We start from the raw sequence: 144,179 nt of genomic DNA on the forward strand, positions 1-144,179 counted from the left end.
AGTGCTGAGATTGTGCTGGCACTGTGCATTCCATCCTGCCTTCCTGATGTAGTCCTGTGCCCACGAAACTCCCTCCAGCCCCTTGCGCTGCCCTGCCAGCAGCGAGCCCAGGACACGAGAGCAGCTCTCACCCTGTAGGAAGGGGCTGCTCTGCAATGGGCAAGGGTGGCAGCTCCTGAGCCCAAGGCTGCCAGGGAGGGATGTTAAGGGGAAACTGAGAGAGGAGCCACATTTACATGGGTGCAAGGAGGCAGAAGGCCAGCCAGAGTTGCTGCCACAGCAGTGGAAGGAAGGGTTGGGCAGCTGAACGCTGATTTTTTTATTATCCTACTCCATTCTGCCTGCCAGAGCCGCTTCATCTAGAGCAGATGGTGCAACCTGGAACACGAGATGCTCCAGTAGCCTGGCATGCAAGAATGCCATGCATCCTTTTTCTTTCAAAGTAAGCTAAACTCAGCAGGACAAGGTTTTTGGTCATGATACAACACCTTCCATTCACTAATTCTTTGCTTAACTGCACCTCAAAGTGCAGTTCAGTTCTCACAGGCATCTCTTCCCTCAAATACTTCCCTGCTTCTCAGTGCTTTCTTTAGGCTACCAGTGTCAGCTTTCAAGGTTTTTACACATCTGCTTTCTCCCAGGGATGCCAATCTGGTGCTGTGCAGAACAAGGGTGCCTGCACCTCCAGCATTTCCACACTGAGGTCCCCTCCCTGTGACTTAGCTGTGTCATGCACTTACCCTGCAAAGATAAAGCCGGCTTTTATGCACCCCCCTCTCCAGCAGATTGCACCTATTTAGGAAGCTGTTTATTCTCAGCACACCTGTTCTGTAGACAGAGATGGTAGCAGATGAGTTTAGTTCTTGGGTGGCAAGTGATACCCTGATGCATTCCGAAATAGTGACCACATGTTCCAGTGAGTAGTACACCCACCACTCCAGCTTCACAACCTGATCTCATACCTCTGTGAAAATGGAATGAGCAGAGAAACAGGCAGACACCAAATTACCCTCGTTCCTTGCATGGTTCAATTCCTCACTTTCAGTCCAAGACTGGTAGCCTCCAGGGATAAGAAAGTGCATTGTCAGAGATTTGTTTCACCTGAATTTCTGCATTTATGAAAATTTTCCTGAGGGCTCAAGAGGACTCTTTAGGTAACTAGAATCGAAATCCGTAAGGGAAAACATGATCTGCAAAGGGCTGTGGTGGAGGACTTGGGAAGGAATTTTGCTTGCCCAGCCTTAAGCAGGAAAAAAAAAAGAATAATGTATTCATATGAGCAATTAATTAATTTTTCTAGAAATGTTCTCCTGCTTAAATTATAACCAAGCTCTGGCACTGCTGAGTGCTATGATTTAATACCCCCATAATTAAAGACTTTGTTGTCATCCCAAGTCCTCACTGTGCAGAGAAAAATCAGCTCAAGAGCAGGAGAAATGTTTTTTAAAAGTCAAAGGCTGATTAGCATGAATACTTGTGAGAAGGCTTCCAGCACACATCTCTCAAACCTCCTGTCAGCTATCACCCCATCCCCAAGGCAGAGTGTGGGTGCACCTCCTCAAGTCAACCTATCCCAGCCTGCCCAGGCAGGTTTGGTCAGGTAAGGAATAGCAGGGTCCAAAACACCCACCTCAGCCTTTCCTGTGAAGGGCAAGACAAACTAAGAAGCAACTCAGGAACACTGGGCACTCCCTAGGGGATGAGGGATGCTTACCTAGGACACCCTAGAGGAGATATTTGCACTGTCTAGCTACAGTGGGCTCTATGGTGCACAAACACCAGAGCATGAGGAGAGCTTTAAGAAAAAACCCTATATGAGGGGCTGCACCATTTACACACCAATCCTTGAAATGCTCCTAAGCCCTTCTTTGGTAGTACTGCTTTGACAACAAGTGAAATATATTTATTGTTTTATGATACTTAAGATGCATGAGTAGACCCTGCAGCCTCCTTACTATGCTTCAGCTGTAAGTAACAAGTCACATAAATCATTTAAAAAGGAATTAATAGGGCCAGCAGATCAATGAAATGACAACCCTAAAACAAACCGAGGGCACAAAATTTCAATGTCTGTATTCCATCAAAAGGGCTTCCATTGCTCCTGAACACTCATTCACCTTCAGCAATATGCACCTTTCTTGTAGTGCTTGGGTATGGAGCTCCAAAATACCTTCAGTTTATGTCAAATGTCCATGTGAACAAAGTGAATTTACCATGAGACAGCAGCAAGTGTCAGTGGTCGATTTTTTTCAGATGTCAAGACAGACGACTGTAAACTTTAAAACCTCCCTCTTCTGCTTTATTGACATGTAAATTGTTCAAAAATGTTCTCACAATTCAATAATTACAAAGACTTAGACTTACATTAAAAAAGTAAAAACCAGAAAACCCCCAAAGCAGTAGTGTCCAGCTCTAACTGAGCCCCTTTATCAGGAATCTGAGAAAAAGAGCAAGTACTGTCGAACACTTAATGTAACAGGATTAAATGTTGACTAGAACACTCAGCTTAAACTAAAGATAAGTGCACGTTCTATACAGTGTTTCAGAAAAGAACATTAGCCATCGGTATATTATTAGCCCATTTAAACTGAATTTTAAATAAGTGACATCCAACCGTCATAAAATTGGCACAGAAGGCACACTAGTGTGACAATGACAAACTGGATATGCCAGCCACTGAATTAATTACAAGCTTTTAATGAAACATGGTCACAAATCTTTGAGTACTAAATGTATAATACATGGAAGCATGAGATTAAATATACACGCAAAACATCACCGCACGTGGGCCATCGCAAAATATACAGGAGTGTGTTGTGCATTTTTCTACATGATCAATACTTGATAATAATCATGGGGTCTTCATGCAGGTGAGGATACAATTAATGAGAAAAGCAGCACCCCCAGTTACACATCCTTCACGTTCCACTTTGGTAACCAATGAACAGACTGATGTTTTAGTGTGATACAGTCCCTTGGGTCCAGCAGACTCCAAGGGCAATGCGTCCACAAGAAGGCTTGCTAGCTAAACAGCATAGTGTGTCCTTACACCAAAAACCCAGGAGAAACAACTTCTCAGGAGGAGAAAGGCAGGAATTAGGAGTAAAATTTTTTCACAGCAGTATCTTAAAAGCCCTGACCAATGACTGATGAGGACTAAAAGCAGGGAATGGGCAAAGAGATAACTGTCAGTAGTCCTATGTACAAGACTAAAAAGTTGGTAGAAAGATAGAAAGACAGTTGTGCAGCTGTATATGTAATGGCTAAATTAATTAGAAGGCCACAGAACTATAACCAGCTTTTCTTTGACTTCCTGGTGATTCTACTGAGTTGGAAATGACCTACAGCTTCCTACCATTCTCCTTAAGATTTAGGAAAAAAACAGTAATGGGAAAAAGGGAAAAGTGTATTCATCTGAGGATGTAACTAGACCTGCTCACATTTCCTATTCAGAAGTCCAAATTCTTTCTAAAAGGATTTCCTGCTAATCAGACATTACATAATTCTATAGAAAAATAATATTCCTGACATTGTAGCAACATTATCAGTAACTCTCCCTATTTCTCTTTCACCATAAGAATAAGACTATTTACTGGTGGCCTTAAATGCTCCTATGCAATAAAACTGTCACAGCTGTGCAGAAAGGAATCAACCATAACTGAGCAGTGAACAATTCTGCATAAAAAGCTCAATAGCTATTAGTAAAGAATTTTCTTCATTTCCATAGTTTGTATCTACAATCTGGATATATAATTATTCTTGTACAACACTAGAGAGTCTGTGTCAGTCTTGGCACTAGCATCTGAGACAGCTTTGCCCTGCTGTTGAACACCATGGAGTAGTGGATGACAGGAGCTGGAATGGCGAGAGCGGCGCCGTTATGCGTCACAGGTCGACTGGTCCAGTCCATCTAGTGTTAGCTGATTCCTATGAGGAGAATTGGGACTTGGGGGACCACTTGGATTTGAGCTGTTTGATGGAGTAGAGTGTTTGGTGGAGTCTGAATCAGGCTGTTGATGAGAAACATTAAAAAATTGTTTACTTGAATTCTTTATACTCAAAAGCTTTCGAAGGCACTCAAAAATGAGGGTGAGCAACACCTATGAAGCAGTGTGCATTAGACTAATACCACAGTTAAACATTCAAGCAAGTACTTCCATTACCATCAACAGGCTCTAGTGCAGTCCCAAAGGTGACCTTCTTACGCAACAGGAATATGGTAAAGTATGTGGAAATTGCTACATCTCTGGCTCCTCTCCTTTAGACATTGCAAAGCTTTCCTGATGGAATGCATCTATCTGTTCATTGTTGTTCAGAATTTACCAGCCTATGATTTTTAGGCAATTTTTATAGCCCAGGAGTAGGTTTATCTGCCCATGTAAACATATAAAAATTATGGTCGAATCATCTTCAGTTTGGCGAAGGGGAAGGAAACAAACATTATGAACTGTTTACAAAACAGCAACAAGCCTGTGAAGCGCCTGACAAACGAGTGAAGGCTGCCAAGAATCTGGCTGGAGATCTGGGAACAGAATATACTTAGTGGGTTCGTCCTACGTCAATATCTAATAAAGACTATCCACAGTTATTTCCCCAGTGTTAGATTAGTTGTTGGATATTTGCCTTCACAGGCTAGTCTCACTTTAACAGGATGGCTGGCAAGTTTCCCACTACTTTGGTGTGTTACAATTATGAGCACTGCACACATTCACAGCTGATGAAATACTGCACAGAAAAACTCCTGTTACTGCTGCAGCAAGTTGTTCTCAAGAAAGGGAAATATATACTCAGCAAACAGATTGGAAAGTGACACCCTTCAAGAATGCTGTTCAGAAGATTTTGCATGGTTTGAACAATAATAAGATAATCTATAATAAGATTATCCCAACACGATCCAGTTCATAAAGTGAAAAGCCATGAGGGAAATTGTATAAAGCCATAAGGTGTTATTGGAGCCTCTTTTCAGTTTCAAACTACTGTTTTTTTAAATTTAAGAAGTTATAAGAAATTGTAAAAGCTACCAAAAAGAGAAAAGATTGTAAAAAATCCCTTTTGAATCTATCATTACTTGTGCCTACAAACAACAATTACCATTAGAGCATGGAATATAATGAGTTTGGGAAGGGTGAGCAGAATAACTAACATAGTCCATCATAACCACCTTTGAAAACCAAGACTATCTCAAAAATACTTGTGTTTAGAGATTCCCACTTTCATGTGCTTCTAATGGCTAACTGAAGGTGACAAAGAAAGTCATAACCACAGGTATGCTCAGAACTCCAGACTTGGCACGTGCTAAGGCATCCAGCAAAAGTCTGGCTTTGCAAAAACATGCTTCAAAATTCAACTATTATATGGGCCTGCAGTTGGGTACCAAAAAGCATTGAAAAAAGATCTTAATTAGGGACTTTGCTTCCCAGGAATAATTCCTAACACTTTCCTTGCACAGACAGTGCTTTAGCAAAGCTTGGAAGACAACATATGATAAATCACATACAAAAACCATGTCTCTTCTCTATTTAGATTCAGGAACACCAGTTTTGTAGAGCCAGAACACTTTAAGTTTGGTGACTACTGGCACATGCTCATATTATTCTTGCTAAAGGCAGTTTCATGTATTACAAATTTGATTCCTTCTCAAGTTAAATGACAAAAAGCCTTCCTTAAGGCAGCACAGAAAATTACTTAACTAGTCATATTACTTTGCTATTCTATGCTAATATCCCAGCGAACATTTTTAGGAGCTTTGAGGACATTTCATCAATTAGTCAAATTTCCATTGCCTATAAAGTTTAATTGAAGACATAACACTTCTTAAAATATCACCATAAGAAGACCTTCTCACAGCTTTGCTCTTGTGCTGGCCTAACTTGCAAACATGTATTACAGGCTGGGAAAAACACTTGTGGAAAGAAAACATCTCCATAAATGTATCTATGAAGTATTTCCTTGGGAATGTAATTTATTGGAAAAAGAGAACAATCTACATCAACAGGGTATCATTAGTCTCCATTTACAGAAGCTGTTTTACCTCTTTGTCAAACTCCTGGTCAGGGTCGGACATACTTCGGGAAGGCATGGCTGCTCCCACATCACTGCCACCTGCAGAGAGGAAAGGACAAAAGGCAGTTTACAGCTCCTGTTGACATCACAGATCACAGCTCAGAGGTGACCAGCTTGCTCCCAGCCTTACTTGATGAGGGCCATGAGATGTAGGTTTTGTTTCTCTGTTGCTGCTGCTGCCGTGACAAGTTAGCTGAAGACGGACAGGTTTTTTCATCCTGGGCAGGAGGTAGGACACTCTACAGTTGAAATTAAACACCTTGTTAGCCAGCAACAAAAGCTATCCAATGACAAGCTGTTACTCATGAAAACTTTACTGTGCTTTTGAAGCTATTACAACTCAGTGTTGGTAGAAAAACTGAACTTACTTGACCACATCCACATATTTTCAGTAACAGACACAAACCCTGAGAAAGACAGAGAAAGAACTAAGCCCCATAGCAGTCACTGGAACCTGTCAGCCAGCAAACCCTCTGTGAAGGGGCAGGGACTGTACTAACAGCTCTGCTTTCCTTCCTCCTCCTGCTGAAATGACAAATGCCTCACCCACATCTGGGCTATCTGAGAAAGACAAGAGAAAGCCTGACTAACAGCTCTAGGACAGAGGGTACATACAGAATATAAAAGTGTACCTTCACATTTTCCTCTTGTGGTTTTAACACTAAAATAGCTCATAAAATGCTGTGTTAGTTAACACAAAATAAAATTAATGCTATAAAGCACTGCAAGTCGCATGCATTTTAGTTACCTCCACAGCATTAGTCTTTTCCCCTTGCTATTGCTCTAGAATTGGTGAAATACCACAAGCATACCATATTCCAGTTCCTAACAGTTGTAGCTACTCCTACCCTTGCTAGGGAAGCAGAGGAGGGACAGGAAGAGGAAGAAAGCAGGAGGGAGCCTTGAAGTGAGGAATGGTCACTCTGGAGAAAGATTTCAGCAGAGATAGGGCTCATGGATAGACGTGCTCAAAGCCTGTTGGAGGTGATACCAAGAGCAGAATGTTGAGAGGATGAGGGGGAAGGAAATTCATTCTGTTATTTTAAGAAGACAAACAAGAAAAAGGAAGGAGGAGAGACTGATTATATACAGAACTACTAACAAGCTCCTGGCAGTGGTATCTGTCTTTCAGTGCCTCATTCATAAGTCAGCTAACAGTATTTCCTTGCACAGGATTTAGAAGCATTGCACAGCAGGAAGGTTCACCTTTCTCAAAAGGATTTAAAGAAGAATTCGGTACAGAGACAATACTTGAGCCCATGAAGCTCATCTTCACAGCTTTTGTGAGCAAGAACAAATGCACATACATATAACCCTCCCTTATAAATGTATTTTACCAGTGGGAGGTCCATGAGGACCTGCATTCCATCTCCCGGTCCCATGTGAGCCACGTGGTTGAAATTCGTTGGATTAGAAATCATCTTTGACCTTAACTCAGGGTCTCTAAGCATTTCCCTAAAAAAACAAGAGTGATTTTTACTATTAGCATTCCCAGTCTCTGCATGTCATCATGTAGACTCAGCTACTTTTTAAAAATTTACAAATAAATTCTTACCGCCTTTGCTGTAACCGCTCTTCCTCGGGAACCTTAAATACAAATCTTCTTTTGCTCCTGGTTCGAAGCATTTGCTTCTTGCTGTTGTCAGATGTTTCTGGTACACTGAGGCCAGCTCCTGCTGTAATAGCACAAAGCAATTTCACATACAGAGGTACATGCTGACCCAGACACATTCAACACAAATTTCATCTAGTGCTAAGGTAACATGGTGAAAAATAACCAGTTAGAATGAGTTCCCCATTTCTCCCCTTGCTCAGGACTCACCTGAAAACTTGTTCTTGAAATATATTAACCTTGGAGGCTCACAGTTAAGGAGATTCAGTGTGCCATCCATGTTTAATGGTCTGATCTGTTTTGAGGAAGGAGAGAGAGAATTAGCTCAAGTGTAGCATACATTCTGAAGAAACACTTCATTTGAAAGTAACCCAAATGAGTTCAATATTCAAAGAAAACTACTTACCCTTCGCAGGCCAATAGTCTGGACCCATTCCATAGTGTTAACATCAAACACATCAACACCATACTCGCTATACACTGTTACAAATGAAGAATTGCAACCTGCATTGATTGAAAACAAACAGAAAACCCAAATGTCATTTCAGTAGTCCAGAACTGACAAATATTTGAGCATATTTCAACAGTTACAAGTTTTCTACGATGTGCAATATCCATTTTAAAACACATTTTCAAAGCCCCAATTTCAAACAAGATTTTTTTGGTGAGAATAGATTTGTTAATGACAACTAACACCATCATGGAAATATTTAAATTTGACCCTTTCAGGTTTTTTTATAACTTCATATTGCCATTTCATGAAATTGCAAAATGGCATCTGAAGCTTTCAGATGCATACAAATCTGCTAGGTGGTAGGAACTGAGCAGCTAGCTTTGTTATGGATTACTTCATTTCAGAAGCAGCAAACTAACTATACATCTGCTGTAAGCAGAGGAGATGAGAAAGCCACCATCTGTGAGCTGGGTCATGAACTCAGGATGCAGATCTGCTCTCAATTTCCTTCCTCTTTTGCCTACAGTTTTCTAGCTTTAGATATTCATGTATGGGTTACTTTCATCAAGTTGACAGAAAAAATGTCACAATGCTTAAAGCCCATAACTAATTTTCTCTTTTCAACCTTTTTTTTTTTTTAAGCATAAAAGGCATCAGCAGACAAGTTTATTTTAGGTCAAATGAAAAGCAGAGATCTCTAGAGCTTTGTATCAACATGCTTCTGCTCATGTAAAGACTGTTTCCTGATTTTAAAAGCAGTTACTAGAAACTTAAGGGATTTAATAAGAGAGAAGATGCTTCAATAAACAAAATGAAAATAACCCAGTAGCACACTAAACACATCACAAAATCTTCTTAGAAGAACTGAAGTACAGTTGTGGTGCTATTTTTAAAATTCATTAAAAGAATGCCTTGGACAGCTATCATAAAAATGTAACACAAAAGTGATTTACAGTCAAGCATTTATTACATGCGGTCTTAGTTGGCTTGGATGTTCAAATCAAGAGGGAGAACTAAGCATCAGGCAGAAACACCATCTGCAGCCAAGGCTGGCACCTGTCACTCAGAGCTGCTGAGCTTGACCAGATCTCAAGTGGTTCCCAGAGAGCTGTGTCAGCACCTGCACTGGGCTTGCCCATGCTCCAGCCTCCAGATCAGCTGGCTCCAAGGCTCTGCAGCAGGCTGCATGGGAGCCAAGCAGCCCTAGGACACCACACTGGCCCAGGCACAGGACACCAGCACCAGGCTGGTGTTAGGGGCCACCCTTATGGGCCAGCTGAGGTAACAGAGCTGTGCTAGTGCTCACCTTGCCCTCTCCTGGGGTGAGGGCACTGAATGCCCCAGACACAAATTCTCTGTTTTAGCCCAAAACCTCTCTACAACGTGGTGTTTTAGCACAGCAGAATTACTTCCACTTTGCTGGCCTCTCCTATGAAGACTGGCTGAGAAAGCTGGGGCTGTTCTCAGCCTGGAGAAGACTCTGGGGAGACTTTACAGCACCTCCTACCTAGTACCTGAAGAGGCTACAAGGGAGCTGGAGTGGGACTTTTTACAAGGGCAGGGAGTGACAGGACAAGGAGAATTGACTTTAAACTGAAAGTGGGTCTAGACTAGATCTTAGGAAGAAATTTATTGTGAGGGTGGTGAGGCACTGGAACAAGTTGCTCACAGAAGCTGTGGAAGAAGCTGCTCCACCCATGCTAGTGTTCAACATCAGACTGGATGGAGCTTTGAGAAAATTGGTTTAGTAGAAGGTGTCCCTGCCAATGGCAGGGGAGTCGGCAGTAGGGGATCTTTAAGATCCCTTCCAACCCTAACCATTCTGTAATTTTACAACCTCCTGATGGGATTGTTAAGAATACTCACCATCACTAGTGACAGACACTAGGACTGAGGAGGGAGGACAAGTCTAATGAAAAGGGGAGTAATTCAGTTCCCTTTGGCAGAAGAAAATGCTGCTCTTTCTACAAAAACAGCCCTAGGCCAGCACCACTCAGGATTTCACATACAAGAATGTTATAAAATAGTTTACAGTAAGAACACTTCTAATAATAACAGAAAAAAAAATTAACAAGTCTGGTTTGCTGAAATGCAAAAACCTGCAAAGCTGATTAAGGAAAAGGAAACATTAGTTTTATCTAATAGTGTTTCAAAGTAAATTTGCCACTACATTGTTTCCTTGGGACTTTGCTTCAGACTTCTGTGCAGAAGTAGGTCAGAGTAGAGTAAGCAAACCATTTCAGTTCAAATCAAATACAATTAAACACATTCCTATTAGGGCCTGGCCTCATCAAACCAACATGCACCTAACTCCTTCTTGCTGTACTACTTAAACAAAAAGCTATTTCTTGCCTTCCATAATTCAAAAAAATTTAATTGCTATTTGAACTTCAAATTGAAATACCAGATTTATCATCAACTGCCTTTGACTACTGAATACTGAAAAATGCTTTGTATGTGCCTCTGCTCTACCAAGCTGATAACCAATGCTCCTGAAACAAGCAGAGTGGTTCAAATATTACTCTCCACCCATACTATTTTTGTATATTGTGCCCCTAAAATTAAAACCAAAGTGAGAAAATTTTTATCTCTTATTATATTTATGAACCTTTAGTCTTGAGGTTACGTTCTTCTTCAACTTTCTACTGTACTTTGAGCACAGTACACAGAAGACACCCTACAGGCAACTGGACATTTATACTCTCTAGGTGAACAAAGTTTCACAGACAGGTAGTCTTGCACTGTCCTGCATCCAGGACTACTCTCTGTAGAAATTATTTTGCATTCCACTATTTATTCTTCTGTGTCCTGTAATAAGACAGAGAATTTCTTGCAGCATCCAGGATCTCCAAGTCCAAAACTACCACCAGGAAGAACCATGTGTCTGTTAACTCATCAAAACTGAAACTCGATATCCAAAGACAAACTGAAGCAAAATTGAATACAATGCTGAGTGTTTTTTGACAAGTAAAGCAGCAAGAGGGATATGGCAACAGAAAAACATATACATACTACAGGCAACAGGAGTTGCAGGCCACATTAGTTCCTGCATGCGTGACCTTCGACCTTGCGAATCGACGTAAACTCCCATATGGCTGAAGCAAAGCAGGTATTCCTCATTACTGAGCTCCACAGCACAAAGGGCATCAAAAGACTGCTGTGAGAGGAAGATAAGCGAGGGGTCATTAGGATTTACCAGGTTTATAGATTGTCCATCTCCCTGGATGGTCAACAGAGAGAACCCAGACTGGTAGCCAACACAGAGCTTGTCCTTGAACACTGTCATCCACTGTACAATTCCTGGAGCCTGAATTTCACTGAATTTTTTGTGGAAAGGTTTAGTTCTGTGAATTTCATAGCAAAAAACCTGTCGTTTGACAGCCACAAACAAACAAGTAGAAGAGCTCTTCTTCAGTGTTCCAGTTGTAATCAATTGGCAGCCTTTAGTTTCCGCAAGCTTAATGTCAAAGTTCCCTTCTGACCCATCCAGAGAGGCCCAGGGGTAAAGGTGGACGTGATGGTTCCGACCACAGATGAGGATGATAATTTTTTCTTTGGGAGCAAGCTCTATCTGGTACACCTTCTTGCAGTCAGCAGCTCGGACTATCACTGCAAAGGAAACAAGAGATGCCATAAATTAAACAGGAAGATTACCAGGTCCAGAAACACTGCAGTGCTACATCGTGATGCCTGAAAATTAATCTAAACACAGACATGTACCAGGTGAGCAAGAGCACTTATTGTGTATGTTTGATTCTCCGTTATTAATTCTCAGAGCAAACAATAAAACAAAGCATTCCTGTTCATTCCTTCTCTATTAATAAAAAAAATCCCAACACTCCGTGGGAAAACACTGTGTAACATGTATGATAAATGGATAAATTGTTTTATATAATTGTATCTTTACTGTCTGTACAGTGCAGGATGCTGCATCTCCAGATATGGGCCCCACCTCCAGGAAAACATCAGCATCTTCAATAAATTTTGGAGGAAAACCAAATTAGCAGAATACAAAGACAAGAAATACCAAGTATTCAATCCTGATAAGATAGGAGACAAAATGCTGTACTGCTGGCAGGTCTCTCAGCCAGATACAAAAGCAGTACAGTAAGGGGGTGTAAAACACATATGGATAGGCAAAAAAATGCTGTGTGTGATGGGGAAAGGGTAAGAAGGAATGAGCTTAGGCTGCAGGAAGAGAAGCTCATGACAGGCACCAGAAAAAGCCCTTCTCAGAGCAAGGACTAGTCAGGTTACCCATGGGAGTTTTGCTGTTTGATGCATTTTTAAAAGCAGGGCTAGAGGCAGCTAAGGCAGTCACGTACAATGTGTGCTCTTTGGGGATCTTGGCTATACAAGAACTTTCAAGAATGCAGTGAGTATTTCATGGGGCACAAAGAGAAGAGCAATTCTAAACTAGGAAACTTAATTAGCATAAACCAATTAAATTAAATTGTAACTTTAATTTTTCTGCTAGCTGAATGCATTAAAAATATTTGTGAATTGTAGCAAAAAACCAAAAAACAAACAAAAAACCCCCCAAAAACAACAATAAAAAACAAACACAAAAACCCCCCCCACAAAACAAAACAAAAAAACTCTCTTAATTGGAAGTTCTTTGCCTTTTTTCAGTAACAGTTGAGTACCGTAGCCAAAGCCACCAAATTCTCTAAACTTGACAATAAGACTTTACCTGTTTAAACCACAAAGTGCTGTTGTGGTGTACCCCCACCTGCATAAATAGATGGAATGTCTGAAGAAATGTTCTATGAAATAACCGGCTTTTGCCACAGAGAAATGGTTTTCTTCCTAGCTCCAACCCCAGCTTATTTGTCAAAAATTAAGCAATATTCTAACCAAAGACCTTTGCTATAAACAGCTGGCAGTTAATTAACACTAAAAATTACAACTGCCATAAAATGAAAAACAGATTATGGTTTATAAAAATGCTATTAGCACAGAGAACTGGCCATAGAAAACTCTTGCTAAACAGGAGTTTAAGCTCTCTTAGCTTAAAACCAGAATTGATAATTAATTTTCACATTTACACATGACATGATGATGCGGATAATTGTTCCCTTTTGACATGACTTTTCCAATTAAATTTACAGCTTTCTTTTATGCAAGAAGCTGTACTGGAATCCCTGGAATTATTTGCATCTCAAGCTATGTTTATATCTAACTACTTAAAGAACGGTGACCACTGGAAGTTTACTCAAAGGAATGGCATTCGTTACTGCTAAAAAGAATTTCAAATATCTGCTGTGTCCACGTATAAAGCAGCTTCTCCCGGAATTGGGCAATGTCTTATTTAGAATAAGAAGAAACAGTAACATTTTTCTTTTGACCCAAAACCATATCCCTGATATAATTTAATTTTGAAAGTCAAGTAAGTCTCTAAAAACCTGTATTCACTGCTTTATTTTACACTGAAATGCAACCTTTAGCATGAGTAAAATCCAACTTTCAAATAGCCACAAACTAAATTACACAGAAAAAGGAGTTGAGAAAATCACTGACAAGACTAGCACCCCAAGACACATTTGCTTTGGACACTATTGGTCTGCAAGACAATGTGAGTGGTTGTCAAATTTCTGGAAGAAACAGACAAGACATGGAGGCTATATAGGGAAGTCCACAAAACTTTGTGTGTTCTGTAGCTGCTCTGTGTGCTGAAGCATTTTGATACCTGCTGTGGGAACACAGCTAAGGTGAGAATATGCCAGAATAAGCCCAGTAACTCATCCCTTAAATTTCAGCCAGTCAATTGAATATAACGATAACGACCAAATTAGTGCCTATACCTCAGATTCACTTTTCCTTCTCATCAATCAACTGAGTGCTTAATATTTACTATACATGAAATGCTGTTATGCAACCTATATTAGAGCAGCACGACAAGTTATGGAGCTCATTATTTTGTATGTAATTATTGAATGCATTATGGCCTAACTTACCATCACGGGTCACCTCTATCACGTACAGTCCTTCTTCTGAACCAATTGCTATTCTATCTCGATCTAAACCAAGAGGGGAAAAAAAGGCCATTAATTCAGCTACTCTGGTCTTATCTTTAAAATAGGCTGTTTGTTTTGAACAGCTGAAAAAATTTCTGCACCAAAAGATTTTCACCAAAAAAATCAATCTTGCTTGAGTTCACATAGTCTGTCAAAAGCATGCTATAGCATATTGCTAAAACAACCTGCTGAACAACTCAACAGTATTATTTACTCCAAATGGATGAAGTAACCTGAATATCAATGCAAGATTAGCATTTTTCGCCCATTATTAAACCCCTATGAAGGAATTCAGCTGAGGAATTTATTTCAAGGTGTCAGTGCTCTCATTATAAAAGCCCATCTAGAAGTTCCAACAACCTTCACTCACTGATGAAAGTTAAAACAAACATACCTACAATAGCAGCAGCTAAACTTGCTTTAATAAGAGGCAGTGTACTGTCATAGGCTTCTTGTGGAATATGCACAACCTGGTTCCTCAGCCTGTTTTTGTGCAGGATAGACTGCAACCCTTCTAGGATTCCAACCCACTTTCTCTTCTCATTCTCATTTTCTGTCAGGATCAGTAGAGAACAAGACTTTGAAGGCAAACCTAAGAGAGAAGCTGTCACCTTTAAACAGACAGAGACAGCAAAATTAGTTAAGAGTAATAAAAGCCCTTTTTCTCACACAGAACTGTGAAAATAAACTATACTTCCTCATGACAGTGGAATGATATACCCAAGGGGCATAAACACAGCTAATACAGCCACAGTTCTTCAAAAAACAACTAAAAAATAACCACTGCACAAGCCACAGTGGTTTCATTTAAAAGTATTCAGCCTTGCTTAAATATTCTGAATCCTAAAATATGGGAAAGGATTGCTACAATAATCAATCCATAGCAGTAAAATGCTCCTTCCTGCTCTGAACCACAGACTGTCTTCATCCCTCCCTCCCATGAATTACTGAGAGTAACACACATGCTTTGTGAACCAGATGCATTTAAACCCAAAGGTATTGCTATCTTCAGTCCTAGATTTTGATTTTGTTATCTAATTTTTGAAGCAGTTGTCAAGGGGAAGAGAACATCATATCTGCATTCAAAGCTCTGAAGGGAAGCAGTATTTGAGACTAAATTACTGCATTCTCCCATGTCCCCGTGCTAAAAGAAAATCACTACGGCTTCAATTAATTTTCAGTTAAATCAACCTACAGATTTCAAAGCAGAATGTGCTCTAAACAGAAAAACTATCCAGGAACTTCTGTTGCATGAAAAATGCATGATAACAATGAGTTTCTGTATCCAAATGCAAGGGACTATAAATACTAGTTACTGATGTATTCCTTTCTAAATTTTAGAATTCCAGATTTAATATGATTCACACAAAACATAAGAATTAAGTTCCTGTTGTTAAAAACTAAATACAGCATTCAGATAGAATATACAATAAAGGGGATATTACAGCTCAGCTGATTATTTTCTCTTTTTTTTTTTTCTGCTATACTTAAATATGAAATTAAGGAAACTAGATCAGTTTCAGAATATTCTGTTACAATGCTGGTTCCTAAAGAGTCCAAAGCTAAACAAGAAAAAACAGAATCTGGTAATACCAATGGAAAAAGAGAGAAAATATACTGAATTATAATCAGGAAAAGAAAAAAAAGGTGCCAAAATTTATATACAAGGAAGCAGCTAAAGAAGGAGAACTTTGCTCTTTGCATTTTAGTTATAAGAGGAGCACCATATTGTTTTTTTATATATGTCAGCAGCCCTTGTAAATTCTTACACTTCTACATAACTTAATCAATATTATATGGAGAGCATTTGCCATTATCAAAACAAAACACTGGTATTTAACTGGTATTTTCTGTAAGAGTCACTTGGTAGCCATACCCTGAATATACAAGGGATGTCTTTCCGAGTTGCGTGTATTACATCCGATGCTAGGACAGAGCTCACACAAAAATCTTCATCTCTATTGAGAAAAGAGAACAAAAGCATCACATAGAAGCACACACTAGGATTATTCAGCAAAATCTAATTGGTATCACCACTGTTTCAATAGGGTGCAATCTCCTAACACCGCACAGAGGTCACAACTGCTTTGTTATGCTCTAACCATCCTTGACCCAAACAACTCACAAGCCTCAGTTATGTCTCTACAGCATCTGGTACGTGTATCTCAGTCCACCTGAAGTTATATGGGGTGGCTTTGTGGAGTTTTGGTGTCCCAACCACACCTATTCTACAATTAGAAGCAAGAATATTGCTCTTCCAGCCCAGCAGACACATTAGAAATGAATAATTCATACCTCAATGTGTAGCAAGAGAAGGGCCTTTGGAAAAAAAGAAAAATCACATAAAAAGCTCTTGGCAACATAATTATAATTTGTGGGTTTCAAATAAGGGTTTTCAAAGCAGCTAGATTTTATTCTCTATTACAGTAAAATAAACAGACATCAGAACAACTTTTGCATTTCAGAGAGCTCCACCCCAGAGGGCTTGTTTACACTAGCCTTTTTAAACTAAATTTGACCAAGTTGATCACTATAATTGCCAATTTTAGTGCAAAGATGATGCCAACATCTGAAACTTGCCTGTGCTTCAATTCATAGCTATTGTGGTGGATATCTATTAAAAACATCTAAGAATCCTCAGATGACAGCCTCAAAGAGGCAGCTACAACAAGCAGATAAAGCATGGGACAGTTGGTATATGGTATCTGGCTGAATTGCTTCAAGCAATGTACTGATGTGAATGCTGCTATTTGCAATACTTCCACGTTCCTGCTCCTGCTGCCAGTATGTCAGAGAGTTGACACTGACAGGTCCCAGTGAGTGTGAGAACAGCACAGCAGTACTGGTGCAACCCCACGGTACTACTGTCTGGAAAAAATATAAATCAAGGTGCTTGTGAATGCAAATTTTATATTCCATACAGGTACAAAAGTGCTGTAACATTAAAGGTATTATACTTTCCTAATATTTCCATAAATTGAAATTTAAAAAATTCCTTGGTTACTCTGATCTCAGGTATTTGGTAAAGAGTGTTCACTGGTTCTGATGGTTCCCCATGAAATAATAACTCCCATTCAAAGGCAAGGTCAGAGCCATTTGCAGTGTATACTAGTTGGTGCTTTTCTGCAGACCACTTCAATTTTTCTAACATTCCTGAACTTACTGGCTATGGGATGATCTGTGACTCAGTGTCAAGGTCAGAGTGAGTGGGAAAAGCAATCTACCAATATATACTTGCTTTTTACAGGTGCATATGGAATTCTAGAAAGAAGCATGTTAATGCTGCAAATACTAGTGATTGCAGTGTGAGTGACTGTAAAGTCACTTAAGTAATCAACCTAAACTCATCTGCAGTTTATGTACAGAATACACCAATCTTCTTAGGCCAGAGCTCTCAAAATCTTGTAATTTCTTGTGTACTAGGAATAAACACTCCTGTTAGGAAAAAAGTAGAGAGGATTTCTACTCTGCCATAACAATACAAACCTGAGATCCAAGACTTGACTTGCCACAACTCCAGGCTGGGTGGATTTTCCTTCAGGCACATCATATAAAAACAGTTTACAGTCACAGACAACTGCATAAGCCCTCTGCCACCCTTTCTTAACTCCTGTAGGCTTTGGGACCTGTAGGTAAATAATTGATTGCTTATCATGTGTAAGCACATGTAGAAGACACAGAAAGCAGGACATTTAGAAAAGCTTATACTTAAATTGATGGAATTAGACCACATTCTACTTGTCGTTCAAAATAGGATGAAAAGTATCATATAATTGAGCAATCATTTATCCTCTTTTAAGTTCAACTATTCCTTGTTACAGCTTAAAAAATATATTAAGACTTGTATAAAGATATTAGGCTTAGATATTCCACTAATGACAAAATGGTATTTATATTATGCTTATATATTATGCTTATATTATGGTATTTATATATGCTTTTATATTATGATTACATTAAAAATGACAGAAATTCTTTCTTAAACCATTTTCCCCCCTGCTGCTTATGAACATTGTAGCTACTAATCTACTGACCTTCAACTCTTGTAGTAAAAATGAGTGTTTCTCCCACATCTAAAGCATGGAAGGTTAAATAAGTTACAAAGATGCCACACAAAGCCTTAAGGCTTTAGCACTATTTAGGAGATGTGTTTAAACATCCTTAGAGGTTCCAAGCTGTAGAGCTGTAAGTGAAGTTTTTGTCTCTTGTCCAAGAAGAAAAGACTATTACCTTGACATAACCTTTGTAGGCTGTTCCTATTCCTCTTTGCACATCTACTCCAAGAGGCCTTTTGGCCTGTTCAGGGGGTATAGGGCAGACCTGAGGTGCACTGTCCTTGCAGGAAACATGGCATGCAAATGAACACACTAAGTACAAAAGAGAAAATTCACAGTGAAATATGTGTATGAGTCAATTGTAACAGGTGATTAACATAGTCTACACTCAACAAATTAATTAATCACAGTTAAACTGGCAGTCAAATATTGCAATAGCTCACTATGCTGAAGGAGTGAACACAGCCAGATATTGTGTGAGACTCTCCAAAGTGATTTTGTTTCCTCTTTTTAGCCTACTACATTCCTAAAGGGCAGGAACTGAGTCCAGATTTCAAGGAAAATGAGCTAGGCAGCCTGCTGCCTGTGCTTGCTGGTGTTAAGCACAGAAGAGAAACAGTATTAATAAAGGAGGAATAAAACTACAGGATAGCACTAATAGGTGTTCTTATGCAAGAACACTGCAAAGACAAAGTAAAACTAAACTGATCAAAAAACCAGAAAGGGTTAAAATATTTAACACAGGATACAGACATAAATAAAGCACAAATAAAGTAGAAACCAGAGAAAAGGACTGAAATACTGCATGATGAAAGGGCCATATATATCTACTGCCCAGAGTTCAAGTATGTTCGGATAAGGAGCAAACTAGCATTGCATGCTTTCTTACCATTTGCACCACTTTGTGCTGCACCACCAAGGGACAGAGGTCTCTAGGTCCTGCCTACAGAGCTCTTCACACAGAAGCAGTACACAGAAAAAACTTAAAATACATGCCACTTCACATGAAACAGACTCCAAGAACTGTGGAATGAGTTAATGTGTTATATTGAGGCATCTGACCCACAGCTTAGGGGCCAGATCTTTCCACAGAGATTTTGCTTTGCTTGTCCCAGCTACCCTGTTCCTACCAGTAGGCTTGGGAAGGCAGGAAGAGAGGGGCATGACATTGATCTGCCCTGTGTTTCCTCCTAACCACATTCTCAGAAGAGGGAATCTGGCAGATATCCTAGGCACATCTTGTTCTGTGATGATGAAGTGTCAAAGGATTCCAAAATACCTGGAAACTGAAAGCCTGCTTCTGCATAGCCACAGACAGGGCAATAAACATCATGATGCCTGAGGGAAGAGACAGCAGAGGGGGCTGAACAGAGCAGGTTGCTTGGCTTGCTCTTTGAGCTACTGTATGCTCCCAGGAGGGGTTACCAAAAAGTCATACACATGAAGTACTGTAGGTGCTCCCAAAGACTAGGTAATAAATTCAGCTCTTTGAGGAGGCATCATGATTATTTGGGACTGTGGCTATCAAGGTATACCAGATACAGAATAGGGAAAATCCACATGATAGAGTCAGTTCCAGTCTTCTGTAAGTGTAGCTGTATTTTACCATAGTCTGCAGGATTAGAAAGAGGAGGAACTGGGAAATGCAAGAGATTGAGAGGAGAACTTTTGGCAAAGTTTTGTTCTATTGGAGTCATCTCTGTTTTTATATCAATGCGAATTTAGCTTTTTCTGCAGCAATCAAGAATTGCTGTGCATTAGGCAAAATAGAAAACTAACGATGCCGAGCTTAATCAAAATACACAAGACAAAAGAAGAGTGAAGTTGATAGCTGCACTAAAGGAAAAAGACGGTTTCAAGCTTGCAAGAAGAGATGCAAAACAAGAGTTCAGAACTGTCAGCAACAGGAGACAAAAGGCAGCCCAAGGGCAAGTGCTGGCAGAGTGACAGGTCCTCCTGAGGAAGAACTGCCACCAGAACATCTGCCAGGAAAAAAGCCCTGAAGGGCAGATGAAGCAATCTACATGTGATACTGAGGGTGTCAGTGCAGAGGCTGCCACTAGCAAGAACTAAGCTGGGCACAGAAATAAAGCTATTTATTACTGTAGTATGCATACTACATGGATTTGTGGCCTATTTAACTGAGTTCATGTGTCTAATCAATATTAATTTTTCAAATTAAAATACCTCTGTATATTCAAACATGGAATTCAGTAGTGATACATGCATCAGAGAAAGCATTTTAAATAAAACTAATGGACAGCAAGACAGGCTACAGGCCAAATAATTGAGCAAACAGTTCTCCCAGCATATGGGGTTTATGACCAGAATAGCATAAAATAGACATAATCAGATTCATGCCACCAGATCATTCCTGCAGTTTTCTCTAGTACAACAAAAGAAACCAGTCCTGTCTTCCCTATCCCCTCCCTTGCACTATAGCACACTAATGGTACTAGAATGCAGTAACAATACACAAGGAAACCATACTTCATCATGCATCATCATTCTTCTAAAGAGACTTCAGGACTATGGTGTGATGCAATAGAAAGGAAAATCATCCAGTGGAAGCCACCCCTCTCTTTCATTCCCTCCCCAAAAAAATGGTTGTCTTAAAATACACTGGGATGCTTTTTTGAGGGGTTTGCTGAAAATTTACAAGAAGTTTCACCAACTCACCATCACAGGCATAACCTTGTCGAACTAATCCCACCATAAGAGAAGTGCAATGACTACACTGAGTGGGGCTTGTGAAGGACTTGATATTGAGCTGGTGAGCTTTAGGCTGAAATACATATTCAGGATAAAAAATAACTTCATTTTAGTAATGCAAGCTTAAGTAATGCAAGCTCCTCCCTCCACCCCCCTCCAGTGTATCAGTGTGTACATTATGAAGCCTGGACTTCTTTTATGTAAGTGCATCTTGTAGCAGGTGCTGCAAGACAACAGTAAAAGCTTTATTTCCAACTCCAAAAGACACTCACACCCAAAACTACAACCAAGTTTTGCCATCCCTTCCAACAAAACAAAACCCACTAATATGCATGTGGAAACATTTGATTAAAAACACAGACCTAACAAAAACACACACATGACAAACCCAAACAGGACAAGAAAACACAGAGGGCTAATTTATAAATTAAATTTTTTTTCTTTGTTCTTTAGAATAAGGTTGGTACAGTCCCCCTACCTTTGGTACAGCTAGAGAAATGGATTGAATGGTGGGGGAAGGAGCAGCAGGCATCCTCTGAAGCCGAATTGGTTCCTGAATCACAAGAAACTGTAATTGAGCAAAATAGGGCTTCAAGAATTTGTTTCAAGATTGGAGTGGCAAATCTTATTGTTCTGATTTTTTTTCCTTTTTTTGAAAATTATCAAAAATTTAATAATCATAAACATTGCCATTCTGATTTAATATAAACAGATTGTGTTTTAAAGCACTCACAGGAAAGCCTGCATACTAACAAACAAGCAGCAATACAGAAAACATGAAAATGAAGTACATCAACATACACAAAGCCAGCGAAAAGGTTTCATTTGCAACTGTCCTCAAAGCAGGTGAAATTAAAGCTGAGACATTGCAAATATGCAGCATTCAATACTACTTCTTCATAATGAAAGCTGCTGTATGCATTTATTGCAAACAAGACAGAGAGACTTTCTGGTGAATTACTCTTCAGGGTAAAATAACAGGTCTCTTACTTCTTGCTGTTGCTCTGCAGTTACAACTGAAGTAGATGGTGAAACTTCCGATTTGGGACCCTGAATTTCCTGCTCACTAATAGAGCTGGTCTGCAAAAGTGACAGCAAACATGTTAGATTATACACCACGTATCTGATGAAGTGTCCTGTGCCAACAAAATGGAAACAAGACCCAGTGCTGATTTCTATATGAAGTACACATACATTTAACACTGACTCTGAAAAAAGATGTTTCCTCAAAACAAACCCTGACACCTGATGGAAAAGCTGGAAGTACTGAAATGCAAAATCTCAGAAAACAGCATAAATGCTCTAACAGCTGCATTCTCCCATCAAAGCTGTCTCTAATCTCTTGCTTGCAGGTATGGAATGATGCTTGAGTAGCTTGGCAATCATCCCTAAAATAGCTGATTTCTCATGGCAGTTTACTACACTAGGATCATACAGAAGCTAGTAAGTCTGCCACAAGAAAAAATCTTAAAGTAGTAACACTCAATTTTTAAAAAAGTTGTTTAAGAATGATTAGCCTCTGTCATTTAAAGAATCATGTCTACTCAATCACAGTGTTTTATATTTCACTAACATTTAAAATTAGCATCCATTATAAGCCATCTATTAATTTCACACTGAAATTAGCAACTACTAATTGCCAGCACAAGGGGGAAGTATGCTACAATACCAGAGCAAAAGCAGCTGGGTGTGGAAGTAGGATTCTGTATTACTGTACTCTCAGGACATCATGAAAACTGTGATTAACAAACATGAGATTAGACTTCACATCAATGATGTAATTAGCACTAAAAGCAACAAGTAATGAATCACTCACTTCCCAGCCAGTATAGACAGGAAGACATCTCAGGTTCAGTTAGCTCACTAAATTTGTTCAGATATTTGTTATTTTTGTTTCATTCCAAATTCATTGGAAGGGTTGGGCCATTTATTGGGCCAAGATCAAATTGCACCATTATGTAATATGAGCAATTTCAAAATACTGTGTGATTCAGCTTTAGCTATATATATAGTCAAACTATAAATCAGTAAGCCTCGAAGAGGTTTAGTGGATTAAGTTACAGAGAAATTAAGGAAGCAAAGTATCTAGTTTTAGAGGGCCATTCTTACTAAGACAGGTCACAACAAAATAAGGACACAAAACTACTAGCAAAAACTTACTTCTTCCCAAAAGGCTAGCAGAGAAGATGTAGACGAAGAAGAAACAGAATCCTTTGTTGTAATAGATATGAGGGATAAAAATGATCGCTTATCACCCACAGGAAAACTTCAGATAGAATAGTAGTTGTCTAGCTAAATAAAATATTTTATATGGCCAAATGATACTAATTCAAACTAAATTAACCCCAAAGAAGATGATACAAAGTATCTTCATAGGTACATGTGAAAAAAAAAATCTTAATGTAAGTTATTAAGCACAGTATCAGCAATTTTAATGTAATTCATCAGAAAATGCCACCTGCATTTCTTTAGAGAATATGTATTTATTTCAGGATCCGTAGAATGGAGCCTTATTTAGTTATGGGCTTGATATTTTACATATTACTGTTTTATGTCTATCTGGTACTTTTGAAAGCAATGTTTTAAAATAAGATAGTATTGAGAAAGTAAGTATTGAGAAAGCTATTACTGAGAAAGGCAGCATGGACATTTTGTGAGTGGGAACAGCAAATACACAAACTGTATGAAAATATCACAGCATGTCCATAGACCTTTTAGAGAGAGAGAGAGAGAGAGAGAGAGAACACATCTCGGATAGAAAATCTAACCAGATTGATGAGGTTTTAACCTGAGCCCCCTTAACTCCACTTCATGAACAGATTATTCGTTTCAGTTCAACTTGGGTCTATGCTTTGCAAAACAAAATCTTAAAAACCCCAGAAAAATCTTCAAGGATCAAGAGTTCATGAAGTAAGGAAATGTGATTCAATGTTGCATTTAACAGCTGCTTCCTCAGGGAATGCACAAATCATTTAAAGTGAAACGCCTACTTGGAGCTGTGATTTGTATGATTAGTTTTCTAAAGATCACAGGGTGTGTCACGATAAACTTATTATACCAACATCTGTGGGTCCTCTGATTCTCTTCCCGGCTCCTTCTCCTCTAACCACCCCATTAAGATCTGGAGCCAACAATTTTACATATCTGCTTAAGCATTCCTTGAACTGTGTGAACACTTTTCCTTGTAAGAATCAGCATCTTCCAACTGCAAAGCATTTAATTCCTTATTTGTAACAGGGTGTGCCAACATTTCCAAAAAACCCTGAATGTATTTCATTTTGCAAATGTTTGAGATTAACCTGCACAAAGAAGCTAGAATGAGAAATAATTAGAGTGAACTTCCAAGAATATTTCCCAGGGGCGCCAGCTTCCCTACAAAATGCCAAGCAAACTGACAACTACTGAGCATCCAATTCTGTGCCTCGTTTGGCTAATATGCAAGATATGAATCTGCCATACAGTGCCTAAGAGTTACTTCCGAATAAAAAAAATATAATTCAGTTATCTTGTTTTCAAAGTTATTTTATGCAATAACTCACTCGGAAAGTCAAATCACGTGCAAGAGGAGAGGTGTTGAAATAGTCAAAAATGGAATCTTGAAAGTCTGGAAGTTTAAGACCTAAAACCAAAAGCAGAACAGGCTTAGCTAGAAAGCAACATCACAGGTTGTGTTAGAACTCTGTTTAGAACACAGTAAATTTAATTACCTGAATCTGTTCTGTATTTTTCTTCCATTTTTTTCTTCAAACCTTCTATCTCTTCTGACAGTTCTCTGTTTTTTGCTTCTGATTCCTTTAATTTACTGAAGTAAAAAAATATGATCAAAATGTAATCTGCAATGTCTTAAAGCCAGGAATGCCAGTACACAAGGTTGTTAATTTCTGGTCCTATATCTCAGGCTTTTAGAAAAAGCCTTTTTGTTTGTTTGTGTTTTTGTGGAGTTATTTTGGAGGTTTTTTGAGGGGCATTGTGGTTAATTTTACTTTTCCCCTGATCAGACACCTCCTTACTTGACTAGATATTTAAAACTGCACTTAAGACTTCTGCTATCACTGCAGGTATCTGCCAAACAAAATTATTCTAATAGTACTTAGACTTTTAATTCCCAAGAACATGCCTAACTCTCCAGTTAGTCAAAGATATGGTAGTGAATTTGCTCTTACACTTATTTTTTCTCAGATGCCCGTAACTTAGTATAGCAATGAAGTGTTTAAGAAATTTTTACAGTTCTCACTTAACTATGTAAGAAATGTATAGCCTGTAGAATGGGATCCCTCTGATGGAGTCTAATATCTTAGGCACAAGGGGCCATTTTAAGAAAGTTGCTGCTATTCTAATCCACAGTTTAGATCAGCACATGAATCCCCAAACAGAAGCAAAACTCTCATTACCTTTCGAAAGATATGTTTGCATCTTTAACTTTCCGTAGCTCTTCTTGAACTAGTTGTTTGGCACGAATTTCTGCATCAAGGGCTGACTGTAATTCCAGCCTTGCTGACATATCCAACTTCTGACTGCGTCGCACTTTCCAAAGTGGATCCTGTTGCAGTAAGTTACTGAATATTACTATCAATTGTCTAAGGATATTTCTGCTCTTGTCCAAAGACATAAATTAGCTTTCATACAGGTTCAGAGAATGCTCTTTTAATCAGATATGGACAGCACATCTGCTGCATGAAAATCAGTCAATAGTCAGTCTTCACTACACAAAAATGAAGTAATGAGCAATTTTAATATTGGTTACACTATTAACACCATATGCTGGAAACCAAAATGCTGGATCACTGAGCATAGACGCCAAACAGACAGAACCCACTGGATATGACTAGTTTTCACTGTCCAATCTAGAACTGAGTGTAAAATTTGCACAGTGATATAATGGACTTTCAAAGATGAGATAAACATAAAACCATACTAACATAAAACATACCAAGAGTAGCAAAACCATGAGAATAAAAAAAAGGAACAAAGAATGGAGGTCTTGAGATGCCCAAGATAATCTGGAACATTTGCCTAAGCAAGTCTTATGCTTGCTAAGTAGCACACACTATATATATGCTACTGTACATATAACATATTCTACATACATAAATGCTATACTTCAGCATACACCATGCAATTCCTCCTTACTACCCCAACAGCTAACACTCTGAGCTCTTCCAGGCATTTTTTAGTGTGGACTACATTTCTGATATTCTCTAATGAATACCTCTCTAGTCATAGATGAACTTCCAAACAAAAGTCATGAAAACTGAAAAGCACTTTTTATTTTGAGAAGTAACTGCCTTAGAGCAGGTTCTTTAGAAGTTACAAAACCAGTTATAAAAGAGCAGACAGTTTCTTTATTCTGGCAGTAGCTGAGATAAAAATGCAAACTGCATTTGATCCAATCTTTCTTTCCATTAAACCTCTCAATATTATAATTGTCTCTTAATGATGCAGACAAATGTCAGCTCACAGAAATAAAGCTTTCTCTTATTCTCTTGTATTCATAGGTTTGGAAGGGGTGAGTAACTTCTCATGTGCATAAACCAGCAGCAGATGGATTCTGGATGGCAGACTGTTGACTGGCATTAGTAGGGATGTGGGCTCCCATGCTAAGCTGCAAATGGCTCTTCCTTTGCTTATGCAAGTGTTTTTCTCTTTGAAACCATACTCCTTTATGAGAGCTCCTCTATTAAATTTTGGGGAATTTGGTACAAAGGTTTCATTGTTCTGCATGTAAATAAAGCCACACGCTCTGTGTGTCCCTAGTTTGTACTGGTATAAGCCAGATAGCATTTTTTCACAGAAGAAAATTTTGTTGTCTCACTGCAACAGGAATTATTAAATTGCACACAACATGATAAGGTATATTTCTGTGCTCCCCTTTGATGGTTTAAGTTACTGTTTCCTCTCTTGTCTGTGGTGCTTAATATCTGTTATGGCAGATATTAGTATGAAAAACTGCTCCCTGCAATTATCAAATTCTGTTCAGATTGCCTAGTTGGATTTGCAAGCAGTAGCTAAAAGCTATAAAGCAGAATAGAAGACTTAATTCTTTTTAGGTAAAAAAACTTAGCTTCTCAGACATGCCCAGAACATCTTGAATGTTTCCTAATTCCTTACCAGTGTTCGTGACCCCAGACTGGAACTTCTCAATGATTCTAGTTCTTCTGTCATCTTGGAAGCTAATGCTTGGAGATAGCCACGAGCATCCTTCTCATCACTTACCCTGTTGTGCAATTACAAAAACCCGTAACTTAGCAGTTTTATGGATCACAGCACCAAATACTGTACCACCAAATTACCACAGCATCTGCACTGGGTTTAGGGACATAACAGGAATGAACAAAGCAGGGAAAACTCTCCCAGCAACAGAAAACTGAATACATCTCAGATTGCCTGCTTTAGATTTTTCTTTTATCTGATTTTCTTGATTGTGGCAGTTGCTAGGGAAACGGAAGCTTCTCTTTTGCCATAAGCAAGAGTTCTGCAGAGATTCACTGTTATATGAAAATGATCTGCATATTACTTGCTCGATTTTCATAAGGGCTACCTTAGAGTCCTTTTTGTTTCACATGCTGAAATTCTTGCACACAGCTTGCTAAAACAGTGAATTATATAGGGGAGAAGAGTGGAAGTACTAAGTGCTTGTCTAGTACAGCTAGTAAGGTTCTATATGTTAATGTTGACCTTTTAAATAATGACCAACTTCCTGATTGAATTAATCAAAATATTTCAAATTGGATGACTTAACAATCACTTTAGAGACTGAAGAAAATTGACACCAGGACTCTGCTTTGTACTTTTTCCAGTGGCACATGGCAATTTTAACAAAATCAACATTCAGAAATACCATGCTTTTGCTGATCTCAGACTCAGAGAAGGCCCAACTACATGTTAAAAAAAAAAAAAAAAGGCAATCAGTTTTTCAGAAGTAGAAAGCAGCCATATCTGGATCTCTAACCAGCACATACCACTGAATGATTTCTGCAATCTGAGCTTCCCAATGAGCAACAGACTCCTTCTTTGCTGCTAGATCTTGAAGCTCATCTTCCAGCTGTCTGTTCTGTGCTGTTAGTTTGTCCACGAAGGAGCAGAGCTGAAACAACACATTAGTTTCACTTGTGATTTAGGTCAGTTTCAGACTTTTTATATATGTGTATGCCTACACACCTTTAGAACCTGAACAAACAAGGCCACCCTGGGCTATCTGGATGGGCTTCGTTTTTGTGGAACTATCTGTTCACACAAAGTAACCTAAAACAAAGGAAAGCAAAAAAGCAAGCACAGAGGTCAGAGAGGAATAAGGTTTAACTGTAAGCCACCAGGAAGGCAGGCAATACATGTCAATAATTCTCTCTCTTTGAAGCCTTCATGAAGAATCAAAGGGTGGTGTCCTCTTAATTGTGGGAATCAATCCCCCAAAGAGCAGAGTACCAAGATGCTACTATGTAGCCAAATTTCTAATACTTATATGGCAAAAATGACATTTTAAAAATTCAGATAGTGCCTGAACATTCACAGATCCTGTTCTGATCAGTGAGTAGACTATTTCAACATCATAGACTAATGAAGTAAGAATATGTCCTGAAATAATTACCCTCTCATTTTCTGTTGTTAGTTTTTTGTTATCTTCCAAGAGCATAGATCTTTCACGCTCATATTTCTCCTTCATTGTTCCGACTGCTTCCTCCATTTCACTGTGCCTAAGGAGAAGGACAAGAAATAGAAACACTTATACTGTCACATTTCTGAATCTGTAGACTGGGACTTTCAAAAATGAATAAAGTTAGGGTGAAATACCAGCCTACATAGGCACCCATGCAATGGGTACATACACACAACAAAAAGAAATCCATGGTGAGGGAAGCATGCCCAAAAGCTTACCTCTCTCGCTTTGTTTTCTCTAATTTATCCTTTAATATCATGATCTCTTTCTGGAGTGCAAGCTGATGGCTCTCTGAATCATGTACTTCCTTTTTCACATTTTTTACTTCCAAAACATGTGATGCTTCTCGTCGGACCAACTCCTCTTCATAAAATAAGATTTTCTTTTCCAGCTCAGACTTAACTTTGGAAAGCTCCTGCTGATGTTCCAGTGTGGCACCAGCTGCCCGGCCTCCCTGCTTTAACTGCAGAACAAGAGGACAAATCATCAGGGAGAAGCTACGATCTTTATATTTTGCAAATATTCTTAGAAGTTGAAATCGTTCAACTGGTGGCACTTCGGAAATTTTTTTATTTGGGCACCAGGTGATTTAAAAGGTGCCTGTCCTTTTTAAAGGGATTATTAAGCATTAGAAGTGACTGCTCTGCTTACATGACCTGAATAAGGGGTTGAATTGGCTTGCAGAGGTAACAGATTTGGATCACACTGGTTTAGTAGCTGCTTAGAAATTATATAAACTGAGCATTTCCACGACATTAGTATCTGGCAATTTAAGGCTTTCAAGCAAAAAAGGCAAATAAATCTGGACGGGTAGGTCAGGTTTCTAGTCATGTTGTAGTTTTTAAGTCTCCCACTGGTATCAACAGTTGAGTAAGCCAAACTATTGCCGCTTCTGGGCCACGAGTAAATATTTGTCTAAAGCCATGTAACCTTTAGAGCTTCCAGTTCATTTTCCAGTTGTTTGGAGAAAACCTCGCTGTGCTCACGGAGCTTGCGTTCTTTTGATGCTTCTGCTACAACTTCTTCAAGTTGGGCTTCCAGCTGTAATGAGTCATTTAGGTCATTTCAACACAAGATAACACTATCTGATAACACTATAATTTCCTTTCCTCCATACGGCCTAGTAGGAGGTTTTACTTATTTCTATTTTAAGCTACACCAGTATAACGACCATGTCAGAATGTCATGATAATTGTTTTGCCTTCAGTGATTCCGGCATTCATCTGTCACATGCAGAGAACTATTATTTTATGACTCTGTACTGATGTGAACTACATCAAGCCCATTCATGCATAACTGCACAGCTTCTATTACAGCAAAGAGAAGGAAATGGCACTAGGAAGACATTGCAGCTGAGAAAGAAGAAAGTCTCCCACATTTACAGGTCAGCTCCATGCCTCACTATCTAAGTAAGGCAGCTTAAAAATAACAACCTTTGAACCAAATTACTGCAAAACACTTTAAATTTGAACACTGAATATTTTTACTTTGCAATTATTGGAACAAAATCTGCTTGATCATCCATTTATTGACTTCAGAAAGTTTATCAGAAAGACAATTTAGATTTAGTGGAAACTAAGGGAACTGCTGGAATTCAAGCAATAACAGCATAGTTTCAAACTCTGACAGGAAGAGTAAGATTTGTTTTTCTGTGTTCAGAAATTGAACTAGCAAAGTTGTTTTTAAAAGGATTATACTTAGAACTGTGGTACAAAATAATGCACTTCTAGACTGTGTTCTGAATAGAAGATTGATACAACTGTTAAGAAAGGGAGAGGAATTTTTAAGAACAAAGACAGGAGATTTTTAAAGTTCCGCATGAAAATATTTAACTGCATTAGCAACATTTGAATCCCTGCTGTACTCTGCTCTAGAGATGAGATGCCAAAGCGGTTCATCAATTCCCAGTTAACTATCACATCTTGTTTATGGATAAAAGCCTTAGAAACTTCATCATCTACTACATTTTCAAAGACTACCCTTCAATTTGCCGTAAATTTTTTAGCAATGCTTATAGAGCTCTTGAATTTCTCTTCTACACTTCACCTACAGAATACAAAAAACATGATGATTTTTCACTGATGAAAACACTCCAGGTTAACCACAGTAATTTTTTTCTTATGCCCTCTTCTGGCTATCCACTTCATCTCATGCAAAACTATAAATTGCCTAGAATACTAATAGGAAATTAACTTGCTTAAAGATATTACAGATACTCTTACAATGGCTTAACCACAGAGGAAGGAAAACCATGTATTTAGTTTTGTATCACTAATCCCACCTTCAGTTGAAGAGAAACATTCAGTTAAAAAAAAAAAAATGAAGTCAGAATACTCCAGCCTCAGAGCACATAAAGACACTGAGCTTTACAGGTTTCAAGCTGCCTGTGAGTCAAGACTCTACAAGAACCAAAACACCAGAACAAATAAACTTTTCAGAACGAAATCAGTCTGAGTGCAAATATAAAAACCCACAGAAGTCCCCAGAAGACACTCCCAATTTTTCAGTACGATAACATATGAGGCACTGGGTAAGCAGCAGCTGAAACACAAGTGCTAGCTATTTTATCAAGCTACCTCTTTTCTTATCTTCTCCGATTTACGGACGTCCTGTCGCAGAACATCGATTTTCTGCATGCTCACTTCCAACTCTTCCTCTTTGTCGCGAAGTTGCCGGGACAGCTTCTGCTTTTGGGAGCGCAGGTCTCCCATCCTCTCACTAAGCTCAGAGAACTCCTGCACAGCCAGCTTCCTTTGTTGGTGGGCATCCCTCAGCTCTTTGGACTGCATTTTTAATCTCTCTGAGGCTTCTACAAGTTGCTGGTTTAAAAAAAATATAATAAGAAAGAGTAATTTGAACTCCATATATTCTTTCCAAGAAGAATGAAAACTGGACCTACAGAAGCTTGTTTTGACCACCTCATGTAACTTCTAAAGATTTCTAAATCTTATTTTACGCAATTGTTTAACTAAGCAACTGCAGCAACATAAAAAGACAGCCATTACTCTGCTTCCAGTGTGGCAGCTCCAAAGCTACCTATGGTATCCCAGAAGCCTTTCTTATAAATGTGACTACACAAGGCCACCTCACTTTTGAAAGACTTGATTTTAGATTACCACCATATACCTGCACATTTATAACCTTGTTTAAAGCAATGCTTTTGCAGACAGCAAATTAAGGAGAAACATCAAATACATTGTACCAACACTGAGGGGCTGCAGCAAATGTGAGATTTTTCAGAAAACTGAGGACGATTCCTTAAAACAAATTGTAAAGCTCTTAGTATTTTAACTGAAAGTATAAACACTATTTCCTTTACAGAAAGTAGTTAACAAAAATCAACAGGATTAAAATACAAATGGAATGTTTGATGTAAAATCATTTGCGGGGGGGGGGAAGAAAAAGAGCAGAATGACACAACAAAATAAATGCATATTGTACAAGGGATTCTAAATATTTTTGCCATTAGTAGGAGCATTGCAGGAAGATTAAATTCCCAAAAAGCATGTGTTCAGACCAGAAGCAGCAGATATGTTTTCTCTGCTACTCAAACACTCTGGCAAATAACCCCTTAGTGGTGGTTAACAGACTGAGAGAGACTGAAATTCTAGTGTACAAACAGCCCAGAAATTATGGTCCATGGCTTACTTATATGGCTGGTAGACTTTTGCAAAATTAGTTATTCCAATACAAGTAGCTTTTTCTACTATCATTGAAAGTGGTAGGTACATGCAAATCCCTATTTACTTTACCACAAAATATGTTGCTGACTTAAAACTGAAAATACTGCTAAGTTTTACGAAGCACACAAAGCACTAATTTACACAGCAGCAAATAAACTCAATTACTATCAAAAAGTCATCATCAGCCTAAAGCAAAAATTAACCTTTTGGTATAAAAAATAGTAAATGGGCTCTTTCAATGAGCCCTGTTAACTTCTGTGCAAAGATCCTTTTTCCTTAAATAGCGAGGTGCACCCCAAATGTCACCAGAAGGCCTGGTGTCATGTAAACTGACCCATGGTCAAAAAAACCATAATTCTGCCAGGGACACCAGCCAGGTATCTGCTAGGTCTGTTTCCTTCCTCATCATTCCCTGAAACTGGAAGAATGGAGGAGAACAGTACTTGTGTTCCTGATTCCTTAACAAGTCATCCCAAGGCTCTGAAGTCTCTCTTGATTGCCCTCAGACATCTACTGAAAGTTAAGAATAATTAAATAGTTTAAATAAAACCATTCTTTAGGTGTTTGTTTCATCTAGCAGCTCACATTTGAAATAAGAAGCCCATCAACTTCCAAAAAAGAAAGCGTGATACTTTGGAAAGCTTTTGTACTGCTGAACAGGTTCCCTAACATCTCTGAATAGTTTTAAAAAGCAGCATTTAAAACGCTAAAACTGCAATCACAACATAACTGTTCTAGAACTACTTTACATGACCATTTTTAAAAGTACCTATCTTTGGATCAATACCTTATGAAGGTCCTCCTTTTCCTGCCTCAGTACTCTGCACTGCTTTTCTAGTCCTTTTAACTTGTGTATGGAGTCTTCATGTTCTTGTCGAAAAGCCACTGCATCCGCAAGCTGTGCTTCCAGTTTACTTATATCTGTAGATTAATACATATTAAAGGTAACCTTAATATTAATTAAAAATTAACACCAATAAACCAAAAGCTGCATTACTCGTGCAAACTGGCATAATTTTGCTTGGAAAACCAACTTCTTTCCTATTCTTCTATTCACCATTTTTAGACTGTTTAAAGTAATTTTAGGACATTGATACCTCAAAATAACTTTATTTTTCTCAGCCCCAAAGACTGTGATCTCTAAGTGAAAAAACCTTAGGAATGGCTTTGTTTTGTTTTTGAGGAACGAACCTCTAGCCCTAAAAAATAGTAAAATAAACTTGAAATGTTCAATTTCCAAATGTGTTTCCTAAAGAGTTCTCATTACGCGACGAAAAGGCAACAGTCATTAGTGCATCCAGCAAGACAGAGAAGGACTATTTATTTTCTAGGTAAGAACTAAGGAATAGTTTGGGAAAGAAATACCATCCTGCACAAGGTAACCTGGAGAACTGACTGCTCATACTCCTGGCAGCTTGTTCTCACTTTACTTTCAAACACCAATAAACAAATTTAATTTGAAAATATTGGTTTTAGGTACAAAAAAAACCCAACATAGCCACCCTTGTATAATCCTCCTCAGTCTCACCAATTCTAAGGAAATGAACTTCCATACTGTATTCCATTTAAACTACTACTTCTATTAAACAAGTAAGTAAGAAAGAAATTTCACTGGGAATAATTGTCTCACTCAAGTTTCACTGATTATCTGTGGCAGAACAGGAAAACAGACCTAAGTATTCAGGATCCCAAGCACTGCTGTAATGCTTCAAGTATTATTCCTTTCCTCACTTCAGAACAAATGACTTCCTACCCTACATGAACCGATGCTACTTTTTTTTAAATCAAGACACAGAATTTGTATTTAACAGGACATCACTGGTTGAAGAACTAGATAAACCTGAAAGAATAAATCTTTATTTGTAGATAAATCTGAATGCAGAAGTAGAACCTTAACCTAAGTTGTGATTCAAACCTAATTTCAGAATACCAAGAATAGCTTTTTTGGAAGGATAATCTATGTAGGAGAGTGGAGCTGATTTTTGCAGTGCATACACCTACAAAAAGAGTATATTGTCAAACGAAATGAGAAAAAAATATTCTAAAAAATCAGCATCAGCAACTCAGCTTCTGAACTCACACTATGCAGGCCTCTATAAGACTCTCAGCCAAGTCATTAGGATTTGAAACAACCACTTTGTTTATCACTGATTCCCAGTTAAAAAACAGGTACTAACAGGAGGTTTGCATGGATAAACTAATAGCATTGTCAAGCAACAGATTTTCAGTGATATGCATGAATCAGTCTTCCCTCAGGACAGATGCCAGTATTTGTTTTTCTGCAATGCTCAGTGTTTCCTAATTAATGCATCACCAAACACAGAAGGGAGCAGAAGCTCAGAAATATTTAAATGTGAACTACTATTACACATCCCCCCATCTAGTCCTTTATGTTACTAAAGAGCAACCAGACTTCTGTCTCTTACACCTGCCTCCAAGTAAAACCTCTCCAACACAATACAGCTCTCCAAATGGAGGAGTAAGAGAACAGGATCTTCTGATATTTTTAGGGAGACAAATACATAAAGTATTTAACTAAATCCATCCACATAATTCATCACACTCTGGACTTCCCATGCTAGTATGTGCTATCAAGCTAAGCAAGTAGAAGAACAAGTTAAGCACTCATCTAGAAAAAACTGAAATGCCTCTTCATATTGAACAAGGGTTTAAAAACCCTCTATTTTCTAAATACATCAAGAACATTAATTCTACTTATTGCAAAATAAATTGCATTACTATAATTACCATGCCAGAGGTTTACCTGTTAATTTGTTCTTCAACCGTTCAACTTCTTCATTTAATTTTTTAATCTCCTTATCACGGCTTGTGTTTGCTGTAACACACACTGGACCTTGGAGGTTCTGCACTGTCTGTGTAGATTCTTAAAACCCAAAAAGAAAGGAAAATATTTTCAATAAAATATATTCCAATGAGCAGAACTAAGAACCCAAAGAAATACAAACCACTAACCTTGCAGTTTTCTGTTCAAATCCTGCTTTTCTTGCTCTAATTTCCGTATTTTCTTTTCATAGCCTTCTATTTGTGAAGTGTTCTTTAAGTCTCGCTGTACATCCGTATCTTTGGTTACAGTGTCAGACTGCAGCACACTCTTTAAAGTGCCTCTATCAGATAAAGAGCTGGAAAGAAATACGTAAATAAGGATATTTTAATAAATACAGCAGTCTATATGCTGAGATTGCACCAACTATGCACCTTACATTTACATGCACAATTAGTGCAGTTATTGTTGCTGTAAAGACAATTCTCATTGTCTCATTCTGTATTCCCTAGCTACTGTGCATGCTGCTGTAAAATTAAGATACCTGCATGCAGGACTTCAATGATGCAGACATACCTTCACTTCACAAACTGCCTAAATGATTGAAAATGTTAACTCTCCATTGCCAAAGGTTACAGGTACCTGGCAGAAATGGAAGCAGGGAAGTGTACCTGCAATGAAATAGCTGAGGGACAAGCCCAAAATTTAGTTTAAAGCATGGCAAATAATGGAGGAACACACAGGCCAGAATACCCTAAGATCAGAGTATGCATGTTGAAAAGTGCATGTTTGAGAGACCTCTGGAGTCAGATGGAGGGTACTTCAAAGATATGCAAAGTGAGCCACTTTGTCCGTGCTCAGAACCCTCTATGTTAATTTGGTCTACCAGCAGGACAGTGGAGCAGTGAGATGATCCTGAACAGTTCCTGGCAGATGTCCAGTGTGGACAAGACTTGCTGTCAGCCTCTCAATGTAGGAACTGCAATTGACACATCTAGTCCCTTAACTTTCTTTCATTTCAGAGAGATAAAACATCAAACACAAAAGCATTGTATTTAATCTCGGCAAATAGGATCAAAATGTGTTCAGATAGTTGAAAAAAAAAAAAAAAACAAGGAATAAAAGTTTGATCACAGGTCAAACCTATGGACATCAAACTTTCTGTGTGTTTACAAAAAGAATTCCCAGGAACTAGCTGCATTTGGAAAACAAGTTTTCCTTTATAAAACATATCCTCTGCTTACCTGTCAGTTGTGTATGTAAACCCAACGAATGGTAAATGCAATCCAGAAAAGCCTGTATGAGAACTTGGTGGCACCACTTCCTGCACGAAAACAATGTGCATGAAAACCCAAGAGAGAACCCATACAGAGTGAGAGGCATTTCATTGAGCCTCAACAGCTAAAAGAGAGACAGCTAATAGAAAGATTTTTCTTAATACACCAACTGACAATTGGCAGTTATGCCCCACTGCCCCTGGACAAGCTTTATTTCAGATTAGGCTGCTAGTAGAATGACTTGAATTTCAGAGCCTCTTGAACTGGCACTAGAAAGGGCAGCATTTCAACAAGTTCAAAGCACAATGCAGCCAGTAAAAGGACACCCAAAATATCAAGTTACTAATTAAAAGGGACCTGCCACCAAAATGCATGCTGTTAGTCTAGTTACTGTCACACATGTAATCAAAAAACGTGCCAAAAGCTCTTCATTTCTTGGAATACAAGCTGGTGAACAAATTACTACAAAAGCTCTCTACTCTTCCTGACCCATTTGTAAACTACAAGACAACAGAAAGGAGTGCAACACCAATGCTCCCTGCTTCAAAAACCAACCTCCTGCTTCTTAAGTCAGTGCAGAAGTAGCAGGATGAGTCCTGTCACCAAGTGAAAAAACTGTGCTTGCAAGCTACACAGAGAATACATGTGTATTTCTAAAGACAGATTTTTCTTTTACCTTTGAAAAGGCATAAATCCAAATACTGGCTCCCTGCAAACTGAAAGGGCAACTAAGGGGCTTTTTTCCTACTTAAATACATTTTAACTTTGACCATGTAACAGTAATGCAGTCTTGCAAATGCTATCACTTAAAAAAGCAGTTCATGATTTCTGATAACACAAAATGCCAAAGAGATGAAAAACTTGAATTTTTCACATTTTCAGTGACCTATTTTTCATCTCTTTATTTATTTTGAAGTAAGTTGTCACTACTACCTTACAATGCAGCAAGGACGTGTACTTCCATAGTAATATCTAAAAACAAAAACTCACTGGATTTCTTAGTACATCATCATCAACATCAAAGTTTGAGGTGTCAGAAGGACTGCTAACTTCTGGAATGTAAGGTGCTTCTAGGTTTCGGATGTTATCCCAATTAAGTCCTTCAAAAAATGCATGAGATTTAAAATCCTCTATTCCATTCTGTCCCAGTCTATGTTCCCGGCTGCAGATAAGTCGCTGAATAAGATCTTTTGCTTCTTCAGATACATCTGTAACATGGGATGGAAACTGAAATCGTTCCTAGAAAACAAAACAAACAAGAGAAATTTTTAGAGAAGGAATTAATTCCAAAACTTTCAACTGTAGTTTCAAAAAACCTCACTAAATTACATCAACAAAACCGGAAATGGATAGTCAGATATTGTTCTAGTTAAAGTGAGCAGTGACAGAGCACAGTTCAATACATTCAATGACAGACTTTTTGTCTTAAATTGGATTTCAAGTACAAGAAATCATTTTTCAATTTCTTTAAAACAGATCTGTTTGATCTGGGATTAAAATAACCGTTAGGAAAAGCAAACTTTTTTTAAAATATAACGGGAGTTTTACGCACTACAACATATTGTAGATCATACAATAAAGACAGACTGGTATTCTTAGTCAGAGGTCCACTGATCTCCTGGAGATGTACTCCTCAAGATTAAATTAATTTCAACTCTTAAAACCCCACAATATTAGCAATTCTTTATATTGTCATATTTAAAATTCTATTTTTCTAATATATAGCTTAAATACCTATATTTCTTACCAAAATATAATCTACATTTAGAAAATATTTCTATTATCATAAACAAACATAAGATCTAAGAATTGGAAGAACTGAAATTACTCAAGACTGAAAAAACAGAAGTAGATCTTAATTTTGATTTTGTGATGATTTCTTAAATTTTCCAACAAGAAAATCAGCATTTAGAGAAACATTTCAATTTATCAAAGAATTAAATTTCTGCAGTTCAGAGAAAGCAAACATTCCTAAAAACTGAACCAACAAACCTAGACAACATGAACCTAAAACACTGTGAAAAAGCAAACAACTACCATCACTTCAATATCTTTAAGTGCTAAGTTACTCTGTAAACAAACTCAGAACACAAGAGACTTAATACAGCTCTTACTTCATGATTCATAATCTTCCCATAGGTTTCCACTAGTGACTCTGCATAGAAAGGTGTTTCACCATACAGCATTTCATACATGCAGACACCCAGTGACCACCAGTCACACTCAGGCCCGTATTTCCCCATTCCATCTTCCATTGCTTGCAAGATCTCAGGGGAGATGTAGTCAGGAGTACCCACAGCTACTGATGACTGTACCTTTTAATTAAAAATAAACCAAACATAATTCTCATAAGTTTCTAGTTTCTCTCAGCAACTGTTTTACTCAAACACCAGTACTTCTGACAAACAGAAATGATTCTGTTGATTCATGATTCTGGAGAAGGAAGAGATTCATAAATTCACAGCAACATAACAAATAAAATATTAAGAAAGTTACAAAGACCGCAATGATTAAGTTCTATTCTACTGCTACATAAAATCAGTTGATATGTTTTATTCTGAGCACAGTAGAAATGCTAAATAATCACAGATATTGTGAAAGCAGAAGGACAAAATATATTTTGCCTTTGTGTCTGTTTATACTTTAAAACTTCAATTTGCTGCCCAGAAATTGAAATGAAAAATGAGTAAGTAGGGAGATCAGGTCCTACCCCTGAATTTTACAGTTACATCTGAAGATCACAGAACAAATTTCCTGGGTAAGTTTTATGATGTCAGAAATCAGTCAAATGTTTATTCCCCAATGTGCAGCTGGAAGTACTACAGGAATGAGGTGGAGAAATTACTCTGTCCACAACTAGTATGGAAGCCCTGACCATCAGGCCAGACTAATCTCTAGGAATATGTTCTCAATTCTAATGGTTCCTTCGTTTTGCATTTTTTATGGTAAATCTTTGACAGGCGTTTTATGACTAGAGAACATCAACAAGATGTGAGTTTGTGCCAAAACCAGTGAACCATGCTGCATGCCATACTTTGGCAGGACTGGAACCCCTGGAAGTACCCTAAACAAGGCAAAACCAACAAAACCTGTCACAAGCAATTCAGCTTTTAGAGATAAATTCAATCTGCTGCACAAGATGGCCAATTAACATCGTGTTGCTGTTCTATTTGTCCAAGGCATATAAAACAAACTGCTTGTTAACTGCAGAATCAAGATAATCATTTAGTTTGGAAAAGACCCTTAAGATCATTATGTCCAGCTGTTAATTGAGCACCGCCATGTCCACCTAAATCGTGTTCCTGAGTGCCACATCTACGCATCTTTTTGATACCTACAGGGATGGTGACTCCACATGTGTGTGCCTAACTGGTGTAGCAAGTCACTCATCCTTCCCCCTTGAACTCAAATAGTCATTAGAAGAAAACGTGAAAACCAAACAAACATAGCAAAGCATAAATTAAAATGCTAGCAGCCTATAAAACAAGCAAAGATTTTAAAAATACATTTAAGTATGTTGAGTTATACTGTACCCTCAATTTTTAGCGTGCCAGAAACTTCACAATCTACCACATCCCTGATGCACACTGATGATGTCTAATCTCTTTAAAACCAGCAACTCACTTAGAAGGTCCCACTATCAGTGACCCAAATAAATTTTGCTTCATACATACTGTGCCATCTTCACTCATTTTCAGACAGGACCCAAAGTCTGCCAGTCGTATGTGGCCGTTCATGTCCAAAAGAACATTATCAGGCTTTATGTCCCTGTTGTAACAGACAGAAGTGAAAAAGATTTAAACATGCAGTATTAGCTCTGCTTGTAAAGATTAATCTTGCATCAAAATAACATCGAATTTTTAGAAATTTAGACATAGAAATTTATCCACTGATGTAAACTCTTTTTATGGTTCTATTTATGACTCCCTTTCCCTGACCAACCTTAAACCCACCTCTTTTGTTGCACCATAAAATCTGCATTTCTTTTCAAATGTGAAATTCCAAATGCCACCACATGTGTTGAAAAGCTTAAGAACTGTACAACACCTTCAGTTTAATCTTTGAGAAGGAAACTAGAATTACTAGGAGTAAACAAAAATAAGGTGCTCTAATACACCTTGCTACACAGATATGGAAGCTGACAATGGCTGATTTTTAAGGTGCTGAATTCCAGTTTCACACTTGATGTTTGCAAGAAAAACCATGAAAAATTTAACAAAGGGCCTTTGTATGTATAAAAATCCTGCCAACTTGATACGTTTTTCCAACATCAACTTGAATTAACCTTTTCTAACCAAGGGCTAACGCTCTGAAATTAATTACAGAAATGTCACTAATACTGCTGCTCATTAGCAGTATTAATACAAAATAATAAATGCTAATCTATGCCTGTCTATATAAATTGAAATGCATATTTACTTGTGATAATACACAAAAATATGTGCTGAGAAAATTGGACTATACCACTATGCATCCCCAATAAGTTAATTAGTAATTCTTCATTGTTAAACTTATTCCATACATTTCAGTTCCAGATATTGTCAACGTTCCACAACCACAAATCAAGCTCAGTAGTTGCAGGGGACTATGAAAACTAATATACAACTATACACTAATTTGTTTGTTTGTTTGTTTTTTAAAGAACACTGCTCACAGTGGTACTTGCAGCATGAGCCAATCTTCTGCTTGGCATGCAGCTCCCACTTGCCTCAGGGACCAGTACTGCTGTTCAGAAAGGCTTAATGCCTCCTCTCTGAGCTCCACTGTCTCCTATCTACAGCTAACAAGGTCGTATAAGCCCTAAAAGGGTCCTTGAAACCCTCTCCAGAGCAATCATGCTTCCTCCAAATCCATTCCAGTTGCCAAGCAGTAATTTCTTGGGCATTGGCATGTGTCCTGTTCAAAGCACGTGTTTTGGCCACACACTCCTATTGCCACAACAGACCTTCATTCAGCCCTGGGAAAAGATGTAGCTGCCCAGTAAGCTAGGCCACCTTCCTTGGAAATTGGTGCAATGGTGCCTGTGGTCAACTCCTCTAAGTCTGTAACATTTTTAAATCCCTAAATACTGTCCACATTTACTCACAGGAGTTTTAGAGAGTACCTTTTCCAATTTTCAAAATAACTTTTCAAATTTTAAAACAGCAATCAAAGTGCAAGCAGAAGAGTTCAAAGCATTATAGTTGAGAATTCCTATGCTTTTTAAACTTTACCTGTACAGCTACTACCAACCACAACCTAAGTTTACTTGATGGTAGCCACTGATTCGGAATACACATCTTGTGTGCAAAAACAATTAGACCAGCACATGCCCACCAATTACAAAGCCTGTCCCAGAATGAAGGTAAGTAGATGCACTGATGTTATCATGAGCTTACTGTGCATATATTTTGCAGAATGTCTAAACACCTCTAGAAAGTTCAAACCATCTCAAACCACTTCAAACTTCTAGGTTGCTTGGACAAAGGTAGACAAATATTTATTAAGTGAATTGAGAGTAAGTCAAGAGTCCTAATTAAAAATAGAACAGACTTTAAAAAGTTAGTCAGATAAATGTCACTGCTTCTGATATCAATCCATCAAAACTTGATATTTAAAATAAAGTAGCTTATACAGGTATTATACAGCATAAAATAAACATGTATCTACAGTAGTTTGCCTTTGGCTACTTTGTGCATTTGTACACATAGCAGTAAATTTAGGATTAACTTCATATAACTGCAGATGCATTTTTTTGCCAAATGAGAAGGTATTTTACCTGTGCACATAATGCAGCTCATGTATGGAATGTATAGCAAGCACCATTTCACCAATGTAGAATCTAGCCATATCTTCAGGAAGCTTGTCTTCAAACTTACTGAGAAGTGTCAACAAGTCACCACCAACATAGTAGTCCATCACTAGATACTGAAAATGGAGGAAAAAAGCAATCAAGTACTGAGAGACAGTTGACAAGAAAAAAAAATTAAAGTTCATCAGTTAACCCCTGAAAAAAACCTATTCACTAATTTTTTCTGTGCCTGTCAAAAACAGTCAGAATTGGTGGTCTTCTGTTTTACTTTTATTTACTTACTTAGTATAAAAAAGTATCATATTCCTTTAATAATCACAATAAGAATGGCACATCAGCATTCAGTTACTACAATAAAAAATCCCCAAACAAAATATGGCAATAACAAAGAAGTAAATCAGGATGAGTTTACTTCTGTCTTAAACTAGTATCACAAAGAAAATGATCCAATATCACCAAAACTAATGTATTGTATCGACTCTTAAACTGAAAATTTCCAGAGGATGATGAAAGGGAAAAAAAAGTATAGTTAAAATCAATATATGATGCAGCTTAGTCTAAAATACACATTTTGTTATTACTTTTAGTTTTGGCACCATTTCAATACTACTCATTGTTCCTGAAGTGGCATTTATCACATCAACATCTTCAAATATTCATCTTGGCACATTCCACATCATGGATACATAACACAGCTGGCAGGAGTTTGATGACACTATACATTACATTACTATACTATACATGGATGCCCGTGACAAACCAAAAGCACTGTCAAGCCAGAGGCACTAAAGTGGGAAATTTAGAAGTCAAAGATTAATATTCTTTTAAATACATTTCAGTGAAAAAGTAAACAGCCTCCTAAGCCAATCAGGAACCAACCTGTCCATGGAGAGGACCAATACTGATAAGGTCACATGAAAGAACTCAGGCATGCTATATGTTTCTTGTCACCCAAAACAAGGATTATGTTTCAGGTATTTCCTAGCAACATCCACCTAAATCCATACCATCACTTCAAATATAATGGCTTCATCTAGTACTACCAGTCTTTGAGCCATTTTATTCACATTTCCCAAGATGATTTGATATGTAGTTTTAAGACTAACTTTGCTTATTCTAGAACTAAGTTTCCAAAGCCATCATTTTATTTTTCTCCTCAAACTAAAGCAACCTAGAATCCACTGCCCCTACCATAGATTCATCTTCCATGAGGGAAGCAAACTAAAGAAGATAGAAAACCAAAGAACATGAAGTGCAATACTAGCCATTTCCTCACTATCATTTGGAATAAAAGAGTGACTACAAAAGCCATAAGTTTTGGTACTTTTCTCTATTTATTCAAATTGTCACTTAATCTGATAGGCAAATTGCATCATTTACGTTGAAATCAATCTGTGGGTATTGCACCAAGGAACTTTAAACAAGCACTGAACACTGTACACATGCAACACTTATATTTGACAACAAAATGCTACAGACAGAAACCATCGATCATCTAAAAGCAGTATTATCTTGATGCGTTTTCTCTCAAATTCAAGGCAAAGAGACTTTATAGAACCTTCTGTGGGAAGTGAAATATCCTCCCTGTCAGACACAAAGTAATGCACTTCCATCAGCTCCCAAAGCTTTTATAACTCAGCCAGAACTCAGGTGACCCATGAAGGAAAGCACCTGAATCATAGAAAGATGGTGAGATCTCTTCTATGAGGAAACAGAACTTTATTAATTCTTCAATTCAAAATTGCCAGGTGCTTCTCCCTTCTTATGGGGTTAAAATATAAATTTTCTGATGCTGAAATGCAGAGTGCATTTCTTCCAGGGAAGTGTCTACATCAAATGGTAAGAGTAGTTAGAAATCAAAGTTAAAAAAGGTATCAAAATGATCTCATGAGTACCCAGAAGCCTTTGAGAGGCTGACAGCAGTCAGATACACACCTCACCTAAATCACCAGCTAAATCACTAAAGGCTTATTTATCATTTAACCCATCTTGAGTATTTATAGGCTGTCTCTTACAAAAGCTTTTTAAGAACCATAAAAAAGTTATGCAGTAGTTCCATGTAATGTCATTTAAGAATTGGCTGTTTAGAAAACAGTAATGCATGGTGCATTTACTTGAAAGGTTTAAAAACTACAAGAGCAGAACCAGAAAATGAACTCCAGAATATATATATATTTCATAGAATTTTTATTTCTTGCTTAAATGTAAGTTCTGCATTATCAAATGCTCTGTTAATACTAAAGAGAGAGAATAAAGCCCTAAGTACTTTTAGACTCTCTAAAGGCAGCTACTCCTTTTCTACATTAGTATCTTACTTTTTCTTTGTGTCATTCTGAACCCTTTATCTGTATAGCCACAGAGGAGGCAGAGCACTAGGTGGGGGAAGACACAAGGCTCTCCCTCTGCTCAGGGTTAGCTTATGTGGTTTTGCATTTAAGAATCACTAGATACAATGCACACACATCACTGGGAGGAAATACTGGAACCTAGAGATTTCTCTTGCAGAGGACCAGGTTGGAAAACCAAGTTCTGCTGTCTATTCTTGTTTTGTTCTCAGCTTTGTATGCCATTGTGCATGGACCATGGATGAACAGCACAGCTAAAAAGCAAACCAAATGTGCCCAGGTTCTGTAACAAGGCAGCACTCTCCAGGATGAGGAAAGTGTAGCTATAAACTTCTTCAAGCTCCAAAGAGAACTGAACATAGATCTCTTAGCCCCTGGACAAGTACTACATAGTACAGAAAAGAACCTTCTGTCCAGGTTTTTTGGATGAATTGGTTACTTGATATGTTTCACCTTTTCTTCATGCATCATTTACAACGGTGATTGAGATGTGGGTCCAAACCATCTGTGAGCACCAGACATTTACAGGAGATGGTTTCTGAGTAACAGACCACATTGGAAGGCAGCAACTCAGCACATGCAGAAGCAGACTCGGGCAAGGTGGGAATCTGCTGACTTTGACTGCCAGGCAGGACTGCTATCTTCTTAGATCCTGGATCTTAAATTAGATGTCTACACTCTGCTGTCAAGTGAAATTTCAATATCTAAACAGCTTTGGAAACTTTGGGAAAAGATTCCCCCCTCTTTGCTGTCTTTGCTATTGCTTATTATCTCACACAGCCAACCATTTTTCCTTAGGTAGTTTCATTCTTACAAGCTACTTGGAAAAACAAAACAGGATGCTTTTTATGAAAGTCTAAAGGTTGGTTCTGTGGGAATTTGAAACTACAAGCTGATTTGAAATCATGAGGCAGTGCCAGAGATAACTAAACTGTGAGAGACTGAAAATCTGGACCTATCACAAACAATTAAGTGGAAATAGCCTGTAAACAAGGGCCTAAGATGTGACTACTCATTTTCCTACTATGTTCTTGTTCTTCTAAAAATACTCCAAACATGACAGCATTACATGTTTTGTCTCAGCATCTGCAGAAATGTTTGAGTATTTACTAACACTTGCTTAGTTCCTGAACTCTTTGGCAGCCTTTTATCAATACATTTTTTCTTATTTATATTCATGACTTGCTACCATGCTACTGAAATATTAAGAAGGTGAAAACTTTCACACTACAGCTATGTCAGATGCTACAGAAACCACAGGTTTGCAAAACCAACCTGAAGCAGCCACAGAGAAGCTGCATGGTTCAGTGTACTGCAGAATACTGGGGCTTTACTGACTTTGCTCCTAACCAGTACTCTGCTGTATTCTGTGCCTGAAGTAAACAGGGCATGTATGTCACAGTTCAAGTAACCAGTCGTGAAGAACTGTCATAGGAGTACAGATTTTCTTTATAAATATTTGCTAAAGTCTCTCAAATTACTGAGATGACCAATCTGCTGATTGAAAAACATACTTTATAGAAATACTTTCAAGAAATAGGCTCTATTTTCCCCTAAGGATTTTGAAATACCAAACTTCTAAAATATTTTTGCCAGTTTAAAATAAAATCTTGCTTTAAAAGACATTATGAAAGTTTAAAATAAAATATTTCCTACTTTCACAGAGTTAACATATCTCAGATTACTTAACTGCAATCTCATCCGAAATACTAAATTCAAACATGATATTTTTTTATGTAAGGGAAGATTAGTTAATATAAGATGCTTAACTAAATCTCTATATACTACAGCCCTACACAACTTTCTCACTCTCCTGCAGTTACAGTCAGTCCCTTTGAAGTTTTGCTTCAAGAAGAAAACAAGAATGTTGAAACACTGCTGTGAGGCATGAGGTGGACTGATTTAATACACTAATATTTTTAAAATATACCAAAAATAACATTCTTTCACAACTCAGAGCTCTTATTTACTGATGAATCAAACATACCAAATAGTTCTCATCCTGAAAGGCATAGTGCAATGTAGTAATCCACTGACAATCTCCATTCACCAAGACATTTCTCTCCTCTCGGAAGCAAGCTGTCTAAAGGAAGAGAGGGGGAGAAAAGCCATTGTCAACATCAACAAGTAGTTTTCACAGGATGAATATATATGGATGTTTTATGGGATTATTTCAAATTACTGAACAGAGGTCTCTATTCATTGGAATCCAGTCTACAGAAGTGACATGCCAGGGAATCTCTGCAGGTTTTAGTTAGGCATTCAGTCACTCTAATCCTGCCTGCAACTTTAAAAAACAAAACAAAACCAAACCAAACCAAAAAATTCCAAACCAAATGAAAAAACCCCACCAACCTCCCCTCCCCTACAAATCCCAATAAAACTCCACACCAACACACAACACCCCCCCAACACCAAAAAGCCCACAAGGCAATTCAAGTCAAAGTTAAATCTTTGTTTTACAAAACATTTTTAAAGGTCAGAAAATAACTTCTCACTACCATCTGTAACACAAAGATAATGGCTATAGGAAAGTAAGTCTGATTCTTCTGATAAAGACCTTTATGAAAACAATTTAATGTATACTTTTATTACATTACAGTCCCAGTTACAAACACTGCTAACACACTATGAGAAATAAGTAGATTTTACTATTACTGTCTTATCTTTGTCCAGTATAATACATTTTCATTTTCAATAACCTTTCATCTACTTCAAATGGCACACTGCAACACTTCAGAGAAGCAAGCTCTGTGTAGCACATTTTCTCAGCATCTTTACATAAAACCAACTTTCATAAACTTCAAGCAAAGTCTCCCCAGCAAAAATTTATTAATGTTTTTACTGGATCAGAACTATCATGAAACAGACCTTCAGACTCTTCCAATACTCTCAATCTAGAGAAGCATTATCAGGACATTTGAAAATGTACCAAGGAAATGTGCCTGGGAAGCCCAAACCCTACTACATACTGACTGCACCTTACAAATGTATCTCCAACTATTTTCCCCTCAAAGGAAGCAAAATTCAATCTACATTTTTACTGAAGAAGACCACGCTGTGATCACATTGCAAATTAGTAATCACTGGTGCAAAGAGAAGTAAATTGTAATTAAATGCCAGCTGAGTGGTTTAACGGTTTATGAACGCAAGGCCAAAGCAGTGCTGTGCAAAAAAGGCTGGCAGCTACAGCAGCTCCCAAGTAATCCTATCCCCTTCCCACAGCAGCAGAGCACAGCACTTCTCAGCTCTCCTGGCACCATGATGTGAGGAGGCTGCCAACACAGAAAACTAGTTTGTTTATTTTCGAAGACATCAGTCCCTTGATCCAGTTCACTGTGCAACCTCAAATAGCGAGGGAATGTTACGAACACTAAAACCCAGTAATGCTGCTGAACACTGCATCATGAATTCAGAACATAAAATTCTCCTTCTCTGCTTACACTAGCTTAAAAGGCCTTGAGACGTGACTTGAAAAAGCATGACAGCCTACCTAATCAGCCAGTCAGGACTTACTTGGAACTGTCAACAGTAATACGCTAATGACTATGTATTTTGCTGTGAGAACAACGAATACAAATGGTCCTCATCAACATAAATGGCATGCCTATTTTTGCTTCAAACCCATTTATGGATGTCAGGTGATATTTGCTAACCTCTCTTTTATTTTAGCGGCTTCCAAACATACGGGGCTTTTTTCTTGCAGCTAGTACATGAATAAGCAGTATTTTGCTAACTTCTTGTTATGTTTTATGTCATGCACAACAAACATAAACCAGTGTAAAAAAATGCTTCTTAATCCACTTATAATAATATTTTTATATAATTATAGATGAGGTGGATTGATAAAATACTTCAAGTCTGCTTTTCCAGTGGAACTCTCAAGTTAAGAGGCTGCTGTATTCTTGCAGGCTTCATTTGAAAAAAAATAACAGGCTTTACCACATTTGGGAAATTTTTAACACCCAGATGTTGCATGAAGTTAATATGCAGTTTGTAAGATCCTGCTTATCCAGAAAAGCCAAATCAAGCAAGCAAACTGATCAGAAAAAGACAAAGTGGTCCTGCAGAGAAGACAGTTCCTTTATTGTCCTTTGTAGATGGGGAAAATCAGCAGAAAGAAAACTTTTTTTTGACTGTTACTTTTCCTAAGCTTGTACTGGGAAAGCTACTGCTCATTATACATCCTTCATGCCTGCCTGAGAGGATAAGAGCTAGTTGCATGATTAGAATACAATTTGTAACCAGCTGTTTTCTCTATACGCAAAAGCTGCATCTGCTTAGGCCACTTAATGAATCACTTTAAAAATGACCGAAGTAAGGCAGCATAGCTGTATTTCCATTATAATTTGGGAGACCCCTGCAAATATTTGTGTTTAAAATAGTTCTATACTGACCGGTGAATTAACACAGCTGAAATCTACATAGAAAGGGCACCAAGTTTCCCTCCTACAGGGAAAGGCTTAATGCAGAACCGCTGATGCAGCACAGCCCAGGGTGTGAAATCTCCTGACAGCTCAAAGGAGAGCCGGGTGGCAGCGGCTGCCACCACCTCTAAAGAAGTGCATGGATGGATGGATGGACAGACTGTGACTAAATCAGGCAAAGGCGGCGGTGAAGAGGGGCTTAACAAGAGGGAGGAGATTTAGTCACAGGAAAAGGCCTGGCACTGACTCACTGAAAGGAAGGGAGGGACTAGGAAGGGCAGGCTGGGGGGAGGAGGTGTCAGGAAGGGGACAGAAGAATGGGACAGGGAAGGGTCAGCAAGCTCAGACCTCAGCAAAGCCGCTACTGCAAGTCCTGATGCACTACATGTCTTTTCTCTTCAAATCTATTGCTGATTCATCTGCTAACTTACATAATATTGTGTATATGCCATAAGGTTTTCCTCTACCATGGAGGAGTATGAAAATACATCCTAGAAATACCTATCCTAGAAAGCTGCTTCCCACTGTGTATTCTTAGTATTCTTTTCCTAATGTGTGAAGTACCCATTCGCCTTTGAATTTACACAATTTGTTGTGACAGTGTACAACTCATTTTGCCAAAAAAACCCTTCTTAAACATATTTACCTTCTTAACACATTTTGTTTTACAATCTGAATCTAATTCAAAAATATTTAGTAATAGTTTTACTAGCCATATAAAGCCTGTTACAAACTGTAGGATGCAAAGCTCCTTAATGCATGCTTTCTGAATGGAAGAGAAGAAAGACCTTTTTCATAATGTTTTTGTATACAGCTGTGAATGTCATAGTAGCACCAATTTCAGCTTTTATGTAGTCTTTAACTTGCCTTTACTGTAAACAAAAATCTGGCCAATAAATTCAGGGTAAGAACTAGGGCAGACTGTCTGGTAAATGAATACACAGTAATGCTGAGAACAACAGATGCCTGGAAGGGACTGTCAGACTTGATTGCATTAAAACAGCTTAAGGAAAAAAAAAAGAGAAAAGAATGAAGCTCCTATGCTCATGAAATAATTCTTCCTAATCTGGAAGAGCTTCAATGTAATCTTCCTAATGTAATTTTAAAAATTCTCTGTGTTAAAAACTGCATTACTTACCTCTGCCCTTTTAAGCATTTCCCATTTATTTAGAATTTTCATTGCATATATGCGCTCCGTACACTTCATTTTAACAACTGCAACCTGAAATAATAAGATACTTTATTTAACAGGAGCATGGTCAGAACAATACAATATTTAAAGAGATCGATACTCACACAAAAGCATGGTCAGAGAAATACAGTTTTCAAACAGCTTAATGTTCACAAATCCATAAAATAAGTTACTAAGGAGTCATCAGTGATCAACTGATACACTGATAAACTGCAGTCTGAGCCTTTGCTCCTTCTGTATTCCTCCAATATTTACTACTATGTGCTTGAAGCACCATGTGTGGTCAAGAGCTCAAGAAGTACATGGGGGATGATACAGGCGGAGCATGAAGCTTTTCATATGAAGATGTGTAGTAAAGCTGTATTGTTTCCCAAGAACAAGTGGGGCTTGTAGTCCTGCCTGCAGCCAGTGGGGCAACATTTAAAAGGGCAGCCTGAGAAAACAAGAAAGGCTTGCTGTCAACAGAAATATACTACATTTGACTAATTTGTTTTCACATTTCAGGTCTCAGAAACTTGAAAGATATTTGCAAATTAGCATGCTTTTGTATACTGTATACAGATATTTTAAAAAGAAAAAAAAATCATTTATTTATTCACCATTTTGCTTACAGCATTTTACTACACACCCTGTGTATGAGACTCGCTTACACGTATCTGTCATGAACAGTAGCACACAGCTACTCTGCACACAGCTGTAAAGGGAAGAAAAAAAGAATACAAAAACTTCAAGGCTTAGGAATGCAAAGACGTTATTTTGACCAAGACTTGTGTTCTCAAAGACCAAAACTAATTCTTCTTGTGGTAACGCCATCATTTCCACAAAGTTCTTCCAGTTGGCAAAAAAAAAAAAGGCATCATGACTAATACAGCAACATTTTCACAGCACTATACATGGACTGTTTGAATATTTCTACTGCTATTTCTACTGCTATTTCTACTGCTTCTCAGTTCATCTCTGTTTCAGAAGCAGAAAACCAACCAGCTTTCATTGCTTCCAACAGAGCTCTGAATAGCCTGTGAAAAGGAATGACATCACCTCGCCTCTCCTGTTGCTAAAAAACTTATCTAGAAAGGATTCAACTACAGCAGCCTTAAGAAGCTGCTGACTACAAGAAAAGGTTGAATAGTGAGTGCATCAAGCAGAGCAAAGCTGTAAAAAATGTAAAGGCTTGAGCAGAAAAGAGGGAAATGTAGTATCACCCTGCACCTTACCAGTAAAGAAGTAAGTGAGGGGCAGAGAAACTGCTGCTTCTCCAGTAACACAAAAACAGGATATTCACATTTACACAGACATCTCACCCTGCAGGTCCATAGCTCAACCCTGCACCCCTCAGTGAGTGAAGCTCCACTCACCAGGTCACCTAGTGGGTGACAGCACCTTGTACACACCTGCACAGTCATGTAACAGACACACAGCTCTGAAGAAAGGTACCTCTCCAGAAAAGACATGGGAATCTGGCCCTGGACACAGATGGGAAAGGCACAGCACTAAGCAGCAGCCTCTCTAGGTGAAGTAGAATATCCAGAGCTACATTACAACCCCCATTGTCTCCTGGCCTACAAACACCTCCCACAGACACTGCTCATACTGAGGGGAAGAATGAGCAAGACAAGAAGTCTCAACCAAACACACAAGGTTCCTTGGCACATATGAAACTGTTCAACTGACCTTCAGTATTGGCCTTAAACGTAAACAGCCTTGCTCCTCTCACCACAGTTTAAAGTCTCTCCATTGTAAAAACCACTCTCCATACACATAAATGGGTCATTACCCTGATCCAGCTGAAGGCACACTCCAAGTCAAACAGCACATTAAAAGCTTTTGAGGAACTGCAAGATGCTGACATTACCCACTATACTTTCTAAACTTCCAGACAGAACATAGTGACTCAGGAAATGCCCACACCTCCAGCGCAGGGATGAGGTAGAACAGCACCAAGGTTACCTTCTGCAGAGGATTGAAACAATGCTCTGGGGCAGAGGCAATTTGTAAGTGTAGCTCTGAGAACACCAGTGTAGCAACATTCAAGTTTCATACCACCACAACCTACAACTGCTCAGCCATTTAAGTACAAATACGGTGCACAAATCAGAAGCCAGATAGGCATCTACTGCACTTCATCTAAGGCCATCACTGTCCAAAAGCATTGCAGGATATCACAAGTTTGGAGCACGGTCAACTGATGTGCAGCAATGGAAACCTGGCATCATGGAGGAGCTGTGCAAATGTTAGAACAAAATGGTAAATGAAACAGACCTAGAAAAAAGAAGAAAGGAGAAGAAGAAAGGATGCCAAATCTGTAGGACTTATTTAGCAATTCCACAGTCACTATATTAGTGCTATTTATTTTCAAATAAAAAGACAGCTTTAAAAAGACCAATTTAAACTTTCTGGAGGAAGAGAATTGTCTTCTGTGGAAAAAAAATATAGTTCATAAAAAGAAAGCTGACTCATATCTTCACATGAAGTGGTTATCAAGTTATGGCACCAGTAAACACTCTGCTGCTTTAGTTATAAGGGTGACAGTGGGACAGCTTCTCATGTCAGGAGAAAAATTAATTGAACCACACAGCAAAATAAGTAATTCCCCATGAATTTTATCTCTGGAAAGAAATCTTAGGGCTGCTGAAGATACCTCACAGAACTGACAGTAGTTTTACCTGACTAGACCTGACTCCCCAGCCAATTCAAATAAATAGGATTTTTTTTTAAGAAAACAAACAGAAAAGCATAACCCAAACTTCACTGATGTCTGAAGCAAAACAGGGAAGCACAAATGTAATTATGCCCCAATAAACTCAGTGCTGTTATAAGGAAGAATACTGTTACAATATTGGAAAAGATTGTCTCTTCCATAAAATATCTCAGTGTTTCCTTGAGTTACCTTTCTTTTACTTTCTTCATCAGGTGGCAGCATTTCTAAGCTTATTTTTGTCATATAATGCTTTGTCTCCTTCTGAGATGTTGCAGTGGAATTGTTTTTTCTTACTTTTATATTAATTTTTCCTTCTCTGGCATTCCTCAAAATCATTTACAGTAACCACACTGACCACTTTGCAAGATCAAACTGAGGCCTCTTATACTGCAGTTGTGCTAACCATATAAGATGTCTGGTTTTAAATATGATGATTTTTATCCTACATCCCAATCCACCACATCTACAAACATATGGAAGAAACATTCAGTTGATGTTCAAAAGTATTCCAAAGGACAGAGATTTGCTACACTGCTACAAATGCCTGCTTTAAGAACAAAGGCATTGTTTCTATCTACAGAGTTTAGAAGTCTACTGTCTGAACAAGTGCTCATGTTATGCACAGACCAGGATCTAATATTGGTGTTCACTCTCCATTTCCAAGCCTACACTGTTTTAGAAGTTAAAAAAAAAAAGTATGCTAAGGATAAGGAAATAAAAGAAAAATGTACAAGCAGATGTATGATAAAACAGTTCTTCAAGAAGAATATTTAATAACCTAAAATATTCCAGGCCTGGAAGAGGTAACAGCTATGACAGACAAAGGAAACTATGAATATCATGGAGAGGATGAACAGAGAACAATAATTTTCCATTTCTCATAAAACAGACATTGAAAAGCATCAAATAAAAAAAAAAGGTAACAAGATTAAGGAAGTATTATTGTCACACAAAGTTCTGGAACTCAGCCATAGGCTACTGTGGCCACAGAAAGTATTTAAATATAGACATGCTTAATACCTGAGTAACACACATTGCAGTGTGGGCCTCAGTGACTAATGACCACTGAGTTAGAGGGGTGGGCTGGGGAGTCCCTGAACCCCCAGCCACTGGAAACTATGGTTCTTGGATTTTTTTTCCTACACCTCTCTACCTGGCCAAAAGGGTGGGACATGGGCTAACAAATCCACACACCTTTGGCCCAGAACTACCACATTTAATACTTGTGGCAAACTAAGGAAATTAAAACTTACTCCCAATTTGCATCTCATAATGCCAAGTTGGAATGCAGGATCAGGGGGGATCAAATGCTCAACAATCACACAGTAGTCTGGTAGATATTTAGGTGATTCTGTTTTATTAAGTCTTAAAAATGTGACATGAAAATATTGCATATGCAAGGCTTCCCCCACCACTGCAACCCCCCTTCCAGTCTGTATGGACTGATTACCATCTGATTTGATAAACATCATTATGACTTGTCATGTTCAAGACTGATGCAACAGGAAAACTGCAATAAGGCTCAAGCAGGTTTCCTCAAGGATTTCAGAAAGCTTAATGAATCCTAGTGCCTACATTTCAACGAACTTCAGACATATTTATGTCAAAAAAATGTATGACATGTGGGGCTAAAGCATAACTGAGATACATCCACAGCAACTCCAAACCACAACACCCTATCAGATTTGTATTGCTTCTGCCATCCATTTCCTCCCCATATTTTGTGTCTCAAAGCTCTGTTTCACTTGAAATGCAATAAAATAAAATAAAGAACCAATATAGCTAAAGTAGCTTTTCTAGACTTCAGCAAGAGTCAATATTTTGCGTCTTGAATTGTTTTAAAGGAGTATTTTGCTATGTTTTGATCTTCAAAACCCACTCACTAGTGACATTTAGGGCTGCACTGTGCAAAGCCATCCCAGGTCAAGTTCCACCTTTCCCACTCTTCCAACAAAATCTACAGGGTGTGAATCTGAGCCAAATCATCCTCTACAGACATGACAGAACTTCCCACCACTGTACTTTGCCCTTTGAGTGACATGATCATCATTAGTAAGCAGCATCAAGTTACAAATTTTCCTTTATGTAAATGGTAGGTATGGTGCAATGAAGTGCAGCAATCATTTAAATATAAGACAGAATTTACAGAAAACAATTAAGACAGCTAACAAATACTTCATAAAAATCATGCTGGCATTAATTTCAAAGCAAAGACAAAAAAATCACTAGGACACTATTCATGCTCATGGCACCTGAAACTTTCAAGTGAAATTTATCTTTAAGGACTGGACTTACAGGAATAAGGTGAAACTCGACTGCAGAATTTTCTCAGTGGAAAAGAAGAGGAACACATACATATAGGTGATAATACTTGTACAAACAGCTCATAATGACAGGTAGTTAAGAAAAAAGGCAAACTGAATCTGGAATTCACAGGCAGATACACACCACTGGGGATGGGTAAACATTACTGCCTTGCAATACAAACTCACTGGAAACTCCACTCACAGCCACACCTCAGAAAAATAAACTTTATCTGGAGCAGGTGTGAAAGAGGACAACTGGGGTGATCAAGAAACTAAAGAGCCTCTCATGCTACTGTGGGGATAGAAAAAGCCTTACTTGCTAAAAAAAAGAAAAAAACAGGTCTACATTATTGTTATTATTCAAGGTCAGTGTGGATGGGGTCCTGACCAACCTGATCTAGTGAAAGGAGTCCCTGGCCCATGGCAGAGGGTTTGGAATAAGATGCTCTTCAAAGCCCCTTCCAACCAAAACCATTCTATGATTCTATCTAAAAATAAAATTGGAAGGAAGGGCATCAATAAAAGTAGATGATAAAAGATCTCCTTAGTCTAACGGACAATAAAACAGTGTAAAATACCATGAATTAACCTTTGATGGGAACTTGCAAAGGCTTTACACATTTGAGGAGAGATTTTAGTCAAGTCTTTTCAGCTGGCAGAACAGAAAAAATGTGATTTCAGATGTAAACAATTTACCCATAATGTCTTATTACCAGATTTATAATTGAATATTACATTCATTTCCTTTGGTTAAAGCTTGTTTATGCCACTTTTATTCTACTATTTCTGTCTCGTGCCTTACACATCAGCTACTGTAAAAACACTCCAGGAACTACTTTATCCTCCTGACACTTTCAGATAGGAAAAAGTCTTTGACATAGAGCTCATTAGTTGACAGTTTTAATATTGCATTTTTGAGGAAAAACTGGTCTGGGCTGCTCTATCAGTTCTTTTATGTCTATTTTACATATAAATTTAAAAACCAGAGTGTCTTTTGATAGAGTTCATATGCCACAGCATAGATTTCCAAAGCAAAATCAGGTTTTTTTTGAAGCATGCAGTGTGTATCTTCATGTTGTGTAAATAAGAAATCCCTTACAAGTTCCAGCCAGAAGATTCTGCAGAAGAATAAAGGCCCCAAGTAGCACCTAAGCTGTTCCTCAGGACTGGGGGGGTTTGCAGAGACAAATGTCTGCTCTCACAGCAGCACCACAATGAACTGTGTGTGTTTCTCTGGCTCCTTGCAACCTGCCTGTCGCCATAGTTACTTGGTGCTGCCACACAAACACACATGGAGCTGGGAAGGACTGAGATAGCAACCAGCTCTTTTGAAGCATTTTCAAAACAAAGCAGCTTCTTTCTTCATCCATTTCCACAGCAGAAAATAGCTTGCTTTGATTTAATTTTCTTTTTTCATGATGAGCATATTAAAGAAAAGCAGAGCTAATTAAATACTTCTTTTTGCATCGTATTCTAAATGCTTTGACTCTTTGAATAGTTGAATGAAAAGTGTCGTATGTGGTGTGCAATACTTTGGAATTCTGTTAATCTACAACCTAGGAAGGTGCAGTCCCTGCTGGGCACCTAAAGGCAAACACCAAAGCTTCTGAACAGGTGAGACAGCCTTAACTGCAGTCCACAGGCTCTCTGTGCCCCGGGTTAATTTCTAGAAGTACATCAAAACACTGAACTCAGTACCCTACAGCTGTGAGTACAAGGTGGAGAGGGCACAAAGAGCTCTGCCTCTTGCTGCCAAGCACGACAGACCACGGGAAGCTTCTGTTTTACATGTTCACTTCTGACTCTCACTGCAACGTCAGCCACTACCCCTCTCATTATAAACCACATCAGTGATCAGAACATGTGGTATACAGGGGATCAGACTTAATTCTCTCTCAGCCACTATTTTCTTCTGGAAACCCATTTTTCTGTCTGTTGATCTCAGCTGAGACTCTGACTAAGCATACCAAGCTGAGGTGATGTATTATTACTGAACACTACACAGATCAAGTCTGTACACAACAGCATTTACATGAAAAGGTATTTCTAATCCATCCAGAACAGTAATACTTAGGTGGGGCACATTAAGAGTTTTAGTTATTTTTGTGCTAAGCAAGACCAAGCAGTTCCACCCTTCTGCTGGAACCACAGTAAGCAGTGCTCATTCAATAAATCCTTGCTAACAAACAAGGGAACGAAGACAATTGTTTCAGTCCCACGCTGCCAAATTTCCAGGAGGTGTCAGCGATGTTATAGAATCCAAGTTCTCAAACAAGGTACATTTTGAGGCATTCTTCCTTCAACAACTGCTCTTTGACTGGAATGTGCTGATGTACAGCAGTGTGCCTAAATGGTCTCTAAACACAAAAACGAGGACATGTGACCTCAAAGACATAGAAGCACATTAGTGAGGGCAGATGAACCTTGCAAAGAAGCACATGCAAGTGTTCAGAGCCGCAGTCCCCACATACAGCGTCCTCTTCTTATCCCTCTCACCCTGCTGTAAGCACAATTGCTCACAGCTCCTTTGGCATATGCAGCCAAACACCAAGCACGCAGAAAGCACTTCTCAGGCTGGCCTGAGTTTCCTAGGTAATCACAATCCCACCAAGCACAGGTTCTCAAGATGTCATTGCATTTCAAGTAGCGGTCCACGGTGTTTCTGGATGAAAGGAATAATCAGACACAGGCAAATTTCAAACCACAGGTGGATTGCTTTTTTGGTTTCTTTGGTGTGGTTTTCTAAAGGTTGAAAATCTGAAAGAGTTTTGCATTTTATGCTGATATTCCTTAAATCTCCTAAAGACAGTATTATCACTTCTGTGTAGTTTTCAAAAGTGATTTTTCACTCTTATGTAGTTTGTGTGTTTTCTGTGTAGTTCACAAAAAAACTTCACGCTTCATAAAATACTCTTTCTTGTCTACAAACACAAAATTCTACAGTCATTTTATTCATAGAAATCAGAATTAAGATAACAGAAATCCATTTTAGTTCTGATTTTATTTCAGGGGGCTTTTCATTTATTATTAGTTTGGTTCCTTGTGGAGGTTGTCCTTCTGTACATGAGCTACCTGACTGTATGAGCCAGAAAATGAAAAACTGAAAGTAACACTGGGGCACTCATGAAAATGTTCCACCCAGCTGGGTATACACCCAGGAGAATACAGCCTAAGAGATGAGGAAGAACCATGAGTAGTTTATCCTCCTTCTAGCATTTCAAATTATAAGATATTCCAACTGTCACACACTCAAATAACATTTCAAACTTTTCTTCCGAGAGGACAGGAAAGGATGCCAGTACAGATGTTTTCTGGTGATTAGATCAGTCTGTCTTAGATACTGATTTTGTAGTTGTGTTCACTGGGATAAACTCACATGTGGTCTCAATCCTCTCTTTGGTGAAATACCACATTTCCTTACTTGGCTTACATGTTTTCTGGCAAAAATTGACCACTGACCCTGACTAATAACTAATATCATGCTTTTTTAAAATTTAAACTGTATTTCTTCAAAGCTACTGATTTATGCAAAAGTTCTTTGGGAAGAACAAAGCCTCTGGCATTCTCCAAAAAAATCCAAATAAGCTAAACTGAGAAGAATGGAATGTAATTTTCATCCTTTTTGAAGTCTACCTTGTTTAGCTGCTCAGTATATAAATTAAACTACTTCATTCTAACAGGAATATGTTTAGGTTAATTCTGATTAATTTCTTTTTACATTTAAACATATATTTTATAGGTATTCGTAAAATGTATTTTTAGCACATAAAGCCCATCAAGTAATTTCCAATATAGTCCCCATATATGTATGGAGAAATTACTCATAGCTTCTCCATTCAGTTTGCTCAAGTGTTGTTTTATACCAGTCAGATGCCATCAGTTCCTTTCAAGAAACTATATTTAATTTTCTTATTATGGAATGTCAACCTTTACATAATTACAATTTTATAATACCTATAAAATCTCAAGTAATAGCAGTGTGGTATACACAAGAGTCAAAGGATTCTTCCATAAGCAAAAAGCACAAAATATCCTGTGGCAAGAGGGATTACAGTATAATGAACTTAAAATCAATGATTCCTGTATAATTTAAACTGATCAAAAGTTTCAAGCTGCTGCCACTATAAACTAAAACTTTTCCAGATAAGAGATGAACAAGATGTGATATAGACAGGCAACTGACACCACTGACTCTGTGAGCCCTCACAGCTCTAACAGAAGGATGAAATTTAGATCCTTTCTCATTTTACTTCTGTGAAATTTCATTTCCACTGGGGGGATGGGACGTGTGAATTGTTTTTGTAAAGTTCCATGCTTTTCCAAATGAAAGAGTATGAAACACATTGTTGATTCTGGCACTCCAAACACTATTAACACAAGTTTCCACCCAGAATCTGTATCTTTTATACACCTTAAGACTTGGATCCAAAGCTAAGAAAGGTCATCCTAAACCCCCCAGCAAATATAAACTAAAATCTCTTGAAATGCATATAAATGCTTCATCTGCTGTTGAACTGAGACTTCCAGCTGGTCAATTCCTTAAGTAGAGAAGAGCATCTTTTGAAAAAGAACAGAACAAGTACTATGGAAAACAGGCCTTCCTTGAGTATTATGCTGTGGGAAAGCATTCCCAACACTGACTCCATCTGCAAGTTACTATAAAGGGTTCCCATTCCTGATAGCTCAAGCAATCACAAGTCTAGTTCTGAAAAGATCCAGAAACCTTTTCTAATCCTGCCAAAAGACAAACTGCCAAAACACTAATCTAAAATTCTTTAGGTATCAGTGGTCACAGCCACTATAGCAAGTCATTTGGCACAGCAAGAGCAGAACAACATCAAAGTACCCTGTGCTGAGCCTTCCTATCAATACTGTATGCAGCTCAGGAATTTTGTTTCAGACTGTATCTAGCCTGATTTCATGGACCAAACATGCCTTGAAGCTGTTAGGAGAGTCAAACCCAGTGATTGATTCTTAAACACTCCTTGGATCCAAAAGGCCATTTGGTGCACACCTGGAATGGAGGCACTGGCTAGTTTCCTCCCGTAGAAACCCAGCTCATGGAGAGTAAAATCCTTATGCAGCAGGTGGGGGCATTGTCTTCAAAACTGTGCCACTGCTTTGAACCAAAACCCTAACAGACAGGCAGACAGGTACTTACTACTGTCTTCATTCTTTAGGCCCTTTATCTACTTATAAGCCTCCCTCTCAGTCCTCCCCCTTAGACTAACCAATATTTTTCCAATTATTGCTTTTTCCTGACAAACTTTTTACAGAAACTTTTCTTCTCTAAGATTTGTGCACTCAAATGAAATAAGTGATTTTTATGCAGTATTTCCATTACTCTTAGATAACACATCCTTTTTTGTAACAAACATTACACTCATCAAGTTCAGTATCCAGCAGAAGGTGAACTTTTGTCTTACAAGGCAAGATGTTATTGCTTATCTGGACATTTTATTAAAATGCTCAACTTCCTTCAGCGGCTGTGTTCATGATGATCACATGTAAACGACATGTTACCACATCATTAAATGATGGTACACATGAAGAGATATTCTTGAAACATTATTTTCTGTCTTGGGTGTCCACTTTTCTCAAAAGCAGTTTCTGAAGTAGCTTCAAATTACATGGATATGAATGAAGTCATTACTTCACCCACTACCAAGTGCATATGCACATAGAAACCTCGTTGTTTTCTGAACCCAGGTCAGGTAGGGTCCTGGTGTTTCTCTAGCTGAGTTTCTGGTTGCCCTGTGCTACCCCTGTCCCACATTCAAACCCTGTATGAAAGAGTTTGAGACGTCCAGAGCACACCAGGCTTGAAGGAATGCCTGGCATGGCACAGTCCTGCTCTCTGTGGAAACAATAGGACATGGGGATCAGAAAGCTTATCCTTAGCCACTGGCAGAAAAAACTGCAGCCCAGTGCTAATGGGCTGAAGTGAGCCACTAATGGCAGTCTCTGCCTTTCACTTTAGAGTGGCACTACTTCAAATAAGTTTCCTGAAAGAAATATAAGGATTTTTTACTTCTAGAAATTCTCTAGTTAATAACCTCTTTTGCTGACAGCCATAACTTTAGCTACCTGTTCTTAAATGCTGAAAAGGTTGTCTTTGAGGTTCTCCAGAAGTCTCAGGTATCCTATGCCTGCTATCCATGAATGCTTTTGCCAGTGGCAAGCCCTACCAGGACTTGTGTGATTGATGAGACTTTCATCAAACATGTTAAGAAGTAAAGCTTCAATCCAGGGTCCTGGGACTGGCGAGTCCTCAAAACACAAGGCGTTCCTATCATCCCAGCATGACTCAACTTGCTGTCCAAAAAACAGATCCAGCAGCCTTTGATCTTCAAAGATGACAGGGAACAGCCTTTGAGGCAGCCAAATGCGTCTTTCTGCATTACCAGATTGCTACAGAGACAGGCAGATGGGTGGAGCAGCCTCCTCGCTCCTACCATAGAAGCAGCCCAGCTCTGTGTTAAATTAGAGCAGTACCGAGCAGTACATATGGCAAGTGGAAGAAGAGATCCCAAATTCAGCTGTGCAGCTGCTAGGTGGGACCACCCCGTTCATACACACATCCAAGAGACACTTGTTTGGCTACCACAAGGTCAGAAAGCCAGTCACAGAAACGGCACACCTGGACATGGAATAACCTGCTTCAAAGGGACCTTGCATTAGGTACCTAGCAATATCCCACATTTGGAAGTATTTTAGCACATCTGTGTGAACCTTTCATCCTCAGGTCAACTGTAACAAGAAATTGCATGCACAAATGATGAAAGTTTTATTACAACTGAAAATAAAAATCTCTTACCTCTCCAAATGCACCTCTTCCGATCACTTTTATAATTTCAAAGTCATCTCGATGGAGTTGCATTTCCTTTACCAATTTTGTAAATGGTTTTGCTGTTACAAAAAAAAAAAAAAAATTAAATTATAAAGAGAAACATTGCAAGCCAACTCCAACTGTAGGTCAGAAGTACTCACTGCACAACCAGAGCAATAGCAGATTTTCAACTATTAAAACTACAGAGGGAAAAAAAGCTAAATACACTATTTAATTAACAATTAAAATTTTTTTAGAAGTTCAATTGCATTAATGGTTCTGCCTTGCTGCTAGTAAGAATGTAGAGCAAAGTGGTCTTTCAGAAGGATTTCCCCCCCCTTTCTTTAGGGTTTTGTGAATCGGTGAAGAACCATGTGAAAGGGAGAGCTCATTCATTACTGGTAAACCCCATGGAGAATCTGTCCTACCCTGCAGGCACTAGATTAATTTTCTTTTTAAGTGGAGTGCAGCTTTAGTTTTTATTATTTCAGCTAGTACCAGCTAAGGCTTTAACAACCCAATCTCAAGAGATAGCTGTCTCTACTCAACAGCAGAAAAACCATTTCCCACAAGATCTGTGGCTAATTTAAGGGTTTTACTTTGAACTGTCTTTTCTGCTAAGCAACATTCACCAGATCTCAATTAGACCAAGTACTGAAGGACTGCAATCTAAAAGATGTCCAGCAGTTAACTAACTTAGACTTATTTTGTTCTGGTGGTCCCACTTTCTCAAAATATTGGTGGATAAATTCCACTATACCTGCCGATCCATCAGTTTTCTCCTGTCCAGATCCCATTCAGAATACTGTATTTATTTCCAGCATATTACAGTATGTGGATCACTGTTTGGGTAGAATGTTTGTTACAAGTCACTACTCTGAAGACCGGATCAATGAGGAAAAACAGTGGTACAAGTACAAGCAAACTGCACAAGGATGAGTTTGCACCAGCACAGCAGCAGTTTACTCTTCAAACTAAGCACAGAAAGATTGCTGCTCTTCACCTCATCACAAACATGATCAGACTTAAAAAGACCAAAGTTTTCCAACACATGTATGTTTTTCTATCTGAAACTGAATAAAACATCACAGAACTGCTGCTTGTAATTCAGCCCAGACTCCTGTTTTACCTCACCTTACATTATGATTAAGGTAGTAAGTTATAAGCCAAAAAGAATTCCTGCAAGAAGAGTGACTGCCTTGATGGTGTATTTCAGATGCTAACACAAACAAATCAAACCTTACAACCACACTAAGATACAGAATTCTGAACAGGAGACTGAAAATTTCATTATGAAGTCTAACCAAGAATGCCTGAAAACCTCTCAGCAAAAGCCATTAACTGCTAAAATAATGGAGTAACAGCAGTACTGAAGAACAGACATGCTGCTTCTTTGTATTTAGGAGGGTGCTACCGAAAATGCTTCCTCCAGAAGTAATACCCCTTTCACTGAGAGTCCTTGTCTATCCAAAGCATGAAATTCAAAAAATGAGACATTGCTAGATTTTCTGCTAGACTCCCTATTTCAGCTGGGCAGAAATGCCAATCACGCTTTCCCTCACCACAAGGTCACTGAGCCTATCACTTCACCCAAAATCATTGCCATGGCACCTCTCCATGAGCAGCACCAGCTCAAACCAGTTAGAGATTGATACCAGTCCAATCAGACACCTGCACAAATAATACACCACAGCTGTCAGCAGTGGTGTTATCAACTGTTTTACAAGGTTCTCTCACCTCCTTCCCATCAAATGACCACAGATGGAGGAAACACAACTGTGGACAAGAAATAAACATGAAAGTTCCCTCATTAAGTATGGGTTTGCTAATACAGAATGCTGGTCATTAAACTCATTCTGCAGAACAGCTTCTTTTACTAAAATTCAAGGGGAAATGAAATTCAGTATTTCTTTCTGGATAATAACAATATATAATAACTTTCTATAATATAAATAATTTTTATTTTAAATAAACAGCAAATTTTAGCAATAATTCTACTAAGTAAACAGAATATCAAAATCAGAGATTCACAGAATTATTTGGGTTGGAAGGGTTAAGATCATCTAGTTCCAAGCCCGCTGCCATGTGCAAGCACACCTTCCACTAGACCAGGTTGTTCAGAGTCCCATCCAGCCTGAACACTCCCAGAGATGGAGCACCCAAAACTTCTCTGGGCAATAAAATAATTGGTTTAAGTATGAAAAGCCCTGCTGCTGTAAATTGATCAGAAGGAACTTTCAAAGCCAGGAGACACAAACCTAATAAAATTCAAGGTGTCTTGTACACTCAACCTACCCCCGCCCCCTTATATCTTACATTTCTGCTGACTGGTGACAAAATATTCTATTATTTCATCCACAAATTTCCCCACTTGGAAGTGCATAAAACTTCACACCACTAAAACTAGAATTCAGTTTCGAAATGCATAAAGTTGTGCAAGAGCAAGTTAATTTGATTTGGTTTGAATTTTAATATTAATAAATATTATGTATTGAGCAGAGCACATACTGAAGTTTCAGTAAACAGAAGAAACAGAGTTTGCAGGAAAGGGCATTATTGCCATCTTTCTAGAAATTGTAACCTTGAAGAAAGAAAGATAACCAGCCTTCATTTTCTTGACCACAATTTCTGATAAAATCTACAAGAGTCCTAGGTTGGTCCTGCTTTTTCCATCTCAGTTGGTCAACTGAAGCACTAGTTAATAAAATCAACTGGTTTAACATATGTAAATTAAAAGAGATACTCACTCCTAGAAGGAAGTTACTATTTTTACAAGCCACTGGTGCACTTCATTAATGTTTTCTTTTAGTATTTAGCAGGTGTTGGTATTCAGAGATGCTGCAGTTTCAGTGGTCTCTGTCTTAGAAAGCATCAAACATGAACATTGGAACGTACAGAAAAAAATTTAAACTTGGCAGGACTTCCCTGAACTGGAAAAAAAATCTAAGTCTTTGTCAAGGCATCTAAGATTCCTTAAAAGTAAATATAACTTGAATATAAAACTGAGTGTCAACAGAATCTAATGATCACAGAGACTACAACAGAAGTTATAGAACAAATCAGAGCTCATAGGAAGTAACACACCAGTAATTTATTTAAACTGATACATACTTTATTGGCATTTTGAAGTAGACCCTTGTTTACACCAGGATGTGACCTGCTGCATTTAAGTACTGGATTCCACAATTTCTATCTCCTAGTAAGTTAAATCAAAATTTCCAATTTGCATTCCTGCAGTTGTCCCAGGAGGCTGCTGATCTTCAAGTGCAAATATGCAGATCAGTAGCATGCACAGAACTGGCAAAACTGAGTGAGGAGAAACTTGCACCAAAAAGCATCAAATACAGCCTGTGTCCACTGTGCTTGTCAGAGCAATGCCAAGTGATTTATCACCACTTAACTGGTAAAAAGAGATACAGCTTCTCCCTTTACATATCCCTATTTGATAAACAGGGAACTCAAACCAAACTATCTCCATATACTGGAATGAATAATTACTTTTGATTGTAATATTGAAGGCAGAACTTATGATCTGGAGTTGATTTAATCCTTAATGAAAGTATTCCATCCTGGCAAACAGAAGCATTAGCTGTACTGGGGGTTTTGTTGGCAGTGATTATTGAATTTTGTTACATATACACACTGTTGTCAGGGCAACATTAGCTGCAAGTAATTGCAATAGTTTGTTTATTCATGACTGTGCGGATGTAGTAAGAATTTGGGATAGACGTTCTATGTGCAGTATTTTTGTATACACCAGGCAAGGAAAAAAACCAAGCCCAAACAACTAATTTTCAGAAGCCAAGTAATGTATACTCTCAAGAAAATAATACAAAACAGGAACAGTTGATGTTTTGATTCACAATGAGAAGTGAAATGCCAGCATTTATTTATTTCCTCATTGAAAACCAGGGTACATATGAAAGACATAATTCTCCACACACAAATTCAATTCTGATCATATTGTCCTCTTCCACTGATAGAGCAGATTAGGACATTTTGTTCAAACGAAAAGAAAATATCAATTTTAATAATTTGAAAATATAATTTAAATGTTTTACTCACAGGTAAATAGGTTTGTGATTTAGGTTTGAGAGCTGGTGCATCTACACTGCAGTCAGTCTGTATTATGCCACCTAACAGAAAATATTTGGAGGCAGTTTCAGAATGACTGAAAGCTGCAGGAAAAGCCAGTGGAGATGATCTGACACAGCAGACTGGCCACTCTGCACTGCTACTGCAAGATGCTGGCCTCATATGTCAAATTTCCTCTCATTTCTGAAAGCAGGTCAGGGAAGGATGGCAAGTGTTATCATCACCTTCAAAAAATAATAGGTCAACTCTTCCCACCTACAACGTGGTTAAAAATGAGAAGTGTCAAGGTACATTTTGAATTTCTACCTTCTGTTCATATTCTGGATCGTTCAATTTATGTCAATAATTTACCATCTGCAATCACAAAAGCTAACACCCTTACAATGCAATTGGCAAAACACAACCTGCTGGATTATGATCACTGCTGCTTCTGTGGTGGAGTTACCCCAGGATTCTTGCTTGAAGCCTCCTCCAAATTTTGATAGGCAGTGCAAACTTCCAGAAATTCACAAAAATCACTTAGCTGAAGATGTCAAACGTTCAAGGATACCTGATACCTGTTTGCATTGTCAGCTCCGAGTTTTAAATAAAGGTGACAACTGCAAGAAAATAATATAGACTCACAATTTAGGTTGAAAGGGACTAGCTGGTCACTGATTCAATCTCCTGCTCAAATCACAGGCAACATTGATTTCAGACCAGGTTACTCATGGTTCTGCCTCGTCAGGTTTCAAAAATTTCCAAGGATGGAGACTCCAAGGGCTGTGTGGACAACCTATTCATATAATAGACTGTTGACACCAGACAGTTTCACAGTTCGGAACTGATCCCGCAAGTGATTTGGGATTGAAGTCATTATATAACATGATAACAATGTTCAGGTGGATTTACCCTGAAGGTATGTCCAAACTGTCTGGTCAGAAAGAAATTCATCTGCCACCATGCTCCCTTTATCTCCTCATCCCCAGCACAAAACATTGTGGTAGGAAACTATGTGAATTGCAAAATATTAATGTCAGGGAAAAAATAAAATGACGCAGATAACTGTCTGTGGAACCACACTCCCACCAGGCAGATCCAGTATTTAATTTAAGATGTTTTCTTTGGAGAAGGAACATGAAAGAGCAGCAAATTTTACGATTTCCCTCAGCCATCCCTCTTAACTTACGTTCTAGAAATCAAGTAACTTGTGTGCCCTTTGTGCACCCTTTTCAAAGAAACAGTGCTCCTATGATACTGCTACTAAAACAGCAGGCTGGCAGGTTTAACAAGTTAGTGCTTGCATACATGTCTTGGGAGATACTCACACCCAGGTAGCCCCAACCTGCTTACTAAGGTGATAAATACCTGCTACATCCCACACTTGAGTTCTAAAGAAGTACAATCCTCTTGTATCAAATTGTGAAATTTCCCTTGTACTTTAGAAATGCAAATTTTTTTCTTCTTCCATCCTATGCTGACTCTAGTTTTAATTTCTCCAAGTACAGAAAAATTGCTTCCCTTTTCCTGTGTTGGCCTGTTTCCTTTTACTGTCCACCTCTGTGAATACTTTTTGTCAGTCTGCTTTCCTATGGAAATAAGGCGTGTGTGATCACACTGTTGGGCATTCTGGGGCCATTCCTCTCACCCAGTACCTTTTGATCCCGATAAAGACCCTTCATATCCCCTTTACCAAATCTGAAGTTGTCCGAAGACACCAAGTTGCTGCAAGTTTTAGAAAAACAAATGGCAGTGATTAGGAGACACCCACAGTATCACCTCCACTAAGGGAAAGGTGGCAGCAGGAATAGAGCAGTCACCTGCTCAGCTGGCAGCCAGCACACACCCAGGTGTGTGCAGACATACCTCACTGTCCACAGTCATGCAGGGACAGTGGGACAATACTGCACAGAAGAGGGAAGAAAGGAAGTGTGCAGCAGAAAAGAGAAGGTCATGCAGTGGGAAGGGCAGGCAGTTATTCCACTGAGCCTAGTCAAGTTGATAAATATAAGTTTACAGGAAGACAAACTTCACCAAAGTTCTGCTGTTTACAAGTCAAAGGTGACACATTCTGTGTTCTCTGACACATTTTCTGCTTTGACTTCTGCCATGCCCTCCCTCCTGCTTTTATGACATACATACACACGCTTCACTTACTCTGTCTGCCTCTTGCCCAATTATCCAATTCTTCATCACTCATCAACTTCCCTTGGGCCAATGCAGTGGTGCAAGACTCTTGGTTATCACTACAATGACACAAACTCCACTGGCTTTAAAGCCAGAGAAGCACAACCTGGTTACCTCTTACAGTGCCTGTAGACCTTGCAGAACAGCCTGTTGCTACAACTCTGCTCCACACGCTGTCAGAGTTCTCTTTATTCCCCAAACAAGGCCAGCCAGTTTTACAGTGGCTGGTACTGTTCTCTTGTAACATTATTACTGGCATTTATTAAAATGCCAGTAGAAACAGATATACGTGAACACAATAGCAAGAAAGTCTGAGTCTTCTTGAGGCTGATTTTTCAAGACAGAAGGTGGTAACCAATTATTAAGATAAATATCAAATTGTTAGTCTTTATTTGTTATACAAATAAAGCCTTCAAGCTTTCTGAAAAACTATTGCACAAAGCTATCCAGTTATGGATTTTGCTTCATTTTATGAAAGTTTTCTGACATAGGTAAAAGAGTGTTTGACCACCTTCAATGAGGTATACTGCTGACACTTAAAAGAACTATGAATTTGGATAACAGTTGGATTAGATAATTACATGCAAAACCCCTCAAAGGTTTAAAAGGATAAAAACATGATTAATTTTAGGCATACACCAAGACTGAATGCTTTCAGCTTCTGTATCTTGCTCCATAACTAGGTTTATCAGTTACAGAAGAACTGATTGTGACATTTGAAATCTGTACACTAGTCTGCAGTAACTGCATGAAAAAATTATCACCAAGCTAAAGGTTAATGGCACTGGGAAATGCTTTAAAGAAAAATATCAAGTAGTAGTTCTGATGTTGATCCTATTAGTGCTACTAAATTTGCCAGCAGAAGAGCAAGGCATTTACCTTGAAACATCATGTGTTCACTGTTACTCTTTTTGTGTGGCAAGTACTAAAAGCAAGTGCCACACAGAAGGACTCAATCAGCAATATGCCAGCTCACTGATGAATGTTACCACAAACACTTAATAGCTGGCTATCTGCCTGCCCAGCCCATTCACTGCTTTCCATGCTTACAATGAAAGGACACCCAAGATAATACCAAGGTTTGTACAGAAAAGTACTGAGGAACAGATGGTTTCCAGTAGTCCAAGTGACAAAACACACTGCCAGTTTAATTCCTGCCAAGGCCACTGCATGTCTTTGAGAACTAAACAGAAACAGAGTTCTAGCAGGTGAGAGGAAGTAAGGCTTGGCTCACACATCTGAACAAACACATCAAATCACTATTTGTTGTACTCATATATATGCAAGACCTTTCTTTACCAAATAAAAAATAATAGGTAAAATAAAAACCACATGCCAGTCAGACCATGGTGTGTGCTAGTACTACAAGGGATGCAAGCACAAGGACAGGATGCTTCCACTGGTATCAAGGCACGAAGCTCACTGCCCAATTTCTCATTTTATTCATGTTACTGTCACCAAATGATCCAAATTTAGGGAATTACAACTTGGCTTCTAGAACAAATTCAGGGAGGATTTCTCTTATTTATTAATATTGAAGTTGATCTTGGAAGATGAAACTGTTAGTACTAACACTGAAGAAGAATGTGACTGTAAGTAGCATTGACTTCAGGAAAGCCAAAAGTGACTTACTATGCACACAAACCCAGTGAAGCTTCACAAAATGTAGTATTTCAGGATACTGCTGTCAGGACACAGACTTTTTTAAGCTGGAAGAAAGACTGGACAAGAAAACCTGCACCTTTATAAGTACTCATAAGGGCATTTCAGAAAACACCCAGCAGTTTCAGATTATAAATTCTAGCCCAACTCTCAGGGGAGAATGAAGAAAGCCCCTAGAGAAACAGTGCTCTTGACTGCACTTGGTAGTCCAGTTTTTCATACATCTTTCCAACTTGCCACATTTGTTTGGGAGAGGAAAAGCTGCCACACTTCTCTAACCTTTTCCTAAGCTTTTCCCAAAGATTCCCAGTTCTTTCATAAGACTACATACCAACCATGGATTCCCTGGTGGTCCATCAGCCTCTTCAGCCTCAGAACTGTCACTGACTAAAATACTGAGAAGTCCAACAATGTCTGCAAGTTGGCACTTTCTGCAGAGACCAAAACAAATGGATCTTGCTTCTACTCAAATTCCGCAAGGTTTTCAAAGATGGTACTTTCCTTCCTCTGAAGTCTAACAAAAAAAACCCGCATAGAAAATATTACTATTCCACAATAAAGGAACTTTTCTGCTCTTATATAACTGTTGAAATCCAATGCCTTCATAAGCTTCATCTTCAGTCCTTTCATTTTCCTCAAGATGATAGTACCCAGCCTGGAAGACATATGTACATCAAGGCATATACAGATTTTCCTCAGGACTGTCTGACATCCCAGATGCTTCAGACAACTGAACAGGGAGCTACATGACCACTTCAATCCAGGAAATTCATTCTACTCCTGAAGGAGTTCCTCCTTGCTCCTTCTCACCATGCTCCAGTCTGTTGTTTGGATCATAATCAGCCTTAATGGTATGTCAAACAAGGAACATTGTCAGGTGAAAGCCAACTTGTCTATCCCATTCCACCCCCTCCCACCAAGCCATTCACCCAGTGTGACTCCCATACAGCTGTGACACTGGAGCCCAGCCCAAGGCAGTGAGCAGGATGAGGCTGCAGAAAGGCAAAATGGCTTTAGGAATTGAAGTGAAGGTGGCATGGAGCACAGCAACCATGGAAATGGCTATACCAGAGCCTGTTTCTAGTCAACATACACCACATTAGGACAGGCTCTCCCAAAACACACGTTAAAACTCTGTAAGAAACACCACAGAATGCAGTATCTGTTTAATTTAGCTTTATTTGTGCCTTAGTTTTTCGGTACTCCTAGTTCAGGGCCAGGTTTTGCAGGTGTTTGAGAGGCCACTCAAGCCACAGCAAATGGCAATCACATATTGAAGCAGATCAGCAATGGAAAAATTGTTTCAGGGGGTTTACATGAATCACTAGTTCCAAACAGTAAAATATCAATGATTCCATTTCTTTTATTCCATAACAACATTGTAAATATTGCTAAAATTCACTTATTTTACTGCACAATGAATAATCTTAAAAAACACAATTAATTTTTTTTGTAGAATAGCCTGAGAATTACGACTGCTCAGAAAAAAATGGTATTTTTCAGATGGTTTTGAAGTAGAGATTAAGAAAATCTCAAATTTAAGCTCGCCCAAATTTCAGTAACATAGGATGAAACTAAATTTCATCAGACCCAGCACCTCGTGCATATCCTAAGAAATAAAACAATTCCAATGTGATGACCACATTGTGCTGATATAAGCATACATACACTTACATTAAGCCACCACTTACATCATCAATGTATGACCAAGTTCTAGTTCCTCACTGTATGCTTTATTTCATCTTAGAAGTAAAATTTAACAAGAAAGGAGCACAGCAGCTTTATCAATCATTTACAGCAAATGCATTTTTTTCCTCCAGATATACACAAGATTTTCTCTCTAGTTACTATAAACACAATATGTGCATTATGTAATAAAACAATTTACACTTTACACTAGTGCTGTATCTACCACATGCCGCCACCTCCTTTGTTTTTATACTTTAGAGGTTTCCAGTAAGTTCTTCTTGCCAAAGCACCCCACACAAATGCACTTACAGTGACAGGAGTGAAATCCACCTCATGAGGCATCTCTTTTCTCTGCTTACAAATTTAGAGTAAAGTAGTTCAATGACACAACTTTAGCAGATCACTGTGACCAGAGCAGCAGATCCACAGACCTGCTCTCTTCCTTCCATCAGCTCCAACAAATCCAGCTGGTCTCACCTCACTGACCTGGCTCTGATCACTAAACCAGCAGGATCCCAAGCTGCCAAGACACATAACAACTATCACCCTGTAGCTGAAGAAATTGAATCATCATTGCTGAAGGGTCGGGAGAGGCTGCTACGCCAGCACAAGCAAGGAGGGTAAAGGAGTGGAGCATTTCTTCTGAAGCCACTGTCTGAAGTGGCACAGGGTGTGATGAGCTGCCCACGCACCGGCCTGCACTGCCTCCAGCTGCTGCAGAGGTGGCCTGCCTTGCTGCTAACAAGCTCCACAGAAAGCTGGATAAGGAAGCAGAGCCAAATGACAATTACTTTTCACCTGACACTTCAGTTCCCAACCAGATCAACACCATAAACTAGGAAATACAAGACTAAAGGGATGGGACAATTAGGTGAGCTTACGTTGCTACAGAACTGAACTTGACTTTTTTTTTTTTTTTTTTGATGGCTCAAGGCTGCAACACTACACATACAAATACCCTGAGCTGTTTTTCAATTTCAAGAGTTCAGGTAGCAACAGCTACTTTAAGAACAGGTGTGGCACATCTTTCTCTTCATTCTAAATGGCAGCGGGCAGGAGGACATTTTCTCAGACATTACTCACCCAGTTTCAAAACTTGCCCAGAGCTTGAGATCTAATTAAAAGGTCACCACAAGTCAGATCTTTGTAGTAGGAAAAGGCCAGGAAGACATGCAACAAGCAATTACTGTAACCAGGCACAAGAATCTTAGGAGTAGCTCAAGTTTCTCAGAAGCAGAGAAGAGTCTTTGAATCTGCAGAGAATACTAACAAGTCCCATGTTAAGATTTGCTACACATTATAGTGGAAAGCTCAGAGTGGCTTTTTTATTATTATAAATACACTCACTTCTTCAGCTTCCCCTCTTGACCAGGAATCTAGAGCCAAAGCTCTTCTGTCTTGTGCTACTCATTCCAATACCACTGGCTGGCAACAAGCAAGAGGAAGACCATTTACAGCACCACTATTTTCACTGACTTCAAGTGCCAAAGGTCACTACCAACAAAATTCAGAGCAAGTAGGGCATCAGGAACATGGCCAGCTGCCCTGTAACAGAAAAATCACTGGGGTTTGGGGTACTGAGAAGGTAAGCACATATCCAGAGAGCATATCAGAATGCTTCCTGATAAATTACTTGGTCAGGCAGCATGTAAAGAAAGTTGAAAATGAAGAGAAATACATCTCTCAGCCTTCAAATGCATGATGAAAACCTTACCCAGATAAGGCAGCACGCTCCTAATTTCACTGTGCAACTTTCCCTTAATGTCTCACACTGCCTCAGCATATTTCAAAATTTGTCTATATCTACTCCCAGGCTTTCCACCTACTATAGTTAAAATTTAAAATGGATAAGAAAGGTCTAAATTTTAACAAGAGTAGGGGTAGGGAGAATCTACCGGAAAACTGAGAAAATCCTACCCCTGGGCTTAGATATAACTTTCTAAATAATGGAGTCAAACTGTATGATAACTGATAATTAGCAGTACAGATTTCTTTTTAAAGTAGTGTTCTTGGCTAAAATAAAAAAAAAAAAAAAAAAAAAGCAAGCAAAAAATTTTATTTGGCAATGAAATCAACCAAGAAGCATGAAGAATTGTTTTAGAATATTGCCCATTTATATTATCAGTTTGCTAGCATCAGCTAATTATTCTGAAGTTTCAAACTGACCAGGACCATTACATCTGCTATTAAATAAGAAAAAAAAAAAATCCATTTAAAGCAGAGTTTGGTTTTTTAACACACAGTGAATACCATGAAACAAAACGTTTTGGATAAATGACAATCTAGAATTTTAGTCATATGCCAGTTTACACAGGTTCAAATTTTTAAACTCTCTTCAAATCAAAAATTCATTGTTAGAGGAGACAAATCTTGGAACAGTTAAGAGTGAATTTTTTAAATCTAACTGAATTAGAACATGACTAAAGAGCTTTTACATCACATGTGTATGCTAAGCATACAGAACAGGAAACTAAAAATAGAACCCCAAGCCTCTTCCTAGAGACATTTCCAAGTCTCCAAGCATTATAAATTCAGCTTTCTCTAGTAAAGGCAGGATGAAGTTCTCCCTTCTTCTCTCCCCCTCATTCTGAATTTTTATCATGCTTTCCTATCCAAATTTTTGGTAATTTATGTACAGTACACTGAATAAGCTCTTTCCCCTTATCTCAGTATTTTGTGCATCAAAGAAAAATTTTGGTTTTGTTTTGTATTTATAGCCCATCTTTTCCTAACACTTTTGTTGTGATAGCTTTCAGAAATTCTTAAATCCAGTTTCTGGACTATGATTTCAGGAAAGCTCTCAAGAGGCTGCCAGCCCACATGACATGCTGTTTAATGGACTTGCTTCTAGGCATTCCCAAATCTTGGCTCCTGGGATCTTATCCTCTAATCTTCCACACTACCATTCCTATCAAGATCATACCTCCCATTACTGCACACTCCAACATGATCAGTAGCAGGCCAAGACCCCTGTGTTCTAGCTTCTCCCTCTTTCTTACGTATTCTTAAAGTCAGTGGGAACAAAAATCTGTTCAATCACTGTACTCACAATTGCAAATACCATGTGTCATCTCTCTGTCTTGTTCCTTAGCTTTTCAAGATAGGCATATCAAGTGAAGATCATCCCAGAAAGGTTTTATATCAGGTGCAGTATCTTAAAGCATTCTACTTCTAAGCTTGTCCTTTTAAACATAAGTTTTCAGTTTTGTACACTCCTCCTTACTTAAAAGTGTAACATTATCCACACGCCATCTATGTTTAACAAAAACTACATCCAGGATCATTTTGCTTTAAGATTTATTTCCACACATTTAAGCAGATAATTTCTTTTTTTCTTCCTCATTTACAGCCCATCTAGACAGGTGTGTTGATTTCAAAACTGAAAATCAAGTACTAAGATATTCAGAACAAGCTTGTAGTAGGCTGGCACGCGAAAATCTTCATCTGTACCTCAGGCTGCATTCTGTTGGCTTCCAACTTTCTTCTTTACTCATACTTGGAAATAACCAAACACTTGGAAGCTCCTATACAACACCAGGGTGAGTACCTGCATGTCAGTACAGATGTAGCTGGAAAACCCTACTGGTGCTGATGAGCTTTCACAAGTTCCCAATTCCAGAGCAGGAACCAGTAAAGATGCATTAACTTCTTTCCAGAAATCTTCTGACATAGTACTCAGCCTCTGAGGGGACCACAAGCAGAAGAGGTGACCACAAACAGAAAACCAAGTCATTTCAGTCAATCTACACAATGTTTTAATCTATTTAAATGCAACTGCAAACTACTATAGACATTGAGCGAATATTTACACAGAGAAAAGCCAAATAGTTGCCCTTCTACTTTCTTATGCATCATTACAGTTATACCCCATTCCTTTTTCTTTTTTCATACAGAATTTAGTATTTTCCTTTCCTAATATGTCTCCAGTGTCATCTAAGTAAACCTTGGGTACTTTATCCATTTCATGACTGTTTTAACTCCTCAGTAATATTTTCCACTTGCCTCGACTCACTTTAAAAACACATTCACTCCCAAACCACAACCTTATAAAGATCATCAAACTCTTCATCCTTGGTACTGTAGCTCAGACAAGCTAGGTTCATTTTTGATACTACCATTGTGAAGCTAAGGCTATGTAATCCTTTTCTTCCATAAACTTCCTCAGAATTCTATAGCGTAAAAGTCTGGAAGAGGTGTAATTTTTTTTCCTTTACGTAAGATAATATATATTTCACTTAGGGCTCTTTTTACCTTTTGTTTCAGGCTCATGAAAAATGCACTCAGTACTGCTTGTTCAGTAATGCATTATTCCATCTTTGGATTTCCACTGTAAATCAAGCAAGGACATGACATTTACTGAATTGTTTTTAATCTCTTGGTAATTTCACAGTGTTTAGCATACAGCTTCACTCTGGTTCTCACAAGCAGGTACACACAACTCAGGTCTGTGGCAATGGTCTGCAGGTCACAAATACCCCACAGCACTGGGGGGAAAGGTGACTCTGGTTATAAAACTTGTGTTTTTGTTGATCAAATTATCTGCAAAGGAATTAAGAGCCTTGAAGACTATAATTCTGGCAACTGTCCTGTTTATACCTTAACAGCCCCAAAATTTCACTTTTATAGTAATTTCTTGAAGCTCAGCTCTTGTTTTCTATATAATTTCAATTTTAAAACAAGTCCACAGAAGCATTGCTAAAAAAACAAACAAACAAAAAAACCTACATAGGTCCATTAAATCTTTCAAAACAAGTATCAGCCATGATAAAAAAGGAACAGTCATGTGTTAAACTACTCCACTCTATTACCTGCATGAGCAGCAAGGGTGACTTTGTCACTATGTCTATTGCTGTGCTCAGACTGCACCAGTCATTACCCTTACACAGGAACAAAAATGTACCTAATTGTTTCAAGAAATTTTACAACAGCAGAGTAGTCTGTGCAGTTGTTGGCAAAACTCACTGTTCACTGACTATTCAGGTGTATTTTAAAGAAAGGAAAGAAAACAGGAGTACATACAACTGTATTACATGAAATCAAAATTTAAAGAACTACTCTTCTGAAGAGCCACTCTCTAAGGAATGCATTTTTAAGGAACCAAGAAGTCACTCTGAAGTCTCACCTTTCCTATGTGAACATACCTGAACAACTCAGAAACCCCAAGTCTATTAAGAATCTTTGTTACCTCATGTGAGAAGTTTTTTCTTTGAGTATCATCAGTTCCATCTCTCCTTCAAAACTTCTCTTAACAGACATTTTAGTAAAAAATCTCAAAGTTTACTTTAAAGTACAAGAACTTCTGGAAGCACCAAGTAAAGACATCTGGCTTGACCAATGTTTGTAGTATACTGACCAATATTTTGGACTTTAAATAATGTTTTTTCCACTCCTTTCTATTTCACGGACCTGCTTATTTTTTTATTCCAATACAACAAATTTTAAAACAAGTACTATGACTCTCCAACAATCTATTTCTGGGTATGTGGTAAAAGATTACAAACAGACAGTGTTGATTTCCTCTTCCATGAATTGTTATGCACAGCTAAATTTATTTCCTTTCCAATTAATGTCTTTTTTATTATTTTTTAAACACAGAAGTGATAACAAGCAATCTCCACCCAAGTCCCTCAGAAAATGGAGAGGACAGGTTCTTAAGTGTTATATGGGACATGAGGGGGGAGGAAGAGATGAGAGCAAGGAGATTGAAGTAAGAAGTAGGTCTTGCCCATGCTTTCCTCCTGCAGAAAGATAATCCATTATCTTTCACCAGCTGTCACCCACAGAGCTATGAAGGTGAATTACTGGAGCACATTTTGCAGTGAGGTCTGTATTATTTATTCTGCAGTTATCAAGTATATACTTGAAGAAAGAGCTATCATTACCAATGAGCATAATGATGTATTACAGCCACTGACACAAAAGATCATTGTTGCCATATGTGCACAAGTGTGCACTGCTGTTTTAAAGACATCACTGCAAAGTGCCTTCTCTAAATACAAGAAATTAAAAGTGGAGAGTCTGAACAATTAAATGAGAGAGGAAATTAGGCATGAGAGGAGGAGAATGGTATTTCTCAGAAGTTTTAAGCAGCAAGACTCAGCCCACAAAAAAAGTTATTGTCACTACTTCCCTATCTGCTTTATTTCCCCACTGTGTGCAGGTACCAGAGCATCTGAAACAACTACACAACACTTTGAGAGAAGTTTCTTCTGAAAAATGAACACACATTATAAACTGCTCACAGACACAGACGGCCCTTGCCCCAGAAGGGCAGTGGACCATTACATTATACAGCACTGTCAATGAGAGATATAGTTGACAATATATGTTCTCTGAGAAGGGTATCTACTAGACTTCCAAGCATTTAGGAATATGAGATTTTTAAAGAACCTTATTATTTTCCAAGGGTTTTACTGTAAACAAAATACTCAAAGACACAGATATAAATTCATTGCAAGGAAAGTCAAGTGCCACTTCAGATACCTTCTGAGTATAAAACACCACTAATAAAAGATAAATTTCTTAGGTTTTGTCCCATTTGATCATTGATATCCTCATCATTGATAGCACTTCCATATACCAGAATGATTTTGAAACACTGAATTTGTTGTGCACTTTGGTCAGCTGAGTCCACTATCATCAGTCAAGAATATCCACATTAAAACCATGTTGCAAGTCCAACTTCATGTAAGTCATGAGTTCTTAGTTTATAGAGAAAACAAAAATCCCCAGCTAGTATCTCCCATTAGCTCTTCCTCTTATGAGGAAGATTTGTTTCACCCTGTTGTTAGCAACTGCTTAGCCAGACTCCTTACAGTGTCAGATATAAGCATATTAGGAGTCCTACTAGAGAGAGATCCTTTGTGATGTGGGAACATATTTAGTACAACAACTAAACCTGTATTTCTATAAAGGATGATTCAGGCTTGCAGTCGTGCAGGGATGGTAGGCTCTTCTGACAGCTCCACAAAGAAATGCTTTAAAATAAGTGCTATCAAGGTTAACTAGATATAAGGAAATTACACTTGAGAAACAGCACCAAACATAAAATATAGATACAAAGTTCTTAAAACCTGTTCTGGCAATTCACTGCCAGGAACAAGGAAACTGACGCTTTCTTTAAATACATGGGGAAAAAAATATGAACAAAATTTAGTTTCCCTTCATTTACAAGTCTAGTTACAAGCTTGTCAATACGTATGTTTGTACTGTGGTAAAATGCCAGCCAACCATGGGAAGGAACCACCTGAGACTATCAAAAAAACAAGTTGTGTGTACTTTATCTACAGCAAGAAGTTGCTATTTCGCATATTTCTTTTCATTCTGAGAAGTATGAAGAGCAACTATTTTCTATTAGAGCAGCCAAAATGTTAAATACATTTGTTAACACAGGAAAAAATACATTGAATTACAGAGTAAACTTAGGTTGGAAAGGACTTCTGGACATCAGAATCCACTCAAATTACTCAAAGCTGAGATAACAAAGTTAAATCAGGTGACAAAGGCCTTGTCCAACTGAGGTTTGTCACCAGGATAAAGAGCCTCTCACCCTTCTGAGTGACTCTTCCAGTGCATGACCATCCTCAGGAGGAGTACTTCTTTATTTTTCTCCCACAAAGAGGTGGGATCCTTCTTGCCATAGCCTGTGTCCACTGTTTGCTCTTGGCAGTGCACCCAGGAAGCATCTGCCTCTGTTCTCCCTAACCACACGTGTGGCAGTTGAGGATAGCAATGAGATTCCCCTTCTCCAGGCATCTCAGGCTTTTTTTGCATCTCAAGTACTTCAGGCCCTCAGCCACATCAGTGGTCTACTCCTAGATTCACTTCAGTTTCCCAGTGCTTATTCTGTACTAGGAAGCCATGAACTAGATGCAGTACTAGAGAAGTGGCCTCAGAAGAGTGGTGTAAACAGAATATCAATCAATTCCCTCAGCCTGCTGGCCACACTCTCCAGATGCAGTCCTGCACAAAGGCAGCTTCCATCTCTACAATGATGTATCACTGACTTTCAACTAATTGTTAACCAGGATCCACAAACCCTTTTCTGTAAAGCTGCTGTCTAGATGGCCATTCCCCAACTTTTACAGCTGCACAGAGAAAGACTTTGCATTTGTCATGCTGAATTTTGTTATGCTTCACAGTGTGAAGGAAGTATAGTGCTGCATACAAAAGGGAGAGGATGGAATGTAGTATCTATTATCCCCACCCTCAAAAATGCCTGAAACATTAAACACAATCTTTATGATGTTTAACACTACCCACAAGAACAGGAACTCTATACCTAGACAACCTACAGCTTTGGTTCTGTCAAGATAAACCAGGGCAACTTCTCCTGGTCTGAGCCACTCAAATGCATGCATACCTTCAACACTATTGAAAATTACTGCAAAGCCCTTTCCTAAGGGCAGTAAAAGCTTCTTCACAAATAGCTTTTAATTTTCTTAATTAAAAATCTCCCACTTCCCTCCTTCCCAAAATGTCAGGGTTTTTACCTTTACAATTCACATCAGAGTCAACTTCAGGATGCACAAGGTTATTGTGCAAGATTATTTCTAGCCATGGATGTAAACCTGACTAGGTAGTGCCTGCCAGGGTCAAGCCTGCCCAGTACAGCCCTGCTGGTACAGCACTACATCCAATCCAGTAAATCCTGCTGGCCCCACAATAACAAACAGACTGATAACCGGAGTTCAGTTGCCTCAATAACCAGTAAATACTTCCAGGGGTAAGATAAAAACCATGTGTGGACGTGATACAGCCTCCAGTTAGGTATCCCCACACTATGTTATCCCATGTTATCTGGAGTAGCAGGCCAGAAGAACCACAGTTTGAAAATAACTGTGCGTATATTGACATTATTCCCAACTTAAATATCAACTGTTGAGGAAACCAAAGGCTGAACTAACTGGTAATGGAAATCTTTAATTACATACCAGAGTAAGTTAACACAGTCCAACTTAACTCCTCTCATGCAGGGATATGATGCCACATGACCTAAGGCATTTTACTACAACTAGTTCAAGCTGGTCTGGAAGGAAAATGTGTGTGCCTCTTCCCTGTGGCACAGCTGACCTGCAACTTCTCAGAAAGTCTGCTCTGACAGATGAAGTATTGTGAGTTTAGGAAAAATACCTATTACCCATTAAAGGCAGAAATATTAAATACCACATGTTCCAGCCTTCACTCTGCACTTACAACCCAACATCTACCAGCTCTTAGCTACCAGTTACTCCACTAGGACCTCTAGATCACTTTTAGCCTCCTATACATGTAAAACTTTTCTTCTCACAGCCTCCTGGAGGAAGTCCCATGGTTCTGAATCATGAAAATGTCCTTTCCTTCAAGGTGTAACTTGAGAGCATTCCATAGCAACAATGTCACCCTAAAAGGAACAACTGATAGGGAGAACACAAGATTTCCTCCTTGGCTTAAAGAGCGTACAAACTAAAAAGAAAGAAAATGTGGTCAGATATTACATTCCCATTTCATGCTGACATAATGCAAGCAATCACAGACTAGACACAGAAACCTAAATCCTTAATTTAAAAATTTCAGTACGAACTTCTTACTCAAGAACACTTAGCTATAGGGAAAACACCCAACAATAGGAAAAAATTAACTTATTCTCCTTCAGATCCAGAATCTAAAAATGGCCAGAAGCCTGTAGAACAAAGCTTGCAGAGCTTGCACACTGGATATCCACCTCTCAGGGCTCATAAGAGACAGACCAGAGCCATGCAGCCATGAGGTACAGAAATGGGGTGGAGGGAACAATAACACATGACAACCTAACTAATCCTATCAGAACAAGAGCTAAATCTAAAAACTAAACATGCATCTTAAAAAGCAAACCTTTGGGAACATATTTCAAAATTATATAATAGGATCTTCATGCCTGAAGCCACCCTCCTGCTGTTTCTACTCTGCCTTAATTACAGTAAAATAAAAGGCACTCTGAACACTCCAGCTTCCTGTATTAATAATCCAAGTCACACGGGCAGCAATAAGGCTGGCAGCACACAGAAAAGCTCCATGAAGAAGGCAACTTTTGAGGAAGGATGTGCAGAATTAAGATCACAAAAGCCATGTTACAACATCAGAAGTCCTAAGATGTGCAAGGCAATAGAGACAATCCCCATCCACTCCCAAGGTACACGTCAAATCTCTGTAAGAAGTAGTGGGGGGAAACCAGAGATAGAGGAATTCCTCATATGTGGGAAAAAGATTCCAGATGTCCCATGAGTATTACCATGCAATTACTAGAAACCTTGTCCTCCCTCAGTTGAGGACAGATTTCATAGGCACATAGTTTAGTTCTTAGGCTAAGGGACCATTACTGGCAAGGTAATCATAATACAAAACCCCCGTACTTCTACAGTGGTTGCTATGCTTTGAGTAAAGTTATACCTCCTGTAAAAAGAATGAATCCACATCCCACGAACTACACAGTCCCAAATAAAAGTACAGTATTGCCAGAATAGCTGCAACACTTCTTTAAGACTGACTTCCATATACCTATTCCAGCGAGTTTAAAACAGGTGTACTCTTACTTGTTACTTCACCTTTCACCAAATCTTTTGATGACAATTGGAACAACGTAACTCAGGTTTAAGCGGAAATAAAAATCCAGAAAGAATTTTGTATTGACTTTTCCAAAACCCTGAGCATGCACATCTCACTAAACTGGCATAAACATATTCCAAGCAGGACTTCAAAACGCAATTATCCATGTTTATTTTTATGTTGGACAACAATTATAAATTATGAAAAGAATTTGGGATATATTTGAAATTGGTGCTGCTTCTGATCTTTTCTTGGCCTTTTAGGGAAAGGCAGCTATACATATTTACCACTCAATGGCACTGCACTTAAACAAATTAAGAACTATACCTCAGACTTTGCTAATGCACACCGGATTAATAAATTCTGTACAGTTTCAATGATTATGATTGAATATTTGGTAAAGATATCCCCAGCATTTTCTAAAGCTCAGACTCCTTTATAGATGTCTTTGGTTGGGAATCCAGAGGTACTAATCACATCTGAAGCTTTAGGCCATGGTTAAGTAATGACACGTTTCAGTGTTAAGACCCTGATGACATGAATGATAGAAATAAAGATCTCAGGCACTTCAGGATGCCTAGGGCCTCAGCTGGAAATGATGGATGCACACACTTAATCTGAATGCACTCTAAGTATATCTACAGACATGATTACTGAGGTCTATGCAAAATCAGGGCTTAAGAAAACAGTGCGTAGTTTCCTACTGAAGAAAGCTACATTCATTATAGTGAACAAGATCTTTATAAATGAAAGCCTGCATTCTGGCAATCTGCATATGCTGATTAGAAAAATAGGCTGGAAGCTTTTAGTGTTAGGAGACAGCTAAAAAATGAACAGATCAAATTGAACCACAGAGCAAATGTACATAAAAATTCTCAGACCTGGAGAATTTTTAAAATTAAAACCCTTTTCTTAAAAAAAAAAAAAAAAAGAATAAAATAAAATGCAAACCCCCCTGGCATTTCAGAGGGATATAACAGTGAGCATGATACAAGCCCTTTAGCAACATCAAGAATACACTGGAACTCCCAAGCATACTGTATGAAAGAGTTTGGAGACAAATGTCAACTCTATTTAAAAGCAAAAAAAGAAAAATAAATCTAAAATGATTTAACAAGTCCCTTCTATTTTACCAAGCAGTTTATTTGTGGCTCATCTTCCTATTAATTTTTCAGACTTTGGTAATGAAAAAGATGAACCCATAAATTTTTTCATAATCCTAGGCACTGCATTCTGTTAATGGCACAGATAAATTTGCAGTTGTTAAGTATTATAATTCTTCCTTTCTGTAATACCCATCTTAAACCAGCTTCCAGGAATTGCCTCAAATTACATGCACAGGAAAAAAATGTAATTTTTTATAAATTTAAAGAATCTGTAGTTTAATATTCCCAGCTAATCTCAACTACAGATCAACATACTTAAGACATAAAACATCAACATACAACCATAAAATAGAAGTAACTGGCTGAAAAAAAGCTAATGAAACAAGTCTTTTCAGTTGTGATTCACAGTTAAAATCATTTGTTCTAGTAAGTGTTGAAGAAACTGATTCATCCCCACATTAACTGTTTGCAAAAAAGATTAGTTCAACTTAATTTGATAAAAAAGTTCATTGCACTAGAACTGTTGACTAAACTGACTTCCAAGCCATTTCCACTGATAATGCGTAACTCTGAGGACCATGCAAGTGTTAAGGATGTAAACTGAGTAATTCTTTTTGCAAAATAGTGTCTTAATATTATCTGCGAGAAATCAATATGAAAATAATTTAGATTTGCAAGTGAAACAAGACAGAAAAGAGTTAGATTTATGGATGCTTATGAAACCCTACTTCTGCATTACAATCTTACACTTTATCATGTATCATCAGTGAGAAACTATTAGCTGTACATGTATTTTCCTGTATGAAGACAAACTTATCAGTGACTTATTTACCTCTTTCTGAGTTTTCATAGATAAACAAAATTTAAATGCAAAATATAGATCACAGCCTTCAATATACCACATAATTCCTCAAGCCCTAACTAAAGACCGGTGCTATTCATTAGGACCTTTATCCACAGGAGAAAAGCAATACCAACTTCCTTCTATGGGACAAAAGACAATCTTCACCCAGGCCATCTGTCACTTTAACAGCACATGCCAATGGGCCTCTCATCCTCTAGACCATGTTACTTTGCCACTACTAAAACATGACTACAGCATTCAGTGCCAGCGCTTCACAGCATGAGGTTTTATGGAAAAAGTCATTAAAAGATTCTGCTTCATTCTAAAAATAACAGATTAAAAGAGATGTCCTGTGAAGAGTCCATCATACAGCAGCAGGATATTAACCACACGCCCTCATGTCACTAGCCCAAACAACAATGCCGTCAAAGCTGACATGGCAGTCTGGGCTACTTCAACATGACTTAATCTTAGCACACATCTTTGAAAAGAACAAAACCAGTTTAATCAAAGCAGAGAATGCAGGAAACTGGCATTCAGCAGCCAGTGTTGCACTGTTCTGCCAGATGACCACCATGACCTCATTACGGAAGGTGATCCAAGCCATGGTGCCCCGTCTATGACCACAGGAAAGCCTTCAAGAGCAGGGAAGCGTTCTAGCTACATCCACACTGCACAGAAAACCCCATGGTCACCACCACCACTCACTCTTCCCGAACATGTGCAAGGCACCTGTAGCTGCACCCTGCCCCAGTGAGCCCCCAGTCTGCACCCTGCTGCCACCAGCTCTAATGCAAAGGATTGTAACAGGCTGAGGTGGATAGAGGATGATACAGGAAGGAAAATTAGCCAAGATTTGAAATTCAGTTTTCTTGTTCATCAGCTGTCTTGATTATCCAACCACTGTCACTTCACACACGTGCCCAACAGGCTTATCACCCACTGCACAGCTTCTCCCTGAACAGAGAAGGACATTATATGAGCTGGCAGAGCCTGAGGTCCCTTCCTGGATTTTTCTGCATATTTCTGCTAGCAGGGGAGGAGGAAGGAGTGCCAAAGGGAAAGAAAAGAGGAATTTAAGCCCTCAAGTCAAGAGATATGATGTGTTATCAAGTGACAGTTTTTCCTGGTATAACCCCAAAAGATCAACAGATCCTCATAAGCAACCCTGAAAATCCATCTGCTCTGAGGTCATCTCAAAAATACTTAAGGATAGTTCTGCCTCCTATGCTAGCAACACACTTGCCACACACTGTGCCCCTGCCCTTACCTAGTACTTCTTCTAGTACAGCAGTACTTGTGACAGAGGACTAGCTCAACCCTGCAGTTAGTTTAGAAGATGCTCTAATGCAGCTGGAAAGAGCCTTTCTCAGGCTCACATGTACACTTCTGAACACAACTGCTCTCAGGCTGAGAGAACAGGCTCTACACTGTTCTGACAGACGGGCCACCCTGCAAGGCTATCCCTTCCCTAATTAGGTATTTTTTTTATCTGAAAGCTTAAGATGCCTCTTTAAGCACAACTGGAAGGAGGAAAGACTAGGCCTCGGAGTCAACTTGCAAAGCTCAGAGAGCCCCTCCAAGCGGCAAGATCCAAACTTGAAGCATCAGTCCTGACAGTAACCTAAAGTCATGAATCACTGCACCAGCACAGCAGCCCTTTCCCAGTCGATGCTCTGTGCATGATTTTTTCCATCTATGGGCCACACTCAAGTGTGACAAACATATACCCAAAAGTGGCAGTTCAGGACCAGACTAGAGGTTGCTTTGAGCACCCCGTCTGTACATTTTTTTCTCCTCTAGTCCAGACTGGGAATATATTGATGTTACTACAACAGCATATACTCTCTATTATGCCAGACTGTCTTCAAGAGCTCAGCAGAAGGTGCCAAGCTGGCCTACTTGTGTTAATCACCTGCATCTTCTTCATTATCTCCATAGCTTCAGCATCCTTAAAGTTCGTCTTGGGAAAAAAAAAAAACCAAAACAAACGCAGACACAAAAAAGTCCACCACCACCATCCAAAAGCAGAACACCACTCTAGCTGGGTAGCAGACCTTGCACAAGCTGAAAACACAGAAGGTAAGTCAGCATTCAGACACCTCATAGCAAATGAGCAGAAGCAGTCCACATCTTGTGAGCCTGCTTCAAACAAAACAAAAAACAAACAAACAAACAAAAAAAACCCACCAAAAAACCAAACACAGATCAGTCTAAACTACTCTGAGGGTTTTGAGGTGTTGTCACAGAGAGAACCAGCCAGTACACAGTCTGGGAGTGAGACAACACTGAATGAAATGTATGGGAACACGTGCCACCCTGCCCACTGTAGCAGGCCAGAAGTATGAAACAGGGTCAGAGGAAACAAAGGTTGAAGCAAGAGAGGCTGTGAAGCACCAGGATCATTTTGAATACAAATAAAGCCCATTCCTGTGACACTCTCCTCTGAACTCGTTTGACTACTGGCTGCAAACTGTGACAAGCAGCTGTCGAAAAAGGGAGCAGCCAGTTGTGCCAGTCCCTGGTGACTGGAAGGAAGGGGCAGTGAGCACCAGCCACAGCCAGTTAAGATAACTCCTGAAAAACAAGGTGATGTCAAACCAGCACAGAAGTGATGCCAGCCAGCAAGGTGCCCTGCAAGCAGCCACTCTAGCACAGGGTTATGCAAGACTCAGATGTCTCAGTATGAGAACAAGAGGATCCACAGGGAGGAACACACTATACCTGAAAGCTAAAGGACAGGTGGTGCACAGACACCTGAGCTGTGATTGTGCTGCCCCAGCACTCCTGCACTTCTCTCCTTGTACGGGTAAACAAGGGACAGCATGCATTTTCTGCAGGAAGAGTCTCTTGGGACATCCCTCTGCAGTGTATTGTGGACAATACCACACTGCAGCACCCACAGTCCATCAGGCAAGTCCAAAGTCCATGAAGCCTCCTCTGTGCCTGCTGATAGCTTCATGTAGTCTCACTTTCAGAGAAGAAAGAGCAAAGACAACTAGAATAAACAGGGCTCCTCACTATTTCTTCTCACTCTAGGAATAGCAGATGCAGCAACAGTTTAAGAGACACTAAGCAAAGATTTGGGAAGTTCTCTCTCAACATGCAGACATGGGTCTGTTACCTAACAGACATGGATTAAATTCTCACTCAGAATACCGAGCATTATTTCAATATCTATTATATAAACAATATAACAGTGATAACCAACTGGGTGAGACCTTATTTAACAGAAGTTACAAATAAATAAAAAAACTAGAAGAAAAGGACTTTGGACTCCTCACTTGCAGTTCAACTAGCGCTTCTCCAAAGACACTTGGCATAAAAGTAAGTGCATTATACCTCCAGTATAGGGAAAGAACAGTCTTTGAAATCTCCATTCACCATGAGAAAGCTATAATTGACAAGGTTAAAATGGCAGATTCTTACAAGATTTGTAAAGCAATAGAAGCCACAAGCTGCCCCAAGGCAAAGGACCACACCCTGCACCCTTCTATGGTTAGCAAATAGGAAGAAGATTTTGAAGAAATAAGCCTGTGGCAGGACTACCAGGAAGCAGCAGAGAAATGAACAGGACAGAAGCAATGGGATGCACCATTTGGAGTTGATCAGCTTCCACACATAAGGTGCAAGGCTTCCACAGACGTCAAATAGAGGAAGTGGCCTAAGTCTCACAAGATGAACATGGGAATTAATTTTCTGGACTCCCCATTTCTCCAGCATCCACTAGCTACAGCGTATGAGCAGCACCATGCTCTGTCAGAACGCAGAGATATCCAGCAGCTACGCCACACAACTCAGAACTCCTCTCAGACTCCTCTGCACCCCACAGCCAGAAAAAAATCCTGCCTCAACTACCACGCCTGAACTCTATTTTCTTTAGCCAATTAAGAAGGCAAGCAAGTCCATCAGCCACACTGAATCATTTCAAGAGAATTTTACATGTGTGATACCTTACACCCAGTTTTAAAATCAAAACTGTAAAAAAATGTTTGTTATACAGCTCATCTTAATTCAAACTTAATGCCAATGCGGCTTATTTCCATTGTCAGTGGTAAGTCTCCATTTTGTCAAAAGGAAATTCCTTCTGTCTCCAGTTGATAAAGAAACACTGATCTTCAAAGTACATCCCAAATATTTAACTACACTCTGATGCTTCTACAGACACATAACAGCACAGAAAACTTTTGCACATTAATCCAGAATATCTTTTAACAGCAAATCAGGCTGTAATTAAGACACATCATGACATAAGGAAGATTAGCGTGTTTGGCATGATATTTTCCTTATTAGCTGGAGGCAGAAACAAGTTCCTTGTCAGTGGAAACACACTGTGAGGGCATTAGGACACAGATAAAAGGTGTCTCCTTCCTGGCACCTACTTGTTTTTAACAGCTTGAAGGAAAGGAAGGAAGACACAGTATCAACTGTAATTGGTTTTAAGGGTATCCCTTGTTGATGGAACACCAAAATACAGTCCAGACTTAGGTCCACTCCCTTAGCATCAAGAGCCTGGATTATAAACTTTTATCCCTACACTGCAGCACCAGATGGTAGCTCACACACATTTCAATTATTTATTGAATAGGCACTTTGTTATACCAGGGTAATCCCACACTGCAGTAAAACCTACACACTGTTTTTATTGCAAGCTATACTTTTCATCAAGTCAGTAACCTTTTCACATTCAGTGAACACAATAAATAGAATTAAAACAAGCGATTTTATAAACAATTGGATAATCGGCCTCTATCACACAGAAGATGACAACACTGGGATCAATCAGTAAGACACAACCACCAGCAGCGCTATAGAAAAAGCATATCATTCTCTAGTCTACCCAAATCCTTCCAACTTCAATTTTTAAAGTATGATGCAGTCTGATCTATCACACTTAACAATTTGCTGGTGCTCACTCTTTCAAGCCATCAGCTTGAAAACAAGAAACACTGAATGCTCTTTGCAGAAGATACACAAAGCTCCCATGACAAAACAAATAATCAATGTTCCCCAGGCTGCAGCCTTGCAGGGCAGATGTGGTAAAGTGGTTAATTATTCAGTTGGCAATCACATTACTGACGTCAATAGAAGAGTCCAGGAAGTGAATCCTCTTAGTTTGTTAGTGTATGACAAAGAGTGGTGGTCCCTACAGAAATTAAGGAGAACCAGCTGTCCCTTCATGTTAGTACTCTGGTCTCTAGCGCTAAGACACACATTTGCATTTACTGAAGTAAATCTGCCCCTCCCTCTCCCTTAGGAAATCCTTTGTTTTGTTGGTTGGGATTTTTTCTGTTGTTTTTTTGATTGTTTAAAGTGTGCTTTTTTTAAAGCCTAATTAACTGTACATGCATGGAACAGCTGATAAACGGGACAGCATTCTCGTGAGCAATGGTCTCTCCTCCCTCCCTTTCAATTCTTATTCCGTAGAGAAGTTAAGTCACCTTCGTCATACATTACTATTCATAACTTACTCAGCTAAATAAACCAGTCGGCCACCATGGCCATTTTAACATAAATTCATTTAGACATGCAGAAGGGAAGGATCTCTGCTCTCCACATACCTCTAGTCAATAGCCTTAACTAAACAACATTGGATAGAAAACTTTTATCCTAAGTGCCATCAAAAGTACCCATATTTTCTTTTGTCAGCACGCTTCAGACTATTGGAGGTCTCTCGTTATCAGGCTGCTTAACAGTAGGGAACCATCAAACAAAGCTCTTAGAAAGGCTGCCTAGAAATACTCTGTCCTTGGGGGGCATGCCCAAATTAAAAAAGACTGCACGATGAACGGCAACTGTTGTTTCTTCGAGCCACACACACACACACACACACACACACACACACACACGCCCGCTCTAAGCAACGAGCCGGCACCAGAGCAACATTTCAAAGCCTGAGCCCGGTGTTCTCCCCTCCTCCCCTCCCCCAGGTAGGAAACCCTCCGAGAAGCGCTGGATTAGCCTGACGTTTCGGGCTAAACCGAGCAGGGTTTCAGGCCAAGGACACTCCGCTGCGGTTCCTGCTGCCGCCTGCCAAGCGGTTCGCCTGGGACCGAGGGAGGAGACCTGGAGGGTCAAGGCCCGGCTGGCGGCGGGGGTGTTCCCCAGGGAGGCGCCGCATCCAGGGGCGGCGTCTCCGGTCGCTGCCTGGAGCGGCGGTGCGAGCGCACCGCGGGGCCGCGCCGCCCCCGGCCGGCCCGCCGCCCATCACCCGGGCACCGCGCACAGCCCCCGCCACCCGGCCCCGCGGCCCCCGCCCGGGCTCACCCCACTCGAGGAAATCGGACACGTATCGGTCGCGGCGGAGCGGCGAGTCGCGGCTGCACTCGGCGTAGACGCCGACCAGGAGGTCGAGCAGGGTCTCCACGCTCAGCACGCTGTCGTGCCGCTGCGGCCCGTCCAGCACCAGCTGCTCCAGCCGCTTCAGCCGCACCTTGGCCGACATGGTGCCGCTCGGGCGGCGGGCGCGGGGCACGGACGGGACGGGGCGAAGCGAAGGCCCCGGGGCTCAGCCGCGCTCAGCCGCCGCGCGCCGCCTCCCGCGGCCGAGCGGCTCCTTCCAGGGGCTCCGCCTCGGGCACGGACGGTCCATGGGCCGGACCCGGCCACCCCCCGCCCCGCTCCGCTGCGGCCTCGCCCCGGCGGCGGGGAAGGGCCGATCCCGCTCCCGATGCCGCTCCTCCTCCCCGGGCCCGGCGCGTCCCTCGGAGCGGCTCCGGCCACGCCCACCGCGCGGCGCCCGCGCGCTCCGACGTGGGCAGGGCCGCGCGGAGCCGCGCAGGAAGGTTGGGCCGGGCGGCGTCCCGTAGCGGCAGATTCGCCGCGGAGGGCGCGAGCGGCGGCGTGGGCGGCGTGGGCTGCGCGTCCGCGTCGGCACTTTCGCGTGCGTGCGCGTGCGTGCGCGTGCGTGCGTGTGCGTCCGTGTGCGTGTGGGGGGGTGTGGGTGTGTTTCTGTGGGTGTGTCTGTGTATGTGTTTGTGTGTGTGTGTATATGTCTGTGTGTGTGTGTATGTGTGTGTGTGTTTGTGTGTTTCTGTGTGTCTCTGTGTATGTGTGAGTGTCTCTGTGTATTTGTCTATGTGTGTGTCTATGTGTGTGTGTATATATGTGTTTGTGTGTGTTTGTGTGTGTATGTGTGTGTGTCTGTGTGTTTGTGTGTGTGTGTATGTGTTTGTGTGTGTATGTGTGTGTGTCTCTGTGTATTTGTGTGTGTGTGTATGTGTTTGTGTGTGTTTGTGTGTGTCTCTGTGGGTGTGTCTGTATGTGTTTGTGTGTGTGTATGTGTGTGTTTGTGTGTGTGTGTGTCTCTGTGTATTTGTGTGTGTGTGTATGTGTTTGTGTGTGTATGTGTGTGTGTCTCTGTGTATTTGTGTGTGTGTGTATGTGTTTGTGTGTGTTTGTGTGTGTCTCTGTGGGTGTGTCTGTATGTGTTTGTGTGTGTGTATGTGTGTGTTTGTGTGTGTGTGTTTCTGTGTGTGTGTGTGCGTCTGTGTGTGTGTCTCTGTGTATTTGTCTGTGTGTGTGTCTATGTGTGTATGTGTGTTTGTGTGTGTGTGTATGTGTGTGTGTCTGTGCCAGTGCCTTTGTGTTTGTGTGTGTGTTACCCTCAGTCAGGAGGTTCTTTGGTGTAACATCTGTGTGTGCTTTCAAGCACGACAAAGGAGCCCCAGTCAGTGGAGCAGGCAGCAGCCAGTATCCCTCACTGACGGACATGCTGGCACTCACCAGCTTCAAACACGCAGCACATAACAATGGTGGTGTCTGTCTACGGACACAGAATCACAGGCTCTCTCTTGGAACAGGTCCGGGACCACAATGGGGCATCTTGTCCAGCCTCCCTGCTAGAGCAGGGTCACTCCAGAGCACATGGCACAGGATGACATCCAGATGGCTCTTGGATGTCTCCAGTGAGGTAGACTCCACACCTTCTCCAGGCAGCCTGTTCCAGTGCATGGTCACTGCATAGTAAAGTTCTTCATCATGTTCTGGTGGAACTTCCTGTGCATCAGTTTCTGCCCTGGCCACCCTCCTTTCAGATACATGTAGGCATTGATGAGGTTCCCTCTCAGTTTTCTTTTCTCAAGCTTGAACCAGATCTGCTCCCTCAGCCTTTCCTCATAAGAGAGATGCTCCAGTCCCCCAGTCATCCTTGCTGTCTTCCACTGGACCTGCTCCAGGGGCTCCATTACTAACTTAGGCAAAAAAAATCAAGGTCCCTATACCCTATAGGTGAATATCTAAAGTATAGTACTAAAGATCAGACCTACAGATCAGAAAGACCCCTGCCCAGATGAAGCCTGAGCACATGTAGAAGTTAGCTGGGGTTATGTAACCATATGGAAATGACTAACCATTCTTAGTAGAAGGGCTGAGCTTGGGAAGTTGTTAACTCTGAATTTCTGTTTATGAATGATGGTACAGAAACTCCGGTGGCCCATATTTGATTTGTGGAGTACCACTGAGCACCTAGGCTTGCACAACGCTGGAATAAATAATCAATGTCTCTCTCGAGTGTGCAATTCTTGGCTTGTTGCACACCAGGTGATGATTCCCATTTCATGGACAACGTGCGTCCAGTGTGTGTACCCTGGCCTGTGCCATCCCAGGCCTGCAAAGTCCCCTCCCCACTGGTCAGGACCTGGGGACCGGGCAGCCTGCCCAAGCCACCCAGCTCCTGCCTGAGCCAGTCAGCCCCACACCTGGCCATACCAGGCCATGGGTTCCCATGGAGGATGTGGTGACCCCAGGGCCTCCATCCCCACAGATCTTCACCAGGTGCTGTGGCCATTGGGAGAATTCTCTGACCACACTTGGAGAGGGGCCTTCTCTTTTCCAGCCTTGATCATGATTCCCTGCTCTGTGATGTGCCTCAGTGGCAACAGCACTGGGCTGGCATGGCTTTGCTGCAGGACATGGTGTCTGGAAGCTGTGGCTTTTTATGCTTTCAGAACCTCCCTGGTGACAGGACTTTATTTCCCAGCAGCAGCTAGCCTGGGCAAAAACAGCCCTGTGTGTTCACAGCTGCTGACCTTGATCCCTTGAAGGAGAAGGGCGCTGGGTATAAGGCGCTCAAAACTTTCCACTGCACTGCTTTTTTTTTTTTTTTTTCCCATCACAGCGTACTCTGAGAACTGTTCTCTCTGGACGTTGCAGCACCTGAAGGCAAGATGCTGAGTAGCTTGGGATGGGAGTTTACTTCTGTAGGAATGTAGCCAGTCAGGTCCTGATGCAAAGCTGAACTGGCAAGGATGCTGTTTCCTTGCCTGTCTCCCCTGGCAGGTAGTTGGAGGGCTGTGTGTTCCAAGCCATCTCACTGGAAAGGAGGCAGCCGAGTGCTGGTTCTATCTGGGCTGGGAACACCCTGCCTCTAGCAGCAGGAGACAGACTGGGCTTTATTCATGGTCAGACGTGACATGTCAGTCACTGCTGAAAGACCTGATCGTTCCCATCTGTCACCTCCAGGGCCAATGGCAATGCCAAACCCAACCAGTGCTGCCCAGGGGGAGCTGCCCTTTCCCAAGGGTCAGGAGCACACCCAGGAGAGTGATGGGGTATTTATTGTGGAGCACACCATGTGACACTGAGGGCCAGCAGAAATACTCACAGAAATTACAAATTACAGAAATACTTGCTTCTAGGACCCCTTGGCCCTCAGGCATGTTTGATATCTCTTTGACAGCAAATATCTGTTACATCTGAGAGCTATTCAATTCATAATAATACCATCCTGTGCATTTGGACCTAGTACCTGGGTTAATAAAATACAGGCATGTTGGGACCTGTTAATTCTAAAAAAAGCAAGTTGATAGAAGATCCTGTGAATCACACAGAGAACCTATAATTTTAAAACAAAGAAAACCCACAGTAGACTAAAATAGTTTTTGGTTTTCCTGAATAACTTCTATCTCTTTGTAGTTCCTTCTGCAAACATCCACTTGAAAAAAAATATTTCGCAGCAGATCTCGAAGTTTTCATTGTTCTCTCACCCTGTTCCTCCTTGGTTACAGTTGCTTCATCTGACCTCATACTGTGTCATATCACAGATACATTCATTTAGAGGAGCCTTGGTATTTTTTACAATCACAATTGTTCTTCTGGTGCTGTTGCTTTATTTAAAAGTAGAGCCTAACATTTTCACCTTATTACCACTTTGGAGAGTAATTTTCGGGCAGTTGATCAGAGCGATGGCTGGGGAGAAGAGAGTATTAAAGATCTTGTCACAATATCTGTTTTAGCCCTTATCTGTTCCTGCAGGTAGTGATTATCATCACCTCCTTCAGCAAGGAAGAGATAAAGGAGGCTGCAGCTCGGTGAAGAAATAGCCATCTCTGCCTACCAATCTCTGTGGTTTCCAGTCTCCTCAGCCTGGTTTGCATTAGCAGAATTCCGAGGTTTCAGGAGCTATTCCTGACTTGCACCAGAAGTGGGGAAGCACCGGGTCCAGTGCTGGGAAAACGACAGATGGGTGACAGATGATATTGAATCCGGCTATGGAAGGTTTAACAGCTATGGAAGGTTTAGTACATCAGACCAGCACGTGCAGGATTATTTATGAGCGATACTGTAGGTATTCCAGAATTAGTTGGAATTATATTTTAAAAAACCCTTGCAAAGAGTTAAAAGCCGTGTGAATTGTAAATAATTCTGGGTTTTCACAGCAAGGGTTTCAGCTACAAAAAAGTCTACTGAGCTAAAAGGTGACATTTGGTATTCCTACTAGGAACTCTATGTAAACTTGGAAATGTAGCTGAAGGTATTTGGCTTCTGTTACTCATCTGTGCCAATTCCATAGGCTAAAAATAAATGTGATCTGGCTAAAATGAATTAAATGATCCATCTTACCAGTTCTTTTTTCCTATGGCATATTAAAGTGGAAAAATACAGCCCTTTTTTCTGGAACAGATCTGATTTTAAATTTTTTAGTGTTTTTTTGTTTGTTTGTTTTTATTTTTGTTGGGGTTTTTTTTTTTTGGTTTTTTTTTTGTTTTTTTTTGTTTTTTTTTTTGCAAGTGAACAGGTTCTCAATTTCCTCACTTATCTGGAATCATTGTAGATCTGCAGAACTGAAGGCACAAAGGCCATGTGGCTACTGAAAAGTTTTTATGGATCCAATCAACTCAACCAACTTAGGTCTTCTTTTTTGTTTTGTTTTGTTTTGTTTTGTTATGTTTTGTTATGTTTTGTTTTGGCTGTACTCCAAGAACTTTGTAACTTGTAGAAGGAGAAATTCTGCTACAGAATTTTGATGGCAACAGGAAATAGCTGTGTCATTGCTTTATGACTTCAGGAAAATCCAACCACAGATCATTTTGGAATTGAGGAAATGAAGAAATACAGTGTATGGACAGAAATTGCAAGCATAGCTCATTAACAAGGAAAACACCATGCTAAAAATAAAAAGTGAAGAAGTTGCAACTATCTCCTTTGTTAAATTCAGACAGATAATTCTAGAAAAAGAGAAAAAAGCATCAAGTTGCAATATTTTATTTTTTACCTAAATTATTTTTTATAGTAGTAAGCAAAGGGGAAAGTCTAAAGAGCTAGAAACCCTAGCTAGAAGACCTAAATATATTCTATTCATTAAGGAAATTCGATGACATTTTTAACTGAGAGAGAAGATGACTAATGTGCAAGGGAGGAGTTTACTAAGGATCCAGAATGCAAAATATAATTAAATTTAAATCAGAGAAAGCTCATAGTAATGAGTTCCAAAGGCAGAACAGAAAAAAGAGTTAAACATGCCTAAAAGTCACACGACTGCTTTGTATCTTGCTGTTATCATGGACTTTCCTTCCGGGAATTATTTTTTAGGAAACTGTCACCTTTCCAGCTCTGTTTGTACTTGGCAATATTATAAAAAATCCCTTCTTGCCAAATGCAGTGTAAATATACAGCTGTCATCTCTACTGGGAGCCAAAATAATCTATCAGTGCTGTCTTTGATGACATTGCACTATGTAAGCCTGAACACTGAGCTAATGCAGTCAATATTAAAAACAACAACACCAAAGTCACTGCTGGTTTGTTAGCCATGATGGCAAGTACACAGCAAACTTCTCAAAGAAGACAAAGTCTCTGCTCCTTTTTTAGTAAATTCTAGAACTGTGCTTCAGCTTCCAGGGAGCTCTGTCTGCTCCAGCTCTCCAGTAATGCAATATCTGAGTAAGGAAGTTTCACTAATGCTCTTCCCTCTGCACATGATGATGAGTGAAGGGGGAAGAAAGAATGGGTAGTTGTTCACAGGAAAGTGCTGGGAAAGGCTGAGAGTCTGGTCATTTCCAATTCTCACTAAAGTGCTTTCCCATAACATAAATAAAAAAAATAAAAATAAAAGGAGAGCAACAAAACTGTTTGGCAAGTTGCCTCCTGTTAAACGCATTCTGCTATTAGGTGCATTTGTTGGCAGTGCTTCTGTTTTGCTTTTGTAAGCATCTAGATTTTAGTGATGGTATTACCCAACATTTTGAACTGAAGGTGAAGGAAACTAGGATATGAAAAGATTTTGTATTACTGCATGCTTCCTTAAAGAGAACAAAAGAGAAAAAAGGAAAAATGTGTTAGGTATATTAGTAGGGACTTCCAGGCTTACTGTCACTCTGACTGGTTTGATTTGCAGGACTTAGCAGAGAGCCTTAATAAGCAAAGGAACCATGCTAATCTCTCACTTCCCCCAGTCTAGCTTCAGCAGGTTCCCAGACACATCATTCTATCTATTTTTTTCATGTTCATATAGTTGTCTTACTCAATTTATGCCCATATAAATTCACCTGAAAGAAGGAATCTTGCTTCTCTGCTGCTGTTTCAGGAAGCCGCTGATCTCACTGATCTACATGTTTCCTGATTACAAGCAGTTTTATGTGAAGAGCCTGAAATGGATCCCAAAAAATTAAAAGGCTTCCTATTCCATTCACACTTTGAATGATGCATTAACTGAAGTGGGCAGCTGCTTTCATCAAAATCTTTATGAGATCACATGTTCTTTTCTTTCTTGTTTTTGCCTTTTTTTCCCCCCTCCCAGTATTTGTCTGAAAAAGACTTAAGTGTAGAGAACTATGAGTTTAGATGAGGTCATTGTCATGGACATCTGGAACAGAATGTCATCACCACATTTAGGCAAGTCAACAGCTCATTTTTATTTCATTTTCTGATTTTGAGTCCACAGTATCCTAAGGAAAACACTGGCTCAATGATCCAATCTGTTTAGGCAAATGGTGGTATTGAAAGAATGACAGAACAAAACATAAAACCCTCCTTAGGCTCATATTTCTTCATGGATCTCCCAAGAAGGTAAAAACAGGGATACAGAGATGATGTTAAAAACCCCAAATACTTACCAAAAATTATGACATCTTGCCAGTCACAGCACCATGTCTTGCTGTCTGTACAACTACCATTTTGTCATTTAATAGTGTTTGTTACTGCGACTTCACATCTGCCAGACTTGGTCAGATCAATCTTTGTACAAAGTGTGAAAAGCATCATTGCTGGAAGCGATTTTTTGTGCCTGGGTTGATGCTAGACTAAGATTATCTGATTTTGTTTTGTGGGTTTTTTTATTTTTTGCTAGATGCTCTGACACTGTTCAGCCAAGCTGACAGTCATACTGTTCATTGCAGAGAATAAGGGGAGTTTTAGGTGATATGTGCAATAAATAGATAGGAAATGTATTCCTTTTTCTTGGCTAATCTGCAGAATTAGTTCTCCTGGGCTGCTGAGAGTAGCAGGGTTATTCATACCACATTTTAAATTAATACTGCATTTTATTATTTTTTTTTATGTCTTGAGAGGAATTATAGAAGATGAAAAATAAAACTTCTTCCATCTTCTCTCTTGAACCTTTAAAAATCTGTCACTGACTTTAATAGTAGTGTTCCCATGGAGATAAGCACAACTAAGTCTCTCTAAAAGGAATAGAACTAATCTGCTTTGAATGAAATATTTTTGCATTTTAAGTAATGTTACCTTAATACATACTTCATTCTTCTCTGACAAAGTACTCTTTGATTTTTTCAGAAAATACGTAATCAAAATAAAGGGCAAGTTCTATTGTACTCTCTTCTCTGGTTCCCTCTCCACAATGGACAATCCATAGATAATAATTTTGTGGTAATGAGAAGTAGAAATCAGAAAATATTCCAATCTCTTTCTAAGATACAGGCAGAACATAAATAGCATGCAGGAAAAATGCAGTTGTACACTGCCCTAAAAGCAGCAGGAAACACTGCAGAAAAATGCTTTTACTTCAGTAATGATGACCTGGTAAGCCATTTCCAGCTGATGGTTCTTTATTACAAATTTCTGAGCACTGCTCAGAAAGGCATAGGTGGGACCAAAATGGCTTCAATTCACAGTATCCTGGGACAGTGAAAAAATAACTGTATCAGGGTCAGCGTCAAATATTCTGAAAGACTGCTCCTGATAATTCTCACTTTTCTGTTCAATAAAACCTCTTCCAAAAACAAAGTGCTTTTTCTGACAATGTGCAAAGAAGACATTTTGCTCCTATTCATTTGCTCTGAATAAAGATTTCAGCCAAGCTTCAGGCTGATCTTGACTGCACCATTGCACATCCAGAGGCACTCAGTCTGGATTTGCAGATTTACCCTGCCACAGCACAGAACTGTGCCAAAGCCCTCCCTCTAGTCTCACACATTAGCAATTAAGAAGACTGACAGCACTTCAGAAGAGTCCTGGTCTTCACAGCACTGCAGGCAGGGGTGAATGCTGCTCCTGCCTGACTCTCCTGCTCCCAGACACCGCCAGTCCACCACCCACCAGAAATATTGGGTCTGCCCCCTTCCCACCTCTCTGCTGAAGGTTGGCTCTCTGTCATTCCCCATGTTGATGCCCTTCTTTTTGCAAAGAGTGGTGAGTTACTCATTCTCCAGTGGCACACAGCTGGATTTTTTCAGAGGTCTGTGGAGGTCATACTGTCTGCAGGAATCAAGGAGAAGAGCAGACAAAAAGCCAGGGAGGATCCTGAAGGGCTGGACACGCATCAGCTAATTTGGGGATGGGGGTTGTGTGGTGACTGACAATGCTCCTAGTAGGGCATTCACCTGGCTTCAGAAGGAATTGCAGCAAGGCTTGCTCTCCAGCTTCAGTGAAAAAGGAAAGGACAACAGCTGGTCCCAAACAGGGCTCCAGCCAGCTCTGTAATTGCCAGCCCTCAACCAACTCGGCAGTATAAAGTTATCTGCATCCCCAGCTCTTTAATCTTGTTCTCTTTTTAGCTTTCTCCATATAATCTTTAAATGTACCCCACATCTTAGAGCAACCTAAAGTTCTGAAAAGTCAGTCTATGATGAGCTGCTTCAGTTTGGGTTTCAGCTTCCCAGACAAGGCCAAGCACCATGTTGCAGGTGTGGGTGCAATTCCTACTAACATGGGGGCAGAGGCTGCATCTGCTAGGGTGTGTGACAGTGTAGAAATCCACTTTATGGCATCACAGATGTCTTATCAAAGCCTTGTTTTCAGAGGTAAAAGACCAGGCAGCAATTACCACATGGTGCTAGGAGTCCATAGTCTCATGTAAGGAGGTCTTCTGACCAGCAAACACCATGGGAGAAACAAAAAGGAAGGATTCCCCAAGGAACCTCGGGTTCGAGAGCTGTTTCTCTGACGTGAGATATAAGAGCAGGTGTATGGTGTATGAGGAGACAGCTGCTGTGGTTATCACTTGCTCTGAGTCTTAGCTCTGATGGAGAAATGGGAACTTTTCTAAAATTGAAGACTCTGGCAGTGGCCATTGCCACAGGGCTCAGGCTAGGCAATGCAGAAGAGCGAGAAGTTGTGATCTCTCTTTCTGAGAGGATCTTCTTGAATATTGTGCAGCATTCTGGTCTCCACAAGTTAAGAAGGGTGTGAGGTCCTTGAATGCATTCAGAGGAGGGCAACAAAGCTGGTGAAAGGGATGGAAGGAATGTCCTGTGAGGAGTGGCTAAGAACTTTGGACCTGTCTAGTTTGCAGAAAAGGATGTTGTGGGGTGATCTCATTGCTTTTCACAGCTTCTTGAGAAGAGGAGGTAGAGAGGGAGATGCTGGTCTCTTCTCTTTGAGATCCAGTGACTTAACATGTGGTTCAAAGCTATATCAGGGAGGTTTAGACTGGACATTAGGAAGCATTTCTTTACTGAGAGGGTGGTCAAACACTGAACAGGCTTGGACTGCATGATCACTATAGGTCCCTTCCTAACAGACTGAAATGAAATTATTCTATTCTATTCTATTCTATTCTATTCTATTCTATTCTATTCTATTCTATTCTATTCTATTCTATTCTATTCTATTCCATTCCATTCCATTCCATTCCATTCCATTCCATATGATACTGCTTTTGTTCTTGATATTAAGCAGGAGGTGGGGGGTGGTAGATCCTCAGCTACAGTAAATTGCCATGACTTCATTGGAGTCAATAGCAAATTGCAGAGACTCACTCTATCTACAACTAAACTCCCCAGGGCTGATAGAATCGGTCATAACTGCACTGAAACCCACTGACGTCCATCTGACCCCGAGGTTTTGTTATTGATTATGTTAGGAGTATGACAAGACCTAAATTTAATTTTGTGATGGTCAAGGAACAGGATACATTATTTCAAAGAATTCCTCATTACTGCAGTTAATTGGGGCCTGTCCTGGACAAGGCTGTATCTTTCAATCATTAAAATGCTGCTTGCCAGTCTATGATTTGCCCTGCAGATGTGAAAATCTGCACTGACATATGTAAAACAGAAGGGCTTTGACTATTTCAGGTTTCGTTTAGGTGTGTAGTCTATGGTTGCCTCGGGTAATGGTGAGGTACTACTTAACCATGATAACATGATTAAGATGCAAATCCACATGCCTAATTTAAATACATTTGTTCTCTGAACCATCCACCTGGGTGTAGTTTCTAAGAGTAAATGCAAAGTACTCAAAGCAGGCTTCAGCTCAAGCAGAATCTCAGGGATGGCTTCCAAATGTAATCACTCATTGTCAGAGTAGAAAGCTGAAGTCACCTTTTTTAAAAGTCCAGGTGTTACATGTGCTCTTCACTGTTTCTGTTACAGAGTCACAGAGTGGTTTGGATTGGAAGAGACCTCTGGAGGTCATCTGATCCCACTCCCCCTGCTCAAGCAGGGCTACCTACAGCCCATTGCCCAGGGCTGTGGGCAGTATTTATAGGGGTGAGAGGGTATTTCCAGGGGTAGATACTTCCTCAGCCTCCCTGGGAAACCTATGCCAGTTCTCAGTCACTCTCAGGAAGAAAAAGTGTTTCTGGATGTTCAGATGTAAAGTCCCAGTTTTCCCACTGCCCACTGCCTCTTCTCCTGTCAGTGAGCACCACTGAAAACAGTCTGGCTCCATTGTCTTTACACTCTCACTTCAGGTATTTATTTTATTACACATTGGTAAGATCCCCTTGAGCATTCTTTTTTCCAGGTTGAACAGGCTCTCAGCCTTTCCCCATAAGAGAGATGGTCTAGTCTCTGAATTTTCTTAGTGTTCCCCCACTGGACTCTGCACTTTGTCCATGTCTGGCTTGTACTGAAGAGCCCAGAGCTAGACACAATGCTCTAGGCTGGGCCTCCCCAGGGCTGAGTGGAGGGGATCCCCTCCCTCTCCCTGCTGACAACATTCCTCCCAACACAGCCCAGATATCTCTGGCCTGCTGTGCCACAGGGAAACATTGCTGATTTATGTAATTGCCTTTTTTTCTGGGGCATATGGGCTTTGGGCAGGAGTGAGGTGATATCAGCCCTGGAGCCAGTCCTCACAGTTAGGGAATTGCAGAGAACTGCAGGGAACTCAGCAGGGCTGGCAGGGTCTCTCCCCTGGACGTGACAAAGAGTGCACTAAGCTAACTGATGGATTTACCTTATCAGGTCCTCACTAGTCATGTCCACCCATCCATCTTGCCCCAAAACTATCTGGTGTGTTACTACCGTGAAAGCCTCCTGAAGGAGCAGCCACCACTGAGCAAGGTGGTGTGCAGCTCCTGTTGTGGGGTCCTGCTGGACCCCTAGCAAAGCATGAGGATAGCACTGGCTGGAGGCACACACAGGAATTTGGGGCAGCAACCCAAGGTCTGAGCCACTCTGAGCCCTGGGTGGACAGCTGCTCCAGGATTTTGTCCCTGAGGGTATGTAGGCTGGCTCATGTACCTAAGGTGCCTGGCTGGTGAGACACAGCCTGGTCAGAGTGCCCATCTCCCTTCTAGCTGTGAGTAGCTGTCCTGTCTGTGCAGCACAGGCCATGACATTGATGGTGGACTTGGCAGTGTGAGGTTTACAGCTGGACTTGTTGAACTGAGAGATCTTTTCCAGCCTAAATCCTTCTTTGATTTTAATGCAGTTGGCATGCAGTCACCAGGCTGCAGCTCAGGTTAGAGCCAGATGCCCTGCAAATTTACAGCTTGTCCTGTTCTGCCTGCATCTCCTCCTGCCTGCTGCTTTTCCTCTTGAGAAAACTCCTGAGGCTCCAGTGAAGGTTTGCTTCATTTTCACTACCCCAAGGCAGGGCTGTGAGCCTCATTCAGCACAAAGTATGAACTCTAATGGTGTTTTAATGGCCCTTTCTAACTAGTGTATGACCCTGCAAGAAGGGCTTTAGTATTCCCATGGGCACACACCTAATCCTTCAGTAGTTTTTGTTTGCAGGCTCCTTTCCTCATCATGCTGAATGAGAGTGGTCAGGTGAAGAAGCCTGGTTCTTTAGACTGCAGGCTGGGCATATGCTGAACATTTTTCCTATGAGAGCCCTGATTTGTATGAAACTCAAATACACATTGGGAAATCACCCAACAATATATTCCAGTGGATCTTGCTTGGATCCTATGCAGTTAGGCCATCCCACCCAAATACAACATTGCAACCAGAGGAGTATCAAAGCCATACAAAAGTTGAGAGAGCCGGAATACTCTCATTTAAAAATAAGCAAAGCCACTGTTTTGTAGCAGAAGCAAGCCAGCTGGATATGCAGCGTGAGCATGTATTATGATGAGCCTGGGTTATTAACAGTCACCAGTTTGGAAGCCCACAGTGAATAAATTTGCTGTTTCAGGATTTAAAAGGAAGCATGGTATCTGCTTTGTCAGTAGTAACTGCAGAAGTGAATGATGAAAAACACAAACAGTCCGTGAAGAACTGCATAGATACATGCTAGATTTCTCAAGTTTGTCACAAGAAATGGGCGAGATAACTAAGTGCTAAAATAGAGGAAGAAACCAATCCCATGTTAAAAGAGTCCTGGGGCTGTAAATAGTTACAAGGGAATGAGATCTGCTAAGTGTGTCACACCTAGAGATATGATGCAGAACTCCAGAAGTCAGGTCACTGTTTATCATGTCAATGCATTTCTCAGAAGCAACCCAGGATGGAGAGTGCTATGAGCTGCAGAACTAAGGAACCTTTGTCCAGTGGATCTGTGCCTTGTGCACTAACCATCATTCTTCTACTCATTCTCTGTGTTGTTTCCATAGCAGCACCCCCAGAACTGCTCTGTGCCCAACACTCAGTCCCGTACCTTTTTTCCCATGCCTCTGTCCTCCAGCCCTGTAGTATGCCAAAGTGCTTACCACTTCCTTCTGATTCATGTCAGTATTTCCAGCTCCGTTTCTGTTTCCCACTTACCTCCTGTGGGTTCTCAACAGAGTGCCACAAGGATCCTGGTTGTGCTGGTTGTCAGACCCAGTAGGTAAGGCCTGGGGACAGTCTTGTCTCTCTCTCTCTGGGAGGATAAAAGTGCAGCTTCTTACTCTCCTCTGTTAAATCACCCATTCACTCAGAACTCGCAGGATGACAATATCTTTGGCATTTCTATGCTTTTGCCAAATTTGGTAGAAATCGGGTTCCATAGGTACTGATGCAGGGAGACAACAGACATAACCAGGAGACAGTTGCTAAGGAAATCAGAAACCTGGAACAGCAGGCTCCTGAGGAGTTCTGACTGTGACTGGTAAGAATGCCGATAGCATAAATACCTGCATGATGAAGAGGTAGATGCAGAACAGCCATAGAAATACCCCAGAGGCTTTGAGAAACACAAATCTAGACAGGGACATCGCAGAAATGCTAAGAATTTGAGGGTTTAATACAGTGGTGTATGAGTTGTGAAGGATCCTGGTATCTACAAGATATACCCAACATGGGGAGGATGACACAAAAGCAGCTGAGGATTAATGTGCCATATGACTGATTGTTTGCATTCAAAATCCAGCTCAACCTCTTGCAGAGCCATATGATATTGCTGAAAGTGGGTACATAAAGCTGACAGGATGAAGCAAAAGATATTTCTTTTGTGGCTCTCTGGACATGATGGGGCAGAGTAGGAGTCCTAACAGCATGTGAGCATTTTACAAAAGTGGCAGTGAAGGGAAGATAGGAAGTGGGAGTGAGTCTGATAAAGAAGAAAAATGGAAGCTTTTAGTTCTAAAGAATTCAACTGCAGGAAGTCAGAGGAGCACTTTAATGAGGTTCTTAACAGAGAAGTGGGCAAAGGTGAAGAGTAAGTGGCCATTTTCCAGATAGCTGAGCTGTTTGCACCAAGATTTTGAGAAAAAAAAAAAAAGAAAAAAAAAAAGAAGAAGAAAAAGACACTTGGAAGGCTCAGGCTCAACAAGGGAACAGGGTGCAGAGTGTTCCTGCAGAATTACTAAAAAATGGGTGGTAGAGTTAACATTTATCTTTACAAGCTATTTTTACTGGCTTGGGGGATTGAAACAATAATAGAAGGGTTGACTGTGACCTGAATTATAGGCCCAGTTTAGAGAAGGGAGGAAAACAAGACTGTGGGAACATCAGAGGATGCTCTTTAATGCCTGTAAAATGTAACTGTGATGCTCAAGAGAGTCAGACCCCTCATGCCAAGGGGCTAGCCAGGCTTTCCCAAACCTATGACTCAAGATAGTCCAAGTTAGTCTTGCTGTTGACATCCCTGAAGGCCTTTCAGCCAGTGCCCTGATCTGAAAGAGCAGCTCTCTGGATTCAGGCTGGACAGACACAGGGACACACTAGGTAGGTACTCTCTCCCTGACTCCTGAGGCTGTTCTATTAATATATCTTCTTGTGTCTGTTTCTGGATGGCCTGCAAGTTTCTTCTCTGTCTCTCAGCATTTGTCATTCAACTTCCAACACCACCCAGACAAAACCACACTACCCAGAACAGCTGAATTCCTGACCAGCCTCCCCTCTATGAAGCATGTATTTACTTCATCTTAAAGATTCCTTAAATGGAAAAGCAGAATTGAAACCTACTATAGCTCATGAGATTAAACACAGTCCTAAGCCAGCATTTGTGGAACTATTGCATTTGGTTTGTGCTGTAGTCTCAGCAAAATGCACCTACCACAGACCATATGGCACAGATTCTGCATTCTGTACCCCCAGCAACAGCATTATTCCTCCCGGTTTTATTGCAGTGACACACAACACTGATGAGCTCAAAAGTTTTCTGAATAGGACTCAGAAATACTTGGCAGTGTATTGCATGACAGTGCTATTTGCAACTTGGCACTTCTCCCTGAATTATTGTTTCACATTAGTCATCAACTTTAAAACCCATCTCTCCTTTATTGGCTTCAGGTCAGAGGCTGATGTCCTGATTCACTTTGAGAAGCACCCAACTCTGCAAATATTCCCATTGATGTTCAAGGATCTCCCGTTCAGTTTGCGGAGCAGGTAGTTATGAAACTATCATTTGTTTTTCCATTAAATACAACAATGTTAAAAAAATTCCGGTATGTAATTTTCACAGTCACCTTTCAGAGTAGAGCTGTATTGCAAACATACCTGCTCCCTTCCTGCTTATTAAATCCATCTGTCTTAACCTGCAAATTTTATAACTAATATTTCAATATCCCAACCTAACCATTTTAAAATATAAGACATTACAGATAATTAAAGTCTTAAAATCAAATTCTTGCTGGTGCTCATGTCCTAGCCTCCCATCATAAGCTGCTTTTAAGCCAGTTGTCTATCTAACTCAATGCTTTACTGCATTATCATACCACAGCCAGTAGTCAATTAATCTTTAACTTTTCTCTTTATCAAGTGCTTTGAAAAATTTTGGCACAAAATGTCTTCTCTATTTTCTCTTACTATCATCCCACTAACAGCTCTGAAATATTGCAGTGAATTAGTTATGCAAGACTTCTAATCATTTCACATCATCTGTCTCATTGCAAATAAGGCACTGAAGCACTGATTTACCAAGACCTGTCTCAAATAGATTACTGCATCCTTCAGAAATAACAGTATTTTCTTCCTACTACATGTTTATCTTGCATTGCCCCACTCCCGGTCTATTTGACTGCATTTTTTTTTTTACTGCAATTTATGAAATATTGTCTCACTGACAGGATTGGTTCAAGTATTTTTGAAATGTGCAAGTTCTACACTGACTTGCCTTTTATTGCCTTTGACGCCTTTGGCCTTTTTTTCTGGGTTGGCTGGCAAGTTCAACAAGCTCCACATTCCAAACATAAAGAAAAAAACAACAGATTCTGCAGGTTCTTTAATAAATTCCCTCAGTGGAACTGCTAAAAGGCTGAGAAACACCAACCTTGGTCCTGGCAGCATATCATTGCTGAAGCACACTTTGTAGGTACTTCAGCTGCTGGGACATACCTGCAAAATATGAGCCAGCAAATAATTTCCAACTCTCACAGTCTTTAAGGCCCCAAGACATCTCCTTCAGCAGCCTGGGCTGCAGCAAGCACATCACCACATTCTGTGGCATCTTCCTTTTCCCTGACTTATATCCACTTCAATAGAAGTAAAACAGTAGCAGCAGATTGACTGCAATACAGTTCTCACCTTTCAACACAGAAAGCTTTATTTTAAAGATACATTTACCTTTTATCTTGTACCTTGTTTGTACTTGTCATGTCAATAGTTACCAGGTATGAAAAGGAAAGGAATGTAACCCCAGATAACCTAGCTAACTAATGTCATGGGCTAATTTTTACTGAAGGAGTTTTTCCACTTTGAAATGACTCAGCAGGAGCTGCCATAAAATCTTTGCATATTTTAATATTTTCTTTAATACTCGTGGAATAAATAACAAGTTATTAATGTTCAGGATGAAAATATATACCAAAGCCCAGATATTCTCTTCAGCTTGCTAGTAAACCTGGCAGTTTGCTATTTCAACAAAAGCAGCATACCTAGGAAAGCAGCAAGTACAGTTTATTCACGCTTGACCTGATGTGAGTATCCAAGGACGCAGAGAGATCTGAGTTACTCGAAGGCTCAAGCAACTTATTTCTTGCTTTTAGAACACTACAAAGTGTATTGTAGGATGGAGTACCCTGAAATGGCTTTTACAGGCAGGACAAAGCCAGGCCTGCCCAGCAGCTGCCCGTAGCATTTGTGAGCTTAACCTTTGCTTTAGCACAAGTGCTCCCACTTAGTCCTCTCACAGCTGGCCAGGCTCCATCATACCTGGTAAATTGTCAATCCTCTTCTCTCCAGGCCTCTGGCACAGCATGGCACAGCACAGTGCAGGCAGCCAGCAATTTTGGTGTGTGTGGCTGCCTGCACTGTGCTGGCAGGCAGGGCTGGGCTGCAGCCCACTGCTCACTTGGCTGAGCCCAGGCTGGCCCAGCCACCAGAGCCTCTCCTGGCTCCCCATGGGCTGTGCTGGCTGAAAGAGCCTTACAGTCCTCTTCTGGAGAAGTCTCTGAGCACAAGCAGGAGATGCCAGCCCAGCCTCTGCTCCTCACTGTGGCTGTCACTTTGCCACTCTGCAGCAGCAGGCTTGGTGCTGCAGGAATCCCCTGAGCCCTGGAGAGCTCGGGGCCATGCCCTCCGTGGTGCAGACCAGTGCATCCTTCCTCCCTAAACCATGCTTTCTTCACAGGTGTCTTTTACTTCAGCCTGAGGAGAGCAGCAAAGGAAACCAAAGGTTAAAACCAGGCTCTGGAAGGAGAGAGGTGTGGATTGAGGTCCCTGTAACACAGTGACCACTGCAGCCAGCAAGGGCAATGCTCACAGATCTGCTCCTTCTCAGGCAACACTACTGAGAGCTGGCATGGTCACCTGAGCTCATGACCCCACTCCAGTGGAGATCCTTGAGGGACAGGGTCTAACCAAGCAGGCACAATAAGCCATTTATTCTAGTCCGAGGTAAGATGTGCAGATGTGGAGAAGGGAGATGGGATGATCCAAGCCACCTCCTGGCCAACTGATCTTGTGAGGATTCATGCCTGTGCACACAAAGGGATGATGGTCAGTGACTGTGAAATGGAAAAGGCAGGGCAGCTGTGCTCAGTGGGTCCTGGGCTTAAGTGCAGCCTCATCCTCCTGAGACACTCTCTGCTTGACTAAGGCTCAGTCAGAGTAGAAATCCAATCTAGGTGGCCAGATGTGCCCCCTACTTCTCCTCTTTGGGCATGGAGAAGTTCTGCAATATGTGCACATGTATCTGTGTGTGACATGGACAAGCCAGATTCCTGGAAATATTTCCAACATGAATTCAAGCAGTCAATATCTGAAAGTAGATGTAAAAACACATAGAAGAAAATATACAGAAATACATAGAAAATACCTAGTCAAGAAAAATACAGAGGGAAGTTGTTTTCAATTAAATATCACTTAAATTGTGATGATTACTTCAGTCACAAAAGGGCCAGCAATTTGGTCTTGCACTGCAACAGTCACAGTGTTAGAGCACAGGAGGGATGCTGGAAGTGAGGAATTATGTGTAGCTGAGTCACGGTGGTGAGAAAGACAGAGAAAAACAGAAAGGTGGGCTAGACCTTCAAGCTGTGGTTGGACAGTGCCACACCTCCAGCAGCAAGATTTCCTCCTGCTGTTCACTCCTGAATGAGCTGGGTGCATGGTACTCTGTCTTTGCACTCCTGGTAGCATAGTTCTTTGTGATTCTCCCATCCATTTTATGGTAAAACCAGGCAGGGACAGGAGTGGTGGGGACAGAAACAGCTGTTATGTCTCAGGGCTATGTGGGAAGCAAAGAGGGACAGGGAGGGACCTGTGAAAGCACCACTGCTGGGGTAACGTGACCTGCATTCTCAGGTTTGGTGGGACAGTTTTGTAGAGAGGTGAGGCACGAGGTGAGGCTCAAGGTGTTGAAAAATATCTGGGTTTTCTCCCCCTGGGAGACAGAGAACAATTAGCCATTAAACTGAAACAGTTTTTTCCTAACGATTGGAATGACAATTAGTGACAATGGCAGGCAGCTGCTGTACTGTGTCCGTGGGTTATTAAGCTAATCATAATTGTCTCCCTGTTACCTTGTGCTCCTCCCTGTCTGTATGGGGCATCCATCTGTTGTCGCTCATTCTGTAATTAAACCGGAAGGTCTTTGGGGCAGGGACCATCTTTTCATTATGTCTTGCACGAGGGGGTCCCAGTCAGAGCCACTAGCTGCTACTCCAGCACAAATAAAGTGGCAGTAAATAAGGGAAAATACTCTACTTCTGTTTGAGTGCCAGTTACAGCTTAGAAAGAATTACTGTTAATGAGGTGTGGTTTGTGAGAAAGAAATGTGCTTCATCAGAGGAGAGGCATGGACTTTGCTGCTGGGGAAGGCTGGAGGGTTGCAGTGAGACCAACCCTTCTGTGACAGCAGCGTGCGAGCTCCAGCACCCGGTGGGAAGGCAAAAGCTTTGCTTCCAGCCCTTGGTGAAGGAGGCACCAGGGAATTTGCCACAGGTTGTGCATCCTCTGAGTCAGGGAGGAACTGATCAGCTGGGTGAACCCAAGGAGTCGTGACCCTCTATGGCCCTCTCTCACAGCCTCGCCCCTGGAGCTGTACCTCATGCCCCTGTGTGGATCCTCTGCTCCGCTGGGGACACCAGAGTCAGGACAGGACACCAGGAACCTTAGTATCAGGTCAAAATAGAGGAAAAAAACTCATCCAAGCAAGGCAGGCAGTGCAGCCCCTTGGTCCAGGCAGATCATCGCTCACATCTCTTTCTGTAGGATCCTTTCTAGGTCCCTACAGAAGTGAATTCACCACTGCATTAGCAATCTGCTGCAGAGGCAGCAAAAAGCCCACGCTGCCACTTCATCCTTCACTGGGCACCTAGCTTCAGATCTGTCAGTGCTTTTATTTTGTTTGGAGCTGCGGAAGGCTGGGAGTCCACCCTTTACCGAGCAGCTTGCGGGGCCAGGACCCATCTCTTCCCCCAGCAGCACCTGGAAGTGCGGCAGGACGCGCTCCCGCACCGCGCTCGCCCCTGTGGCATCCCCTCGGAAAACAGGAGCTGCCTTTGTGATCGCTCCCGCTCCCTGCAAAACAGCTGAAAAAAACCCTCTGCTGCCGTAAGAGAGTATTGCCAAGCTGCCCCCAGAGCCCGGAGCATGTTATGAATATTGATAGCCAGGGCTCGGTGTACAAAACAACCCGAGTGCCCTCTAGTGACACGGAGCGCAGCCGGGCCGGGCTGCCGGGGCGCGGGGCTCCCGGAGGGAGGCGCTGGGAGCCCAGACAGACGGTCTGGGAGAAAGACCCTTAAAAGGGTGAGGTTTTATGAAAATAATTCGTGGCCCTGGCATTGTAGCCTGCTGGAAACCCTGTTCATCTGTGGCAGTCGTGCAGCCTGAGGGATGAGCGGACAACACGCTGACCGTGTGCACAGCCCGCTGGTAAAGACAGTCCCTGACCCGCCTTTCCCAATCCTGTTACCCACATTCTCTGATTCTTCAGTTTTTTCCTGTCTTGAATTCATAAACTCCCCTGACACAATATTTTCCATGGAAACCAGTTATAAAGTCACAGACAAATGCTCCTCGCAGCTCTGTCATCAGCTGCTGTTTCAAGTAGATGAGGTGAGCAAGGGGATGGTGACACCTCACCCCAGCTCTCTCCCCTTGCCCCTACAGCAGCAGGACTCTGAGCCAGAACCCACTGCCCTGAGCCAGGCTTCTGTCCCCTCCCTCCCTCCCTTCAGCCCTGCACACAGCCAGGGCGGAGAAATCTCTGTTCCTTCAGCTCTCTCCTGTCTGGGCTGTACCTGTCCCAGGCAACTCCCTGGTTTTTATCATGGCTTTGCCGTGTCCCTCCATTCACATTTGTGCATCTTCAGCAGGCTCAGGTGAGAGCCTACCTGTTCCTTGGCTTCCTGGTGAAAATCCATTTAGTGGATAAGTGAAGTGAGGAAACACACAGCTGAGGAAATTGCTGGTGTCCTCAGCAGGCAGGCAGCTGGACTGGCACTGCAACTGCTAGGAAGAGGGAATCAGTTCAAATGGGCCTGATTGCCAATATATCTTCCTGATCCAATGTGGCTTCTTGGAACAGGAAGAAGCTCTCATGCAATAATGCAAATTATCACTGTAAGTCAAATAAATAATAAATAGCTAGGGTGATAATGCTGATTGTAACAACTGCGTTTATTGTGGCAAAGCAAGACAAGAACAAAATGCCACTGATCTGATCCCATAAGCTGTCCTTGGCCCACACGGGCTACAGTCCCAACACACAGCCCTGCACAGTGACAGGAGGTGGGGGATGTTCACATCAGCCACACACAGGGCCTTGGGAAAGTTTGCAGGTTGTGACCTGTTCAGTCATAGATACTGGACTGTCTAATGCCTCCAAGTATTCTGATGATTTTGTTTTAAAAGCAATGAAAGCTTGTAATAAGTGAGAGCTGAGTGGATTATTACTTGGCTTTAGTCTGCTGAAGGATGAGGCTTTTAATATGCATGGCCAGTTTGCAGAGCTTTTCTATTCCACTGCTCTTTTGCAAAGCATTTAAAGATATTGACTTAGAACTATAAAGCAAACTCTCAAACATTAATTCCAGACAAAAAGCCTTTTTTTCCCAGGGAACTCTGATTGGGAAGATGTAGCTAGTAGCGGCACTTGATTTATAAAGGAGCAGTTCTGACCCCTTGAATATTGCAGATGCCTTGTGACTATGATTTTTCAAGCCCTGGCTACCTGTGAGAAGCCAGGGTATGATTGCTGTGACTGCTGTGACTGGATGTTATCCTGGAGGGGGACCCCAGGGTGGGTCTCTTGGGAGTCAAGAGTGACCCCTGATTCAAGAGTCAGGAGCAGGGGCCTGTCTCTTCCCAGCTGTGGGGACTGCACAGCAGCACTTTTCCCCCTTCAGCTGATGCTTGCTGCAGCCTGCATTGCACTGCAGAGGAACAGGCAATCACTCCTGCATGTCTCGGTCCATAAACCAGTTTATAAATCACCCCAGCAGCAGCCCAGGGAGGGGAGAGGAGCCTGTGACAACATTTCTCCATCATTTCCAGCCAGAACCCTCTTTCCAAAGTGCCATTTTCCCCTTCCTTAAATCCAAATTTAGTGCTGAAGATCCTGCTTGCTGCAGCAGAAGACCATAACCATGCCCTCTAACTGTGATGGGGATAATAACCACAGCCCTGTGCTGTAGCTGTAGAAGCAGGAACTGTGTTGGTAGGGATTCTGGCTGCTCCCTGCCTGTCAGAGGCAATGTCCTTCCAGGATCTTTCTCCCTCTGTAAGAGTTAACAAACAAGATGAATTAATTGAGCAATAAGATGCCACATTGCTGCCTGTGACTGGACTTCTCCAATCTAACAGCAAATGCTCCTCTAAGTCAGCAGCCCTGAGTCCCTGGGGAGTGTCAGAGCTTCCAGCACTCAGGTTTGCTGCAGACCAAGAAGTCACGATGCCACTCCTGGTTTCGTGCAAGCTGACATGTGAGCACAAGCCCGGGTGTGGGGATGAGCAGGGCACCCAGCTTGCAGCCACCAGCTCCCCCAATTAGCCCTGCATTTATAGATTTAATGGTTCGGCTTTTCAGCTTGCCAGATGTAGGCCAAAACAGTTTACTTTCCCTGCCTCCTCCTTGCACATATTTAAGAAAAAGTTTTAAAAGGAAGGAAAGGTAACTTTTGTGTTGGATCAAAAGATTGGCATAACACCAAGATCATGCCATTTCCCTCTTGATTCAGAAGCCTTCCTCCAATCAGACTTTAGGTTCTGTCTTGAAGTCATTCACCCTGCCTTGTTCCCCCAATCGCTTTGCTCCCCTGGGTAGGCAATACTGATGGCTAATTTGTGGTCTTCTGCTGCTTGCGGTTACACTTTTGTTCCCCCCCTCAGCAGCTACTTGGAATCCCTTCCCAAATCTGCCGAATCTGAATGCAGAGGTCTCTCTTAAGTCATCTCCAAAATTTTGTAACAGAGGTTTTGTGATGAATGAGGACAAATGGAGAGGAGTTTAACCATGGGCAGCAAAGGGGCTGGTTTTGTTGCTATCCTCTGCTTTGATGTATATTACAGTCTGTTGTTCAGTCCTTTGGCATGAAGCACCTGGGGTGGGAGGGTACTGTCCCTCAGAGGGTGTTTGCACAGCACTTCACCCCCATGATTCACCAAGGAGACCCCAGGGAACCCCCAAGGTGCAGTGAAGGTGGCATGCACACCCAGTAGGTTCAGAGGTGCCACCAAGGGGGTCTCAGTGCATAGCCATAGACAAAGCCCCGCCGCTGTGGGGCAAGGAGAACATGTGCTTGTGTCTCCCTGAAGTACAGCTGGTTTCCTCTCCAGGGCACAGGCTAGACAGGACTTTGTACAGCCACTTTACATAACATTAAGTTGAAAAATAAAGAGAAAAAAACCCTAAAAGTAAGCTGTCTTTGAACTAGGATCAGTGCTAGAGTGATGAATAAAAGTAAACAGTTTACCCTTCTTGGGGCTCCAAGCACCTGGTGGGGAATGAATAAACTTAGTGCCCAAATGAGAAGTGACTGAATTTAATTTACTTGCCTTCACCTTTGATGAGCAGAATCAAAATCTCTGCCCTTCCTGTGCTGATAGAAACACCACAAAGATGGGCAAAGCTTCCTCAGGACCCTTATGGTCCTGTGATGTCCCCTTCTCCGCCTCCTGTCTGCCCCTTCATCTGCTGATCAAAACCCTGAACTCATAGAGACTGATCCTAGGGTAAGAACTATGTCTTCACTCATTTCTATTATACATCAAGAGGAAAACTGCTCATCTGGAATAAAAATAGATCCAACAGCAAAGGAATCAAAAGGCAGAGCTCAGCCTAGGCAGTGGCCTTTCTCCAGCTGTGAGACCAACACCCAGCCCCTCATTGCTGCTCCTGGGCAGAAAATAATTCCTACTGAAGACAAAGGAGATGGGGAGCGGCAGTCAGAGAACACATGCTGCTCCATTTAGCAGCACATCCCCAATTTTAACTGCGCTGAATGGCCATACCACTGGCCAGCATTTAACCTTCTGATAAAAGAATGTGCCAGGAAGGGGCTTGCAGGCTGCCAGGATGGAGGTGGCAGCAACATGAGTAGCTGCACTCTCTGGCAAACGCTCGCAAACAAATGTCACACACCTCTTATGTCTGAGTCACACGGGGCTCTGATAGGGGATGGTCAGCTTCGGGAACAAGGGCAAGGAAAGGGGTTAGGCAGCTGCTGGCCTTGGAAGGGGCTGTGCCTCAGTACACTTGTTACAGCAAGGGTCAAATCCAGTGTCTGCATACTACAGCGGGAATCTGGCAGCTGGACTCCATGAGAGCCAAGCTGCTGCTTTAAAGTAGTAGCCTGAGCCCCCTGACATGGCCAGCTCTGTGCTGGACCCCATGCCATCAACACTGAGAGCATGTCTCACACAGGTGGCACTGACAGCAGGAGCAGGGTCTACTTTCCCACCTCATGAAGGCATCTCATGAGAGATGGGAGGCATCCCAGCTCTGCTTCAAGTGGAAAGGGTTTGCACATGGCAGTGGCTGGGCAGAGGGCAGTGGCCAGTGCTGTGCTGCCTGAGGTCAGCTCTCCTCTGTGGTGCCAGTGGTGCTTTGAAAGGATCTGTTGGAGAAAAAGGCCTAGGACCAAGGCACTATGAAAGAAAGCTGAGTCTTTCTGTCCACCTCTCTTAGCTCCTGCATTTCCTTGATTATTTATTGGGGTGGCTGGAAAGGCATGCTTGTGCTGCCCTCAGTCCAGCACCTTGTGTCGTCTCCTTTTTCACAGTGAGGTTGGTGAAAAAATTGTTGGTGAAAAGGTTGCCCAGAGAAGTGGTAGATACCCCATCCCTGGAAACGTTCAAGGTCAGATTGGACAGGGCTCTGAGCAGCCTGATCTAGTGGAAGATGTCCCTGCTCATTGCAGGGGCTTGGACTGGATGACCTTTAACAGTCTCAACACAAAATACTGAATGATATCAGGACAGGTTGTGCAGTTGATGTTACTGGGACCTGGATGACCAGAACAAAGGGACATTAAACTTTATTTTCTCTGTCAGCTGTGAATTTCCTTGCTATCTAGTATTAAAGTTCCATCATTATGGGAAAACCCTCCAGTTTGAATGATACAATTTCAAAATAGTTTTGCTTTGTTTTCCAAAGCCTTCAGACATTTCTAACACATGCAATCCTTGCAAAATTTTCTGAGAAAGTGACACATAAACAGTGATTCTCACAGAGAAAGAACATACGCTTTCCACTTCACTTACACCCTTTGTACCATGAGGCAGAGGAGCTCTTGGATCGATTGGCAGGGTGTGCTCCTCCTTGCTAAATGCTCCAGTGAGCCCAAAGGAACCCAACCAGTGAGAAGGGAAAGGCAGACACCTCACCAAATGGTATAATTCTCCATAAATTTTCAGTACCTAGTGACTTATGTCTCTGAATAAAGCACATCAAGCATATTGGATGGTTCAGTGACTTCTACACTAAAACGTTTTCTAGCTCCTTTGTCACATACTGTCACTAAATCTCATGGAGTATATCACAGGAAAATGAGGTGGAATTGCAATAAATTGGCCTGGAGGCAGCTGCAGGCTTGTGGGTGTTTAATGTTTCAAAGACCAGAAAGCATCACTTCAATTCCACAATATCCACGTGCCAAAGAACTGTTTCAGAAGTGCTATATGCTGTATTATTATTTGTGTTGTTATTGGAGCTTAGATTCAAATATTTTCAGGTCTTAGATTTCAATTTGACAAAAATAGGACTTCTTTGAATCTGACATTTTACCACCAAGAGATTAAGAAATTGTCCTGCACTGGGCAGCTTTTGTTTGAAATACAGGTAACAGATGAAAGGGGGAAAGAAAGGCATGGGAAGGTTCAGTTACCTGCCTGAGATGATGCAGCAAAGTATCAGACCCTAATTCACAGCCCTGCAGCTGCCAGGATAGCCTTATGCTCACCCATGCTTTGGGTGGCATGGCTTGTCACTCTTTGTGTCCCAGAATGAGTTATGGAGTAAGGGATGCAGCTGGGACAGAAACATGAAAACATGAGGGGAAAGAATAAAAAGAGGAGTGAAGGACAATGAGCACATTTTCAGGTGTTTTGGCTTCACAGGGATGAAAGGAAGAGGTCAGATGGCAGCAGCAGACAGCAGTGCTGACAGTGCCCTGGCAGAGAACAGTTTGGAAGGTGTCTAGAGAGAAGCAGGAGAGGAGAAAGGGCTGCCAAACAGGCATAGGGTTATGGGTGGTGAAAAGGGAGCTGAAAGCTCAGGTGAAGTGGGTGAAGAGTAGCAGAGTAGGTGGGTGAAGGGGGAGAACAGCTTGCAGACAGGCTGGGAACAAGGAGGAAGGTGACAGCTCTCTGAAAGTGCTGCAAGCTGAAGACTTAGATAAAGATTCAAACCAGGTTGCAGGGTAGATGGAGGATGCCATGGGGACAAGCAGGCTCAATCCCACGGGACAGAGGGTAGCAGCAGTGAAAGGAATTGCAGCAGCACATCCAGCAATACAGCTACTGCAGACTTCAGCTTGAGGAAATGCAGCAAAGGGCAGAGAATTGATGACAATGAATGATCTTTTGCTTGGGAGAAAGCACATCTGTCCCTAAAAGTTGTGCTAAGTCACGAAGGTAGGAGCGTTAAACCCGTCTTGCTGGGGACATGAATACAGCTGTGAAGCCAAAACACCCTGGAAAACTCAAACCACTGCCTTTTGCCTGGCAAAAGTCGGGTGCCGCAGCCCAAACTCCCGTTGTGTACCGGGAGGGCAGCGGGGGTCCCGGGGCGGGGGTCCCGGGGCGGGGGTCCCGGGGCAGGGGCTGCGAGGCAGCCGGAGCTGTGCTGTTCGGGAAGGCCCACGAGAGGGAGCCAGCAGAAAAGCCACGGCGTGGCCGCGGAGCCCCGAGCGCCGCCCGGCGCTCCCGGAGGATGCGCGGGGGCTCCGCGGGGCAGCCGGAGCCTCGCACCCCGCGGCCCCAACGCACCCAGCGTGCCAGCCGCCACCTGCGCACACGTGAATATCCCAGGAGAGACTTTGTGGGTAACCTCCGCCGTCAAAGGCTAAACCGGACATAAGGGGCACAGGTGGATGGATGTCTCTGGCGCTTGGCCCTCGTCCTCCCTCTGCTCTGCTTCAGGTGTTCAGAGAAATGAGCCTTTGCCATCGCAATGTGGTGTCATCTCAGCCCCGTAGCCATAGCCCCTCTCCCGATGCAGGGAGCAGAGGTTTGGGGATGGTCCCATCAGCTGCCCTAAAGCCGGCATCTTCCCTGACACCATGGAGGGAGGATGAGGAGGAGAGGGTGAGAAAACTCAGCACTGATGATGTGGATGAAAGCTGCTTTCTCAGCACCCACCGAAGTCGGCACCTCGTAACTTCACTGGGAAACAAATGGGGTTTGGAATTGCCCAGGGATGATGATCCTTTGAGCTCTAAGCTCCCAAGGAAGGTGAGCACATGCTTGTGTTAATCCTGTTTAAGCACTTTTCTGAGTCTCGTTACAAAGCCGAGCGCCTTTCAGGGGGAGATCTGGACCCAGAGGAGGTACATCAACCTGTTTGGGGATCTGTTCTTGTGTTGCTGAAGTCTGTGGGAAGTGGTGGTTCTGGCCCAGGGAGCAGGGAGGACAGCAGTGCCTGTGAACCTCCCTGCGGGGGCTCTCCAACACCTCCAGCGCAGCAGCTGGGAAGCAGCAGCTCAGCTGACCAGGGACAGGGAGACTTTTGAGTCTGCATTGAAACCAACACACAGAAACTTAGTTTTAAAAAGTGGCTACAAAGGTAAAGTACAGCCCCTATTGAAAGGCAAATTAGTAGCAGGCTCTGTCTAGCAAGTGTTGAGGGAAAGTGTACAGGCCCTGTGTTGTTATAACTCTCCGAAAGCTTCCTACCACTCTGAGAGAGACACAGTCAGGGCTGAATAAATAATACATCATAATTTTCAAGTCCCAGAGAGCTGACTCGGAGGCAGTTCAAAAGTTCAATGAATTATCAGTTCCCCTTTGGGTTCATTATTGCTTTTGCAAAGGATGCTATCAATCTCTATAACTCACAAGCTACCAAAAATAATAATAAGTAAAAGATCATTATGTTGAAATATGTGTTGTAAAGCAGCATAGTAATTTGGAAGATTAATTCAGTCCAGAAGAGGCAGTAGCTGCTGGCTAGAGATGGGCTGGACACCAATTACTTCCCTCACTCATTACTTCCACGGACAGAGATTGGGAAAACACCTGCAGTGCATGAATAATTCTCCTTGAGTTAATATGCTTTCAGTACTGATTAACTCTATTTATACCTCATCTATAGTGATGTGAGCAATGTGATTCATTCCTTTATTTCTGTAACTCTCTGATAAATGGCATTTATTTGCCACCTCTGACCTCCTCGTGTGCATGTTGCCCATTAATCCTTCACAGTCTGAGCTACTACTGCCATCCCAGGCCGTTCAGAAGCCATCAAACAGCTGCTCCTCATTTTCTTTCCTTCATTTAAAAGCACCCGCTCTGCTACAAAATTGTGGGTCAAGAGAGAAGAGAGATGGGAAATTTCACAATGATGATGGAGGAGGGTGGTATATTTTCTGCACATGATATTTGGTTCTGTAGGCTCTTTGTCCTGTAGGGAAATCTCAAGGTACTTCTGAAGAAATAATCATCAAATGTGATGTGTTTGGAGCATTTAGCCCTGAGTGACTGACAGCTCCAAAGTAAGGCACCCTGGCCATGATCCATAAGCAAGTCATGACCAGCTTGAAATCAGATGTTGCCACGGGTGACACTGAGGACTATCTTGTGTCATGGGATTAGTGGAATTAGTACTGGAATGGTCTGCCTGGGGAGGTGGTGGAGTCACCATCCCTGGATGTGTCTAAGAAAAGACTGGATATGGCACTCAGTGCCATGCTTTAGTTGAGGTGCTGGGGCATGGGTTGGACTCAGTGATCTTGGTGGTCTCTTCCAACCTAGTGACTCTGTTATTCTGTGTCTGATTTTTCTTTTCCATGTTTATTTTAGGGTTTATTTTAATTTTTATTTCCCTAGCTTCTGTTCTGGATCAGGGCTACAGGGTTCATGATCTAGGCCTTACTCTTGAAACACATTATGGCCAAAACACCATCTCCTGAGGCTGGCAGGATGAAGTCTGCAAAGAGACCTTAAGTGCATGAAACATTCTTGCTTCTCCCCATCATTACCCAAACCCAGCAGTAAAACTTGTCTTGAGCTGGGATGTAAAGTAAAAATATCTGACTGCTTGCAAGAAGTAGAGAGGTTCTTTTGCTGTGTTGGAAGTGGAGATGCATTGCCCAGTAGAATCCCTCACATTCACAGTGGCAGCACAGACCCCAGTCTGAGAGAAAACTGGGGAAGTTTGACTTCTGTTTCATCATTTAACCATCCTTACCAAGAACAATTTTTCCATTGCATATAATATCTTATTTTTCACGTATCTTCCATACCATCCTAGATCCACCACTTGGGACCTATAGCATTTCCCATAACCTAGGCAGAAGGAAACTTGGCCTATCTGTTAAGCCTTGCCTATGTCCTCCTTACAGCACAAACGTGCTTTTCTGGTATGGGACAGGCTGGATTTCCTGGAGGACCTGAAATACCTCTTCTAATACCTGATTCCCACCACTGAGCTTTTTTTTCCTCTGACTTTCTGGGGGCAGGTTCCTCATTTGCATTTTCCTTTGATCATTGTTTTAAAATCTTCAGGGATTCAGCTGCCTGCTCCGTTTATCTTGCTACCTTTTTTTTTTTTCCTCATTCGAGGTCTCCAAACACCTTCTCTAAGAATGAGATAAAAGCTTGCACTGAGACCCTGGCTGTTTTGTCTAATTCCCCAGTCTGTCTGGATCTCCTCACTGGCCTCGACAGGCTTAAATGTCATTGTACTTTTGTGTAGATGTTTCAAGATAGCTCACTGTCCTCCTTCTCCATGCATTTCAAACCACACTTTTATTTCCAGTGTGTCCAAGGTCTTTTTTTTCTCAGTAGAGATCTGTGCTCAGCAAGCCACTCCGCTCTCATGGCACTTCAAAGCCAAGCCACCCTGCCCAAGCTTTCAGTGAAGAATTTGTTGCAAGTGGCCTCCTGCCACTGATGGTTGTGGTTCAGGTGTTGTCTCTGCTGGTGCTTTTTGTCATCATCTGGTACTCATTAAATCATAACTGGACAGTGTGGGGGAGTTTGGGGACAAAAGGGTTGGAATTGGCAAGGGTGGGTTAAATCCACCAGTTAAACCAGTTTGTGGTGGCCAAGACTGGGACCTGCCACTTACTCCTACCCTGAGCAGCTCAGTGCCTCCTGCTAGTGTGAAAGAGCCCCAAGTCAAATGAGGACACAATGCATCTGGAGATGTTCTCTACCTCTAGAAAACCAGCAGGATTTTAAAGGCTTAAGTAAGAAAGAGGAAGGTCCTTAAAATGAGCTTTCATAGCTCCACTGTTGTGCTTTGGCTTGGCAGAGTGATGCTTCAGGGAGAGGGGAGGTCAGAGAACTGCTGGCAGAACACTGAGTGGCCAGGTCAGACTTCATCAAACAACACTGAGATCTGGACTTGGGAAAAATACTGTAATTTGAAAAAATTAATATAATTTGCTGTTTCCAGGCTCGCTGTTGAAGGAAAGTTATCAGTACTGGGAGATGGTTAGATGTGAGAGGCGGCACAACGGTTTGCAGATGGATGGACATTGGAGTCAGGCTGCGTGGGGATTAATTACTGCGAGCCCTGAAAATAACCGTAAAGGGATAACACAGCTGCTGCTGGAAAAAGCAAACCTCTTGGCTTCTTGCACCACCTCATGCACAGCATTCCCCTCCCCTCCATCTCTCCCTGCTCCCTGTGTGCTGCCATAAGGCACGTCCTGGAGCCGTGCTTAATGGAAAAGTGATTTGTCTCATAACTGCAGCTTTACACAGTGTGCTACTGTGGGCGTTACAAATTGCTAAGCAGATTTAAAGTGTTCTTTGAGTTGCAAACTGCAGTATTTCTCCACGTAGTGATTATTATTCATCTTTTCCAAGACACCGTGGGCCTGATCCTGCAATCTGCACTCCTATTAAAGTCAGTGCTGTGGGAGTACTGCCGGCATACAGACGGCAGGAGTAAGACCCAATTAATTTAACCACAGGGAAGAGTAGGGCAGCAAACAACCTCTTTTCCTTTCTTGTTTTCCTTTTTTTTTTTTTTTTTACTTTTTGTTTTTTTTTTTTCCCCTGTGATTGTATGTGAATTTTCTTGTACTGCCACTTCCAGAGAAGTGTATCTGGGTGTCTGGGTGCAGGCTGCTGGCCAGTGCAGCCCAGGTGTGCTCACCAGCTTCCTGACTCTCTGGGAACATCTTCCCTTCTTTCTGTCTTTCTCATGGGTTAGATAACCAGTAAGTCTTTCTCAATGGAAATATCATCCAAACTGAGCTGTGTGCATGGTGGGAAGGGGTGCAATCAGGTAATTAAAATGCTATGTCTGGAAAAGCTGGAGGTCTAAAAATGTAGTGTGCATGTATGCCTTGAGCTCTGACCCACACCACCAACCCTGGAGAGGCTGGTCCCCACCAAGAGCAACCCTGCACGGGATGCTGCAAACAGAATTCATGGCTGTGTTCCCCTCCCAACATAAGGCTCTGTTTGTGGGCAATCTAGAAAAAACCTCTGGCCCTCATTCACCCTCCTCTTCTGGGGAAGACATCTTAGTGCTCTCCTGGACAAGAAGGCAACTCTCCTTCAGTGACTGGCCTTGCTGTGCTCTCCCTGCCTAGAGGTGCTGGCACCAAGGTGGTGAATTCTAGCTGCACTGCAAGGAGCATAAAACCCAGGATGGCTGCCTGGTGGCTCAGCCCATGGGCTGTCCCACTGGCCCTTGTGTCACTGTCACCTCCATCACAGGAGGAGACCTTGCATCAGGCTGGGTTAAAGAGCACTGAGGCAACAGGCAGCCTCATGGTGTGAGGTGTTCATGGAAACGGGTGTTGCTAAGCAAAGAGGATATTGTGCTTTCTATCAACTGAGGTGGTTTTAGCTTGTGAGATTGCATGCCTCCAGGACACAAATTCATGGTCTTGAAGCCAAGGATGAGCAGGAGTGATCCCAACAGGAGGAGGCTGTCTGTGTGACTGTGACACCAGGACACATGGTGTCCTCAGCAAGGGCTCATCAAGTCCTGCTGGGCTTTGGATAAGAGCTTTCACCATGCAGGGAAACCTCTGCTTCCTTCCTTGCCCCAGATCCCAGCAGCACAGGGTGATGCCTGGGTGAGAGAAAACATCTCTCCCTTGCTTTTTTATGAAAGCTTTCTGGGATCTTTTTTCCTGCTCTCACAGAAAGCATGACGAATCTCCTGTCCCCTCCCAGGGAGGCAGTACCAGCCAGGAATACCTCAGGGAGTGAAAAACACTCTGTCAAAAACACAAGAAAAAGCAAGAAAAGAAAGATAATGATTAGTTACTTTTCTGCCATGTGCATGTATAAAAATGAACCTTGGGAGTGAGGCCATGTTAGTCCTAATTACAGCTCTTTAAATATTTATATAGCTTAATCTGCTCACCTTGCTCATTGGCCCAGTTCAGCATATCTGTAGGGGTGCCCTTTCCAACTCAAGAAATAGATTCATAGATTCCATAGATTCATAGATTTCACTGGCCTCTGGGTAGCTATTATTATGCTTTATCTTAGAGTGGGAAAACAGATCACACCAGAAAAGTAGACCCCAGGTAAAAAGGGTACAGTGTTAAATAAAAGCAAGAGGTACAAATGTGTTGTTATGCCTGCATAACAGGTTCATTAAAATCTCCTCTCTCAACATAATTTATGCAGATTTTTAACAAATGCTAAATCTGCAGATTTCAGGGAAATTCAGCATTGGACATGCCCTGAAGAATCAACTGAGACAGCCACGTTCATTTTTCTGTGTGACCTCCATCAAATTGTAAATGATACTTCAGCAGTGACAGAGTAGTACATTAACCCCCTCTTTCACCTCTCAATGCTTCATTACAGCAGGTCTATTTAGATGTAATAGGAATGGCTGGGAGATAGATTAGATGCTCATGGCTATGATGTGGAATTAATTGTGTAATCAACACCTTCTTTAGCCCTTTTCTTGAAATCCTTTTCCTAATACCTTTCCTTCAATAAACCTGAGGATCTCAGGCTCATTTCCAAAGAATTATTTGTAAACTAGGGGAGTGAAAATCTAAACTAATGCTAGTTAATATCCTCCAACCTTGGATCCCACCCACTCCCCATTCTGTACACTGAACATCTGGGGGATAAATCTATGTAGTAAGTGTCCCACAGTGAGGAATTAGGCAAATTATGGGCTGTCCATAATACCAGCACTGAAATGACCATCAAAATGAACAGAAGAGTTGGGCAGATCTCAAGATTTTGGTCATCTTGGCAATTTGAAGAACCTCTAATGTAGCATACTTCATCCTGAGCAATCTTATGAGCCTGTTATGCTAGCAAAACAACACATCTGTACCTCCTCTTAATTCCACAGAACCTTTATTAAGGAGATGCTACAACAGAGTGACTAAATTAGTTTGCACAAAAAGTGCCTGATGTTCTCATGCTGCTCACTTCCATACCAAATTTGACGGCTGGTCTAGGTCTGAAAAAAAAAAAAAAAGAAATCATAACAGGGACCATTCTCTGACTCAGAAGCCTAGTGACACAGATTAGCCATTTCCAGTCCATAGTATGTCTGATTCTGGGTCTCATCTGACCCCCTGTGCTGTTCCTATGGTCTTAATACAATATTCCTAGAATGATCTTTTTATTTAATTTTTTCCACCACTTCTAAGTGCATGAAATAGTACTGCAGTTGAGCAGGGTGATATTTTATTTCTTTGAAAACGGGGCTATGGAAAAAGTAGGGCACTGTGTGGGGTGGATAGTGCTGAAACTGGAGCAGTCTATCCCTCCCTGCCTCATATTTGGGAACAGTCCTCAGTGCTTACTGCCCTCCATGCCATGCCAGGCCACTGCTGGCACCAGAACAGGGAGGAAGACAGTGAATAAAGAGCATAAATGATGGCCAGCATCTAGGGCCTTTTGTTTGCTCATACCAAACAACCCATAAGAAACCTCCATGAACAGGTGCTGGTTGACTTCCCAGTGAAGCCATTTGGTGTCCAGGGCTCCTGAAGGCTCATTTCAACCTGTGGTTGGCTGGAAACTTTCCAACAAAGTTCCAGGCCAACAGCTGCTCTCCTCAGGACTTGAATGTCTCATATAGAAGAGAATATAGAATATTGAGTTAGGTTCAGCTAAGGCTCTGGAGTGCCTTCCTCTGGATCCCTAACATCCCTGGGCTGAAGGTACTGCAAACTGGGGGATCATAAAGATGTATTTGGAAGGTCTTTTCCTGGGCTAAGAAGCCTTGAGGTTAAGGGTCTGGCCCCAGTTTCCTGAAACTCAGAGGGAGGGGGAAGGAAGGAAGAAAAACATTCCTTTTGGTGAACCAGAATTCCTGATCTTCAGCCAGCTCTGGTGCTAACATTGCCATCTATGTTACCTTTCCAAACATTAACCAGGTGATTGCTCCTTATCAGGACTGACTTCCTTGGTACTGAGTGAGCACACCACAGCTCCAGCTATACCTTGACTTGGTGCCAGCTCTCAGGTGATGTCATTTCCCAGTGCTTGAGAGCAGCATGTTGCTTTAGCAGCACTGCACAGCTGCCCTGTGCACCCTGCAGGGGCCTGATGAGGCTGTCTTTCCAGAGCTGCACAGTCAGTCTCCATCTGGAGAAGCACTGCCACGACAAGGAGAGCCACAGGGAAGGGATGGCTCTCCTGGAGCTGCAGGAAGGCAAGACCACTCTGGTAGGCAGGCAGGCAGACAGGCAGGCAGGCAGGCAGTGGTCCCACTCTTCATTCAGCTGATGAGGGGCTGGACTATATTTCTGCAGGTAACTTCCCTGACACTATCAGTGTGCTGAACAAATTATGCTGCCAGATAGGACAGTGGTGGGACAGACTCTTTTCACAGAACTACCCTGTTGCCAGTGAGGAACAAGACAAAATTTACCTCCAGTACCTCTTTTTTTTTTTTTCACCTGAGAAGTGCCCCAGGACCTTCCAAGGTGGACATTAGCAGAGGATGCCAGTGATGGGCAGAGATGAGATTTGACCAATGCACTCAAATGCCTTGAGAAGAGCTTCATCAAATGTGGTACAGAGACAGCCTCCAGCAGAAGATAAGTATAAATACATGTAAACTATATAATGTATATATAATAAAATATAAAAATATATAATATATATAATATATTATGTATAAAATATATAAAATATAAAATATATAATATTCAAATAGTAGGATAATACATAAGACCTCTGTTCTCCAGGTATTCACTCCTTATTTGCTCCACATTCGATCCTTTTCCCTCCTGTACATAGAATCCCAAAATCATTAAGGCTGGAAAAAGCCTGGGAGATCGAGTCCCACCATTAACCCAGAGAAGTGCTTAGAAAGACCTCTGAGAAACTCAGTTAATTTGAAATGCACTTGTGCTGCTCTGTATATCCTGCATAGGGGATATCAAAGCCCAGACAACACAGCCATGTAAGGCAAAGATGCTCCTCTGTGAGAGAGCTGGCTCCTCCTTCCCACACCTGCAAGCACAAGGAGAGCTAAGCTGAGTCCTGGTGTGGTCCAGGAGTGACTATTGCATCTTCAGACAAGACCTGTTTGGGTCTTGGGAGTCTGGGACAAGGCAATGTGGCAGCTACCCAGTGCTGCCCGTACCCTGTACCATCTGTCCTGGAGGCGTGGGCAGCACTGACCCTTTGCCACAGTGGTCTGTCCTTGAGCAAGCAGAGGGAGCATTGTCTCCTCCTGAAGGGAGTTGAGGAGTGGGAAGAGAGGAGTTGAATAGCATTCCTGAAATGTGGGAAAAGAAACGTTTTATCATGGTTGCCACGGAAACCAAGAATGGACAATAAGCACTTAGATGCTTTATCATGTCCCTTAGCACTTGTAGCATGCAACCTGTGTGAAAAGAAGCATTGTCCTGTACAGGGAGGCTGACAGGTACCTGAATGGGGAAAAAGAAAGTGAGAGAACCTGTACCAGGGCATCCCAGCAGAGGGATTACAGAGACAGCAGGGACTCTGGCACTTCCTGAGGTACTGCCAAAGAATGGGAATTAGGTACCATGGAAGGATGGACAGCGCAGAGTCAAATATCTGGGAGACAGGATTTGACATGGAGAATCCCCTGGAACTCCAGGGCATGCACCACCCTTGGGCTCTCATTACTGCCAGCCCCACTTTGGCACCTTTCTGTGATCCTGTGTGTCCTCAGTCCAACCAGGGATCTCACTCACAGCTGTTCTCTTTGTGTGCTTCCTCACTGCACTCTTTGGGGTTTTATTCAACACATCATGCATTACTTTCATCACTCAAATTCATTTTGATGCATTTGACTGGAAAAGGTCACAGATCCAGCTCAACCCCTAAATGACAGATCATGCCCACACACCACCAAATACTCCAAAGAGCAAGATATTTCCTTGGTTACGATGCATTCATAGGCCAAAAATCACTCTCTGTCCTCAGCACACCAAACATCCAGTATGTTGTGGCCATGATTATTCTGGTCATTTTGCTTTCCCCATCTGCCTAAAACATTAATTTTTTCCTCCTGCTCCCACTCACATTCCTCCTCCAGCATTTCCTTCAGGAAATTTTCTTATGGATGTGCAAAAAAACTTCAGGCACTTACCACATGAAACACATCATGATGAGAAACACCCACCCTTCTCATGAAGTATCACCTCCCTTCTATCCATCTTCCTGAAGTGCATGCCAGTGATCATCTGCAACCACTCTGCACAAAGCTAAATAATTCTTCCTTCATGCTGAAACCACCAACAAAGAGCCTCCTTGGCCAGGGAAACAGAGCATACACTGAATCCAGATGCCCAGAAGAAGAAGAGGAACTATGATGTTCGTATCTCTAGTAGCAAATAGTCCCTCTCCATTCCAGCACCCACACCTGTTTTCTGGCAACAGCACAGCATCACAGACCTTTCCACTTCCCATTACTCTCAGTGAATATTTTATAGTGATCAGTCAGCCTCTGAAAATCCACAGAAAATACCTGCTTGTGCTGGAAAAGACCAGGTATATGTGTCTGTCATTTACAGCCCTTAAAGCCAGCTCCAGCTCTTGCACGTTTCCAGGCTTTTGACACGACATAGCAGAAATCTCCCCTTTTCATATCCCTGTGACATTTGCTGTAGTTGATCGCCCAAGCCCAGCTGGTGAGCTCCTGAGCAGCAGTAAGATGCCAGAGGTGATGGTGGTGTGGTTCCCCACTTGGATGGGCACATTCATGCTCCTTTCTTGTAGCTCTGGGCTCTGCTCACAGATCTAATTGGTCTTTGTCATCCAAAAGCTTTGCCACAAGCAGTGACCATTCAGATCTGAATCACTACCAGTTCTCACCAGTTGCTGCCTAGGTGAGCCCCAAATCAAAAATTTCATCAAGTAAAACTGCTCCATTTAACTTCTCCACATAATTTTATCTAATCTTCCTCCAGTATCATTTCCTGCAGTGTATCACCTCAGTATCCAGTGTCTTTGGAAACCTCAGATGTAAATTCTTCTGCCTGTCCAACTACAAATGCATGTACATATTAATGAATCTCATAATCATAGCACTTAGCAGCATGTCCTCCATCTGCCAAATAGTAATTTGAAAATGGTGCCAGGAACATTAATGGATGTCAGGAAAGGATGTGAATCACGGGAGTTCGGTGGTTTATACGCTTACGCCTCCAGACCAGTATTTCTGTAGTTTTGGAAAGGCATCCCACAAATTACTGCCAGTAAATTTGTAGAGTACAGAATAGAGGAAGGGACCACTGAACCTCAGGATATCTCCCAAGTACTGAGAAAATAGCATATGCACAAGGGTTGTCAAGGGAAGCACATTAGACTGTGATAAATAAGCAGCGTGCGCCAGGGAGTTTGATGCAGAGTGTACAGTGTACATATTTATGTACTGAAGAATACCATCCCTGTATAGACATGGCCAAAGCTCTAAAAAAGTTAATGTCTTTTCTGTAGATGGCCCAAAGACATCCTTAAAAATCTACAGATATATGTGAATACCAGAGGGGGAGAAAACTGCAAGCTGTCTTCCTGATTGGTAGCTGGGATTAAATCCAGAATAGTTATTTTTCCCCATGGAGCTATATGACTATATTGTAACAGGTATATTATTTGAATCTACTTTTTCATGGTGGGGAGAAACATAGTGCAACTGAATATTTGTGAGAGTAAGGCCTCTCTTTGGCTATGTTAAAATACATTCTGGTGCACAGCAAACACAATTTGAAGCAAAGGTCTGTAGGGAATTAATATTCTAGATGAAGGCTTGGGTTTTACCTGACACAGCACCAGGATGAATGGGCTGTTGTTAGGTTGAATTCTTTTCTTGTTACCAGCAGGTCTCCCAGTAGCACTTGCAAAGATAAGGAGATCAGATCTCCAAATTCAGTGAGAAAGCTGATCACTAAATCATGATGGAAATTTTTCTCTTGCTTTCAAGGTATCAGGTAGTGGCCATTATGACAGGCTACTGTGTCAGTTTGGAGACACATAAAATACCCTATTTTCCTTACCCTTAATACCAGGATTGTTGCCTCCCCATTAATGTACCCTTTTTATCTTTTCTCTTTCATTTAATATGTAATGTTACACTTTGTTTTGCTTGGTAGTTTGCTGTGTAACCTACATCCCAAGGAGAACACAAGTGACTATGGGTTATATTTGTTTGGTAGCAGGTCTGGCTGCAGATCATCATTCAAGTTGTCCATACAGGATATGTAGCTGGTTGGCATGTAACCATCTCTGCCTTGTAAATCTGAAGTCTCCTTTATCACATTGCTTCACAGCAGAGATAAGTGTGTCCTGCAAAAACATTTCTGTGCATATGAATCTTTTTATGGATTTGCTTTGACTGTGCTCCTTCCCTTTTTTTATGTTTGCTTTCCACAGTTATCCTAGGGAACACATTTTCTGGAAGGAATACTCACCAAGTGTGAATTTAGCATGAAAACACATTTCAGACTCATAATAACAACCACTTACATCACAAAATAATTCCAGAAAGTTACACTCACCCACTTGGGAACAGAAACACATCACATCATCAGAATACCAACATCTCCCAAAGAACTGGCCACAAATGAGACACAAAGCATAGATTATTCCAATAAATTATTTAGCAAATAAGTCTGAGCAATAGGTCCATACATAAATATTGTGATCTCTTCTCAGATAATCTACAAAAATAAATGATTTAGCTATGTGTCAGATGAATTATTCAGCCAAATACTTGGAAAATAAGTGAGATGCAAACATTTGTTCCTAAAGAAGTCCTTTTAATCAACTAATCTTGTCAGCTTCTGACATAGGAAAAATGGAAAGAGAATGAAGCAGAACAGTTTCCTCTTGAGGAGCATTGATTATATGTCAGCAACATCCTTGTTTTAAATCTGGAGAAGTCTTTGAATGCTAGTAACTTTCTTAAACCTTCCTTGAGTTTGCAAAATCATACATAGCATCATGACACTATACCTCAAAAGTTCTGCAGAGATGCTCAAGGTCACTGTCAACATGGTTCTCAGAGAGATTCAAGAAATTAGCAAAAAATACATCTCATGCAACTCCCTTTGTTTCCTCTGTTGGATCACAAAATGTATTTCCCTCTTCTTGAACCTTTCCTGAGTTACATCACAGCACCCCACTAAGGAAAATATGAGTACATCTAATGACTCTCTCTTTCAAAACCACATTGAAATGCTTCTCCAAGAGAAGCAGCCTGCATCCCCCTTGAGCAATGAAGTCTGCCATCTGGTAGGTTTGTTCTTTATAGTCATTTAGAGGATATTAAATCTTCTTTTGTATGCAGAGAATTAGGTGGTGGAGGGACTTGGCATTCTATTGAAGAAAAAAAAGATGGAGAAAAAACAGTTCATAAAGGCATTGTGTCCAGAGAAGAATATTAGAGAGGCATTAAGTAGAAAGACAAAAGGCAAGCTAGCATCAGCTCCTTTGAAAGCTGTAAATCATTCCAACTCCTCGGGTGGTTGGTTAAGTTCATTGTTAGTTGGGTAATTATTATCCTTCGTTAGAACCTAAGTTTCTAAACATGTTTTGAAACAAAATCATCCAGAATGAGCTGCCAGAAAGATCATGGTGTCAAGGGGGAGTCATGGAAAAAATACGTTCAAACAGAGCCTTTACGGAAACGCGCAACTTTTCATTTATGAAGCTGCATTGCTTATCTTTGGAAATCAAGGATTTTTCAAGCTGTTGTCTTTGGTCACTAATTGTTGAAGGTAGCAGGCTCCTTAAGGGAGAAAGAGTCTCCAGACAAGGTTTCTGGTATACCTTGGGGACTTTCCCTGACCCTCTAACCTGGAGACTAATGGAACAGGCTAATGCTTCCAAATCTGTTGTTTAAGCAGATGCCAGGAGCGGTGGCCTGGGTGGAGGGCCCCTCTGTGAAGTGGAGGCTGTTGGCAAACTCTTCCAGCTGGAGGGATCAGGTAAATCCCAACAGAGGGCAAAGAGCTAGCAAACGTATGGGCATGCTAGAAATTCAGAAGATCTGTGCAGTCTGATTATCTAAAGCAAATACGTTACAATCATTGATGGAAAGGGATTGATTGATTGATTGATTGATTATCTAAAGCAAATGCATTACAATCATTGATGGAAAGGGATTGATTGATTGATTGATTGATTGATTACAAAGACATCACAGCTTCCAAAAAAGGGTTCACAACTCTAGAATGCTTAAGCAGGGCCATAAACCTAAGTTACATTCAAGTTAATTTTATTTTAATGCTGATAGTTGTTGAGGCTTTAAGCATTCAGCTTGTATGTGAGGGTACAAGAAAAAGTTGAGAACACTGAGCTAGACAGTGTCACCACAAAACACAGAATAGCCCTGAAATTGAAACCCACCTGCACTGGGGAAGTGCCCAGTGCCACACAGCACAGCCCTGAGTGAAGTCTTCTTTGTAGCAGCAGTCAGGTGGCATTTTGTGCTACCCTGTAGTATGACATTGCAAACTCAACCAGACTTGCAGGACACAGCTGGCCCAGCCTCCTACCTGGGACTATACCTCAGGGCTCATGTAGGTCAGAAACTCTCTAAAACAGGAATTCAGTTGTTCTTGAATTGTGGCAAAAATACAAAAAGCCCTCACAAAAATACTGTACACTCCTGTGAAGTGCTGACCAAGCAGAGGGTAGCACCTACACCACAAAGTAGATCCACGTAAGCCAGCTGGAACAACCAGATGTAAATTGGAGGAGCCCTCTGGCTTACATTGCTACCTGTAGGAAAAAACAACCCTGTAATGAGCAGCAGCAGCAAATTTCCAAATCCCTCCACTACTTCTCCAGATTCACAGTCAGTTTCCTACCAGACTCATGTGTCAGCAGGTCATAAAAAGTTTCAAGTCTCCTTTTCTTTTTCTGGCGTTCTGGAAGAAGTTGTACTAACAATGAGCCACTGCTTGACAGCTCTGAATCCCAAGCTGTTGGGATACAGTGTGACTTCCAACATATTGCTTCCAGCCCCCACCACCCACAGGGAATGGCCTGGCAAGGGGAGAAGCACAGCCTGTTAGGAGGAGCCTTGCACAAAGAGATCCCTTATTCCCTGCGCTCATCACAAGGGCAGCACCCACATCAGGCAATGCAAAGAAGCCAGTTCAGCTTCTGGCATGTCAGGAAGTCAATAAATGGTTGTAACTTCACACAACTTCAAGTTGTAACTTCACACATTTTGTGTGCTGCGTGGCCCATATCAAAGGATGCAGGACAAAAAAAAAAAACCCGCCAAAACCAAACCAAAACAACACAAAAAACAAACCAAAAAAACCCACAGAAAACAAAACCACAGCCAGAAATGATGTTTTTTTTTTTTTTTTTCACCTTGAACTGCAGCTACAAACCCATGCAGGAAAGCTAACTCTAGGGGGGTGGAAGAGAAAGAAAAAATTAAACACCACCAACTGCTGGCATTGGATCTGGCTTTGCTCCATGGTCTGTTGGAGCTGAGATTGATTAGGATATACAGTATCCTGGAAACAGTCTGTACCTTCAGCTGATTATAAAGCCATTTTAATTGTCTTGCCACCTTCATGGCAACCATACCCCAACCCCAGCCTCCAGGTGAGGAGATGGGCTGTTGGAGCTGTCTGGTGCCTACAGACCACGTCTGATGATGATGCAGTGATTCAGATAGATAATACCTTGCTCCAACACCAGAAGGGACCAAATTCAGAGAAAGAAATTAAGCCAATACTGTAATACATAGTAGCTCATTACAATAGCCAACATTCAGCATAAAAATTTAAATGGACATTTGGTATTACAGTGGGAGGCCTCCTGTTACAGCAATCTCTGCAGATCTTATCCCACCAACAGCCCCTGCAGTTGCACACCCACACTGGGGTAGACAAGGCCACGTTCCCTGCACAGCAGCAAGGAATGAAGATGTGTGGCCTGCAAAGTGTCAGGGAGTGAAGCTTGAGGAGGGGGAAAGCATATAAGGGAGGATGGGAAAAGCATGTAAGTAGGAGCTCTGCAGCCAAGGAACAGCAGGCGGTTTAATAAAAAGTAACTCTTCTCCTTTCAGGAAGTTTCTGCTGTTTCATATCAGAATGCTTTGTGTGATTCTTTATAATTTCTCCAGCCTGAAGCCCAAAGAGCCCTGGCACCTGAAGCTTCTTTGATTCACATGCTCGGTGGAGGTGAATACACCTCACCTTCCCTGCTTCAAACAGAACCCCAGCATGACCAGATCCTGTGACCCAAACACCCTTGTACCAGGTGAAAATTGATCCCTTTAGCTGCTGCCTGATTTGTGTGAGAACTGAGCCTGTAATTGGCCAGCTTGTTTATGCCTGTTTGGATTGAAGAGCTGTGCTGCCTGGGTTTTCCTTCAGGATATGGAGCCATGCAATCTTATGTATTATGAGGTACTTCACAAAAACAGCTTTTAAAATAATCAAATATCTGCAAATGAATTGGAAACTTTTTCTCCCCCTGTCTCTGCAAGGACATTACTCAGTCAAATGCATCCAGAAAATTGAAGGACTGAGAATTTTCCATCAGGACTAGAGTGATTAATTGTCTCAGAGCACTCAAGTGGTGACATGCACAGCGAACAACAAGGTGTGACATCTCACAATCCACAATGAGAGGTGTTCCCAGGAGGGACAGTGAACCACAAAGGGGAGAGGGGTGGGAGAATAAAGGTCAAATTTACAACATTAAATTCACAAGGTTAAAAATGCCTTAGCATCATGCTAAGCCAGCTGTCCCTGCTTCTGATATTTCCTTTCAACAGAGGTGAAAGAAACTGGTTGCCTTTAATCTATAGCAAAGAAGGTTTATGGTAAGAGGTGCATATTGTGTAGATGCTGTGCAGATAGGCAGCTGCCTCTGCTCAGCTGATGCACTGACTTGTCAAGGCATGTGGAAACACAGCAGCACACACGCCATGAAGAAGCAAGGTGAGAGCTGCATCTCTTGCACGCTGCTCTACAGGCAGATATGGAAAATGGACACACCTGTGTGCAAGTGCTGCTGCAGACATCCAGCTCTGGAAATTGCATGTACAGCCTGGGTGTCTTTGGCCATAACAAGTCAGATTTTGGCTGAGGCTCAAGGCAGGGGCACCTCTCACGCAATAGTGCTAGCATATGGGGGCTTGCACAGATCCTTTTCCCAAGATCCCAGAGGTGGCAGGTGCATGGGGTCCCATCCTTGGCCTCAGCACAGTCACTTCTCACCAAGCATCTTGGCCATGGGTTTTCATCTGGATTTGGCATGCAGAATGAGCACCCTTTTCACACCGGTCTTATCTGGATCTGAAAAATGCAACCCCCTTCTCTTGGAGCCAGTAATTATTTCTATGAGATTCATTTACCAAAGGCACCTATCCAATACTTGTGGTCCCCTGGCATAATTAATAATGAAATTAAATTCAGTCTGTGTAGTATTCAGATCAGTTACACAGGAATAACAGTGCCTGATGGGCACTTTACCCTATTCATCATCAAGAGACCCTTTGCCATACAGCCTATTTTTAGAAATAGCAGGCTTCAGAAACCACAAATGTTTGACTTCTGGGAGCCCACACAAAGGATATCCCACCCATATCCTCTGCTTGCCCAACTGGGGTCTGATCAACTTGCCCATGGAGGAAAGTGAATTCCTCACTTAAGACCTCAAAGGTTTAAGCAAAACTCCAAAGTTTTCTTGGAGAGCACCAGGCATATGTTAGTTGATTCTGAATGTTTTACTCTAGTTGCCACAGACACATCTTGAGCCCCACAGCATTCTTCAGGTCACTGTGGGGGCCAAAAGAAGACAGAATGTCCCACAGTGCCCACCAGGCTGGATGCAGCCTCTGTCTGCCACTGAGGCATATCTGCCACCCAAGACTAAACAGATCCTGTGGTGGAGACAGAAGTTTGTCTTCTCTTCCTTGGGGCCACAAAACCAAAATAAATTGTTTCCACAAAGCTCAAAATAGCTTTAAGCCATTGTTTCCCTTGACAGTAGTGCCTGCTTGTCTCTGCTTTCCACCTTGCCTTTTGCAGCTCCTGGTGAAGCAGCTTGGGAAAAATGCACAGGCAGGAACTTGCTCATGGAGAGTAGAAACGAAAGCAGGGGGAAAGTCCCTTGGAAGAATTGCATTTTCCCCACTGACCTCCCTGCAAGATTCTGGTGCCCTTAGATACAGGAGACAGAAGCAGCAGCAGCAGCAGTTTCTCTGGAGAACAGTGGAACACTGGAACAGCTTGTCCAGCCCCATGTCTGCATCCTGCCCTGTCCCACCCAGCACTGCATTGCACAAGGGGTACTTCCCTGAAGGGATACCTCCCTGACAGGGTACACATGCACCCTACTATCTCCCTGGGGTGCTGGTGCCAGGGACACCTTCTACTTAAAGATTTCCTGGAATCCCAATGTTGCTGGGGAGTTGGTTTCAGTCTGCACAGGATAAATCTCCCCTTGCAGCTGTTCTGTCCTGAGAATAACTCAGGAGTCTGGGAACAAAACTCTCAGAAACAATTGGCCGTCCCATTGCCACGTGGGGCTAATTCTCAGAACACTGAGCTATATAGTGAAGCTATATATTGAATATATAGGATTAAACCAAGAGCTATGTTTTATACACACTTGCAAAAAGTGTGTGTAAAAAGCACAAAGTGTATGAAAGCTCACTGTTCAAGAGCAGCTTCCAAAGACAGCCTACCAACTGCTTCTTGGGCGGCTTGGGGGTTGGAATTCATGCCCATAACCCCAGCACTGGAAAAATTCCAGCAGGTACACTCCCTGTGTAGAGAGTGTACATATATCTGCATATATATATCTCCTTTGGAAGGAGCTGTTTTCACTCTCAAATGGGTTTCCTGGGCACAGATCCCTCTTGGATGCATGAAGAGCTGACTGCAGCTGTGCCACCACTGTCCCAGTGCCCTAATGGAATTACCTTCCACCACTACCTGCAGAAACAGGCAGTGTCTTCCCTTAAATCAGCAGCAGCTGACATTTTCCCCTCCACCAGCCAAGCATGAACGACCCTGAAATGGAGGCCAAGCTCCTTATTTCCTGACAACTCAATGTTAGAGCAGAAGAGATTTAAGCAGAGGTTACACACTGCTTCCCCTTCACCTGCAGCTGTGTCTCCCCTGGATGCTCCATCCATGCATGCTGGCATTCCTTTTGCATAACCTCACACAAAACAAATGCTGGAAGGGTCTCCCCTGGTCGACATCCATCTCCCTGTCAGTGTTCCTGCTGTTCCATCGTGTTCTTGTGTGCTTGTGCTGGAAGTGCTGCTCTCGGGGAAAAAAGGCACAAAGGAAAGGTCTGTTCCTGCAGCCATGGTGCATGGCCCTCCCTTGAGCCTGGCAAAGGGGACCCCAGGGGCTGCACGTCTGCAGGCCGAAGCTACAGCTCCCATTGCTGGGTGTGCAGAGGGAGGGAGGCAGGTCTGGGCTCTCCCCACATCCCTCCGCACGTGAGTTTGAGCTGCTTCCCGGGGGGATATCCAGCAGTGGGGAGAACTGTGCTCCTTCGTACATTCCTCCACCGCTGCTCCCCAGGCTGCTGCCACCAGTGTGACTTCTGCCACTGCATGTTGCTTTTTGCCTCCATCACCAGCATTACCAATACATGCAGAGCTGCAGATGCCCCCTGACAGCCTGTCTGCAGTGAGCCCCTGGCAGGAGCGAGCCCCTTATCACAGCCCTGGCACAGACTGCCTGCCAGCCCCATCAGCCCCAGCTCCGCAGCCCCTCGGGACAAGGTGGCTGGATTCTGCGCACGGCAGAGCGTGTCCCCTGCCACGGGTCGGGACGCAGATGGGAAACTCGCTTCGGTGTGGAATACCCGCCCCCCGCAAAAAAAGAACCCCTCCAAAAAGAACCCCGAAAAAGTTTATGCCTCCCGCATTCGACGTTTTTTTTTCAGCAAGGACTGGCTGCAGGGCGGGCTCGATACACCCGTGAGCAAAGAAAGGGGAAAGGGGGAACTGGGACAGTGACCCGTCCGGGACCCGTGTGCCACCGGCATCGTGCGGGGGTCGGGGCTGGGACAGACCGTGTCCGCGGAAAGCGCCCCCTCCCCGGGCCGGGCCGGGCCGGGCCGTGTCTGCGCCGCCCCGCCGGCGCTGCCGGGGGAGTGGTTTCCCCGCGCTGGCGGCAGCGGGGCCGGTCTGCGGGCGGGGAGGTGCCGCGGCGGCGGTGCCAGCGCCCGGCCCGAGAGGATGCGGACGCGCTGACGGAGCTGCCGGCTCCCTTCTGCCGCCGTGCATGGGCGGCGGGCGGCTGCCGCCTCGCCTCGCCTCGCCTGCCGCGCCGGTGAGCCGGGCCAGGGCCGGGGGTCTCCGCCGGGCTCGGGGGCTGCGGGTGGCGGGGCGGGGTGGGGTGCGGAGAGGGGGACAGCTGCCACCTGTGCGTGCCGCGCTCGCAGCCCCGCGGCGGCCGGGAGGAGCTCCCCGGGACCTGGGCAGCGCGCCCGTGGCAGAGCCGGCGGGCGGAGCTGGGCACAGGGGCAGCGGGTCGGGTGTGTGCGGTCTGTGTGGATCGGGTCAGTGCAGTGCGGGTCTGATCCACGCCGTGCGGGTCTGATCCACGCCGCGCGGGTCTGGTCAGTGCCGCGCGGGTCTGCGCGGGGTACGGGACCCCCCGAGCGCGGTGCCGCGGGTCGCAGCGCTGCGGGACCGTCCGTGGCCGGTCGGCCGCGGGGAGCGCGGAGCGGGGAGGGGAGAAGCGCTCCGGTCCCACGGCCGGCTGCGGGATAACGGGGGAAGAGAGAGAGGAGGAACGCGCGCCTCTGCCGCGGCTTGTTCCTCCACATGCTTGTTTGTTCGAGTAAAGGGTGTTACGGGGAATTCACTGAGAAGAAAGGTTCTCGTTTCAAAAAACGCCACCCAACTCCTTCGGCAGCCGAAAGGGCTGTGTGAAGGAATCCTGATGAATGAGCACAGAGCTGGGGGAGTTGTTGGTTTGTGGGCTGCGATCGCCCCAGCTATTTGTTTATGCCTTTATTTTTTTTTTTTCCCAACTCAACTTTTGAGGCGAGGAAGTGACTAACAAAGCACAAGTTTAAGACGATGCTTTTGCTTGCAGCCGAGCACAACTGAGCACTGAAATCCTGCGTTTCCCATCAGGTAGCAAATACCACGCATACGATTATTTTTAGAGAATGAAAGAACCTACTTTGCTCTGTAAATGAGGACTATGTTTCACTCAAAGCAAGGGGTGTGAGTATTTTCCATCTGCCAAATGAACATACCACAAAAATTTTCTTTTCATCTGGGACAGAGCTGTATTTGTGCATCTCTGAATATGGCTACAGTCGTGGAGGGGAGTTGGGTTAGCCTGGATGTAGCATTAACCCCTCCAGCCACAATAAGCAATACACAGACAGAAATTTGTTTCCATTAGTCTTTTCCTGACTGAGATCTTTACTGCAGTTGTACAGACAGTTCAGCAGTGAAGCCCTCCTGGCTATAGGTTCCCATCTTACTGAAGGATCCAGGGTTGGTGTTCACACCTGCCCCGTAGCCTGCCTGGCTCACAGCACAATGCCTCCTTATGAGCAGCCTGTAAAGGAAGGTGAAGCAGGGAAATTCTGCCTACGCACAACCAGGCTCAAGCCAGTGTTTTTCTTCTCTTAATTTTAATAAGCAACAAATATTTTTGCCCAAAAAAGAATCCAGCTCACAGCTCAGGATTTTGATAATTAATACGCCATTTAAAAAACATGTTTTCGGAGTCAACATTATGATTACAAGGAGAAAACAAGCAAACAGGGAATAACTTGACCCGGTTTTGTCGCTTTCCTGTTGTAGCCTGACAATTTGTCAATCAGGTGGAATTTCCTCCAACGTCTTTGATACATTGCTTTAGCAGAAGAAATAATGTACACAGTTACTACTTTCCCTCCCTTCTCACAATGATCTCTTTGTATTAAGCAACAGGCTTATGCATAGATCAGGTACTAACCCCAGAATGTCATAGGCTGAAATTGCTCTTTCTCTCTCATTTCTGAGATTATGCCCCTGTGTTTGAGCCCATTTAACCATTTCTGTTTTGGAGAAGTTGGTCAGAGAAGCCTTGATCCTATGTCATTCAAGGCAGGAAGAGCTCTGCCAGGACTTCAAGGAGACCAGTATCTGCCTCAGCAACAGCCCTTCCTTTTGTTTCTTAAACATGCACATTCTCTGGAAATTCTGTAAAATAATTGATTTCCTGAATTCTCAGTCTTGAGGGGATGGCTTTATTGCAAAGTCCAGGAAAACTGCCAACCAGTAACATCCATCTAGAGTGAAGTAGACTGATTGATACCAACAGGTCCTTAAAAACTCATCTCAGTCTTTGTCCCTCTTTGATGGCAAGTCCTCAGGGTCTGGGACCACCTCTCCTTCATGGTTTGGAGAGAGCATGGCCAGTCCCCTGCAGAGCAGATGCCAGTGCTGGAAGAAGCTGTGGTCCAGCAAGAGAATCCCCTTCTCTCATCAGTGTGCATTGACTGATCCCACAGTGTTTTACCTCTTAGTGCCCATGTTCCCATAGGACTAGGAGAAAATATTCCAAGTCCAGCTCCTCCATTGAGACCACTGCAGCTTGTGTAAGATGTAACCTGAATTTTCAGCTGAGTTCAGTCTCTGACATACACACACATAAACTGCCTCTGTGCAAATACTTAGTAGACCTCTAGACTCAGAAGGTGAATGTTAATTGGTTGGCAGGGAAACTCACAGCCCTGTTAATGCATATCTGCTTTCAGTGTTAATGACTCATTTAAAAAACAGGCACACTGATTTTTTTTGTTTTTTAGTAATTTCTTAAATTTTAGCTGTGTGTTGTCCTCACCCTCCATCTTCCTCATTCTTACTGTGATAGGACACGGTGTTCTCGTATCCTCCATCTTGGGCAAGGTCAGCTTCCCATGCTTGGAAATTGAATTGAGGTGACGGAGTTTTAATTTGTGGTCAAAACCAGCTGCCTCTCTGGTGTTAGGTTGTGATATTGCGACACCTGTGGTTGTGCTGTTAATTGCCAAGAAGGAATATTAATAGCCACTTCATTGTCTTTGTTCTCTTAGGAGTCTCTGGTGGTTTCTTGTTTGCTTGTTTTTATAAAATCTTACCACTTTTGCTTCACGTGCCTTATAAAATTCTCTGCTAAATGCTCAATATTATATCAGGTTGTAACACTGATGGCACTGTATTCTAATTTTTCCCAAAGTTACAAGGAAATAACTGATTTGTCTTTTAAGTAAATACTATTCTGTCTGACTGCATCTAACCTCTTACCCTACTCTGTTGCCTAGAACTGAGCCCAGTGATAGACTATCCAGAGTATTCTTTCATGGTGCCAGAAAGACATCAAACATTTTGCAACCCATTTCCCATGACATTTCCATCTGAGAATCGTGTACTCTATGTTGATGTTCTAAGATGTTTTTCCCCCACTCCCCTACATGCATTCAGAACTATCCAAAAATACCTAGGGAATGGTAGAAAGAAGCAAAGGGAGCCAATTTTAATCTATCACTGATTCCCATGGGTGCTGCAAGGTGAGGGACAATTGTGGCTTTAAATATTAGGGATGAGAGAATCACCATCTTCCAGAGCAGATCCCAGAAACAAAACCATTTCTTTCTGAAAGCCTTTAGTAAAGGTTGCCCTGAGTTAAAAGGAACAATATAGTTATTTGTAAGGTTATGGGAAATTAAAGCCTATGAGGAATCACTCTGCTCAATACAGGCATTTCTGATCCCAAAAGCAAATTCTCAGATGAGAGTATTTGCCAGCAAGTACCAGAAGAGATACCTCTAAAGCATTTAACAGCTTGTTGAAGCTTATCTCTAATTCTGATGGGGTGTTTTCCTAATGAGTTCCTCTCACATCAATTAGCCGACGAATCTGGTGTTAGAAAAATAAATCCAAACTTCCCCTCAGCGCACAATTCCATGACGGCTCTGTGGAGATTTCCACGGTATTGAGGTCTACCAGAATTCAGAGAAGCTGGCTTAGTCATGCTTCCCATCTGCTCTACTTCTTCCTCCCTGCACTGCTCTACACATGCTTTGTGGATGTCTGCTCCCCTTCCCTATCTCCAAGCATCCTGTCTGGCTGCCCCCCCTTCTCTCCTGCTGTACCTATCCCTTGTGGCATCTTCCATGAGGAAGCTCAGGTAGTTTAGTGCAGAGATCAAAGAGCTGAAATAAATGAGCTGCTTTAAAGCAGCCAGGAGAAAAGAAAAAGCAAAAGGAAGAATGCACCAAGGAAGCGCCCATAGCAAGCATCATAGCAAAAATAATTTGAAAAAACTTTGAATTGAATCATCCCCAAATCACGAGATTGCTTTAAAATTTGTGATAATTAAACATAGGCACATTTCAGTTCTTTTTACTTCCTCTTTGACCATTTATGACTCTAGTTTTTATCTCCTTTTTGCCAAGAGGACCAGGAGGAACTTGGGAAGCTACAGGAAACTGGAAATTAAGGTTTGTATGTAGCCATGGCGCTCCAGGATCTGAGCATGTCAGAAGAGCAGTGGCTTCCCAGTGGCTGATTGTGCAACACCAGCAGTCAAGGAGGCTGAGTTAGAGTCATCTGCCAGCACCGGCCCTTTGCAAGCCTGTGCTTTGTAGTGTTGGGAGTCCACAGATGAGTGTCTGAGAAATTCCCAAGGGTGATATTTACCCTAGTACTTTCTTTGGAGCAGGAACAGTAAAAACTGCAGCTCGCCACAAAGTTAGCAGTGAGAGGCAGCATGGTCTGGAAATAGCAGCCTCCTACCCCTTTTCGCTCTCCCAAACTACGTGCTGTGTCTCATCCTGAAATGCCTCAGCTCCTCCACTTCAAGAGTTGTTTCATCTTGCTGCTTCCTGAGAGAGATCGACATCTTCTGTGGATCACACGCTGCCGAGAAGAGGAAGGCAGCTTTGGCCTGCGGAGAGCAGAACTCAAGTACTGCGTGGGTGGCCGAAGACAAGAGCTTCTGAAACGAGGGAACAGAACAAATCTCTAATCTCCAGACTCTGACACATATCGCACTTTTCTCAGTTGCTTAGGAAAGGGATTTGCATCCAAAAAGAAGTGGGAGGTTTAAATAGGAGTTCATACATTTATCTTCTGTGGTCCATGCGGTGATTTGCATTTTGCTAGTCCCATGGAATCCAGCACACATCATAAAATGCGTTTATTACAAACGTGCAACCAGTGGAAACAAAGACCCTGTCCAGGTTCCTACCTGCAGTGTCCAAAAGCTGAGCTGAGTTGCAGTCAGGGAAACAAAGCTGTGAGGTGTCACTGATGTAAGTGCTTATTTTGGATTGTGCTGGGATGCTGAAGTCACCATCCCACCCTCAGTAGAATACTGGGCATGGTCCTGCCTGTGGAAGGTCCAGGCCACCCGTGTGGTTCTCAGCTATAGTTCCATCCTCCTAGGACTAACAGAAGACTGAGATATGGAGTAGTTGGACCCACAGAAGCACCTGGCCATGGAAAATGCCACCTTTCCTTGGCATTTTCCAAATGCCAAATTCCTTTCAGGGACATGTGCCTTCTTGTGCCATGTGAGCAGCCCTTCATGGCTTCATGCACCACCACAACTGTAGCTCTGTCGTAGATTGCCCACTCCTCCACCCTGGCTGAACTGACAGCCTGCTCTGCTGCAGTAGAGTGGCCTAAATAAGGCACCCTTTCTTCTTCTGGGTGGAAAAACCTCCTTTGACCTGTTTGTTTACTGGGACTTGCTGAGCAGGGTTTCCCATGACCCATCAAAATTTTCCACTCTGCAAAACGTGAGCAACAGACCAAGACCATTGCTTCTCCCACCTAACGCCATTCTTAGGCACGGCCTGGCCTAATTTTCCTTGTAATCAATAGCAGGGTTTTCTTTTTGTAGCACACACAAAGGCTGGAGGCCTTGAATGAAGAGGAGTTTGTGTTTCTCCAGTGCTGTGCTGGCCCAAGGCTGAGCTCTCGTTTTGTTTGTGGCGGTGTCCGAGTCGGTGGGAGCCGCGTGTGCCTCCATCGCACCCCGAGCTCCGTCCTTGCAGCGCTCCTGCGCACGGGGCCGAGCCTGCAGAGACACATGGGGAGTGTCTATCCAGCACAGCCTACCTACAGGGCTGGAAAAGCCCTTGGGACTGACCCATTGAAACAAGGAGGGGAGGGCTCCCCTTTCTGCCGTGCCAGAGAAATGATAGATATGCAAGTGTGGCATGGTTCAAGGCCAGTTTCTGCCTCCTGTCTACTCTTTGTTAGAAAGTGTACCTTCAATGTGGTATTGTTAGGCTGTTATCATAATATTTCCATGAGTGCTCAGTGGGAAATGTTTACTTTTGGAAGCCTGGGAAGGGAAGAGGGTGTCCTGCAGTCCCTGCTAATCTAGCAGCAGCTCTGGCATCCCGAGGTCAGGTCTCATTTTGCCACCCAGTTGTCTCCAGCACTGGGGCAGCTCAGGGAGAAGGGGTGATGTTTCCAGAGTAGGAGGAATCTCTAAATAGAAGTGCCCTGATTTTGGAGGTGCTGCTGCCTGTGGGAGAAAAGTTTGGGGCTCAGAGCCTCTGAAACATGCTCCTTTATCAAGTGAGCTGCTAGAATTGCAGGCTGCGGCCCAGTTCCTGTTTCTGTTTTGCCCAATAAAGAACACTTACTTAAAAAACATCTAATTTTCAATTCACAATGGATTTATCTCAAGGAAAGGCCTCTGCTGCTGTGCCTGGTGGAGTCCTCTGCCCCCTAAGGAGAGACAGTCAGGCTAGGCTTCCCATACACTGCAGCTGACCAGAGCTGCTGCCCAGTATCCCACTTCTGCTCTCCCGTGGGAGGTGAGACCACCCCACTGGGACAGGCTGTGTTCCAGAAGCTCCAAAAATGCAATTTGTTCCAGATGCTTTCCAAAGTGGGAAGAAGCCCAGAGAGCTCCTTTCAGTGTCTGGGCTTGTGACCCATGCCACCAGCACAGGTGGAGATTCATCCCCTTGTGTGAGCTGAGGGCCCTTGGTCTGGGAAAAGGGGCCACCACTGAGGCATTCCTTGTGGGTCTCATTAATGAAAACTTGGGAAATCTCAGGACTGCCTTTGTTGATGCTATGGCTCCTAAAGAGTCAAGACGTGACCAACTCATTGCAGTAATTCCTTAATTAATTGGTCTTTGCTGGAAGGTACAGCCAGGCTCTGCAAGCCCAGACAAGGGGTGGTCGTGGCAGTACCACTGGTCTCTGAGACTTGAGACCTGACTCGGTTCCTGTTAATAACAGTACAGCTGTGTTGGTGCTCCTGCAGCCAGAGAAGAAGCTGGTTATCAAGCTGAGGCAAAGGAGGGCAAGTTATTCTGGCAGCAGAAGATGGGTGGGCTGGAAGAGGGTGCATTGAGCAAATGGACTCCAGGCTGGAAAGCAGCAAAGGTG

General features: G+C 41.7%; 1 protein-coding gene across 5 annotated transcripts; it reads right to left on the reverse strand.

The window, feature by feature from the left end:
• Positions 1-2,274: 2,274 nt before the first annotated feature.
• On the reverse strand, positions 2,275-90,558 carry CDC42BPB (CDC42 binding protein kinase beta). 5 transcript variants are annotated; one of them, XM_062495648.1, is made up of 37 exons: positions 90,290-90,558; positions 61,886-61,977; positions 50,011-50,094; positions 46,433-46,528; positions 42,068-42,216; positions 39,984-40,077; positions 38,424-38,624; positions 37,300-37,548; positions 36,277-36,356; positions 35,224-35,390; positions 35,015-35,134; positions 33,038-33,171; positions 31,144-31,386; positions 29,498-29,608; positions 28,786-29,030; positions 28,499-28,604; positions 27,873-27,997; positions 27,022-27,127; positions 25,305-25,453; positions 24,621-24,715; positions 24,453-24,532; positions 21,904-21,993; positions 21,392-21,466; positions 20,881-20,986; positions 18,377-18,513; positions 17,633-17,772; positions 16,023-16,104; positions 14,541-14,757; positions 14,087-14,149; positions 11,145-11,738; positions 8,082-8,179; positions 7,886-7,970; positions 7,619-7,739; positions 7,401-7,518; positions 6,194-6,302; positions 6,032-6,102; positions 2,275-4,010 (listed from the first exon to the last, which is right to left on the reverse strand). In XM_062495648.1, the coding sequence occupies exons 1-37, from the start codon at positions 90,465-90,467 to the stop codon at positions 3,879-3,881; spliced, it is 5,142 nt and encodes a 1,713-aa protein (XP_062351632.1). In that variant the 5' UTR covers positions 90,468-90,558; the 3' UTR covers positions 2,275-3,878. The 5 variants fall into 5 exon arrangements, with proteins under 5 accessions (XP_062351632.1, XP_062351631.1, XP_062351630.1 ...); XM_062495647.1 differs by having other exon boundaries at positions 7,619-7,736; positions 11,142-11,738; XM_062495646.1 differs by having other exon boundaries at positions 11,142-11,738.
• Positions 90,559-144,179: the final 53,621 nt, after the last annotated feature.

This window comes from Cinclus cinclus, chromosome 6 (assembly GCF_963662255.1).
Source record: "Cinclus cinclus chromosome 6, bCinCin1.1, whole genome shotgun sequence".
In the NCBI taxonomy this organism is placed as follows: domain Eukaryota; kingdom Metazoa; phylum Chordata; class Aves; order Passeriformes; family Cinclidae; genus Cinclus; species Cinclus cinclus.

Excerpts from the sequence above, each read along its gene's own strand:
- CDC42BPB (XM_062495646.1), bottom strand. The coding sequence starts at position 90,467 with ATGTCGGCCAAGGTGCGGCTGAAGCGGCTGGAGCAGCTGGTGCTGGAC. Across the intron at positions 28,605-28,785 it reads GAGAAAACAAAGCGAGAGAG|GCACAGTGAAATGGAGGAAG; the intron begins GTAAGCTTTTGG and ends CCTTCTCCTTAG. Across the intron at positions 7,740-7,885 it reads TTTCAAGAACAAGTTTTCAG|CAGGAGCTGGCCTCAGTGTA; the intron begins GTGAGTCCTGAG and ends GTGCTATTACAG.